Source organism: Lampetra planeri, chromosome 77 (genome assembly GCF_965212315.1).
Source record: "Lampetra planeri chromosome 77, kcLamPlan1.2.h2, whole genome shotgun sequence".
Lineage (NCBI taxonomy): Eukaryota > Metazoa > Chordata > Hyperoartia > Petromyzontiformes > Petromyzontidae > Lampetra > Lampetra planeri.
Window position 1 is genome coordinate 3,277,100 of NC_136182.1, and position 144,179 is coordinate 3,421,278.

Consider the following 144,179-nt stretch of genomic DNA (forward strand, 5'->3'; position numbering starts at 1 on the left):
AACACATGTAATGTTAACACAAAAAATGTCACCTTCTGATTGGAACCACGTTGATAACATGCTTCTGCTTCTGCTGACTCAATGTCAGCCAAATGCAAAGCTAACCTGATTTCTAAATTCAACCTCCTATCTAAGAAGAAACCAGAGCCACACATCGCAAAGCTGGATGTTAACAAGACCGTGATTAATCAGAGTAACATCCCAATTTCTGACACTCTAAAAACGGTACTGGCCAAAGGACTAAATTTCGCCGTCACCCCTAAATATATACCAGTAGAGGATATGATTTCTCAGATTGATGTAGCCCTCAGAGGCATAGGACACATCCATGTGGATGTAGCAAGAGCTGAAATAGCTACTATTCTTAAGAATGCTAAGAAACCCACTAGTAACATCAGCAAAAACGAACGCTCTGAACTCGCGGACCTAAAAAAGAGAGATGATATAGTCATCCTCTCGGCAGACAAGGGAAATGCAACGGTCATCATGGATAAAGATTCATACAACAACAAAATCCTGGACCTTCTTAATGATGGGAGTTACTCCAAAATTTAAAACGATCCCACTAAAAGCCTAACGACGAAAACCAACAGTATCATCACGAGTTCGACTTCCCTAATCGAACCAAACAAACGTCCCTCTCTAAAACCATCGGCGGCAAGACCTCCCAGACTCTATGGTTTTCCCAAAATCCATAAGGAAGGCACCCCGCTACGACCCATTGTGTCGACGATAAACTCTCCTACGTACAAACTAGCCCGTTTTCTATCAGATACTCTGCTCCCTTTCACAGGCAAGACCTCTTCGGCAGTACTCAACTCAACCCAATTAGTCTCTATGGTTAAGGACATGGTACTATCTCCTGATGACATCCTCGTCAGCTTTGATGTAGTATCTTTGTTTACCAAAGTCCAAGTACCGGACACCCTAACAATAATTGAGGACTTAGTCCAACATGGATTGAATTCTGATGCACCTGAGCTGGTTAGGCATTGCCTCACCAACACCTATTTTACCTGGAATGGCACCTTCTACAAACAGAATGAGGGTACCCCTATGGGCTCCCCTTTGTCACCAGTTATAGCCAACATGTTCATGGAAAAGTTTGAATCAGACCCCATCCAGACATCCACCCTGCGTCCTTCCCTGTGGAAGAGGTATGTGGATGACACTTTCGTCATCTGGCCACATGGCCTCCCAGCATTGAACCACTTCTTGGACCACATCAATTCTAGACACCCATCCATCAGATTCACCATGGAAGTGGAGAAAGACGGTAAACTACCATTCTTGGATATTCTGTTTGAGAGGAGGCCTGACGGATCCTTGGGACATTCTGTCTACAGGAAAGCCACCCACACAGATTCCTACTTGAAACCGGATTCCCACCACCACCCATCTCAAAAGAATTCTCTCATCAAAACGCTATACCACAGAGCCCATGGCATTTCTGACAAACACCACCTGACCGGTGAATTAAGACATGTACATCGGGCCCTCAGGATGAACGGATACTCTGACCGTACTATCCGCCAAGCTGTCTCTCCCACCACACAGAAACAGCCACATGAAACTCCGACCAAAACCATCACGTTACCATACATAGCAGGCGTGACCAAAAAGATCTCCAAAATTCTAAACAAACATAAGATCCAAGTCCGATTCAGTACAGTGCATAAAATCCGTGATCTGATTCCATCTGTGAAGGATGTCGTTCCTGACTTACAGTATCCTGGAGTCTACAAATTTAGTTGCATTTGTGGTGATTGCTACATTGGAGAAACGAAACGTCATGTTTCTGATCGTGTCCGCGAGCACAAGTCAGATCTGAAACACGGCAGAACTGATTCTTCTGCCGTTGCCGATCATTGCTACAACTCGGTGGGCTCTCATGAAATTGTCTTTTCCGAGACCAAGGTTCTCTGCAAACCTCCCGGCTACCATCAAAGGTTTGTACACGAAGCCATACAAATATACAAACACAGACATAATTTCAACCGTGATGATGGGTACAAACTTAGTAATCATTGGGAAGATGTTATCAACCACGCAAAAAAGACTTAATTACACTTTTTTGGACCATCTTATCTGACAGGCACTATTTTACTTTACTTTACCGAGTGTTAACATCCCCAGTTATTTTTAACAGTACTCTCTTCATTGTTCAGCCAGCATTGGTATAAACATGGGCATTTTCGTTCTTTTGTCTATCATGTGTATCAGGCCTCCCCTCCCCCTCTCTGTCCATTGTGTTGGCGTGTGCAGCAGCAACCGCGTCCAAGCCGTCGTCCTTTTTTTGGCTCCGCCCCCCCTCCCCCTCCCGATGCGTTGTACTTAGCACTCCGTGCTGTCTTTGAGCCCCGCCCCCCTCCCTCCCGATACGTTCCATTCATTGGCTACCACATTCTGATGAGCTCCCCCCCCCCTCTCCTCCCCCCTTCAACTTGCTTATAAGGGATTACATCTTGAATCATTGCCTCACTTGATGCAGCTAATTCGGCTGTGACGGTCCCACCTGATGACGGAGACTTGTGTTGCCTCCGAAACGTCGTGATTTTTGTTTTATTTTATTTTATTTTCATTAATTTTGATGTTTTACCTACGTGACTTTACCGAAAAAACTTAAGAATATGATTCAGACGTCTTGCTCAGGGGCAGAGGCAGATACTTATTTTGGGCAGCTTCACCCATGACTGAGCAGCCCTTTTTAGGATCCGCTCTTTTCACCCCAGTAAGGGAAGGAGCTGGAAAAGGTGCCCTTCAAAATAGCCTGCCTCATAACTTCCGACTGGTTTACTGTGTCCAGTGGGATCACCTATTTGGGGTCAGAAACAAAGACATTTAACATTTTTAGCCTGCATATTGCGAACCCTGATGGAAAGTGCAACCAATGATCAACCTCAGAGACGAACTGCGACCATTGCAAGATAACTGGGAAGATTTCGGATTGACCTCACTGTGCTCTCTGAAACTCAACTGGCAGTTGAAAGGCAACTCAAGGGGGAGAAAGGCACACCTTCTTCTATAAAGGTAAACCAGCTGATTAGCCTTGGCACCATTAAGTTGGTTTCGTTATTAAGAACAGACTCTTCAGCCACCTCTCTGAACTCACTGTGGACATCAATGAATGCATAATGACCATCCGTCTGAAGCTTGCAAACAACCAGATGGCCACAGTTGTGAGTGCCTATGCCCCGAACCCTGGACTCACAGGAGGAAGTAAAGGAGACCTTCTATGCCAACTTGGACATAATACTCTCAAGTATTTTTAAGGAAGACAAGATAAATCTTCTTGGGGATTTAAGGCCAGGGTCGGTTGGGACCACAACCTTTGGAGAGGCACGATTGGAAAGGAATGTGTGGGCAATGCCGACTCAAATGTAGTTCTTCTCCTATCCAAATGTATGGACCATGACCTCATCATCACCAACACACTCTTCCGTCAGAAAAACTAATTTCAATACATCCTGGATGCATCCCCGCTCCAAACTCTGGCATCTCATTGACTATGTCATTGTCTGAGCTAAGGATTGTCGTTATGTGAACATCACAAGAGTTATGACGAGTGCCGACGACTCTTAGACAGACCATTGCCTGATCTGCTTTACTATGTCCATTAGTGTAAAAAAAGGCTGAGCCAGCCAAGACTTAACATCGAGTGTCTGAGCAATACCAGCAAACTATAACACTTTCAGCCAGTTATTGGTGCAGAACTCCCCAAATAATGTCCTGATGATATAAAAACACACCAGAGCATGCTCAAGTCCACCACCCTCAACACCTGCAAGAATACCATTGGTTATAAGATCAACAAGTACCGACACTGACATTGAAGAGCTTATCGACACAAAACGAAGAACCGTTTGTGCATCGCAGAATGACACAAACTGCAAGACCAAAAGAGAGGCTCACACCAAAGCAAAGGTGGATGTCCAACGCCAGGTAGGGGAGCTCAAGAACAAATGGTGACTAGGGAAAGCCCTGGAAATCCAGCAGCTAGCAGGCTCAGGCAATACCAGAGGCTTCTTCAACGCCACCAAAGCAGTATACGAACCCAGTTACCGTGGGCTAAACCCCCTTCGCTCTAATGATAGACAAAAGCTACTGAAGGATGATTAAACAATAAAATCCTAGTGGAGAGAACATTTTCATAATTCCTCAACAAAACTACAACCATTGAGATGGAGGTCATCGACCGAATCCCTCAGCGATCCATACAAGCGGACATGGAAGAACCACTCAGCATGCAGGAGGTACGAGATGCCATCAAGAAGATAAGAAATAACAAGGCCGCTGGTGCTGATGGGATTTCAGAAGAAATTCTAAAGGTGGGTCAGAGTTCTTGCCCTGCTCCTGAAGATCTGGCACAATGAAGAAATCCCCACATAACTCAGAGATGCCCTGATTGTTACCATTTTTACAAAGGGGGTCAGCTAAATGCAGGACAGCGGTACAAGGACAACATCAGAAAAAAACATCAAGACGTGGCACATCAACACCACTTACCGGGAGGACGTTACACAGGACAGAACCACATGGAGGAGGACCGTCCACGAGGGGGTCGCACTCCGTGAAACATATTTTCGCCGTGCCACAGACGAAAAGCGGTAACAACGCAAGGGGAGGGTCACCACCAAGAAGGCCCAACTATCATCCACCACCATCACATACCCTTGCCCACACTGCAGCAGAATCTGCGGCTCTCGGATCGTCTTTTTCAACCATTTGAAATTCTACAAACAGGACCCACCAAGAGGACAATCATACTCGACCCCGAGTCATCACTGATGATGATGATGACTGCTACTTAGGTTGAAGATGATAATGATGAGGACATGAATGATGATCTTTATCAGAATGTTTGATGTTGCAAATAATGATCACTGTATTGAAGATCATGATGCTTATGACAATGCTGACGATAATGATTAATGGTGCTCCTGATGATCAATGTTGATGATGCTCAGTTTTCTGTGTTGAAGATAGCTGGACGAGCCACCAGGTTGGCACAATCTCCATTCAGCTTCATCTCTCTTGTCCCTTTCTGAAGCACCAAGAAATTCCTCGTCAGCCTGCGTTTCCGACCATACCTACTGCTCATCTTAATGTCATGCGCCCTGCAATGGCTAAGGAGATGCTGCCGTGGTGTTAATGGGTAGCACAAATGGTCTACAATTTTGACCTCCAGGTGCGGCAGTTGAAACAATGGGGCAATTTTTCATCCCCTGCACCCGACAGATAGTAGTGCAGGAAATAACAATTATTGCCCTGTACTTTTATGCTCCCACATTTGTTCTCCTTTTTTCCTATCTTTTTCCTACATATCATATCTACGTGATAACAAAACTCCATATGTCTGTCACAGCAGTCACAGGTAGTCAAAGGCTCAATGAGGCTTTAGCTCTCTCGTGTTTGTAGGGGTTTTACCAATGGCAGCATCCAGGGGAAAAGTCACTCCATCTGTAGGACGGGTTGGTACCAGGGTGTGCAGTGTGCATCTCCTCTCCAAAAAAACTCTTCAGCTCCCCCAGGTCCTCAAGCTTATTTAACAACTCAAGGTGGTGTCCCATTAATGAGCAAAGTGCATATCTTAGTATCTCCATGCCTATGTCTGAGTGTTTCAGAGGCCGTGTCAAAGCCCGGGATCTCCCCCCGGGACCCCGTGGTGCAGGAAGGAGGCTCCCTGTCTCTCTGCTGCGTCTTGGACCGGGGTTCCCCTCCCATCACCTACTCGTGGCTCAGGGGGAACGATGCAGCGGACGTGGGGGGGAGGCTCACAGAGACCGGAGTCCACACTAAGATGTGGACCCTGCACGACGCGCGACAGGGGGACATGGTCGCCCGTGAGGTCTCCAACACCATGGGCGAGGGAGAAACAAAGACGGAGAGGAGCGACATTGTGATCGTGACAGTGACAGCACCTGGTACGGAGAGGATAACGTGTCGTGAGAGACCCTCAGACACTGACAAGGCCACCACAAACCTCACGAGAAAACTCGAGACACACAGTCTAGAATCTCACACATCCTCACTGATCGAGTCCGATATTTCAATTACGAACCTCCTAAGAGATAGACACAGGCCCAGGACCCTAAAGGCATGACATTCAGGGTTTAGCCTATGGCCATGATAAATCATCTCAAGAGATAAATACAAATATCGAGTCCCAAACCTTGAATTTAGAATCTCAGTTTACTTTTTAACATGATCATTATGAACCTTAAGAAGGATGGATACACAGCTATTAGGGTTTGACCTGTGGATCTGAGGTGTGCTGACTCAGTGTATACGAATGGACCATTTTTGAAGTTTGTAAGAGTGGATGAGAGACACCTAGACCAAGGTGGTTCCGTGTCTCTATGCGGAATGATTGAGCCAAACAAATTGCCAAGGCAAATATCATGGCATTAATCGCATACACATATGCAGAACAGACTAAAACGAATAATCATTACACAATCCCTAAAAATCACACACATTAAATGATTTTAATAGAAAAACTCAGGAATGGCTAGCATTACAAGATTTGCAAAGATGAGATTAATATGGTAGGAAGCAAATGCTGAATTAACTGGTTAAATTGAAGAGAAAAGAACAGCGTGGGGAAATTCAACTCCAAATCGAACCCAGGGTAAACTGCAGACCCGGACCTTGTGGAGGCATGGTAGAAAGGTTACATCAGTCAATTGCTAGGTTTTCATAATTCCCTCAGAGATGTATATTCTACAACGAAGAGGGAGGAATGGATCCAGCGTAAGACTACTGGAGGGAAGTGTACTAAACACCAATACATCTAAACATGAAGAGGCAACTGGGGTTGAGGAAGTTTAATCAGAACCGCTCATTGTTGAGGATCGGTGTCATGAGAGCGTGGAAGGAAATTATTCCTCATGTTAATGGTGGTCCTGATTTTTAGAAGGCAATGAAACATGTAATGTCCAGAGTTAGCTCCAATTGACTGCTTTTTTACAAAAATTGGAAAGTAGATTGAGGGAATCAAAGGAAGGGACCAAGAATGAAGATCAGTAAAAGTTCAGTCAATCACTTATTTATTGTTCACCCTGCAACAAGTACGGTGTAGGGTAGGCAATGGGAATTCAAAGGAGACAGAAGCGTGTTATCTGCACACATCCGAATGCCGTTTGATAGTTTTCCAAGATACGTGGTGTGGAGATATCTAGATAAAATCCCCTGTACTTATCTGGCCAGATGTATCGTTGTCTGTCCAGTATACTGCACTTGCCACACAAATCTCGGATCTCATGCTTTAAAACGTCCTTTTCTTGCAAAAGAAATTATCTAAAACAATGACAGTTTATGCAAAAAGACAATACTAATATAAATCCAGTCATTGGTTAAGTAATCTAAAAAAAACTCACACTTTAATATTAAACAACCCTCCTTACTCCATGAACCAGTAGATCCAAATTCATTTAAACAAATATATAACATTCTGAATCTATTTAATGAATCACTGTTCTGTATCACACTAATTATTGTCATGCAGCATATTTATCCACAACACCTTTTCAACAAACAATATAAATAAATACAGGCGTGTCTCGCTTAACGAGCATTGTTTGAATGAGAAATCACTAACAATCAATTTGAATGTAGCCCAATTTGTTTGCAAAACAAGCAAATGTTTGCGTAACGAACAGAAACCGATCAATTAAATGAGTTCTGTGGAGGCAGGGCACGCCACGAGATTCGGCCTCGTAGTGGCACTGTAATGGGTGAGTGGGGGAAGGGTGAATTTGGAGAGCAGTGGAAAAACGGTTAGCGCATGGCGCTACGAATCATTCGATCCAAGTTCAATTAACGCTCATGGCCGACACCAATGACAATTATTTGAACCAGTCCTGGGTCTCCTCTAGGATGACTCTGACTCAAATTAGTACCTAGTATGGTGTGTCGAAAAGATCGCCACTGGGGAGACAAAGGTAGCCGGGCGTGGTGCTGGCCACCAACCCCTCATGTGCCATCCCGGCCGTCATAGGTGCTGGTTAACAGCACTTCACCCAAAAGTCTGTTAAGGTCCATAATAAAGTTTTTTTCAGGTATATAGCATACTTATAAATGTGTCGTTAAACCCGCCACCACCCAACACAGCGAATTAGTAAGATTTGTCACGTAAACAAAACATGCCAATTAGTTACTAATTCAGCACAACGGTGTGTTGGAGAGTAAACCCACAACATTTACAATTTGAGTACGACATTTTGCTAGTGATTACAACCAGCTTCATCAGGCAATAGCCATAGTTGTGTAGAATTCCTAATTTTTCAGTCTTAAATAGAGGGAATAAAGGTTATGTTATCACAATGGGCCTATCTGGTGCAAAGACCAGAGAGGCGTTACAATAGATCATATTAATCTGAGAATATGCCATACATATTACTAGTTGGGCCATTCCCAGTTAATCAACATACAAAATGTATGTACATTATGGTGATTTGAGAGTATGCATAGAATATGCAGTATATATTATTGGCTGCTCACAGTTAATCAACATGACGTCACTGCTATGGCGGGTCGGTACGAATGACGTCACTGCTGGGTCGGGCAGTGTGGAGGCTGTTGACGAGTGCCACGGGGGTCGTGTCAGGCCGTGGCACTCTGAGTGAACCCGACCAGACACGTGACCGGATCAAGGTGGGGGCCAGGGGCCCCAGGGGGACCTTGGCGGTCACGTGGTCGGGAAGCAGAGCCTTCTCGAAGGTTCGAGAAGGTGGGCGTGGCCTGGGTGTGGCCGGCCACGGCGAGGCGCATATAAGCGGGCTCCACACGCAGAGAGAGGCTGTTCGTGTCCGGGATGAAGACGCCTCATGAAGCCTGAAGACAGAAGCCTCAAGTCGTCGTGGCCAAGCAGAAGCCCTCCTGGCTTGGCCACGTTGTGTAGTGCCCGAGTGTTATCGAGATTAGAACGGTGGTCACCACCGTTATATAGTGTGTGTGTTACAGTTGTATTATAGTTGTGTTAAATAAAGTGTTGCCTCCATACGAGTGTGTGCGCCTCTGTCGAACCATTACACATGTACTTGAGGAGACGTACTCTAGCTTTGCCAGGAGAATGTGATACAGCAAAGCCTTTGGTAAATCTCCATCAGTTCCTTATGTGTGACATAAAGTGTTGCCTCCTCGCTCGCACGCATGGGTTTTCTCTGGGTGCTCCGGTTTCCATCCACGTTAATTTAGCTCGTTAATTAGCTGAAACATCTTAACATATAGAGGACCACAGAGCTCGGGCAATTGTTGATGGCACCAGCTTCTCACCATCGCGTAGCTGCAGCTGCCTTCCCGCTCATCTGTGACCGCACCAATGATTGGTGGCTGCCGCCTCAATGGCCGTGGTGGTGGTAGGGGTCTTGGCAGTGGTGTGGTGGCAAGTAGTTGCAGTGAAATGATGTTGTGGATGTGGTAATGGCAGAGATCGTGGAAATAGTAGTTGGGTTAGTGACTGTGGCAGTAAAAGTATTTTAAATTACGGGACCTTACCCCCAGGGGTCAGCAGGTCAAGCTTCAGCCTGGTCACGTGGCAGAGCTCCACACAGCAGCCAGAGGATCTGCTGTCACTACTCACTCGCTCACCCACTGACTCACCCATTCACTCACGCTCTATCCCTTGCCACACATTATTTCATTCATTCGGCAGTCCCTCGGGGATCGAGGATGACGTCCATCAGGTTTAAGTGGTGGTTCTTGAGGTGGTGGAGAAGTCCAATTCTAGAGCCGCAAGATCTTCGGGCATTGGGGGCACGCGGTCCCAGATGGAAGTGGAATCTGGAGTGCCGGATTGGCTTCATTTTCCTTGCTTTTTTGGCAGGAATCCGCTTCGGCATCGAGACGTTAGGCCTCGAAGTTGTCCACGGCCTGGTGGATACAGCGGCGCCACCCTCGACGGTCAGCAGCCTGTTGCTCCTCCCAGTCTTGAAGGCTGATTTTTCTACACTTCAAGCAGGACTTGAGGGTATCCTTGAACCGGATCCTTTGTCCTGCCGACCAGAGGTTATGGTCGGCATTCGCCCGGGGGGTGCAGTGTGCTTAGTATTGGTCGAGGCAGTCGGCATTTGCCCAGGGAAGGACGGACGATCGCCACTCGCCGTGACTCGGGGGACTCCTGGAGAGGACCAGTTGTTACTGCAGGACCAAGTCTGTGCATGCGTTGTGTTGGTCGGGGTGCCATTGGAGACGTCAGCCAAGTCCCGAGACTATAGCCACGTGGAATCTCTGAGCTCTGCCGGGAGAATAAAATTCGTGACCAAGACAGCAACTGCGTTGAGTTGCTCAAAGCGCTGTTGATAACAACCAAGTCCCGAGACTGCAACTGCTTTGAGTTGCTCAGGGCGCTGTTGAAGACGCAGCCAAATCCTGAGACTGCCGTTGTGTGCCCTGGACTTCTGTTGCATTGTTTCGTCACCCAGGAGTGGATCGTGCATCAGGGTAGGTGCGAACGGTCGTCGCGTTTTTCTGTATCTGTTTGGTTACCATGGTGTTCTGTGATTGTCAACACTCAGAGGTGCTGTGTGTTCAGTTAGAGTTTCGAAAGAGTTTTGAATAATTTGGTTTCACGGTGTTCTGTAATTGTTCACATGAGGGGGCGCTGTGCTGATGTGCGCTGTTAATGTTGCCGAGAGTTTTGAGAGTTGTTTGTACTCGGTGTTCTCTTTTAATCGACGCGTGGGGGCGCTGTGAAGATGTTAAGCATTTTGAAGAGTTGGTTGTACTTGGTTGAGAAATTTGCATCCGTTACAATGTATTCGTATCCTTGTGTATAGTGCATCAATAGTGCATAATGAACCAAAGCATTGTTAATACATTCCATATCTTGTTAAGATTTTCTGTATTCCGGATCGAGTTATTTGTCGATCTCTCTGCCGCTGTTAAAGCACGTTTAAAAGTCCGCATTGGTGTCCTATAATATTGAGGGAATTGCATGGGAGAGAAAATGGAGCCAAACTCCTCTCTCTCCCTGATGAATAGAAAAAGACGCAACCCTCAAAATGACTACAGAGGTAAGAGAAATACACATATTAAAGGGCCTCTCCATCGACAAAGATAGTCGGGGGGATGTTTGTCTGGTTGGATGGCGTTTGGTAGAGGACCTTGGTTTTGGTGATGTTCAGGGTTAAGCCAAGGATATTATATGCAGAGTTGAATACATCGAGCAGTCGTCTGCAAACTACAGGTCGTGGATGTCCTTTGTGGTCAGCTTCTTCTTTGCCCGAAAACGTCCATGGTTGAAGGGTTTCCCGTCCAGACGGTACTGGATGGCGATGCCAGATGGAAGGCGGCCGTGGACAAGGAGGGTGACCATGACCATAAAGATGGTGAATAAGGTGGTGGTAATCACGCAACCCTAATACCCGTTCGGATCTGGATGGCATCCATTTCAGATCCCCCACTAAAAATGGTGGTCATATCGTCGTGTGGGAGCCGCAGGATGGTGACAAACTTCACCAGACATCCAAGCCGTTGGAGGACGTTCCAAAGGGAATCCTGGTTGCGGGAGTCAAATGCCTTTAACAGTTGTTGATGCTGCTCCTGACACTTTCATTGCATGTCAGGCAATGAAGACAACATCTTCAGTACCCCGGGATGGTCAGAATCCACACTGTATCTCCGGCAAGAATTTCTCAGCAACAGGACGAATGAGCAGGATGCAGGCCAGGGTATTTCCTGCTATGGACAAGATGGAGACCCCCTTGTAGTTTATACAGCATAAATTGTTCCCCTTCTTGAAGATTCTTACTATGGTCGCATTCCTGTGGTCGCCGGGGAGGTCTTCTTCGTGCCTGATCCGGAGGATCGGCTTGTGGAGCCTTTAAGTGAGCAGGTGGCTGCCAGATTGGAAGACTTCAGCTGGGATGCCATCTGGACCACAGGCTCTGTTGGACTTCATCCGCTTGATGACACGCCTCAGCTCACCGATTGTTGGTGGCTCGCCGAGATGGTGCTCTGTGGGGGTGTTGTGGTTTGGCTTGGGGGGATTCATTTGTCACGGTGGATTCCCTGCTCAGCAGCTGTTTGAAATGCCTTTTCCAGCATTGTCGTCTTTCAGGAGCTGGGATCCATCGTGTGACATGATTGGGTTTGTCCTGTAGACCATGGTACAAAGGTTGTCCTTGTAGCCTGTAAGAAGTTCCGCATGTAGTGCTGGTCGGCATATCCCTCTACCTCGCTTACCTTTTCCACTCACCAGCTGTTCTTCACGGCACAGATCTGGCATTGCATTTCAGCCTTCAGTTGGTGGTACGCTGCGGTCTTGCGTCGTGTCCTCGGATGGTTTTGGCCGGCGAGGAAGGCAGCGTGCTGTCCTGGCCAATGGTTCCGCTCCATTGGCCAGGGTGTGGTTACGTCTAACCCGGGCATTGAAGTTGCCCAGGAAGATGACCTTCTTCTTGGTTCTTTCGGTAAAGTCACGTAGAAGGGAAGTAATAAAAGAATAAAAATAAAACACAATAAAATAATTCTCACGACGTTTCGGCCACAACGCAAGCAGCCGTCCTCAGGTGAAAACCAGGTCCGTCGAGGCGACAGAGTCTGAATGAAACAGCACACGAGCTTGGAGCATATATATAAGCTGGGCGCCTTGACAAAGGAATTTGCATATCAAGAGGAATTTAGCATATTTATGGAAAAATGCAGGAATGTGATTAGTACTACATATGCATGTGCATTATGCAGGATTAACAGCATCAAAGGGAGCTGCAGTTGCTGCTGCAGTTGCTGCTGCTGCTGCAGTTGCTGCTGCTGCTGCTGCAGTTGCTGCTGCAGTTGCTGCTGCTGCTGTAGTTGCTGCTGCTGCTGCAGTTGCTGCTGCTGCAGTTGCTGCTGCTGCTGCTGCAGTTGCTGCTGCTGTAGTTGCTGCCTTATCCATTTTAATATAACACTATGTATTATTCTACCCACCCTAATGTGTATCACACTGCTATATATTTACTATACAATTAAGACACCATACATTACTCTGCACACTGCACCAAGCATACAAATGTCACACTATCTGCCACTCTACACTGTACCATTGACCGTCGTGTCAATGGACTCTGTCGCCTCGACGGATCTGGTTTTCACCTGAGGACGGCTGCTTGCGTTGTGGCCGAAACGTCGTGAGAATTATTTTATTGTGTTTTATTTTTATTATTTTATTACTTCCCTTCTACGTGACTTTACAGAAAGAACCAAGAAGATGAATCCCTGCAGTCACGAAAGCTTAAAATCGAAGATGACTTTGTCGCTCATGGGGATGGAATTGAGGGCATCATCGAGATCAGAGGAGAATTGCTCCTTGATGCCATCGTCCGTGTCGAGGGTCGGGGCATAAGCGCTGGTGACTGTTGCGCGTTGTTTTAGCTGAGGTGGAGGCGGAGAGTTATCAGCCTTTTGTTGATACCTGTGGGGAGTTCCAGGAGCACATCAGTAATTTTATTTTTGACTGCAAAGCCGACTCCGTGGATCCGAGATTCACTGTCCAGAAGAATGTTTAATACCCTCCTCTCACTTCATCCCTCAGTTTCAACTCTTCGGGAAGTCGTGTTTCATCACTGAGCAGCAATATCAATGTTGTGCTTCGCTAACTCTCTGGACACGATGGCCGTTCTTCGTTCAGGGGAATCATTCGATGTTCTCCATGAGTGATCTTATATTCCAGGTGGCAAAATGTATCTTTCTTTGTGTTTGTTTGTTTAGCTTCTGTTTGACCGCAAGTATGGTGATCCCGCTTGGTGCGGTTTCCCAGTCAGGAAATATGGGATAGCCTATGTTGAGGGCTCCTTTTCTAGCCCCTTCCCCCATTTGAGGGTGAGCAGAGGGGATTCTAAAGACTGCTCAGCCGCAGATGCTGCTGCTGAAGGCCCCATCCATCCCAGTGCGGATGTCCAACGACTATCACACATGCACTACCTACATGCAGTGTCTTGACCGAGGGCTTCCAGGTTCACAGCCCTGCCCCCTTCACCAATCGTCCATCTCTGCAGGACTTTCCCTAACCTGACAAAAGCCTGCACTTAAGAGTTAATTTACATGGGGACCCCGGGGCGTGGGTGGGATCCACACCACCTTGACACGCCAGTGGCTGGTTCCAGTGGCATGGTGAGCCGCGACTGGAGCCACTTTTCCCGCTGCAGCCTTCGTCCGCCTTTACAGCTGTTGAGACCCAGTCTCTGCCTGTTCGGACGTTGATAGACTTCTTGGATCGATTTAAGGTTGGAACCTACCCTTTGACCTTGCCGCCATGGGTGACGATACCAGGAGCACAAGGCTCCCGACAGCTTCGCTCTCGGGATCATGAGAACACGCAAACCCCTCCACTGCAAGGGGTGGCAATCCTCACTCGCTCACTCACCCACTTACTCAATCACTCACTCGCCATCCCGTGCCATACAACCAGAGGAGCTGCTGCCACTACTCACTCGCTTCCTCAACCACTCACTTGTTCACTCTCTATCCCATGCCACACAAACGTCACTGCTCGCTCTGTGCGGGCCCCCTGCACTGCCCTGGATCTTACAATGAGTGACCTGCGAGCGCCACGATTTGCTCAGCACTAGGAGGTGGGGAGGCATTGCCTCTGGGGTAAAGACACGAAGAAAAGATTCCGCAGTGGTAAAACTGTTATATGAATAGTTAACATGCCATATGAATGGTTACTTATCATTCAGTCGTAGCTAACATTACACATACTACTAGGTACCGATTATCATTGAGCAGTGGGCTGACAAAGGGCTGAAACTACAATAGTTAACTGTAAACAAAGACAAGAAAGTTTGTGAATTCACGAGGGTTTTATTGTAGACATCAAACTTAAATAAAAACGAAGATGATCGAGTCAAACGTGATTTATTAGAACCGAGTTTTTGCTGTGAAATCGTATTTACAGGGCAGACGAACCAAAGGAAGCCACTTCAACACAAATAATGTTAACGACAAACGGAGATTTAAGGAAATCTACACCAGCCGTGGCATTCACCACGGGGGAGGGGGTGGGGTTGGGGGTGCGGCTCCATCGGCACTGCAAAAAAACCAACGGAGTCAGAATTCGCGTTGTTATTTTGTTGTTGTTGGGGTGTGAGAGAGAGAACCATGAACTTTGGGGAGGACTCATCCACACCTGTGAACTGTGGGGGTAAGGAGAGGAAATGCAGGGGGGAGGGGGTATTGCGGCATCTCATTGGGTCCCCCCCCCTCTGCGTAGGTCCCAATTGCTGAGTCAACAGCGACTATGGGACGTCACCCCCCCCAACCACCATCGCGATCTAACGATAGATCCCTGTGTTCAACTTTGCGAGCAAGCCATCGGCCGCCCCCGAGACATCAATGGCCTTCACTCAAGCGCTGGAGTCGTTGGCGGTCTCGGCCCGGTTACCGACTGCCTGGGACACAGCTGCTGCACATACAGGGGGCTGAACCTCTGCGATCGTTTATCTTACTGCCGACGAACATTCGCCGCTGAGCCGATCGATCCTAGCTGCGTAACAATTCCCAATCCTGCAAAGTCGAGGGCTCGTGTCGTGCTCTGCTCTAGCAAGCAGTCTCAACCGGCTGTTGTCTCGATTGTATGGCCCCCGTCCCTCATTTGCACCATCTCGTCAGCATCGTCCGATCCCGTTTGTTAACGTTCAGTTTGTGAATTCCCAAGCGTCGCAAATGAGCCACTCGCTGTGTGTGTGGCCAGCGAGACAATCGTACGTAAATGAGATCCCGACAACCTTCTCCACACGCACACCAACACGCACCGTTACGCGTGTCAACAAATAGGGTCGTCGTCGTCATTGTCACATGCGTCAAGTCAATCGGCGGCACCGGCTTTCTCGCTGCGGGTGGTGGGGGGGGACCAATCAGTGGCACACAGAGTTGCCGACAGAGTCGTTCCACAGAGTCGCCCGCCACAAAGGGTCACCCCCCCCACACACAGAGTTGATCCACAGAGTCACTGTGTGCCCCCACAGTCACCCCCCACACAGTCACCCCACACAGGGTCGCCCCCCCCCCCCACACAGAGTCGCCCACCAGTGTGTGCGGCCCCTATAAGTTCGTCGCGACGGGCGCCGTCTACCCCGGGGATTCTCTAGCACTTCTCCCAGAACTCCTCATTTCATCGTGACGGCCCCAACGCGCTCCCCCTCTTTGCCCACCCCCATCACCCACCCTCCCGTGGACAGCGGATCGCTGCGTGGGCCTCCCAAACCGCAGGGTCGCTTCAGCGTCCGGTGCTCACCGCCGCCGCCCTCGAAATCAAACGCAGCAAACGAGGACATTGCGACCCCACCGGGGAATCATCACCACCACGACAACGACGACAACGACGACAACGACGACCACGACGGTAACTACGACAAATAATGACGTCACCGCCACTCACGCCAATTTGGTCACTGGGGGTGGGCGCCGCTATCGCTTGATAAAAAAAAAACACGTCGTCGTGTCTTCTGACGCTGTCCGTGGTCGGGGTCGGTAGCTGCTCCTCGCTCCATTATCCCATCTTGCTCCTCCCCACCCCCATTCCACCCCCCCCCCCCGCATAAAATTCCAGAGCACGCCCCCCCACCCCCCCTACACCCACCCAGCGCTTTCCTGAGAAAGCACTTTGATATAAAAAAGACAGCCGCCCCTGGTCCAGGTGATGATGCTGTGACTTGCGATGACGTTGTTGCTGAGCAATGACGCTGCGGCTGAACGACGCTGCGGCTGAACGACGACGCTGCGGCTGAACGACGATGCTGCGGCCGGCTGAGCGACGACGCTGCGGATGAACGACGACGCTGCGGCCGGCTGAGCGACGACGTTGCGGCCGGCTGAGCGACGATGCTGCAGCCGGCTGAGTGACAATGCTGCAGCAGCGGGCGCATTCACGCATTGCGCTGCTGCTCCTTCTGCTGCTGGTGCAGGGCCAGGATGAGCTCTTTAATCTCCTGCCTCTTGTGGCGAGTGGCGGCCGGGGGGAACCACCCGTCCAGACGCATGGGGAGGTCGAAACTTGTCACGGGCGTCTCCACACACACACACAAAGACAAACATACTGTTAGCGAGCAGCGTCTATGAAGGCTGGCACTGTGGCACACAAGGGGGTGGGTGATCAGCACCGTGTCCGAACGCCTTTGTCTCCCCAGTGGCGATGTTTACTACACACCGCACCAGGTAATAATTTGAAACTGAGTCGACCTAGAGGAGGCCCAGGACCGGTTCAGATAATCGTGACCGGTGTTGGCCGTGAGCGAGAATCAAACTCGGGTCGCCGGATTCATAGCACATTATGCTAACCGCTGCACGTCCGCATGTAAACCTCAGACAACAACAACCGCCAATCGCCACTAGGTGGCGGTGACATCATCACAGCGCTTGTGCAAGGCTGGTGCACTTTAAGGCCACGAAGTTTTGAACGCCCACTGCCAGGTCACGGGAAAGACCCAGGTGGCATGGGTTAACTGAGATGACTGGCCGATGCCCCACTGTGGCAACTTGACGTATTTCAGTCGCCCGTTTCGCCCCCTCTATCTGGCCAAACAAAAACTGTTTAGCCATGTGGTGGCTGGGCATGCAGGCTATATGACCCAGCCAACGCAGCTTTGCCTGCCGGAAGAGCTCACTAAAGTGACCTCGTCCAGATCTTTCAAGGATTTGTGAGCTCCTTACGCAATTCAGCTGGGTTAAACCCAGGATGCATTGTAGGTAGGCCAGCCCAAATGTTTCTAACCGGCAAAAATGTTCCACGAGGGGGGGGGGGGGCGTCCACATTTCTCAAGCAAAGAGAAGGGAGGGCATGACCGTGGCCGAGAAGACCCGAAGCTTTGTGTGGGGCAACAGCCCATGCATGTACACACAAGCACGGACACACACAAGCACACACACGCGCGCGCATGCATGCATGCACACGGCCATGTTCAATCCACTACGGGATGGAGGGGGCCTCCCAATTCTCCACCAACCAACATTGGACAGGGTATGTGTACGTGTGTGTGTGTGCGTTCAACTTCTTTCGCACCGGACCTAGCCAACCGTGCTAAATCGCAGGTGCATCGGCTGCTGGACAGCAAGTGTGCTTCTCACTTTGAGGAAACTCTCGACGTATTGCAGCAGGAAGACACCGCAGTCGCTGAAGTTGTCCTGCTGAGGCAGCAGCACGGAGCACGCGGGCATCGTGTCCCTGCTGAAGCGCCTCCGCGTGCCCCGCCTTGCCTCCCACTCCTCCTCCAAGTACCTACATAACCAACAACCACCATCATCACCACCAACAACAACCACCATCCCCACCATCACTGCCATCATCACCACTACCATTAACACCATCACCACCATCATCACTTTCGTGACTGCAGGGATTCATCAAGCAGCCGTCCTCAGGTTAACCTGAGGACGGCTGCTTGCGTTGTGGCCAAAACGTCGTGAGAATTGTTACGTGACTTTACCGAAAAAACCAAGAAGATAAACACCATCATCACCATTACCATCACCAACAACTACCATCGTCACCACAAACGTCACCAACGACCACCACCATCTTCGTCAACAGCACCACCACAATCCCCGCTATTGCCAACACCATTATCACCATCACGACTATCCCCACCATTGGCAACATCATCATCATCACCACCACTATCATCAACACCATCGTCATCACTATCGCCATTCACCAACATCACCACCACCGTCTCCACCACTGCCAACACCACCCACCATCAACACCATCATCACCATTGCCAACATCAGCACCACCACTATCACCACCATTGCCAACACCACCACTGCCATCACCACCACTACCATCACCACCATCGCCAACATCAGCACCACCACTATCACCACCATTGCCAACACCACCACTGCCATAATCACCATCATCACCACCATTGCCAACAATGGCTCCTGAGGCAGATAGGAAATTAAAGTTTAAATAATGTCACACAGGGCAATCTGCGCAGACTTGGGAGACCATTGCTGCGTGCCGCTTAACCTGCTCTCAGACTGTTGATTGCTCCCCCCCCCCCCGTCCTTCCTCAACAGACGGCACCCTCAGCCAGCCACAACCACAGGGAGTGGACACTTCCTCCAATATTAAAGGCACAGTAGCCCCCAGTAGGGTCAAACTCCACCTTGCCCCATGATGTTATCCGAGCTGAGGAGTATCCCCCTCACCCAACACCTCACTGATATGCTCCAAAAAACCTGCAGACATGTTCCTGGGGGTCAAAGATCGGCTCACCATTCTTTCCTTTAAGGATGGTAGAATGTGTGGCTCTGCAAGTTACTTTTTTGAAGGAGTTAGTGATCACGAGCTACTGAGGGCAGTTTCCATCTCCTCAGCAAACCCGCGACCTCCACTCATCCTTGCAGCGCCGCACAGCTCTCCAACCAAACCTCTGTTGATTTTCTGAGGTAGCCAAAACACCTGGGGACGTCTGGACTGTTTACTAAATACAGCCATAGCTGCATGAGCCACAGCCCTGAACACCACCTCATTTCCCCTCAGCATGAACATCACCACCACGAACACAATCGCTTATGTCACCATCACCAACATCACATCACTCATGCATGGACACTCACCCAGTCACTCAGTCGCGCAAATCACACCATCAAAATCACTCATTGTAGTCACACCCAATCTCACACCTAGAAACTCACTGAATCCCCCACTCACACTAACTCATCAACTTACTCACTTAACTTGGTGAGGAAGTTCCCCACTAACTCAACCACTCATTTTCCACTATAATTTTTTGATAAACTTTTAATTCTAACACACGCAGGTGTGTGTGTCTGTCTGTGGGGAGCGGAAGTGTAGCTGTTAGCGCGCTGCACTATGAACCCAGCGAGCAGAGTTCGATTCCCGCTCACGGCGAACACCGGTGACGATTATTTTAACCGGTCCTGGGCCTCCCCTAGGTCGACTCGGCCTCAAATTGGTATCTGTGTGGTGTGTAAAACATTGCCACTGGGGAGACCAAGGCGGTTGGGAGTGGTGCTGGCCACCCCACCCCCTCGCGTACCGTTCCGGCCTTCATCGGTGCTCGCAAACAGCACTTGCCCCAAGAGTCTTCCTGTCTATATGTTTAGTGTGTGCTAGTACAGTGATAACTTGGCAGTACCCTCCTGAAAACGAGGCTTGAGACCAAGTGCGGCATTCATAGGCAACCAAGCGCTATAACAATGATGATGAGGTTTCTCTCCACGTGTTGGGAGCGGTGGCGCAGTGGGTAGCGCACTGATCTACGAACTTGGCGACCCGGATTCGATTCCCGCTCACGGGCAACACCAGTGATGATTATCTGAACTGGTCCTGGGCCTCCCCTAGGTCGACTCAGCCTCAAATGAACACCTGGTGTCATGAGTATTGAACAGCAGCAGTGGAGAGACTGGCACCCAGGTGGTGCTGGGCACACCGCCCATTTTCGTGTCCATGCCGGCCGAAATAGGTGCTCACTAACAGCACTTGTCCCAAAAGGCCATGTGGGCTACACGTAGGAGATGGTTGTGTTTTGCTCGTGTGTGTATGGGATCTATTTGCACAGGTGAATCAATGCGACCCACACGCCCACAGCCCGGCACTTACTCCCAGATGGTGTCGAACACGTGGTCTCGGTTTGGACCACGAAGCGAGTCCATAAGAAGGATGCACGGTCTGCAGAGACACACACACACACGTGTACATAAGTATACGCACACACGTGTACATATATACACGCACACACGTGTACATATATACACGCACACACGTGTACATATATACACGCACACACGTGTACATATATACACGCACACACGTGTACATATATACACGCACACACGTGTACATATATACACGCACACACGTGTACATATATACACGCACACACGTGTACATATATACACGCACACACGTGTACATATATACACGCACACACGTGTACATATATACACGCACACACGTGTACATATATACACGCACACACGTGTACATATAGACACGCACACACGTGTACATATATACACGCACACACGTGTACATATATACACGCACACACGTGTACATATATACACGCACACACGTGTACATATATACACGCACACACGTGTACATATAGACACGCACACACGTGTACATATAGACACACACACACGTGTACATATATACACACACGTGTATACATATATACACGCACACACAAGTACATATACAACCACTATTTGCCACTAAGTGGCGGTGACGTCACCATGGCGTTTGTGCCAGGCTATGTGCACGTTAAGGCCATGTGAAATGTTGAACGCCCGCTGGCAGGTCACGGGACAGACCCAGGTGCTATGGGTGGCAACCTGCTGTGTCCCAACCACCTGGCGTTCCGCTCGTTGTTTTGATCGTCGCTCCTCTGCCCTCTGTTGTTGCTGGAGGGTGACTGCCTGCAAATGCCTAGTAGCGTCCTTCACAGAGACCGAAATTGACACCACTGGTACCAGTCATCGGCACGTGCACTCAGCTCCACATCCTCCTCTACCACATCAGCCTAACTCTTTTATAGCCAGTGCAATGCTAGTTTAGCCCCCTCTATCCAGCCAAACAAAAGCGGTCTGGCCACGTGGTGGCTAGACATGCGGGCGACATGACCCAGCCAACGCAGCCTGGCCTGCTGGAGGAGCTCACCAATGGGACAGTGTCCAGATCTTCCAAGGAATTGTGAGCACCTCCCACAATTCAGCTTGGTTAAACCTAGGATGGGACATCGGCAGGCCAGCCTTATTATTTTAAACTGGCACAGATGTTCCATTAGAGGGATCCACATTTCACAAACATAAAGGGAGGGCAATAACTGTGGCCGAGAAGACGCATAGCTTCATGTGGAGTGACTGGCCAGGTAGTTTCTTGACAGATAACGCCCCTCGACTGCTTCGGAGTGAGACCTCTGCTGAAAAACCAGAATTGATCATAATCATACTATCCATATTCAGCAGCAGCGCCTCCAACTCATTCTCAGAGTGAGCAGCAACCAGCAGTTAATCAGCATACATAACATGGTTGTCCAATAGGGAGCCATCCCTTGACCGCACCCAGACATCAATTAACCTCCCATTGTATCTGTAACAGATGGAAATTCCTATGGTACAGCTATGTAAAGCTTATTGAACTACATGGTCAAATATGTGAATTAATTAAACTCTCAGACATGCAGCTTTACCCCCGACATGCCCACCATTGTGTAGGTCACGAATGAATATAATCATAGGGTCAGAGGGACCCCAAAATCAGGACCAATAACCCAGAGCCCTGGCTTATTGATGATATCATGGGCCTTGACCAGGTCAATAAAGTAAAGATGTAGATCCCACTGAAATTCCCTACACCTTTGCTATAGCAGACGGACAAAGAAAATGCTGCCTGTATTGGACCGCCCTGGCCTGAAACCACATTGGGGCTCTATAAACCTCTCCTCAGCACGCTGCCTGGCAAGGGGGCGATGTTGAATAATCACTACCTTTCCTGGACTCACACTGAGGAGGGAGATGCCCCTGTAGTTACAATTAGAACGGTCTCCCTTCAGAACGGTCTCCCTTCAGAATTGGAGGGGATCCCTCCAATTCTGATGAACCTGTCCTGTGGTCCACAGTTGTAATGTCACATAGGGCAGTCTGCACACACACTTGGGAGATCATCACTGCCCGCCCCACTTAACCTGCTGTCAAGACTCTGGATCGCTCCTCATCCTTCCTCAATAGACGGCATCCTCAGCCAGCCACTACCACAGGGAGTGGACACTTCGTCCAATATTAAAGGCACAATAGCCCCCAGTAGGGTCAAACTCCACCTTGCCCCATGATGTTATCTAGGCTGAGGAGTTTCCCCTCATCCAACACCTTACTGATATGTTCAGTAAAACCTGCAGACATGTTCCTGGGGGTTGGAGATCGGGTCACCATTCTTTCCCTTAAGGACAGTCTTATGTGTGGCTCTGCAAGTTACTTTTTTGAAGGACATAAAGTGGGATCACGAGCTACTGAGGGCAGTTTCCATCTCCTCAGCGGCCCACAACCACCACTCATCCTTGCAGAGCTACATGGCTGTCCGAACCTCTGAGTGAAGGCTGCGGTAAGCCTCCTCATTCTCTAACGTGGGATGTTATAAATGGCGGGAGTGGGCCCGTCACTTTGTCTCAGCCAGCCAGAACACCTCCTCCGTCAGCCAGGGTCTCCAGGGAGGTCTGGACTTCGTACCCAATGCAGTGATTGCAGCTGCATGAGCCACAATCCCGAACCTCAACCATTTTTTTCCGGCATCAGGAGGAGGTGGGAATAATTCCAACCACAGCCGAAAGCGATTAAAACAGTCTTCCCCACCACCACAATGGAAATATGACAGGCACATCTTGAAGATAACAGACCGATGGTCAGGGGGCAGGTGCCTCTACGGCAGGTTATATTGTCAAGGACATAGGTCCACATCCGCTGTTCCGTCACTATATGGTCCAGCAGATGTTCTTGCTTGGACCCGGCGTGCATCCATGATGTTGTGTGTGTGCCGATGCCGAAGAACATGTTGGTAATTACAAGCCTATGGGCTACACAGAAGTCTAGCAGCCTCCTACCGTTGTTACCGAGCTGATCTGGCCCATGCCTTCCAATCACTCCAGCCCAATTGCCTGCATCACAACCCAGCAGGATGACTAACCCAAGGGGGCCACTTCAGCTAGCACCTGGAACAGGTCATGGGAGGCATCAAATTCATCAGCCTTGCCTGCGTCCCACCACCAATGTTCATCTTCGGTGGAGACGGAAGTCTCCAACCCTCCACCATTGCTTGCCTTCCTTTAATGGGGAGACAAGCCCACAGTAGCCTGGGCCTTACAGCTTCCCACGCCTCGCCTCCACGCGCCCTCGCCCCCTTCAATCCTTTCATACAGAAGCAGAGCCACTGCCTGTTATTTGGCAGTGTGCCGCTCCCAAGTGGAAGACCGTACAACACCTCATGGTGACTAGAGTCAGAACCAGCACCACCAGATCTCTTGTATTCCAGAGGTCCAGGCGACAAAGGAAAGGCAGCCTTTCCTCCGCAACGAGCATTCGGATATTCCACATGGCCAACTGCAGTGGTTTTGTTTCTGGAGGAACCCCGAAAACGGGTTTCAGTCTGGCCCCGCTATTTGGGGTTTGGCCAGACGGCGTCATAAACAGACACGCACAAAAGACAAAAACAAACACACATGGACACAATCAGACACACAGACACACGTACACACTGGGGACCCTGGGTCCCAGTCTCCCTGGAACCTGGTCTCCCTGGGACCTGGTCTTTCTGGGACCTGGTCTCCCTGAGTCTCACTGTGGACCATGGCACACGGTCGCTCTGTGGTTCTCACTGTTTGCAGATCTGTGGGTTCTGTGCAAGCCCGTTGTGCATGAACTGTGAGGTGTAGTCATGGTCGTCTTCATGCCAGGCCTCCTCCTCTTCATCCTCCTCTTCATCCTCCTCCTCCTCATCCTCCTCCTCATCCTCATCCTCCTCATCTTCATCCTCCTCATCTTCATCCTCCTCCTCGTCCTCCTCCTCCTCGTCGTCCTCCTCCTCGTCTCTCTCTTCATTGTCTTGGTCCGAGTGGGTGTCAAAATTGTTGTGGCACTGTGGGGTGTCACGCGATCACAATCATCACCAACATCATCACCATCATCACCAACATCATCACCATCATCACCAACATCATCACCATCACCAACATCATCACCATCACCAACATCATCACCACCTCCAACATCATCATCATCATCAACACAATCATTATCATCATCACAACCATCACCAAAATCATCATCACAACCATCACCAAAATCATCATCACAATCATCACCACAACCACCTATCATCACAAAGCATCATCATTCATGCGACCAACATCACCACCACCACCATCAACAGCACAGTGCACTGTGGGTACACACCTGGTCCAGGGGCGGAGAGGAGGGGCTGCCCATCTGTGCTGCCTCCATCTCTGTGGCAATGTGGGGGGCTGGGCCGGGCCGGGGGGTAGAGGAGGAGGGGGGGGTCACACATAGGTCCCCCCGTTTAGTAGCCGCACTCTCATCATAGTCACCACCAACGCCATCCCCACCGCTCGTTCAGCCAAGAAAAGTCATCACCGGAGTCCCATGACTCTTTATTTTGAGGAGGGCTCCTGCCAGGCTGTACAGCAAGGACCCAATGCAGCTGGTGCTGTGATCCCCAACTGAACAATGTGCGGCTGAGTTTTGTCAAAATTTTGACTTGCGATGGCCATACACAATGGCCATTCCTTTACCGACTTTTTTGGGTTAGAGATCGCATGAATATAAATGTTGTGCCGTTAAACCTGCCAATACCTTACTAGTACAGCACATCGGTGTGTTGGAGAGTCAACCCATTACGACATTTACAATTACTCTCCAACACACAACCGGTGTGCTGTATTATTAATGAATTGGCACGTTTTGTTTTCGTAAAAAAAAACCTTACTAATTGGTTGTGTCTGGTGGTGGCGGATTTATCGACATATTTACATTTACGCAAACTAACCCAGTCTCTATTATGGATGTTGGTCATGAAAGTCTACGTCTTAAAGTGGCCCTCCTACTCTCGTAAACGATGTCACAGCAGCATTTATTTATTTACCAGGTGTAAGGCCCCCAAATGAGTTGTGCAGCTTTTTTCAGAAGCGATCTGGCCGTCACGAACGGTAGCAGCTCAATCAAGCGGCTTATCATCATCAGCATCACGTGGACGTTTATAGCAGCAGGCAAATGCTCTCGATGCGTGATGTCGATAATTATAAATGTGGAGGGAAATACCCGAGGACCCGGAGACAAAATCCACGTGACCATGGGGCGAGAAAGATGCAGACTACAAATATACAGCAGCAGGCATCGTCAGGGTCGGGATCGAACCCATGAACCTCCTGTATACCAGGCGAGGTAGTAAACATCTCCTAGCCACCGTGATGTTAGGGTCGGGATCGAACCCACGACCTCCTGTATACCAGGCGAGGCAGTTAACACCTCCAAACGACTGCAAAGCGGTCGGCGCGCAATACGATTGCACAGCTCATACATCAGCGCAGTATTAATCAGGGCAGCCTGCCGGATTCTAACCATGCCGGATTCTAACCTTGCCACCGTTTAAAAGGGAGGAACAGGAGACAGTGACAGGGCCAGCACGGGCAAGTGAAAGGTCTCCCACCTCGGGCCCGAGCATCGAGATCCATCAGACTGGCAGCGACGTCACCCCCATCGGCTGGCTCCTCTCCCCCCTTCTTCTGAGACACACATGGGGAGAGAGAGAGTTTTCAGTTGCATTCATTTGGTATAGCCCTGTGAGCCATTCGGCTCTTGAATCGGGTGCAACAGCAACAACCAAAAACATGAACAAGAAACATCTTAAAGTGACTACGCGCAAACAGAAAAATCCAGGAAAAAACAGCAAAGTCTTCCAGAAAAAGCACCATATATCAATGCTGTGTGCAAAAATCCCAGTGGGATGCAAGTCAAACAATAACAACCATAAGACAATTTAGATTAAAGTTATCAGTCTAACTCTGTTCTACAACAAACAAATATGGCTAGAGAGAGAGGAGAGAGAGAAAGGAGAAAGGACAGAGTGAGAGAAGAGAGAGACAGGGAGAGGTCAAAGAGACGGGCAGTAGTGGGCAGTGTACATTCTGGCAAAAATCGCCCGATGATGCTGGATGTAATTACCGGCGAAACATCACGGTACTCAAATCGTAATTGTTGTCGTAAGTTTACTCTCCAACCCACAACCGGTTAGTGCTGAACTAGTAACTAATTGGCACGTTTTGTTTACGTAAAAAACCCTTTCTGATTGGCTGCGTCGAGTGGAGGGTTCACGACACATTTATACTTACGCAATCTAACCGAAAAAAAACCTCTATTATGAATAATATTGGTCGCAAAAGCCTGCTACATGTTAAACACTGTGGACAGTGTGTTTGTGTCATTGGTATCACTGCGCTCATTCACCCAGGAAATAATCAGTGAGCCCCATGGCTATCTCAGGAGGGTGCTGCAGTAATGGTGGGCAGTGACAACTAACACGGTTAATTCGTGAGCTAAAATCGCTGTGCTGCCTGTGTGAATGGCCCAAAAGCACGACATCCCACCTCATCTCTGGTGGTGGCCACTCAGTAAGGCTGTGGTGGTGGCTGTAAGCAATGCCCATTGAAGGGAAGGCTAGAATCAATCGGCGGCTGATGGAGGAAGTGTTCCGTCTAGCTGAGAGAAAGCAACAGGCCCACTCCCGCCATTGGCAACATCCCACGTTGGAGAATGAGGCGGCTTACCGCACCCTTCGCTCGGAGGTTCAAAGAGCCGTGCGCCACTGCAAGGATGAGTGGTGGTCGCAGGTTGCCGAAGATATGGAATCACAAACCACTGCTTAATTTAATTATTTTTAAAAAGTAACTTGCACAGTACCACACCGATCACCCAGAAGGGGAAAAAAGGTGATCTGATCTCTGACCCCCCATGAACAGGTTTGCGGAGCATTTCAGTAAGGTCTTGGGGGCAGGGAAATCCTTCAGCTCAAATAACATCAGGGATCAGGTGGGTTTGACCCTGCTGGGGCCGCTGTGATTCAAATAATGGAGGAAATAGCCACCTACTGTGAAATACCATGGCTGAAGTGTCATCTGTTGAGGAAGGACGGGGGAGAAATCCAGAGTCTGAGATCAGGAAGAGCGTCGGTCAGAGATGACCTTCAAAGAGAACTGCTGAGGGAGTGTGGTGATTGCATACAGGCTACTCTATGTGACATCACAACCATTTGCATCACGGGATGGATTCTCCAGGGTTGGAAGGATGCCCTGGTGGTGCCCCTTATGCATGTGTAATGAGATAGCGCCACCTAGGGGGTGACAAGGGGTATCTGCATGGTCACCGCTAGGTAATCGGAACCCAATCCGAAGCGGGGATTCCATCTAGGCGAAAGGTAATGGGCGGAGCTAGAGAACATGTACGGGAACTTTTGCATCTTGGAGACAGCATTCCTTTGCAAAGGTCTCACGGAACACCTCTCTGTTTTATCCCATGCTATGATATGGGCAACATCGTTGTTCACAATGACAGGGATGTCAGAGTTTGCAGCTCTTCTAAAAGGGAGTTGACAAGCCTCTACCATTTCTTACTGGTTAAGATTCGATCAGTAAGCTCCTCATTGAATTTGATGTTGTAGTTCCTTCTAGCCTGCTTCTCAGCCTGGTTGTACAAGTGTCTTGCTTTGGCAAATTTCAACTTGATGATGGCAGTATTGTTTTTCTTGAGCTAGCGGAAGAGGTGTCGCTTCTACCTTGAAGCCCTCCTGCACTTCTCGTCAACCCATGCCTTATCTCAGAGCTTTTTAGTGACAATGTTGCTGTGGATGTATAGCTCCATAACATTACAGGAAATGCAACAATCTGTTGGAGACCCAAGCAACTTGCAAGCTGTAGAGCTTTGCAGCCAGCTGAGTCTGTTGTTCAGCTACCTAGCCAGTCTTCATGATGGACATTGAAGTCTCCCACCAGCATGATGGAATATGCATCAAACTCTGTAATTTTTTATGGGGTTTCAGTGTCCAGGTAGTTAAGGATGCCATTGTTAGCACACACAGCTCCTTTGAGTAGCTTCCAGGAACTTAAAGTGACTGTGAGTAACATAGGTTCCATGTCTGTTGGATCTCTTTGGGATGGATGGCAATTCCTTATAGGCAGTACACTGCAATACCCCTCCGGATAAGGCAGTTCAATCTCTTCGGCAGCAAATGGTGTAACCTGGGTACTGCAACGCAGTCCGCTCCGTCTCAAACAGCTGGGTGTCTAGGAATGTTTCTACCACAATGACACGTTGGCAAGTTCTCCGATGTTGGATCTCAGGCCACAGATGTCGACCTCAACGATTTGCAGTTCCTTGTCTTATAGTCAGTGGGCAGGCGCAATTCGTTTCCGTTTTGTTCCGTCCTTTTTAGGCTTGACTTTGTTTTTTGTAGAAATTAAGAGGAGGGTTCAACGTTTGCTGGCCCTTGATCCCAGGCATACTTAAGCAGTGCGGTGGAAGTATACGCTTTATATAAACTGATCTAAAAGCATCCGAAGTCTCATAACATATTGTACTCAGGGATCAGCCACTCGATCAAGGGTGGGGTGACCAGCGTTTTGTTATCCCCCAACTACGTACAGTTGGCTAGGTACGGTGCGAAATAAGTTCAAACGGGTATGGCATGGGCTAGAAAATAGATGGGCTGATGTGGTACAGAAAGATGAGGAGCTGAGTGGACTTGCCAATGACTGATAGCAGCAGTGTCAAAACTGGCCTCTGTGAAGGAGGCTCGTCACAGATACTGCTTGCCAGATGGAGGCAGTCACCCTCCAACAATGGAATGCAAAGAAGCCACACTCACAACAATGAGCAGAGCGCCTGGCAGATAAACCGCAGCAAGTTGGCACAGGTGGTGCACGTCTGCCAGTCATCAGTCAACTCACGGCACCTGGGTCTGTTCCGTGATCCCCCTTCCAGCAAAGAGCCTTCCACAAAGTATGCTCTTCTATTGCTAATACCATGATTAACTCTGTGCCCGTGAAACTCACTCTGATTTCTCCTCCTCCCCCCATGTTAAGGCCTCTGTCGACCACTTTCAACCTATCCGCACTGTTCGATCACAACACCGCACAATCACAACGCTTTCCTGTTTCATCTCTCGCACACTTCAAGATGAGTCGCATTGTCATCTCTTACACCCCCCCCCCACAACTTCGTATAACCTGGAAGCTCAATTTAAGAAACGCATCGACTCCGATAAAGTCGCCACGCTTTTTACGCGCATTTATATGACGTGATTCTGAAAGGACACGTTAAGATTAATTTAAATGTCATTTTTGTTATGCGCGCACTGTTATTGAAATAACGCAGTCCAGAGCATTGGGCCATGGTGCACGGAGTGCGCTGCAAGCTCATCGTTAGTCGTGCAGCATAGTTTCAATCGCGACAACCACCAGAAGAGCATCTCCTTCTCGCACGCCATTCTGAAGATCTTATCCACGTGAACTTTGTCTTGTGCACACATTTGAAAGCGCCATCATCTCCACCATCGTCATCCCCGCCACTCTCCACTCCCTCCACCACCAGCCCCAATACTGCCACACTCAAGCAACTCACTTTGTTTTACTTTATTATTTTTGTATTTTCTTTCTTTAAATAGGCTGTTACTATCTTTAACACATGTATGGTAGTATTGCACATATATGTATTGTAACCTGTGAAATATGTAGATGTAAGAATGAGGTTCGATAGCGTGCTCTCCCGAACACTAACCCATTTCCTTTATTTCGTATGGGAAATGTCCATTACATTTTATGAGATTTCAAGTTACGCACCATTTTCAAGAACACGACCCCTGCGCAAAAAGAGAGGTAGCCGCAGTGCTATTTTGCTGTGGGCGGGTTGACTTTCTCGGCCACTGGGCCTGTGGTCAAAACACCTCGAGCCCGGAAACAAAAGCAAGTTTGGAAGTAACGGCTGCCGTTTCTCTGCAGGGAGCAGCGGCACATCATCAATTAGCGGGCAAAGTGCCTCACAAACCCCTGTCACCTGAGTTCGATTCTCGTTCATGGCCAACACCAGCAATGAAATATTTAAACCGGCCCTGAATCCTGCCCTAGATCGACTCTGCCTTAAATGAGTAGCTGGTGTCGTGCAATCATCAGTGGAGACTGAGGTCGCCGGGCGTGTTGTTGATGACACTACCCCCCCACCCCTAACAGGCACTCCGCGCAAACAGCACTTAGTCAGTGTGGCCTGCGTGGGGGGATTCTTTGTTTTTTGCCTCACCTTGGCTACATCGCCACCACAAGCTTGAAGCAGCACGGCCATCAGACGACTCGAAACCGCCACCCGGCACTCTTCACCTCCTCCACCTCCTCCTCCGTGCTGCTCCGCGTCCTCGTCTGTGCCACCTCCTCTTCGTGCCACACCAGCTTCCTCTTCATCGTCTCCATTGCCTCCTGGCGGCTTCATCTCATCATCCTGGGTGCCTCCACCTCCTCCTCCACCTCGTCGCTGCTCAACCTCCGGGGTGTTGACCTCATCAGTACGGTTTCTATCTACTGCACCCCCTTGCTCATCAATTTCCCTCAACTCATCTCTCATGTCTTCTCTTTCATCACCACCACCTCGTTGAGCCACCTCCTCATTCTCCTTCACCCGGTCTCCATACCCAGTCTGCCGCACCCGCTCACCCTGGTCCCTACATCCCTCACTTCTTTGCTGTTCCTCCTCCAACTCGTCAGCCCGGCCTATGCCCACAACACTGGCTCGCAGCTCCACCTCCTCGTCCTGAATTCCCTTATCCTCACCTCCACCTTGCTGATCAAACTCGTTGGCCACAGAGCGAATCTCCGTAATGACAATAGCCGACTCCTCCACTTCATTCGCCTCATCTTCCTCGACCCCCTCCATCGCCCCCAAACTCTGCTCCTTCATGGTCTTCTCCATCACCTCCTCTGCACCCATCACCTCCTCCATCTTCCCCTCCTGTCTCTTCACCTCCTCCATCTCCACGTCCTTATCTGGTTCCTTCACCTCCTCCTCCGTCCCCTCCTCTTTCCCCCTCTCCACCTCCCCCTGATCCTCTGTTATCATCGCCTCCTCCGTGCAAAGAGACCGTGTCTCCACAATGATGATGCCCTGTCCACTAGCATCGCTCCCCTCTTCCTCCCCACTCTCTCCATCCCTCCGCCCACTGCTGCCTCTCTCCTGAACGTGGCCTCCTTCCCTCTCCCCAATGTCTTCCATCCAGTAGCCTGTGTCTCTCTCCCTGCCCCCGCTTCCTCCCTCCTTTTCCCTGCTCTCTCCCTTTTCCACACTCCCTCCCTCCTCCACGCAGCCTTCCTCCTTCTCCCCACTCTGTTCCTCCTTCTCCACAGTGCCTCCTTCAATCTCCCCACTGCCTCCCTCTGTGGCCCTGTCTCTCTCACTCTCCCTACTGCTGGCTCCCTCCTCCTCCCCCCCACCATCTCCCTCCCTCTCCCTTACATTGTCTCGTTGCCCCTCGCCAAGATTGCAGGTCACTGTGCCCGCCGCTGTGGCCGCTGCATCGTGCGGCGAGTCCGAGTTTGGCTGGCACAGCTGGTGGAGAGGCCGTGGCGAGTGGGCATCGCGAGGGTAGGTTTGCGAAGGGCAGGCGGAGGAATAGGCGCCAACATTACCACCACCACCTCCATCAACGCCGTCACTGGCCCTGTTCTTAACAGTAGTGCCATCAGCACCACCATCGATACTCCTGCTGTTACCACATCCATCCGCACCGTAAGCAACACCAGCAACAGCAGCCCCATCAGTGTCACCACCACTACAAGTATCTGCCCCCTTAGCGGTGCCACAGTCATTATGAGTGCCACCGCCATTCCCAATTCTGGTGCTGTGGGAGGTCACAGGGCTATGCTCTTGGCTCCTCGGGCTCTGCTCTCCGGGCTCCGGGCTCTGTTCTCCGCGCCTGGGGCTCGGCTCTCCGCGCTGCGGGCTCTGTTCTTCACGCTTGGGGCTCTGTTCTCCACGCTTGGGGCTCTGTTCTCCAAGCTTGGGGCTCTGTTCTCCACACTTGGGGCTCTGCTCTCCACACTTGGGGCTCTGTTCTCCACGCTTGGGGCTCTGCTCTCCACGCTTGGGGCTCTGCTCTCCACGCTTGGGGCTCTGTTCTCCACACTTGGGGCTCTGCTCTCCACACTTGGGGCTCTGTTCTCCACACTTGGGGCTCTGTTCTCCACACTTGGGGCTCTGTTCTCCACACTTGGGGCTCTGTTCTCCACGCTTGGGGCTCTGCTCTCCACACTTGGGGCTCTGTTCTCCACACTTGGGGCTCTGCTCTCCACACTTGGGGCTCTGTTCTCCACACTTGGGGCTCTGTTCTCCACACTTGGGGCTCTGTTCTCCAAGCTTGGGGCTCTGTTCTCCACACTTGGGGCTCTGTTCTCCACACTTGGGGCTCTGTTCTCCAGACTTGGGGCTCTGTTCTCCAGACTTGGGGCTCTGTTCTCCACACTTGGGGCTCTGTTCTCCACGCTTGGGGCTCTGTTCTCCACGCTTGGGGCTCTGTTCTCCACACTTGGGGCTCTGTTCTCCGGGCTTGGGGCTCTGTTCTCCACACTTGGGGCTCCGCTCTCCGGGCTTGGGGCTCTGTTCGCCATGCTTGGGGCTCTGTTCTCCGGGCTTGGGGCTCTGTTCGCCATGCTTGGGGCTCTGTTCTCCGGGCTTGGGGCTCTGTTCTCCACGCTTAAGGCTCTGTTCTCCACGCTTGGGGCTCTGTTCTCCATGCTTGGGGCTCTGCTCTCCACGCTTGGGGCTCTGCTCTCCACACTTGGGGCTCTGTTCTCCACGCTTGGGGCTCTGTTCTCCACGCTTTGGGCTCTGTTCTCCACGCTTGGGGCTCTGTTCTCCACGCTTGGGGCTCTGTTCTCCACGCTTGGGGCTCTGTTCTCCACGCTTGGGGCTCTGTTCTCCACGCTTGGGGCTCTGTTCTCCACGCTTGGGGCTCTGTTCTCCAAGCTTGGGGCTCTGTTCTCCACGCTTGGGGCTCTGTTCTCCACGCTTGGGGCTCTGTTCTCCACGCTTGGGGCTCTGTTCTCCACGCTTGGGGCTCTGTTCTCCACGCTTGGGGCTCTGTTCTCCACGCTTGGGGCTCTGTTCTCCACGCTTGGGGCTCTGTTCTCCACGCTTGGGGCTCTGTTCTCCAAGCTTGGGGCTCTGTTCTCCACGCTTGGGGCTCTGTTCTCCACGCTTGGGGCTCTGTTCTCCACGCTTGGGGCTCTGTTCTCCACGCTTGGGGCTCTGTTCTCCATGCTTGGGGCTCTGTTCTCCAAGCTTGGGGCTCTGTTCTCCACGCTTGGGGCTCTGTTCTCCACGCTTGGGGCTCTGCTCTCCACGCTTGGGGCTCTGCTCTCCACGCTTGGGGCTCTGCTCTCCACGCTTGGGGCTCTGCTCTCCACGCTTGGGGCTCTGCTCTCCACACTTGGGGCTCTGCTCCCCGTGGATCGGGCTCTGCTCTCCACACCCTGGGCTTTGCTCTCCATGGCTTGGGCTCGGCTCGTGATGGTTGGGGTTTGGTTCGAACGTCGGCGACTCCATGCCCGGGAAGCAGACAACAGCGAGAAACCAGTGATGCCTGAGGGAGACACAGCAGCATCATCACACATGGTGTCACGACAGACGGTGTCAAGAAATGAGGTTCAGTGGCTTGGTAGAAAGTAGTCGCTAGTTGATGTCACCATCTCCTGGATGATAGTCGAACTCAGCTGTAGCAAATGTCCCAGAGGTGGTATCGTGGAAGGAGGAGCCGGGCCTGTCTTGCGGCCATGAGCTCTCGAGTAGAGGTCGTGTGAGCGAGGGACGGCCAAGCGGCCTCGTAGCGTCGCTCGGAACGCAGCGCGAGCTCTGTAGGGGCGGCCGCCCGTCAGCCGACGCTCGGGAGCTACGCAGATTTGATTTATTCAAATTGGGAGGAGTCTCATCATTAGACATCCTTTGCAAGTACCAAAATATTCCTTGTACAAAAGTTTCAGTTTTGTTGCCAGAAAAAAGGGGAAAAACCCTATTATTATATTTTGGTACTGGCAAAGGAGGTCTAATGATGTAGATGCTTACCCCGAGCCCTCATTACTTTGATAGTGCATTGTCTTTGAGCTGTACGCCTTTTGGCATCCTCTGGTCTAGCACCAATGGAGACGAGGCTCAGAGGCTCAAAAGAAAGCCGTCTCTGGTATGGACCAATCAGTTTCAAGGACAATGCATATATTATCAGTGTGTTTTTTGCATTTTGACCACAAGCATTGTGGTTAATGCACACGTGATTCCTTGTAAAAGGTTTCAGTTTTGTTGCCAGAAAAAAGGGGGAAAAACCCATTTATTATTATTGGGAGGAGTCTCATTGCCTCCGGCACACGCTTGCGAGTTCGCTCTCGGCCGATTATGCTAGCACGACACGAGAAAAGGGGGTGACAGGAGGAACACGAGGGCGCTGTTGCACTGCGTACAGGTTCACTCCTTCCTACAGGAGGCCCTATCTAGACTCTTATCCATTTTATTTACTCTTCTTATCCTCCTGCATCTGCTTCGGCTGCAGTGAGGCTCCCATGTAACGGGCAAGGCAGATGGGAACTGCTATTGTCAGGGTCGACTGTAGGTCCAACGGACGGCGGTTTCTCACACACACGGCTCCATGACGCTGGCCTTTGTGCAATGACCGTGCGACGGTGCAACGCCAGTGATGGTAATATGCCGATGATGGTGTGACGCTGGTGGAGGAGTGACGATGGTGGTGGAGTGACGATGGTGGTGGAGTGATACTGGTCGAGTGACGCTGGTGGTGGTGGAGTGATACTGGTGTGATGCTTTTGGAGGAGTGATGCGGTGAAAGCCTCACTCCTCATTGATGGGGATGAAGATGAAGTTTTTCTTGAAAAGGTCGACTCTCCTCGTCCACGTCCTCACGCGTGCATGCCGCCGCTGGGCCAGGCTGCATGTTACACACACACACACACAGTTACACACACACACACACAGTTATACAACAACCGCCATTCGCCACTAAGTAGCGGTGACGTCACCACGACGCTTGTGCTAGGCTATGTGCACCTTGAGGCCACGTGAAGTGTCAAACGCCCGCTGGCAGGAGGTCACGGGGCAGACCCAGGTGCCACGGGTCGACTCACTGAGATGACTGAGATGACTGGCTGATGCACCACCCGTGCCCCCTACTGTGTCAACTTGCTGTGCTTTAGCCACCCGGCGCTCTGCTCATTGTTGTGAGCGTTGCTCCTCCGCCCTCCGTTGTTGTTGGAGGGCGACTGCCTCCAACTGCCCAGTAGCGTCGTTCACGAGCCTCCTCCACAGAGGCCGATCTTGACACCGCTGGAACCAGTCATCGGCAAGTCCATTCAGCTCCACATCCTCCCGTACCTCATCAGTCCATCTCATCTCCAGCCCATGTCATGCCCGTTTAGCCCCCTCTATGCAGCCAAACGGAAGCTGCTTGGGAATACAGTGGCGGGACATGTGGGTTACAAGACCCAGCCAACGCAGCCTTGCCTGCCGGAGGAGCTCACTGATGGGAATGTGTCCAGATCTTTCAAGGATTTGTGAGCTCCTCACGCAATCCAGCCTGGTTAAACCCAGGATGGATAGTAGGCAGGCCAGCCTGAATGTTTCACCCGGTGCAATGTTCCATTAGAGGGGTCCACGTTTCACAAGCAAAAAGAAGGGACTGTGGCTGTGAGAGGACCCGAAGCTTTGTGAGGAGTGACAGACCAGGTAGCTTCCACACAGCGTTATACAGCCGATGAAAAGATAATGCCACCCGACTGATTTGGAGTGAGACCTCTGCTGTCAAACCAGAGCTGGTCATAAGCACACTGCCCAGGTATGGGAAACTTTCCACTCTCTCCATAACTACTCCATCACTAATGGGGAGCTAAGGGGGTGGAGTGTTTTGGTGGCACAAACTACCCAGGCAGGTGCTTAGGTTTGGTGGGGCTGATGGTAAGACCCCACCTCTTAGTGGCACACTCCAGGTTCAACAACAGCGCATCCAACTCCACCTCTGAGTGAGAAGCAATCACCATATCATCAGCATACATAACATGGTTGACCAATAGGGAGACATCCCTCGACCGCACCCGGGCATCAATCAGCCTCCCACTGTATCTGTACCAAATGGAAATTCCTCCGGTACAGCCATCGAAGGCTTCTTGAACTACGTGGTCAAAGATGATCTTAAATAATGTGGGAGCCAGAGGACATCCCTGTCGCACCCCAAGGTGAACAGGGAATGGCTCCGACTCCCGGCCACGTAGTTTTACCCGGGGCTACTCACCATCATGAAGGTCCCTAATGATCGTCAGTAGTGGGTCAGCGACTCCGAAAGCACGAAGAACAACCCAGAGCCCAGGCCTACTGATGGTATTATAGGCCTTGACCAGGTCAATAAAGCAGAGATGTAGGTCTTGTTGGAATTGTCTACACCTCTGCTGTAGCAGACAGAGAGAGAATGTGGCATCCGTGCAGGACCACCCTGGTCTGAAACCACATTGGGGCTCCGCAAGCCTCTCCTCAGTGTGCCTGGCAACGCCATGTTGAATAATCCTTGCCAGGACCTTTCCCGGCACACTGGGAAGGGAGATGCCCATATAGTTGTTACAATCTTTAAGCACTTCCTCTACAGATGGCACCACAGCCATCCATTCAAAAGGGGTGGCTACTTCTGCCAATATTTGAGGCATGGCAGCCCTAAAAGGGTCATCCCCAACATGCCCCATGATGTTGTCTGGGCTGAGGGAATTTCCCTCCTCAAGACCTCACAAAAATGCTCTGCAAATCTGCAGACCTGTTCCTGGGAGTCAGAGATCGGATTACCATTCTTTTTCCCTTAAGGATGGTGATAGGTGAGGTGCTGCAAGTTCCTTTTTTTATGGAATTAAATAGTGATTTGTCAGAGGGGTACTGAAGCAGATTCTATCTCCTCAGCAACCCGCCCCCACCACTAATCCTTGCAGCGCCGCACAGCGCTTCGAATCTCCGAGCAAAGGTTGCGGTAAGCCTCCTCATTCTACAATATTGGATATTGTAGATGACGGGAGTGGGTCTGTCGTTTTCTCTCAACCAAACGGAACACCTCCTCCTTCAGCCAGGGTCTTTGGGAGGTCTGGACCGCATACCGAATGTTGTGGCAAGTTCTGTTAGCGAGCACCTATGAAGGCCGGCACGGTACACGAGGGGGTGGGTGGCCAGCACCATGCCCGGCCGCCTTTGTCTCCCCAGTGGCAGTTTTTACACACCGCACAAGGTAACCATTTGGAGCTGAGTCGACCTACGGGAGGCCCAGAACCGCTTCAAATAATCGTCACTGGTGTTTGTGGGACTCGAACTCGGGTAGCCGAGTTCGTAGGGCAGCACACGAACCGCTACGCTACCGGTCCTTCTAGCAGTGTAGTGTGTAGTGTATGGTGTGTAGTGTATAGCAGTGTAGTGTATAGTGTGTAGTAGTGTGGTGTGTAGTGTATGCTGTATTAACAGTGTCTAGTAGTGTGTGGTACAGTGTAGTGTAAAGAAAATGCTATAGTAGTGTGTGTAGTTTTTATTTTATGTTGTATGCTATGTAAGTCTGTGCAGCGTTCGGTGGAGTGGCGAGTGCAGGAAGAGTGTGCAGGGTGGGAGTGCAGGGTGCAGGGTGGGGGGTGCAGGCTGGGGGTGCAGGGTGGGGGGTGCAGGGTGGGGGGTGCAGGGTGCAGGGTGGGGGTGCAGGGTGCAGGGTGGGGGGTGCAGGGTGCAGGGTGGGGGTGCAGGGTGGGGGTGCAGGGTGGGGGTGCAGGGTGGGGGTGCAGGGTGGGGGTGCAGGGTGGGGGTGCAGGAGGGGAGTGCAGGAGAGGTATGCAGGGTGCAGGAGGGGAGTGCAGGAGAGGTATGCAGGGTGCAGGGTGGGAGTGCAGCAGGGTGTGCAGCGTACGTGAGGCTGGCCATGTGCTCTGTGAGCACGCGCTCCGTCTGCAGCAGGCGCTTGTAGAAGAAGGTGCTGAAAACATGGATTCCGTCCGAGTCCTCACGGCTCATGCGCTCACTACTCACGAGGAACCTGGGGGACACGCATGGGGGGGAGACAGACAGGGGGGAGAGAGACACGGGGGAGACAGACAGACCCGGAGAGACACGGGGAGGCAAACAGACAGACAGAGGGAGGCAGACACGGAGAGATACGGGGAAACACAGGGAGGCACGTACAGGGAGACACGCAGGGGGAGAGACACGCACGGGGAGAGATTATTATCTGCAGTCGTCCTCCCCGTCATGAGTGCGGATAATCGAGAGTCTGCTGCATTATAATAAATACAGGGACTCCTCTACTTATAAATGAGTTAGGTTTCAGAGGTTCGTAAGTTCAACTTTACTCCTGTCGATTGCGAACATGTTGGACGGCATGTATATGGGGAATGGCTTTAAAAGTTGTATAATCTTCTGTAGATGCCACTGGTTCTTCATGTTCTGCAGATGAAGATGCCACTGGTTCTTCACGTTCTGCAGATGAAGATGCCACTGGTTCTTCACGTTCTGCAGATGAAGATGCCACTACCGCCATCTATTGCGCGGCGCTTGAACTTACAACTCTCGGTCTGAACAGCTGCAACTGGATATACGGGACAGGTTTGTTCATTATCTCTTAAAATTCATAAGTCGGACGTTCGTGAGTAGAGAAGTTCCTGTACTTCAATTCCACTCCCGCCCGTCCGCTCTTTGGACCTGTCATAGGAATGTAGAGTTTCCAGGGCGCATCTCACTTGAGGTAGAAGTCGATGATGATGTCATTAAGGAACTCTCCGGGCTCCAGGCAGAGGAGGTCCTCCGTGGTAACACTAAGGCCACCCTTGGTGGGCGGCGGGGGATAGATGATGAGCCTGGCCACAACAACACAATAACAGAACACAAAAATAACACAAAAACACAGCGTCATAACACAACACATTAACACATCAAAACACGTCACTTCAACACAGCATGTCACCACAAGATCACAAGTTGGACGGTTCGTAAGTCGGACGGTTCGCAAGATGGACGATTCGTAAGTCGGACGATTCCTAAGTTGAACCGTTCATAAGTCGGAAAGGTTCAGACAATTAACTGAAGGGACATTCCAAGACTTACGAATGGGCTCCGTGACTAAGTGGCGATAACGTCACCCTGGCGCTTGTGCCAGGCTATGTGCACATGAATGCCACGTCAAGTGTCGAACACCCGCTGGCAGGTCATGGGACAGACCCAGGTGCCATGGGTGGACCGATTTGACTGGCCAATGCAACACCTGTGCCACCTACTGTGCCAACTTGCTGTGTTTTAGCCACCCGGCACTCAGCTCGTTGTTGTGAGCGTCGCTCCTCCGCCCTCTGTTGTTGTTGGAGGGCGACTGCCTCCAACTGCCCAGGAGCGTCCTTCACGAGCCTCCTCCACAGAGGCCAATCTTGACATCGCGGGTACCAGTCATCGGCAAGTCCACTCAGCTCCACATCCTCTTGTACCACATCACTCCATCTCTTCTCTAGCCCGTCACCGAGGTTCGTAGCACAGCGTAGCACAACTAACACCACCACAAAAACCTCCACCCTGCAACCTCCCGCCCCCCCCGTCACCTCTGCACAGGGATGTTGCTGCTGCTGCGCTGGCTGTCGGCAGGCACTGCAAAGGGCGGCGCTGGCGACGACGACGAGGCCGCCGGCATCAACTCGCTGGCGTAGTGCCCACCCTGGCGCAGCTGCAGAACGGAGAAGTCGGCCGGCCACGGAACTCCCTGGGCACCACCACCACCACAACGCTACGATATCACCATGACGACTACCACCACCACAATGCTAGGACACCACCACTACTACACTGCACCACCAGTACAATGCTACGACGACACCACCAACAACAACCTGGGTGGGTAAAATTCAAAGCAGGTAACTAAAGTAAAAAAGAAGCTAAACATGATAAGCAACGTGTGGTGATGTTAATGGTGGTGCGTGGAGCTGGGGGTAACAGACTGGTAATATGGATATGTTTAACAAGATAAATCTAAACTGGCTGTCTATTAGTAAATTGCACGGTAACTAAAGTTTAACTTGGTTAATTACATTTGTCCAATGATTGCTCAATCTGAACAAAATCCGTGATCTGATCCCATCCATAAAGGACGCCATTCCTGAATTACAGTACCCCGGTGTTCACAGATTAAGTTGTACCTGTGGTGACTGCTATATCGGGGAAACGAAACGACACATTGCTGACCGCATTCGCGAGCACAAGTCGGATTTGAAACATGGCAAGACGAATTCGTCAGCCATGGCTGACCACTGTTATAATACTGCTGGCTCGCATGACATTGTGTTCTCAGATACCAAGGTACTTTGCAAACCTCTTGGATACTACCAAAGATTTGTCCATGAGGCCATCCAGATATACAAACACAGACATAACTTCAACCGAGATGATGGATTCAGACTGAGCAATCATTGGAAAGATGTAATTAACCAAGTTCAACTTTAGTTACCGTGCAGTTTACTGATAGACAGCCAGTTTAGATTTATCTTCTTAAACATATCCATATAACCAGTCTGTTACCCCCAGCTCCACACACCACCATCAACATCACCACACGTTGCTTATCATGTTTAGCTTCTTTTTTACTTTAGTTACCTGCTTTGAATTTTAACCACCCAGCAGCAAAACAAAAGGCGGCTTAATCCTAGCTTGCTTATCTACTTCTGCCATCTACATTACAAAGGCTCAGTTCCAGCAGCAGTACTGACCATCTCACAACTCCTCCTCTCCCACGACCCATCCTGGCTCCTCCCCCTTAACCAGTATATAATAAGGTCGTGCCTCTTGGGACTTCTCTTCACTTGATACAGTAATTTTGCTGTGACGGTTTAACCTGAAGACGGAAGCTTGTGTTGCCTCCGAAACGTCGTGATTTAATTTATTTGTTTTCTTTTTTAACCTACGTGACTTTACCGAAAAAACTAAAGAGTACGAATCCTTGCAGTCACGAAAGCTTCAAATCTAGAACAAGTGCAACCACCACCACGACCTTCTATCAACAACAACAACCCTACTGAAGACAACCCTACTACACAACTCTGCTACATATTAACACACAGGCACAAAGACAAACATCCCCCGTTTCGGCTTTACAGAGACTTTTGGGGCAAGTGCCGTTAGCGAGGAGCACCTATGAAGGCAGGCACTGTGGCACGAGGGAGTAGGTGGCCAACACCATGCCAGGCCACCTTTGTCTCCCCAGCGGCAATGTTTACTACACACTGCACACCAGGCACCCATTTGTAGCGCAGCGTAGCGCGAACCGCTGCACCACTGCTCCCCTCCTCCCATAACTAAAGAAAAAGATCTCCCGTATAGGCTTATAAGACTATTGGGGAAAGTGCCGTTAATGAACAGCGCCTACGAAGGCCGGCGCTGTGGCATACGAGGGGGTGGGTGGCCAGCACCGCGCCCGGAGGCGCTTTTCTCCTCAATGGTGATATTTACATACCGCACCAGGTACTAATTTGAGGCTGAGTGGACCTAGGGGAGGCCCAGAACCGGTTCAGATTATCACTATCACTGGTGTTGGCCGTGAGCAGGAATTGAACTCGGGTCGCCGGGTTCATATCACGGCGTAACGCTAATCGCTGCACCACCGCTCCCCATTGTGTTACACATAACAGGGAGGGACACACACACGGAGACACTGGGAGAGAGGCATGGGGACACGGGGACACAGGGGAGACACTGAGACACAGGGGAGACACACGGGGGAGACTCTTACCACCCCGTGCTGGAATCCATGTGGTGGGCGCCCCCCACCAGGTCCGTAGGGAGGCTCCGCAAACCCGGCCGCGACGTACGCAGCCACGGCATTCTGATGATGCTGATGGTGCTGATGGTGCTGATGGTGCTGATGGTGCTGGTGATGATGGTGATGATGGTGCTGCTGGTGGTGTTGATGGGCGGGGGTGAGCGCCAAGGCACCGTGTGCCGAGGGGGGGTGCGGCGCCAGCGGTGAGTGGGGGGCCAGGCCCCCCGGCATGCGCGACGACGACGAGAAGTGGTGATGGGGGGGCGGGGGGCCACCGTTCCGGCGCGCCACCTCCAGCAGCAGCTCCTGCAGCAGGCGCAGCGACGCCGGGGGCAGCGGCGCCTCCACCACCAGTGTCACGACGCGCTCGGGGGGCTCTGACAGACGGGGAACCGGGGTGGGGTGGACAGGGAGTTGCGTCTCCCCCGCGTCTCCCCCGCGTCTCCCCATTGACCCCGTGTCTCCCCCGTGTCTCCCCCGTGTCTCCCCCGTGTCTCCCCCGTGTCTCCCCATTGACCCCGTGTCTCCCCCGTGTCTCCCCCGTGTCTCCCCCGTGTCTCCCCATTGACCTCGTGTCTCCCCCGTGTCCTACCCCGTGTCCTCCCCCATGTCTCTATGTGTCCCCGCGTGTCCCCGAGTGTCCCGGTGTGTCTCCGCATGCCGCACGGCATACCAGTCGCCTCCACGCTGTCCAGGCCAGCCCAGCTGAGGAGCTGTGAGTGGACGTTGAGCGCCAGGCTCGGCTCCAGGGCGAGCAGCAGGCTGGGGCCCTGCGGCTCTGCCGTGTTCACAGAGCATGAACAGAGGGAGCGCGCGGGCAGCGAGAGCACGCGGGGGGCACGCCCCTCACCCACTGCACACATTGACATATAGCCAGTTGTACACAGAGAGACAACACACACAGACAGATGAACACAATCACAGATAAACAAATATAAACACAGACAGATGTACAGAGAGATGTACAGAGACAAACACACACACAGACAAGCACACAGACACACACACAGACAGACACACCGACAAACACACAGGCAGACAAATATTCCTCGTGTAGCCTTAACAGACTGTTGGGGCAAGTGCTTCTAGCTCGTAGCACCACAACAACCATCACTGCCACCATCATCATCACCATGAGCACCACCAACACCACCACCACTACAGCCATAAAACACAAAGATCTCCCGTGTTGGGGCAAGCGCTGTTAGCCAGTAGCAGCACCTATAAAGGTCGGCACGGCACACAAGGGGGTGAGTGGCCAGCACCATGCCCCCAGCTGTCTTTGTCTCCCTAGTGGCGATGTTTGCTGCACACAGCACCAGGTACTCATTTAAGGCTGAGTCGACCTAGGGAATACCCAGAACCGGTTTAGATAATCGTCGCTGGTGTTGGCCGTGAGCGGGAATCTAACCTGTGCAGTATGATAACTACTGCACCACCACTGCCCACATCTGTGGTTAAGTAGGTAGGTGAGTGAGTGAGCAGGTGAGCGTGTGAGTGAGTGTGTGAGCGAGAGTGTGAGCGAGGGTGTGAGCGTGTGTGTGAGCGAGTGTGTGAGCGAGAGTGAACACATGAGTGTGTATTTGAGTTTGTAAGAGTGAGTGTTGAGGAGTGGTAGTGTAGAGGTGAGCATTCTGCGCTACGAGCCCGGTGACCCCGAGTTCGATACCCACTCACGGCCAACACAATTACGATCATTTGAACTGGTCCTGGGCCTCCCCTAGGTCGACTCAGCGGTGTATAAACATCGCCACTTGGAAGACAAAGGTGGCCAGCCGTGGTGCTAGCCAACCCACCCATCGTGTGCCACAGTGCCGGCTTTCATAGGCACCGCTCACTAACAGCACTTTGTGGGCAAGTGAGTGAGCAAGCCGGTGAGTAAACAGCTGAGAATTTGAGCGAGTGTATGAGTTAGCGAGTGTATGAGTGATTATATTAATTGGTGAGTGGGTGAGTGAGTAGTTCAGTGAGTGAGTGGATGAGTGAGTAGATCGGTGAGTAAGTGTATGAGTGAGTAAATCAGTGAGTAAGTGTATGAGTGAGTGTATGAGTGAGCAGGTGAGTGGGTGGGTGAGTCGATTGGTGAATGAGTGTATGAGTGAGTGGATAAGTGAGTAGATCTGCGAGTGAGTGTATGAGCAAGCGGGTGAGTAGATCGGTGAGTGAGTGCACGAGTGAGCGGGTGAGAAAGCAGGTGAATGAAGGGGGCAAACAGTAGATCGGTGAGTGTATGAGTGAGCAGGTCAGTGAGCGAGTAAATGGGTGAGTAGGTGATTAGGTAGACCTGCTAATGGAATGTCCACTGAAATCACCGACACCTGCAAAAAGAGAAAAACAAACAAGTCAGCAAACAACAACCACAATTCGCCACTAAGGGTGTACGGTTGCGCAGTGTATGGTAGGGAAGGGTATAATATAGTTGTGTAGTGTATAATGTACTGTAGTGTATAGTGCAGTGTATAACAGTGTAGTGTATAGTAGTAAAGTATATAGTCGTGTATAATTTATAGTAATGTATAGTAGTATACTAATATATAAACACCCAGCTCTGTCATTCTGTGATTAACGCAGCACGGATTGGTTGAAGTGCGATAAATGTTTTTTTACCCTTTTATCTGGCAACAAAACTGACACCTTTTTTACAAAAAGTCATGTTTGCATAGACCACAATACCTGCAGTCGTAATGCAAACAAAAAACATAACTCTGATAATGTATGCACTGTCCTTAAAGTTGATTGGTCCACACCCGAGACAGCTTTCCTTAGAGCCTAGTCTCACATGGTGTTGGACCAGATGACACCAAAAGGAGAGTTATGTTTTTTGTTTGCATTACGACTGCAGGTATTGTGGTCTATGCAAACATGACTCCTTGTAAAAAAGGTGTCAGTTTTGTTGCCAGATAAAAGGGTAAAAAAAACAATTATCATATTTTCTACTGGCAAATGAGGTTCCAATTATGTAAATGGTTGAAGTGTGTCACGTGACCGCGAGCAAGCAGCCAACCAGAGGTGCGCCCCTCCCAAACATGTACGCCCCCGGATTGGTTGAAGTGCGTCACGTGATCGCGAGCAAGCAGCCGGGTGAGTGTGAGTGAGGAGACGGGTGAGTGAGAGTGAGGCCATAGCCATGCTCCGTCCACTGCTGCCCTGAGGGACCCCAGTGCTCTCCACTGCTGGCTTTAGGGAGAGCCGTGCTGTCTCCACTGCTGCCCTGAGGGACAACCGCGCTCTCTCCACTGCTGCCCTGAGGCAGAGACGTGCTCTGTCCATTACATTAGTATTGGAGTTTTTGTGTGCTTAAATCCACTGCTCGATGAAGGCCCACCGCACGCTGTGCGAGTGGATCGTAAGGATTTACTTGACCAGTCTGTTGGGGGCCGCCGCACGCTGTGGTTGTTGGGGGGCGCCGCAGTGGTGTATAGTTGTGTAGTATAGTGTAGTGTATAGTAGGATAGTGTATAGTATATAGTAGTAGTGTCGTATATAATGTATAAGTGTAGTGTATCGTAGTATATCAGGCATAGTATTATATGAAGGAAATAACCGTGACAGGCTCCATTGGTCAGCGTAGCAGTGTTGTGTATAGTGTATTGTGTGTAGTGTATAGTGTATTGTGTGTAGTGTAGAGTATATGAGGGGGATCACCGTGACGGGCTCCATTGGTCAGTGTAGTAGTGTTGTGTATAGTGTATTGTGTGTAGTGTATAGTGTATTGTGTGTCGTGTAGAGTATATGAGGGGGATCACCGTGACGGGCCCCGCTGGACGGTGCTCTTCTCCTCCCACGTATACCGCAGAACAGTCCAGCAACACGCGTCGCCGTGGCGACAGGGCGCGCTGTCGCCATGGCGACACCGCAGGCAGCAGGTGCGGATGCACCAAGCCGCGCGCGCGCTTGGCCTGGCGGCACCGTAGCAGGGAGGCAGCCTGCGGCACGAAACAACACAGAGCGGAGACAGTGGAGAGGGGGGCCCTGCAGGGTCAGCGCGCTCACTGGGTGAGCAGGTGGGTGGGAAGGTGAGTGAGCAGGTGAGTGAGCAGGTGGGTGAGCGGGTGGGCGAGTGTGTGAGCGGGTGGGTGGGTGAGCGGGTGAGCGAGTGTGTGAGCGGGAGGGTGGGTGAGCGGGTGAGCGAGTATGTGAGCGGGAGGGTGGGTGGGTGAATAGGTGGGTGAGTGGGTGGGTAGATAAATGAATGGGAGGGTGGTGAGTTAGTGTGTGGATGGGTAGGTGAGTGGATAGGTGGGTGAGTGAGTGGATAAGTGGGTGGGTGAGTAGGTGGATGGCCGGGTGAATAGGTGAGTGAGTAAGTAGGTGAGGGAGTGCATAGGTGAGTGAGTGAGGTCAGTTAGTAGATAAGCGAGTGTATGCGTGAGTGACTAGGTGAGTAGGTGAGTATGTGAGTGAGTAGGTGAGGGGACACTGTCAGGCTTGTTGCCACTCCTGCCCCACCCGCATTGATCTTTGTCTTTTACCTTTGTATACCAATTAAAATATTTTTATCATTTAATTAAACATTTATTTCTGTTTGAAAGTCACCTTCTAGTTTTACACTATAGAGTCGTTATTTTTAGGTTAAGGAGCAGCTGAGGCATCACTGAGCTGCTGCTCCCTGGGTCTGCCCAAGCTGCTGGTCCCTGGGTCTGCCCGAGCTGCAGGTCCCTGGGTCTGCCTGAGATGCTGCTCCCTGGATCTGACCGAGCCCTTGACTCAAACCAAGTTGATTTCATCTCTTGATTTGTGCTTCAGTATAACCACTATCTGATTGGCCTACTACCACACCTGCCCATCTTGGCCTGTGGTCAGCTTGCTGTGCTCTACAACCAGCGTGTGTCTTGTCTCAGCTAAGTTGATCTCATCACCTGATATCGGCTTACTCAGTTCATGACCTTAGGAGCCTCCGTCCCTTTTCCCCCCCGAGGACTTTAGGGTGGACTGGTGGACGGAGGAGGCCTGTCGGGAGGTTGGAATCTGGGAGCCAGTGAAGACTGATGGTTCCAATTCATTGTCTACCCATAACATCTCGGTAGTATCACATCTGCATCGGACCCTCAGATCCAGACTCCCAGATTCCCTTCCCCATTGGCCTAGGGTTATAATAAACATACCTAACCAACTTTCCACTGAGCTGCAGTGGCAAGAAGGAGCCTGTACTGAAGTTCATGCTTATGAAGGCCAGGTCGGTCGTGCAATGTGCCCCTTCAGTACGTGACACGATCGCTATGAGCTGTCCCCACCTAGCTTTTATTAGCGAAACATAGTTTTGACTTGGAGTCGACAAACCTTTGGCTCATTTAGTCCCAGGTGGGCATTCAATATTGCATATTCCCCAGACAGGTAAAAAGAGGGGTGGGTGGGGTGGCGGTGATCTTTCAGACTCATTTCGTCTGTGCCATGTGCCCTGGTCCCAAAATTGAGTAATTGGAATTACATGATCGTGCGTTGTGCCCCGAATGAGAATCAGGGCCTGTATTTATTTATAGACCACCAGGAAGCAAAGGTGATTTTACGTCTCAGCTGTCTGAGGTGATGCCTCCCTTGTTCCTGAAATTCCCTCCACAATTGTGCTGGGAGATTTCAACATATGGATGGATGACACATCTGACAGTTTAGCTACAGACCGTTTGGATACCATCGGTTCCATGGGATTTACTCAGTTTATTCAGGGCTCAACCCATCATCATGGCCACGCGATCGACCGAGTATTCGCCCAGCGGGTCTCAGTTATGACCACTAAATTTTCGTTCGCAATATGGACTGATCACAGAGTGATTCATGTCGAGATCAAGGGTCTCCCCACCCCTCTGCGAAGGTCTGGGGGACTTCAGGGACGCTGAGTTTGGCACAAAAGGCTCATGACCCCTTCTGGATTTCATGACGCCTAATCGGCATATATTTCTTCTGACTGTGACAGTGGTACCATCAATGAAAGGGTTGATAAGTACAATTTAGTGCGCCAATCTGCTATAGATGACCTTGCTCCTCACCACCGTCTTCATGCTCCAGTTACCATAACCACTCCCTGGTATTCCAGAGAACTCAGGGCCCTGAAAGAACAACTTAGGAAAATGGTATGATGCTGTCGCAGATCTCAACTTGATGATAGAACAACTCTATGAGCCTGTCAATGGGCTTACACACGGGCTATCTTCATGGCGAAGAAAAATTAGGTCGCCATGAGGATTGATTCGGCAAGGAACCGACCCCTGCTGAGGTGTTCAGGATGGTCAACAGTTTGCTTCACCAAGACTGTACGTCAATAAAGATTGCTCCTTCTGAAGAGCGCTGCAAAGATTTACATCAGTTATTTGCTAATAAGATCAATCGCATTAGAGAGGGTATCTGCCCAGCAATTAGTCCTGATCCTAGCTTGGACCCAAGGGCTCCTCTTATTTGAGGCCTTTCCCTGGTCCTGCCTGCAGACCTCATCCATAAGAGTTTTTTTTGGGTTAGATTGTGTAAATATATAAATGTGTCGTTAAAACCCACCACCACCCGACACAGCCAACTAGTAAGGGTTGTTATGTAAACAGAACGTGCCAATTCGTCACTAGTACAGCACACCGGTGTGATGGAGCGCCAAGCCACATTTACCATCTGAGTATGACGTTTCGCCAGTAATTACAACTAACTTAAGACGGCAGCCAGATTTGTGGAGAGAAGTCCACCTGTTTCGTTCCTTCTATAGAGGTGTAGATGTGGTGGCCACACGTCTGTGCTCTTGCGCAAAGTGGTTAATGAACTAATGTACATTATGCATTCGCATTATGCGAGCCCTTTGATCCTGTCCTTCCTGTCCACTGTGTATAAAAAATAGCCGTACCAACAGTAATCCCTATTGAAGTATGGTGCCCTATATAGACATGCATTTAAACAATGTATTATTTGAGGATTTGCTTCCACGAAGCACTAAGTCGGTTGCTGTCCGGAACAGTTACAATTATTTTTACATCTTACATTTTCGATATATTCTCTAATTAGTCTTGGCCAGTAGTAACTAGTTTTGCACAGAACTTCAACATTATAAAAATTAATTGAGTGTCCTTGTTGGCACACGTGTTTTGCTACTGCTGACGGTACTCAGATTGTAAATGTGACTTGGCTCTCCAACATACCGGTGTGCTGTAATAGTGACGAATTGGCCACGTTCTCTTTACGTGACAACCCTTACTAGTTGGCTGTGTCGGGTGGTCGTGGGTTTTAACAACACATTAATATATTTACGCGATCTAACCCAAAAAAACTATTTTGGATATTCGTCGCAAAAGCCGACGTCTTAAACAGACCTCATCCAGACTACTGCAGGGATGAATTGGACCACTTGTGATTTATCTCCCTGTCCCTCTTGGCTTCTTAAGGATGCCTTTGAGCTAATGATCAACTCTTCCCGGGACCCCCTGAAAAGGGGTTTAGTGCAAGCTCTAAAGAAAATGGGACTTGATGTTGATATCCTGGCTATCGCCTCATCTCAAATCTTCCATTTTTAGGGAAGATTTTCGAAAGGGTGGCCTCCTCCCAGTTGGAATCGTATCTCGAGGCCAAGTGCTTCTTTGATGTCCTCCAATCAGGCTTCAGGGCCCATCATGGAACCGAGTCCACCTTGGTTTGCGTGGCAAACAATCTCCTTATGGCGATAGCCAGGGGCTGTATTTCAGCCCTTGTTATGTCGGACCTGTCAGCAGCCTTTCACACAATTGATCGTGCGGTATTATTGCGGCGCCTACGGGGCCTGGCAGGAATCAGAGGCACCGTCTTGCAGTGGATTGGATCTTTTCTGCAGGGCAGGACCCAAGCAGGTGGCCTCGGTTCTCCACGTGTCCCCTGCTGGACCCTCCCCCTTCCGGTATCCCCCAGGGGTCAGTCTTATCTCCCCGATTATTCAACATCTGTTCGGCCGCTGGGAGCTATCACTTGGAGGCACAAGTTAGTGCCATCAGTACGCCGATGACACCCTGATACGTCTCCTTCAAGTGACCCAGACACAGCTCTCGTCTGCTTAACAGACTCTCTGGCAGAGGTAGCTGCATGGATTCAGCAGAACTGGCAAAAGGTTGAATCCTGACAAGACAGAGCTGATGATCGCAGGATCAGAGAGTCGCCTGAGGATGGGAAAGGGGGAGCTTGAGCCTCCATTAATTGATGGAGTACGCCCTCTCCCTGTAACAGTGGTGCACGACCTCGGTGAACTGTTCGATCGTCGCCTGACCATGCACCCTCAAGTTGCAGCTGTGGCCAAAGCGGGGTTTTATTACCTAAGAATACTGCGAGGGCTGCGACCCCTCTTATCCGCTAGCGATCTTGAAACACTGGTTCACACCTTTGTGTCAGCGCGTCTGGATTACGGAAATGCTTTGTATGCTGAGCTGCCTCGTGGACTGGTTCGGAAACTGCAGCTGGTGCAGAATGCGGCTGCCTGCGTGCTTAGACGTGTTAGCCGTTTCGAGCACGTAAAACCAATCCTCCGTGATCTGCACTGGCTACCAGTCAGCTATCGCATACAATTTAAGTTAACTGTAATGATTTACAAAGCTCAAAACGGTCTTGGTCTGGGCCCCCAGATGTCTAGGTAGATTTGCCTTGCGCTCCTCAGGCCAGGCCCTGTGAGCTCAACCTAGAATTTTTCATTCTACGCTGGGCGGTAATAGGGGCCTTCTCGAGTAAGGCGCCTAAGATCTGGAACTCTCTTCCACCGGTCTACAGATTAGCTCCAAGCACCTAACTGTTTGGGGAAACTCTGCAAGACAGTTTTTTTCCTTTAAGCTTTTCCTTGAGTATGTCCTCTCATTTATATTTGTATATGTCTTGATTTTATAGGTAGGACTACCATTGTTTAATTTATACTTTAAAGCATTGCGATGCCCTCTTTAATGGGGGCGAGTTTTTATTTTTTTTTAAAGTTGAATGAATGAGTAGGTGTGTGAGCAAGTAAGTGAGCGAGTAGGTAAGCGTGTGTCTCCTCACCTTGCGTTTGCCACCCTCGGTGTCGCTCTCGCCACCACCACTCCCCTCGTCCAGTGCCAGAATCGCCCCCTCCTCCTCCTCCTCTAGATCTTCTTCCTCCTCTTCTTCCTCCTCTTCTTCCTCCTCCTCCTCCTCTTCATCTTCATCGTCAAACTCCTCCTCATCCTCCTCATCCATCTCCTCCTCTGCATGCCGAGCGCATTCTCCCTCTTCGCAGTCGTTACAGATCTCCTCATCCTCCTCCTCCTCATCTTCCAACTCCTCCTCCTCACCGGCTCCACACTCCTCACAACCCTCCTCACCGCACACAGCACACTCCTCCTCCTCTTCATCATCCAGCTCCTCCTCATCAAAGTCTTCCTCCTCCTCATCCTCCTCATCATCATCATCGTGCTGCTGCAGCAGCAGGAGCTGCTGCTGCAGCTGCTCGTCGTCGTCATCGCCGAGGGTCTCTTGACGTCCCTGCGTGGCGGGCGCTGCGCTGACCGTGCCCTCCTCCTCCTCCCCCTCTTCCTCCCCTTCGCCCCCCACCTCTCCCTCCTCCCCCTCATCGTGCCGAGGAGGAGCCGAAACGGCCGCCTCCTCCTCACTCACCTCGTCGTGCCTCGCTGCTGCTGCCTCCTCTTCCCCCTTCTCCTCACCAGACTCCTTCACCCTCACCACTGCAGTCTCCTCCTCCTCCTGTGTCTTATCTTCCGTCTGCTGCTGCTCCTCCTCTCTCTCAGCTCTCACCTCTTTCCTCACCTCATCTCCCTCCTCCTCCTCATCCTCCTCTCCCTTCCCCCGTTTCCCCTCCTCAACCTCCCCCTTCTCCTCCTCTTCCTTCTTCTCTTCCTTCTTCTCCTCCTCTTCCTTCTCCTCTTTTTCCTTCTCCTTTTCTTCCTCCTCTTTCTCCTTTTCTTCCTCCTCCTTTTCTTCCTCCTTTTCTTCCTCATTCTGCCCCTCCTCCTTCTGCCCCTCCTCCTTCTGCCCCTCCTCCTTCTGCCCCTCCTCCTTCTGCCCCTCCTCCTTCTGCCCCTCCTCCTTCTGCCCCTCCTCCTTCTGCCCCTCCTCCTTCTGCCGTTCCCCCTTCTGCCCCTCCTCCTTCTGCCCCTCCTCCTTCTGCCCCTCCTCTTTCTGCCCCTCCTCCTTCTGCTCCTCCTCTTTCTGCTCCTCTCCCTCCTTCCCCGCTGGTTTCTTGCCATGGTTCCCCTCTTTATTCTCAACCTCGTCGTCGTCCTCATCGCCACTGGACAGCACAACTAGATGCACGGAGTCACGGGGACACAGGGTCACGGGGTCACAGTGTCACGGGGTCACAGTGTGTTTGTGTGGCGCAGTGTATAGGAGTGGTAGGGCAGTGGTTAGCGCTGCACTGTGCATTGAACCCGACAGTGACCAGAGTTTAATTCCTGCTCACGGCCAACCAAAAGTGATGGCTATTATCTGAACTCGGTCCTGGGCCTCCCCAAGGGTGAGTCAGCCTTAAATAAGTACCTGGTGTGGTGTGCAAACCTCAGCACTGGAGAGACAAAGGTGGCCAGGCGTGGTGCTGGCCACCCAAACCATAGGTTTCTGTGAGTGAGCAAGTGAGCGTGCACGCATGTGTATGTATGTATATATCCGTATAGAGTTAACATATTGCCACAGTGGCGAGATGTTAACTGCCTCGCCTGATATGCAGGAGGTCGTGGGTTGACCCTATTGGTCAACGATGTTATGTATGCTCATGATCTGGTGATTGCTGCTCACTTTACTGCTGAACCTCGAAAGTGCCACTAAGAGACAGGGCCTGACCATCAGCCCCACCAAAACCGAGCATCTGCCTGGGTATTTTGTGCCATCAAACACTCCACCCCCACAACTCCTAATTGGTGATGGGGCAGTTGTGGAGAGAGTGGAGAGTTTTCCATACCTGAGCATTGTGATCATGGCCAGCTCCGGTTTAACAGAAGAGGTATCACTCCAAATCAGTCGAGCGGCATTTTTATCCGTGGTGTAACGCTGCGTTTGAAGCTACCTGGTGTGTAGCTCAGCCACAGTAATGACCTCCTTTCTCTATGCTTGCAAAAAAAAGACTCCTCCAATGGAATATCTGCGCCGGTTTGAACACTCAATACATTTCGGCTGGCCTGCGCCTATGATCCATCCTGGGTTTAACCAGGCTGGATCGTGCGAGGAGCCCACAGATCCTTGAAATATTTGGACAGCCCCACCAGTGAGCTCCTCCAGCAGGTGAGGCTGCGTTGGCTGGTTCACGAAGTCAGCATGCCCAAGCAGCTTCTGTTCGGCCGGATAGAGGAGGCATGTCTGTGTGCGTGCATGTGTGCTTGCGTGAGCATATGCGTGCAAGCGTGCGTTCATGCCTGTGCATGCGTGCGTGCATGCCTGTGCGTACGTGCACACGCGCGTGTGTGTGCGTGCGTGTGCTTGCGCATGCGTGCGTTCACATGTGCGCACGATCGTGTGCACGAGCGAGCGCGTGTGTACTCTTAGGTTTTTTCGGTAAAGCCACGTAGGTAAAAAATTTAAGTAATAATAAATGAAAATAACTCCATTAAATCACGACGTTTCGGAAGCAACACAAGCCTCCGTCATCAGGTGTAACTGCTCCAGTATTTTTTACTGGAGCAGCTCCAGTATTTTTTACTGGAGCAGTTACACCTGATGACGGAGGCTTATGTGATTTAATTTAGTTATTTTCATTTATTATTATTTTATTTTTTTACCTACGTGACTTTACCGGAAAAAACCTAAGAGTATGAATCCTTGCAGTCACGAAAGCTTCAAATCTAGAATGAGTGCATGTGTCTGTGCACGTGTGTGTGTCTGTGTGCGTGCTCGCTCACTGGGCTCGTCAGGCTTGCTGTGGATCGGGGTGAGGGGAACAGGGCGGCCGTGAAGAGGAGAGCCAAGACGCCCCCCGTTGCATTGCAGGCGCAGGGAGGAAAAGGCGTGGTGAGGGTGCGGGGAGCCCCCCACAAAACCTGGTGGTTTCATGGCTCCATTGGGGGGCCAGCAGCTGGAGAAAGAACCCTGAAAGAGAGAAAGAGGGAGACAGAACAGTCTCTGTCTCTCAGACTCAGAGACACACGCAAAAACTCGCACAGAGACACAAAGAAACTCGCACAACGTGAAGGCCACGTGAAGTACCGAATACCCGCTGGCAGAATTCACGGGATAAACCCAGGTGCCATGGGTTGCCTGACTGATATGACTGATGCACCACCTGTGCCCCCTACTGTACAAACTTGCTGTGTTTAAGCCACCCAGCGATACGCTCGTTGTTGCGAGCATTGCTCCTCTGCCCTCCGTTGTTGCTGGAGGGCGACTGCCTCCAACTGCCCAGTAGCGTCCTTCACGAGCCTCCTCCAGAGGCCAATCTTGACACCGCTGATACCAGTCATCAGCAAGTCCACTCAGCTGCACATCCTCTTGTAACAAATCACTACATCTCTTCTCTAGCCCGTGCCACCCCATTTAGCCCCCTCTATCTGGCTTAACAAAAGCTGTTTAGGTATGCGGTGGCTGGGCATGTGGGCTACATAACCCAGCCAACGCAGCCTTGATTGCCGGAGGATCTCACCAATGGACCGTCCAGATCTTTCAAGAAATTGTGAGCTCCTTACATTAATCCAGCCTGTTAACACCCAGAATGGATCGTAAGCAGACCAGCCTAAATGTTTATAACTGGCGAAGATGTTCCATTTGGAGGGTCCCCGTTTCCTAAGTCATAGATGTCTGCCCACAGGGACCTCCGGCTTAAGTTGAGTTAAGATTTTTTCCGTATGTTTTTGGTAATTAAATCGAAGGTCGAGGGGTTACCAGCCCCTTGCACCCGTCAAGAGCCTCCATTGGCTGCTGTGGTGGCTACTAAATCGATGAGGGGAATAGCCGATTGAAATTTGACTTCAATGGCATTGCGCACCACACCGTCTGGCACCACCGAGGAGGTAGGGGGTTGTTTGCCGGACTCGGACACAGACACTCACAGAGTCTCACACAGAAGCTCACACAGACCCACACAAAGACCAACACAGAGAACTCGCACAGAGACTCGCACAGAGACTCGCACACAGAGACCCAGAGACCTGCACACTCACCATCGCTCTCTCCATCACAACCTCCATATTCGCCAACTATCAGGCTCAGGCAGTGCATCTCACCTGCACGCCTCGCTGGTGGCCCCCGCCCAGCGGCAGCTGCCCCACCCCGCGGCCTCCCCGGCCCCCCGCGGCCGCCATTAGAGCCGCCCCACCCCCGGCGCCCCCCCTAGCCCTCCCGGCCCCCACCAGCGTGGCCCCTCGCCCGGCACGCAGGAGGGAGTGCTGCTGCTGCTGGTGCTGGTGGTGGTGCTGGTAGCTGCGTAGCTGCTGCTGCTGCTGCTGGTGCCGGTCATAGTGCGGCACAGCTCTGGACGAGGCAGCGGAGCAAGCAGCGGGACCCCCCACGCCCCCTCCCCTAGGACCGCCCCTCTGCTGCTGCATTAGGGAGTGGTGCAGCAGCAGCTGAGAGGCGGCTGCCCTCTGCTGGGGTTGCTGGGCCGGGGTGCGAAGCGCAGGGAGGCGGCCGCCCGTGGAGGAGCGGAAAGGCCCGCGGGGGCCAAACGACGGCGACGCGTGGCCGGAGGGGTGGGCATGGGCCTGGCGTTGGGAGGGGCGGCTCAGGGAGAGGTGGCGGCCACCGTGAAACCCAAACGCCGTGTGGTGGTGGTGCTGCTGCTGCTGCTGATGATGTTGTTGATGTTGTTGGTGGTGTTGTTGGGGTGCGGGTTTAAGCCGCTTTACGGTGTTGGCAGGCAGCTGGGCACCGCAGTGGCTGCAGTAGGTGTGGCCGTCGCTGTTCTTGAGGCAAAAGGGACACTCGGCCCAGTAGCGACTCATGTCCAGCTGCGCGGGTGAACGGGACGGCACGGGGAGACAGAGACAAAGATTCCACGAGTGTTAAGACGCACACGGTTTCCCTCTGTAGCTGCACAAAGACAAAGATCCCCCGTATAGCCTGAACAGACTGTAGGGGCAAGTGCTGTTAGCGAGCACCTATGAAGGCCGGCACAGCACACGAAGGGGTGGGTGCCCAGCACCATGCCCGGCCGCGTTTGTCTCCCCTGTGGCAATGTTTGCACACCGCACCAGGTACTCAGTTGAGGCTGAGTCGATCTAGAAGAGGCCCAGGACTGGTTCCCATAATTGTCACTGGTGTTAGCCGTGAGCGCGCTAACCAACACACTACCACACAACACACACACACAGAGACGACACACTGCGCAGAGATAGACCACAGCAACCATTCACCACTACGAGGCGGTGTACATCACCACGACATCTTGGGCCAGGCTAAATGCTCCTTGAGGCCACGTGAAGTGTTGAAGGCTCTCTCTGCTGGAAGGCGGTAAAGGGGCAGTCTCAGGTGCCATGGATAGGACTGATATGCAAGGCTAGGTGCAGGACATCATGGGACTGAGACGAGCGATAAATGCACCAACTGCGCTCCGTACTGTGCCAACTTTCTGTGCTTTATCCGCCCGGTGCTCCGCTCGTTGTTGAGAGCATCGCTCCTCCACAGTCCGCTGTTGCTGGAGGGCTAATGCCTCCAACTGCCCAGTAGTATCCTTCACGAGCCTCCTCCATAGAGGCCGATCTTGACACCGCTGGTACCAGTCATCGGCAAGTCCACACTCAGGTCCAGATCCTCCTGTGCCACATCAGTCCATCTCTTCTCTAGCCCATGCTACACCCGTTTAGTTCCCTCAATCCGACAAAACAGAAGCTGCGTGGGCATGCGGTGGCTGGGCATCTGGTCTACATGACCTAGCCAACGTAGCCTCGCTTGCTGGAGGACCTCACTGATGATGGGACCGTCTCCAGATCTTTCAAGGGTCTCTGAGCTCCTCACACAATCCACCTGGTTTAACTCAGGATGGATCGTAGGGACGACAGCCTGAATATTTCAAACCGGCGCAAATGTTCCTTCAGAGGGGTCCACGTTTTACAAGCATAGAGAAGGGAGGGCATGACTGGCCCAAGAAGCCCCGGAAGCTTTGTGTGGAGTGACGGACCAGGTAACTTCCAGAGCATTACGCAGCCGATAAAAAGACAATGCCGCTCAAGTTACAACTCAGCCGCCGAACTGGAGCGGGTCATAAGCACACTGCCCAGTCAGTATTTGGTGGGATAAAACACAGAGGCAGGTGCCTTGTTTTGTTGGGGCTGATGGTAAAGCTCCAACTCTTAGTGGCATGCGCTAGGTTCAACAGCCGAGCCTCCAACTCTCTGCAGCCATTGCAGCTGCATGAGCCACAGTCCTGAACATCACCCATTTCCCCTCACCATCAGGAGGAAGGAGAACGATGGCAACCCCAGCTGCATGCAATGATGAAATTCTCACTTGCAACTTTCATCAGTGCGCCAAGAGAAAATGACTGTCACTTTTGAAAAGGGTGCTAAGTGAACGCCCATCACCACCACCACCATCACCAGAGCGGAAGAATGGCAGGCGCGCATCTTATAGATGACGGGAGCCGATGGTAAGTGAGCAGATCAGCTCCACGGTAGGTTTTGGTGTCAAGGACATGGGCCCGCATCATCTGCTGTTTCCATCACTGTGTAGTCCAGGAAATGTTCTTGGTTGGACTCGACATACATGCACTGAGATTATTTAGATTATTTTGCTGCTATAGACATCCAAATGATAAGCCACTTTGTTGAGCTATCATTTACGGCCAAGTTGCTTTAAAAAAATGTAATACCTCGGTGGGCATTGCCTGGTTGGATGGGGATGGTTTAATTGTATTTGTAGGTTGTGTTGAGGTGATTTGTTTAACTTTCTTGTACTTTGGACTACTATCTAGTTAAGTATGATTTAGTTGTAACATTTTTACCCCGTGCCCCTACTGGACATATGTGAAAAAAGATGTATAGCTCATCGGATTCCTCCTGCAGTATAAATACAATATTCTGATTCTGGATCCATGATGTTGCGTGGATGCACCGATGCTGGGAGCGATTACAAAGCCCATGGGCAGCAAACAAGTCCAGCAACCTTCTACCAAGCATTATTTGGCCCATGCCTCCAGGCCAGGAGGCTGCCGTCATGACCCACTCAGGCATTAAAGTAACCCAACAGGATGAGTCGATTCCAAGGGGCCCACCCTTAGCTAACACCTGTGACAGGTGGTCATATCAGCCTTGCCTGCATCCCTCAACTGATGTTCATTTTCGGTGGTGGTGTTTAGTCACCACCACCATTCTTCGCCTCCCATTCATGGGGAGTGGGGAGGTGAGCGCACAGTAGCCTGGGGCTGACAGCTCCCCCACACCCAACCTCCCTGCTCCCAAAAACCCACTCATTATTCTGTTCAGAAGCAGAGCCACTCTCTGTTGTTTGGCAGTTCGTGCCCTGAGTGTAGAACTGTCCACTCATATGATGCCTGGAGCCAGAACGAGAGGTCCAGATGGAACAGGTCCAGCTCCTGACAGAGGAGTGTCAGACTCTCCTCCGCAGTGAGCGATCTGACATTCCACGTGGTCACCCCCCGCAGTGGTCTCCTGCCGTTTATAGAGGAACCCCGAGGGGTACGGGTTCCGTCCCCTGGATCCGCCAAATGGGATTTGGCTGGGAGACGTCACACAGACGCCTGCTCCCTTGCAGGACAACCCAGTGTGCGTGTGTGCCGAGGCCAACCTGCATGGCCACAGACACACGGAGAGAGATGGAGCCACACGGGGAGAGACACGCACACGGAGAGAGACGGAGGGCCACACACACCCAGATCCCCGTGAGAGAGAAGGCGGTGGGGGGGAGGAGGGAGAAGAAGCTGCACACTCACCTGTGAGTAGGTGACGCCAGGCCCCTCGTAGGTGATCTCCACCACCTCTTCCACGCCCAGCGCCTCTGCCTCCATCATCATAGCCATCGCCTCTGCCTCCTCATCGTCCTGCTGCTGCCGGTCTTCCTCCTCGCGCGACGTGGCCACGGCTGCCACCTCCACCGACATCACCACCTCCTGCTGATGCTGCTGCCCCTCGCCTCCCTCACAGCTCTGAGCGCCTTCACCTCCCTCGACGTCGCCCCGCAATGCCTCAGTGACCGCTTCCGCTTTCCCCCTCTCCTCCTCCTTTTCCTCCTCCTTTTCCTCCATCTTCTCCTCTATCTTCTCCTCCATCTTCTCCTCCATCTTATCCTCCATCTTATCCTCCTCCTTCTCCTCCTCCTTCTCCTCCTCCTTCTCCTCCTCCTCCTCCTCCTCCTTCTCCTCCTCCTTCTCCTCCTTCTCCATCATCTTCATCTCATTCTCTCTCTTGCCACTGCTGCTCCCCCCCACCGTGCCCCCAAGAGACGCCGAGCGGACACGGCCACCCCAAGAGCCACCCCTTGAGACTGCCCACGCACCTCCCCCTCGGTCCAGTTTCACCCGCTTGGGGGACACGCCCACAGAGACGTCCACCTCCTCCAGCAGGTGCTTCACACCGCCTGCGAGACACGACAAAAGCCAGAGAAATGGGGGGGGGGGGGAGAGACACGGTGGGGGGAGAGACACGGGGGGGGGGGGGTAGAGACACAGTGTGAGAGAAACAGGCAGAGAGACATAGGGAGAGAGACGTGGGGAGAGAGACATGGGGGAAGAAACAAGGACATAGGGAGAGGGAAACAAAGAGTATGTAATTTTAACACGACCTACATCTCTGCTTTAATTGACTTGGCAAAGGTCTATGATACCATCAGTAGACCAGGGCTCTGGGTTGTTCTTCGTACTTTCAGAGTCCCTGACTCTATGGTCACAATCAATAAGGGCCTTCGTCATGGTGGGCAGGCCCGAGTAAAGCTACGTGGCCATGAGTCAGAGCCATTCCCTGTTCACCTTGGGGTGTGACAGGGATGTCCCTCCGGTCCCAACATTACTGAACATCTTCTTTGACCAAGTAGTCCGAGAATCTTTCCACGGCTGAACCGGTGGAATTACCATCTGGTATGGATACAATGGGAGGCTGAGAGATGCCTGTCTGCGTGTGTGAATCTGCATGCGTGGGTTTCTGCATGCGTCTTTGTGAAGCTGTGCGTGTCTCTACTTCACTCCGCACATCCCGAGATTTGTCTCTCCGCATCTTTCTTCGTTTGTCTCTATTCCAGCGTGTCTATGTCCCTCTCCCAGTGTGTACGTGTCTCTCCCCACGTACCCGTGTCTCTCCCCGCGTTTGCCGTGTCTCTCCCCGCGTTTGCCGTATCTCTCTACGTGTACGTGCCTCTCTCTGCGTGCCCGTACCTCTCACCCCGTGCATCTCCCTGTCTCTCACCGTGTGCCCGTGTCTCTCTCCCTACGTGTTTGTGTTCCTCCCCCCGCGTATTCGTGTCTCTCCCCGCGTGTCCCATGTCTCACCCCGCACGTCTCCGAGCTGCCCGTCGTCCGGGAGCCTCTCACAGAGGACGCGACAGGCCAGGCCCGCAGGCTCCAGAGAGCGCAGCGAGCGCGGAGAGATCAACGACGTCGGGGGAAGAGGAGATGGTGCTGAGCCATGCACTGCGGGCGGAGTTGGGCATGATAGTGATGATGGTGGTGGTGGAGGTAGAGATGGTTGTGATGGTGACGCTGATGGTGGGTTTGATAATTGGTGTGATGATGAGGACGCCTTGGGTACGGAGGTATCCAAGGAGACATCTAAAGGCAACAAAGGGGGTGGGTTGGTGAGAGTGAGGGCAATTGTGAGTGTACATGATTTTGATCAGCGAACGAGCATGAGTGTATGTTAGTGAGGGAGTAAGCGAGCGTGAGTGTACGTGGGTGAGCGAGTGTACGAGTGTGAGTCAACGTGAGTGAGTGTACAAGTGTGAGTGTGAGTGAGCTAGTGTACGAGTGTGTATGTGTGATGTGTGCGAATGATGGGGAGCAGTAGTGTAGCAGTTAGCGCCACGCTGCGCTATGAACCCGGCGACCCGAGATTGATTCGTGCTCATGGCCAAAACCAGTGACGATTGTCTAAACCGGTCAAGGGCCTCCCCTAGGTCGACACAGACTTAACGAGTACCTGGTGTGGTGTGTAAACATCACTGCTCGGGAGACAAGGCGGCCGGGCATGGTGTTGGCCACCCATGCCCTCATGTACCGTGTCAGCCTTCATAGGTGCTACTCGCTAAGGGCACTTGCACCAACAATTTGTTGAGGCTATACGGGGGATATTTATGAATGTCTTTGTGTGTAAGGGTGAGTGAGTGTGCGAGTCTAAGTCGGTGTGTGAGTCTGTGTGAGTGAATGAGTGAATCAGCATGTGTGAGAGTAAGTCATTGAGTGTGCGAGCGAGTCTGTGGATGTGTGAGTCTCTGTGAGTGAATGAGAAAGTCAGCACATGTGAGAGTAAGTCAGTGAGTGTGCGTGTGAGTGTGCGTATGTGAGCGAGTGGATGAGTGTGTAAGTGAGCAAGTGAGTGTTTGAGTGTGCGAGTGAGTGTGCGAGTGAGTGCGCGAGTGAGTGCGCGAGTGAGTGCGCGAGTGAGTGCGCGAGTGAGTGCGCGAGTGAGTGCGCGAGTGAGTGCGCGAGTGAGTGCGCGAGTGAGTGCGCGAGTGAGTGCGCGAGTGAGTGCGCGAGTGAGTGCGCGAGTGAGTGCGCGAGTGAGTGCGCGAGTGAGTGCGCGAGTGAGTGCGCGAGTGAGTGCGCGAGTGAGTGCGCGAGTGAGTGCGCGAGTGAGTGCGCGAGTGAGTGCGCGAGTGAGTGCGCGAGTGAGTGCGCGAGTGAGTGCGCGAGTGAGTGCGCGAGTGAGTGCGCGAGTGAGTGCGCGAGTGAGTGCGCGAGTGAGTGCGCGAGTGAGTGCGCGAGTGAGTGCGCGAGCGAGTGCGCGAGCGAGTGCGCGAGCGAGTGCGCGAGTGAGTGCGCGAGCGAGTGCGCGAGTGAGTGCGCGAGCGAGTGCGCGAGCGAGTGTGCATGCGTGAGCGTGCGAGTGAGTGTGAGTGTGCGAGTGAGTGTGAGTGTGTAAGTGAGCAAGTGAGTGTGTGCGAATGAGTGAGTGTGCATGTGCGAGCGAGCGTGTGAGCGAGCGAGCATGTGTACGTGAAACCTCACCTGTGTTAAATGCATGTCCATCTCTCAGTTCAGACTCCTCCACAGCCAAGACAGACTCCGCCTCCCTGAATAGGCACACACACTCAGCTGTGAGTGAGCCAGTGAGTGTGTATATATATACAATCCATGGGGAGTGGTAGTGCAGTGGTTAGCATGCTGCGCTATGAACCCAGTGACTCGAATTGGATTCCTTCTCACGGCCACCAATGACAATAATCTGAATTGGTCCTGAGCCTCCTTCCCTAGGTCGACTCAGCCTCAAATCAATAACTGGTGTGTTGTGTAAACATCGACACAAGGGGAGACAAAGGCGGCCAGGCGTGGTGTTGGCCATCCACCCCCTCGTGTGCCGTGCCGGCCTACATAGGTGCTCGTTAACAGCACTTGCCGAACAATCTGTTAGGCTATATGGGATATCTTTGTCTTCGTCTAGTAGTGTGTGTATATAGTTGTATGTGTGTGTGTGTAGACCGGCAAAACAACATCCTACCTCCTCGTTGGTGCCGGACGGTCGCGCTGTGGTGAGCAGTGCCATGGGGGGAGGACCAATATTAATTGGCCATTCCTCTCATGGTATTTGTAGCCACCACAACAGCCAAAGGGAGCTCTGGACAGGTGCGAGGGGCTGGTAACACCTCCTACTTAAATTAATAACCACAAAATCACGGAAAAAATATCTAGCTCAGCTTGTGCCCGAGGACCCAGGGGGACAGGCGTCTGTGACTTCTCCTGGCCAAACCCAATTTGACGGAGCCAGGAGACCGAAAACTTACCCTCAGGGATTAGCCAGAAACAACAAAAAGCCACTGCAGGTGGCCACGTGAAATGTTCGAATGCTCACTGCGGATCCGAGGCTGCCACTCCTCGATCGGGAGCTGGACCGGTACCGTCTGCATCTCTGTGGTATTCAAGGAGGTCCGGTGGACCGGCTCTGGCTTCAGTTACCATGAGGGGTGGACAGTCCTCCACTCGGGGCAGGAAATTGATAAACAACAAGGAGAGGATCTTCTAAACAAAAGAATGAAGGGGGGAGCGTGGCGATGAGGTGTGGGAAGCTGTAAGCTCCAGCCTATTTTGGGCTCGTCTTCCCATCAACCAGAGGCGAGGAGTGGTGGTGGTGGTGGTTACTTATGCCCCCACCGAAAAACAACATCAGTGGAGGAATGCAGGCAAGGCCAATGACCTCTTGTCACAGGTGCTAGCTAAAGTGGCCCCTCAGTATAGAGACCACCGGACAGGAATTATCTCCCAAGCAAAATGCTGAGGGAGGGTGACTTTTGAGCGCAGACTGCCCTATTTGACATCATAATAACAGTCTGGACCACTGGACGAGTTCCGCAGGATTAAAAGGATGCCCTGGTGGTCCCCCTCTTTAAGGGGGACCGCACAGACTAACAACTACAGGGGCATCTCCCTCCTCAGTGTGCCGGGAAAGGTCCTGGGAAGGATTATTCAACATCGCCTTGCCAGACATGCTGAGGAGAGGCTTGCGGAACCACAATGTGGTTTCAGAAAAGGGTGGTCATGCACAAATGCCACATTTTCTGTCCATCTGCTACAGCAGAGGTGTAGAGAATTCCAACAGGACCTACATCTCTGCTTTATTGACCAGGTCAAATCCTATGATACCATCAGTAGGCCTGGGCTATGGGTTGTTCTTCGTGCTTTCGGAGTCCCTGACTCTCTGCTCACAATCATTAAGGACCTTCATAATGGTGGGCAGGCCCAAGTAAAATTACATGGGCGGGAGTCAAAGCCATTCCCTGTTCACCTTAGAGTGTGACAGGGATGTCCTCTGGCTCCCACATGATTTAATATCTATTTCGACCACGTAATTCATGTAACCTTCGATGGCTCTACGGGAGGAATTTCCATCTGGTGCAGATACAATGGGAGGCTTGATCAGTGCCCAGGTACGGTCAAGGGATGGCTTCCTAATGGTCAATCATGTTACGTATGCTGATGATCTGGTGATTGCTGCTCACTCAAAGGGGGAGTTGGAGGCGCTGCTGCTGAACCTGGAGCTTGCCACTAAGAGGTGGGGCCTTACCATCAGCCCCACCAAAACTAAGCACCTGCCTGGGTATTTTATACCATCAAACACTCCACCCCCACAACTCCCAATTGATGATGGAGAGAGTGGAGAGTTTTCCATTCCTGGGCAGTGTGCTCATGACCAGCTCCGGTTTGACAGCAGAGGTATCACTCCAAATCAGTTGAGCGGCATGATCTTTCCATCAGCTGCGTTACCCTCTAAGGAAGCTACCTGGTCTGTCGCTCCACACGAAGCTTCAGGTCTTCTCGGCCATGGTCATGCCCTCCCTTCACCATGCTTGCCGGTTAGAAACATTTAGGCTGGCCTGCCTAGAAACATTTAGGCTGGCCTGCCTAAGATCCATCATGGGTTTAATCAGGCCGGATTATGCGAGCAGGTAAAAAATCCTTCAAAGATCTCCACAAAGTCCCATCAGTGAGCTCCTCTGGCAGGCAAGGCTGCGTTGGTTGGGTCATGTAGCCCGCATGCCCAGCCACCACATGTCTAAACAGCTTTTGTTCAGTCAAATAGAGGGGGCTAAATGGGTGCAGCACAGGCTAGAGAAGAGATGGAGTGATGTGGTAGTAGATGATGTGGAGCTGAGTGGACTTGCCGATGACTGGCACCAGCGGTGTCAAGATCGGCCTGTGGAGGAGGCTCGTGAAGGACGCTACTGGGCAGTTGGAGGCAGTCGCCCTCCAGCAACAACGGAGGGCAGAAGAGAAATGCTCACAACAACAAGCGGAGAGCCGGGTGGCTAGAACACAGCAAGTTGGCACAGTAAAGGGCACAGTAAGGGGCACAGGTGGAGCATCGGCCAGTCATCTCAGTCGACCCATGGCATCTGGGTGTGTCCCGTGACCTCCTGCCAGCGGGCGTTCAACACTTCAAGAGGCCTACACGTGCACATAGCCTGGCACAAGCACCGTGGTCATGTCACCGCCACTTAGTGGCGAATAGCGGGTATTGGTATTGGTGTGTATAGAGCTGTGTGCGTGTATGTGTCTATATGGTGTGTGTGTTTAAGTCACCGGCTGCTGCTGCTGTTGCCGTTGTTGACGGGATCGTCGTGTCCATCGTTCTGCCTGCGTGGCAACGCCACCGCCGACCCCTCCTCCCCGGGCCCCCTCCCCCGGGAGCCCTCGGGGCCCCCAACCAGCTTCTGCATCTCCCCCGGAGAGATGGGGACCCTGAGCAGATGCAGAACCACCCGCGCCTCCCTACACACAGACACCACACAGACCACACACACACCACACACACATGTACCACACAAACACCCAGATGCACACACACCACACAGACATCACATACGCACCACACACACAGACACATGCACCACACACACAAGACACCGACACCACACAGACACACGGACCATACAATCACACAGATGCACACACACCACACAGACACCGACACCACACACAGACACATACCACACACAACACACATACCACACACACCGACATACGTACCCACACACACGCACCACATGCCACACACACACAGACACCACACGCCACACACACAGACACCACACACAAAAATCCCCCGCATAGCCTTTAACAGACTTTTCGGGCAAGTGCTGTTAGTGAGTAGTAGCAGAGCCTATGATGGCCGGCACTGTGGCACACGAGGGGGTGGGTGGCCAGCACCACGCCCGGCCGCCTTTGCCGTCCCAGTGGCGATGTTTACCACACACCACAAACAGGTACCCATTTAAGGCTGAGTCGACCTAGGGGAGCCACAGGACTGGTGCAGATAATCGCTATCACTGGTGATGGCCATGAGCGGGAATTGAACTCGGGTCATAGCTGGATTATACATAGATATTGACGTAGACATATGTAAATATAAACCCATATACAGGTCCGAACGCAGTGAGTGAGTTCTGTGAGTGAGCACTGCGAGTCAGCAATGAGTGAGCACTGTGAGTGAGCACTGAGTGAGTGCTGTGAGTGAGCACTGAGTGAGTGAGTGAGCACTGAGTGAGCACTGAGTGAGTGAGTGAGCACTGAGTGAGTGAGCACTGAGTGAGTGAGCAATGCGTGAGTGAGTGAGCACTGAGTGAGTGAGCACTGAGTGAGTGAGCACTGAGTGAGTGAGCACTGAGTGAGTGAGCACTGAGTGAGTGAGCACTGAGTGAGTGAGTGAGCACTGAGTGAGTGAGCACTGAGTGAGTGAGCACTGAGTGAGTGAGCACTGAGTGAGTGAGCACTGAGTGAGTGAGTGAGCACTGAGTGAGTGAGTGAGCACTGAGTGAGTGAGCACTGAGTGAGTGAGCACTGAGTGAGTGAGCACTGAGTGAGTGAGTGAGCACTGAGTGAGCACTGAGTGAGCACTGAGTGAGCACTGAGTGAGTGAGCACTGAGTGAGCACTGAGTGAGTGAGCACTGAGTGAGCACTGAGTGAGTGAGCAGAGTAAGTGAGCACTGAGTGAGCACTGAGTGAGTGAGTGAGCACTGAGTGAGCACTGAGTGAGCACTGAGTGAGCACTGAGTGAGCACTGAGTGAGCACTGAGTGAGTGAGTGAGCACTGAGTGAGCACTGAGTGAGTGAGTGAGCACTGAGTGAGTGAGCACTGAGTGAGTGAGTGAGCACTGAGTGAGTGAGCACTGAGTGAGTGAGTGAGCACTGAGTGAGTGAGCACTGAGTGAGCACTGAGTGAGCACTGAGTGAGTGAGCACTGAGTGAGCACTGAGTGAGTGAGCACTGAGTGAGCACTGAGTGAGTGAGCACTGAGTGAGCACTGAGTGAGTGAGCAGAGTAAGTGAGCACTGAGTGAGCACTGAGTGAGCACTGAGTGAGTGAGTGAGCACTGAGTGAGCACTGAGTGAGCACTGAGTGAGCACTGAGTGAGTGAGTGAGCACTGAGTGAGCACTGAGTGAGCACTGAGTGAGCACTGAGTGAGTGAGCACTGAGTGAGCACTGAGTGAGTGAGCACTGAGTGAGCACTGAGTGAGTGAGCACTGAGTGAGCACTGAGTGAGTGAGCAGAGTAAGTGAGCACTGAGTGAGCACTGAGTGAGTGAGTGAGCACTGAGTGAGCACTGAGTGAGCACTGAGTGAGTGAGTGAGCACTGAGTGAGCACTGAGTGAGCAGTGAGTGAGCACTGAGTGAGCACTGAGTGAGCACTGAGTGAGCACTGAGTGAGCACTGAGTGAGTGAGTGAGCACTGAGTGAGCACTGAGTGAGTGAGTGAGCACTGAGTGAGTGAGTACTGAGTGAGTGAGCACTGAGTGAGTGAGCACTGAGTGAGTGAGCACTGAGTGAGTGAGTGAGCACTGTGCGCGCTGTCAGTGAATATCACGAGTGAGTGAATGAGTGGGTGAATGAGTAGGTGAGTGGGGGGGGAGGTGGGTGGGGGAGGTGGGTGAGTGGTTGGGGGGGGGTCAGTGGTGGGTGGGTGGGGGTGAGTGAGTGGGTGGGTGAATGAGTAGGTGAGTGGGGGGGTCGATGGGGTGGGTGGGGGAGGTGGGTGAGTGCTTGGGGGGGGGTCAGTGGTGGTGAGTGGGTGAATTGGTGAGCGGGTGGGTGGGTTGGTGTGCGAGTGGGTGAGTGGGTTGGTGTGCGAGTGGGTTGGTGTGCGAGTGGGTGGGTGTGCGAGTGGGTGGGTGTGCGAGTGGGTGGCTGTGCGAGTGGGTGGCTGTGCGAGTGGGTGGCTGTGCGAGTGGGTGGCTGTGCGAGTGGGTGGCTGTGCGAGTGGGTGGCTGTGCGAGTGGGTGGGTGTGCGAGTGGGTGGCTGTGCGAGTGGGTGGCTGTGCGAGTGGGTGGCTGTGCGAGTGGGTGGGTGTGCGAGTGGGTGGGTGTGCGAGTAGGTTGGTGTGCAAGTGGGTGGATGTGTGTGGGTGGGTGAGTAGGTGAGTGATACACACGTGAAGAAGGAGAGGTAGAGGAGAAGCAGCAGGGAGTGGGTCAATGCTGAGGCTTAGCACAGCTAGAGACCACAGACCGCACACGCACGCACACACACACGCACACACGCACGCACGCACACACGCACGCACACACACACTCACAAGCGCACACAGGGAGGAGGCGGCACACACAGACACAGACATTAGAGAAAGTCAGACTCCAGCATCACCACACCTCGTGTACTGTCTTCCTGTGTGTACTGTGTCTGTCCTGTGTGTACTGTGTCTCTCCTGTGTCTGTGTGTACTGTGTCTGTCCTGTGTGTACTGTGTCTGTCCTGTGTGTACTGTGTCTGTGTGTACTGTGTCTGCACCGTGTGTACTGTGACTCTCCTGTGTGTACTGTGTCTGTCCTGTGTGTACTGTGTCTGTCCCGTGTGTACTGTCTCTCCTGTGTGTACCGTGTCTCTCCCGTGTGTCCCATGTCTCTTGTGTGTACTGTGTCTGTCCCATGTGTAATGTGTCTCTCCTGTGTGTACTGTGTCTCTCCTGTGTGTACTGTGTCTCTCCTGCGTGTACTGTTTCTCTCCCATGTGTACTGTGTCTCTCCCGTGTGTACTGTGTCTCTCCCGTGTGTACTGTGTCTCTCCCGTGTGTACTGTGTCTGTCCCGTGTGTACGGTGTCTCTCCTGTGTGTACTGTGTCTCTCCTGTGTGTACTGTGTCTCTCCTGTGTGTACTGTGTCTGTCCCATGCGTACTCTGTCGGTCTCGTGTGTACCGTGTCTGTGTCTGTCCCGTCTCTCCCGTGTCTGTCCCGTGTTTCTCCCGTGTCTCTCCAGTGCGTGTACCGTGTCTGTCCCGTGTGTATTATCTGAGGCAGTGCCAGTGTTAAGCATGATGCCAGTGTGGGTCTGCATGAGTCTGAGTCTTCGTTCGTGTGGGCTGTCCAGTGTGTGTGCAGTGTAGTATGTGGTGGTGTGTGTGTGCAGTGTGTTGTAGGTTGTAGTGGTGTGTGTGTGCAGTGTGTTGTAGTTTGTAGTCGTGTGTGTCTGTGTGTGGTGTAGGCGAGTGCAGGGCTGAATGCCATGAGGTGTGAAGAGGGGTTGTGTGTGATGGGGTTGAGGTGTGTGTGTCTATGTTGAACTTCTTTCACGTCGTAAGTAGCCAACAGTCAATCGAGAAGATTTGAAAGTGCATAACTACAACGGCTTCCTAACATCGGAAGGAAGAGCATTCCAGACGGCCGCAGAAGCAGCGCATCCGAAAGCGCCACGCGATGATGCGTTGACGACCGTCTTTGTTCGACGGGCTGAGCCAAGAGCCGCTCCTGCTGCTGTGATGAGGAGCGGAGAGTCGCGTGATGATGAGCGGAGTGTTGCGTGATGATGAGCGGAGAGCGTCGCATGATGATGAGCGGAGTGTCGCGTAACGAGATCAGCAGCAAGGTGTGTGGTTCATTTGCACTCTGTGTGTGTGATGACCTGATAGTAATAACGCTGCGTTCGTTCGGCAGCCGGAAGCCAATGCTAGCTCAGCGAGTGGGATCTTGGACCACTCGGACATGACACGCGTCAGAGTTTTGTACTCGCTGCTGCTGCAGCTTGCTCATGTTTTGTTTGTCAGACGTCTCGTTTTAGAGTAGCGAGTTGCAATATTCGAGCCTTGTCGATACTCCTACTACTATGCTACTACAACTACGCTGCTACTACAACGCTGCACACGCAACCGCCATGTTGGCTACGTCACGACTCAACAGTGACCGAATGTGTCGTCGAGCCCTGATATGAAAATTGCATGACCACTCTAATTTACACGCGGTGGTGAAACAACATTCTGATTGATTATGGTGCTGAGGCTCTTTAGCTACAAGTAGAAAACTGAATCCTGGAGTCTGCGACCGCCACACCCAATACACTCAATAAAAATGTCACCTGGGCCCAAGTGCCAACCGGCAGCACCTCCGATATCTCTGGATGAAGAAGCATCTTTGTTTCGTACAAACCACACACGTGCACTGCTCATGAGCAATCTTCATTCATGAGTGTGAGAGAGTGAGTGAGTGAGTGGGTAAGAGAGTGTGAGCATGTGTGAATTAGTGAGTGTGAGAGCAAGGAGTGTTCGTGGGTAAGCAAGTGGGTTAGTGGGTGTGTGAATTAGTGAGTATGTGAGCAGGTAAGTGGGCGAGTGAATTAGCGAGCAGTTGAGTGAGTGGATGTGTATGTTGGTCCGGCAAAACAACCCCCCTACCTCCTCGTGGTGCCGGACGGGCAACGCTGTTGTGGGCAGTGCTGTGGAGGGAGGGCCAATTCCGATTGGCCTTTCCCCTCATGGCGTTTGTGACCACCACAGCGGCCAAATGGGGGCTCTGGATGGGTGCGAGGGGCTGGTAACCCCTCCACCTTCAATGAATTACCGCTAAACCACGACGGACAAATTTAATTAATAAGCTTGTGCCGGAGGCCCAGGGGGGACAGGCGTCTATGACGTCTCCTGGCCAAACCCCATTTAGCGAAGCCAGGAGACTGAATCCTTACCCTAGGGCAGGGGTCTGCAACCTTTAAGACATAAAGAGCCACTTGGACCCGTTTCCGAAGGAAAAAATAAACTGGGAGCCGCAAAACCATTGCAACTATTAAAACAAATATAACACTGCATATATTGTTTCTTACCTTATTGCTATATACAGGATCGTGCAGTCAGCTGTCAATCCGAATAAAAAAATGACTTTTTCACTTAACAATGTAAAATATATTTTTGCAAATTAATAGCTAAATTACCTGGTTAATGGGATTTTTGCTCCTGAACCTCAGTGCACAGTGTCTGCACATCAGGGCTGTAAGACGTCACCTTCATTTTCACACAGGCTTGCAAGCTGTCATCTGTGAGGCGTGATCGATGTTTGTTTTTAATATAGTTCATGTTGGAGAAGACCTGCTCACATACATATGTGGAGCCGAAGATCGACAGGACTCCAAATGCATACTTTTTCATGTTTATATAAGTGTTGGGGATGGCATTCCATGTTTCGAATACAAGTTTGTCCTGTTTGGGAAGGTTTTCAATATCACTCCATTTATGATTCTGAGCCAGAATGGCCTTCTGACGGGCAACATCCTCAAGAGTAGCGGTCAAGCATTTGAACTTGGACACCCATATATCTTTGTCGGCTATATCGGCCAGTTCCATCTCAAGATCAGGTTGACTTACACCTGCAAATGCAGTCATATTCAATAGGGATGGATCGATCGCCAGGGGAGTGACAGGGAAGGATAATGTCGTTTTTTCCTCTCTGAACTCACAGAATCGTTTCCCAAACGAACTTTGCATTGTGGTGATTGCAGACTTGAAATATTCCAAATTTATCGTATCATGACTTTGTTTGAACTCTCTCAAAGAGGGAAAGTGAGACAGTGTACCTCTCTGTAAATCTTTGACAAACACTGTCAACTTGCGCTCAAATGCCAAAACCTCCTCCAGCATGTGCAGGGCTGTGCCTCCTTTCCCCTGAAGGGTTGTATTTAGCGTGTTTAGATGTGCTGTCATGTCTACCATAAAATGTAATTTTTCCAGCCACTCTGGCTGTTCCAGCTCAGCAAAGGTGAGCTCTTTGCTGCCCAGGAAGGTTTTTACTTCTTCCAAACATGTGACAAAGCAACGGCAACGTTATTGCCTGTCACCGGGCGGGCAGTGTGGAGCGGAGCGGCGACCTGTCAGCAGCGGCAACGCCAGAGCAGGTGTCACAGTGCGCCTCCTCCCCTCGCTAGCATCCGCCCCGGAGCCGCGGTCAAGGTTCAAAAGAGCCGCATGCGGCTCCGGAGCCGCAGGTTGCCGACCCCTGCCCTAGGGGCTCCTTCAGAAACAACAAAACACCACTACATGTGGCCACGTGGAATCTTCGAACGCTCACTGCGGAGGAGAGGCTGCCACTCCTTTGTCGGGAGCTGGACCGGTACCGCCTGTGGTTTTCAGGAGGTCCGGTGGACAGGCACTGGCTCCTGCCACCATGAAGGGTGGACAGTCCTCTTCTCGGGGCAGAAGAATGCCAAACAACAGGGAGTGGCTCTTCTTCTGAACAAAAGAATGAAGGGGGCGTGGGAGCGTGGCGGTGAGGTGTGGGAGGCTGTAAGCCTTAGGCTACTTTGGGCTCATCTTCCTATCAACCAGAGGCGAGGAGTGGTGGTCGTGGTTACTTATGCCCCCACTGAAGACGAACATCCGTGCAGGGATGCAGGCAAGGCCGATGAGTCAGATGCCTTCTATGATTCTATGACCTCCTGTCACAGGTGGTAGCTAAAGTGGCCCCTCGGGATAGAGTTATCTTGTTAGGTGACTTCAATGCTCGAGTTGGTCATGATGCTGACACCTGGTCTGGAGTGATTGGAAGGCATGGGTCTTCTTCTTTAGTGCTGCCTAACGGCGTGTGCGACTTCACGATGATATTGGTCCCGGTCTAGCACGGCGTGTAGAGTTTGTGCTGTTGTTAATTGTAGCCATGTTTTGATGTTACTGAGCCATGTCGTTTTTGGCCGTCCTGGTCGTTTTTTCCCTTCGATTTTTCCTTCCAGGATTTGCTTTAATAGCTGGTATTTGTGGTCGTTTCGGGCAATGTGGCCTAGGTAGTAACACTTCCTGCTAATGATGGTCTTCAGCAGTTGCCTGTCAGTGCCCATATCTTGCAGAACTTGTGTATTGGTGGTTTTGGCTGTCCATGGGATTTTCAGCATTCTTCGATACAGCCACATCTCGAAAGCTTCGAGCCTTTTTGTTGCTGTTGTTGTCAGTGTCCACGTCTCTACTCCGTACAGCAAAATTGACCAGATGTAGCATTTCAGTGTGCGCAGTTTCAGTGATGTACTCAAGTTGCGGTCTGCAAGGAGTGTTTTCCATTTAATAAATGCTTGCCTTGCTTGTTCAATTCTGCTCTTGATTTCGACTTCATGGTTCAACTGATCGTCAATGATTACACCAAGGTATTTAAATCGGTGTACTTGTTCCAATTTTTCGCTGCCAAGCTTGATTGTTATTTCACTTGTAGTTCGGCTGACCTTCATAACCTTTGTTTTCTTTTTATTAATTCGTAAGCCCCATATTTGACTCTCTGTGGCAACCTCGTCCAAGATTTGTTGTAGGTCTTGTTCCGAATCGGCCAGCAGTGCAGTGTCGTCGGCATACCTGATGTTGTTGATGTATTGTCCATTGACTTTAATACCAATGTTATTATCTGCTAGTGTTCGATCAAAAATCTGCTCCGAGTAGATGTTGAAAAGACTGGGTGAAAGTGGGCAGCCTTGTCGTACACCTTTTTGTATTGGTGTTGGGTCTGTCAATTCGTTGTCATATCGGAGTTGGGCTGTTTGCTTCCAATAAAGAGCAATGATGAAGTTGATGTCGTTTTTATCTAGTCCCAGTTGTTTTAATAGAGCTGCTAGTCGGTCGTGGTCGACTGAGTCAAAGACTTTCTCGTAATCTATGAAGCAGATGTACACTTCTTTCTGATGTTCGTAGCATCGCTGTAGTAGTATCTGTAGACAGAAGATTGCTTCTCTTGTGCCTAGTCCTTTGCAGAAGCCAAACTGTGTTCTTCAATGCATTTTCGCATGTGGAGCGTATGCGCTGTTGGATCACCTTCAGGAAGACTTTCAGCACGTGGCTCGTCAAGCTTATCAGTCTGTAGTCCTCGCATTTCCGGCTTGTTGCTTTCTTTGGTATGGCCACAAAGATGGATTGTAGCCAGTCGGATGGAATTTTATTGCCATTGTATATTTGATTGTACCAATTAGTCAGTTGTCGTATGTTGTTACTGTCTAATAGTTTGAGCAATTCTACATGGATTGTGTCGGGCCCGCACGCTTTGCCTGACTTAGCTGTTTTGATTGCATGTTCTACTTCTGATGTTAAAATGTGTAGAGCGTCTTTCGACATCTGTTGGTCTTTTTCTGCAGGTGTTCTCATGGCGCCATAGAGCTTGTGTATATAGTTTGTCCAGGTGTCCATTTTTTCTTGTTTATTTAGGATTGGTTGGTTGTTGTCCGCATACAAGGTAGCTGTTGGGGCTGGTCTGTTGGGTCAGATCAGCTCAATAACAAGAGTAGGAGGCTGCTAGATTTTTGTGCAGTCCATGGGCTTGTAATTACCAACACGTTGTTCCGGCATCAACGCATCCACATAACATCATGGATGCATGCCGGGTCCAAGCAAGAACATCTGCTGGACTACGTAGTGAAGGAACAGCAGATGCGGGCCCATGTCCTTGACACCAGGACCTACCGTGGAGCTGATCTGCCCACTGACCATCGACTTGTCATCTGTAAGATGCGCTTGCCATTTTTCCACTCCAGTGGTAGGTGTACACCCAGGCCCCCATTTAAACCCTTAGTGGCATGGTCTCAGCTAGCTGATGAAAGTTGCAAGCGAGAATTTAATCATCGCTTGCGGCTGGGGTTGACATTGTCCCCCACTCCTCCTGATGTCGAGGGGAATTGGGCGAGGTTGAGGACTGTGGCTCATGCAATGGCTGCTTTGGGTACACGGTCCAGACCTCCCCAGAGACCCTGGCTGACAGAGCAGGTGTTCAAGCTGGCTGAGAAAAAGCAACAGGCCCACTCTAATTGTCTACAGCATGCCACGTCGGAGAATAAGGAAGATTACCGCAGCCTTCGCTCGGAGGTTCGGAGAGCTGTGAGGCGCTGCAAATATGAGTGGTGGTCGCGGGTTGCTGAGGAAATGAACTCTGCCTCAATGGCCCGCAATCACAAATCGCTCTTTAATTCCATCAAAAAAGTAACCTGCAGCACCACACCTATTACCATCATTAGGGGAAAGAATGGTGATCCAATCTCTGACCCCCAGGAACAGGTTTGCAGATTTGCTGAGCATTTCTGTGAGGTCCTGGGACAGGTGACATCCTTCAGCCTGGATAACAACATGGGACAAAGTGGGGATGACCCTGCCGAGGCTGCGGTGCCTCAAATATTGGAAGAAGTCACCCCCTGTGAGTGGCTGGCTGAGGTGCCATCTGTGGAGTACTAAAGGCGATCCAGAGTCTGAGACCAGGAAAAGCACCGGTTAGAGATGATCTCCCAAGCGAAATGCTGAGGGAGGGTGGCGTTTGTGCACAGACTGCCCTATATGACATCATAACAACAGTCTGGACCAATGGACGGGTTCCTCAGGACTGGAAGGATGCTCTGGTGGTCCCCCTCTTTAAGAAGGGGAACCGCACAGACTGTAACAACTAAAGGGGCATCTCACTCCTCAGTGTGCTGGGAAAGGTCCTGGCAATGATTATTCAACATCGCCTTGCTAGGCACGCTGAAGAGAGGCTTGCGGAGCCCCAATGCAGTTTCAGGAAAGGGCGGTCCTGCACAGATGCCATATTTTCTGTCTGTCTGCTACAGCAGAGGTGTAGGGAATTCCAACAAGACCTACATCTCTGCTTTATTGACCTGGTCAAGGCCTATGATACCATCAGTAGGCCTGGGCTCTGGGTTGTTCTTCGAGCAGAGGGTCCCTGACCCTCTGCTCACGATCATGATGGTGAGCGGGCCCGAGTAAAACTACGTGGCCGGGAGTCGGAGCCATTCCCTGTACACATTATTTCACATCTATTTCGACCACATAGTTCGTGAAGCCTTCAATAGCTGTAGCGGAGGAATTTCCATCTGGTACAGATACAATGGGAGGCTGATCGATGCCCGCGTGCGGTCAAGGGATGGCTCCCTATTGCTCAACTATGTTACGTATGCAGATGATCTGGTAATTGCTGCTCACTCAGAGGAGGAGTTGGAGGCGCTGCTGCTGAACCTGGAGCTTGCCACTAAGAGGTGGGGCCTTACCATCAGCCCCACCAAAACGAAGCACCTGCCTGGGTATTTTGTACCATCGGACACTCCACCCCCACAACTCCCAATTGGTGATAGGGCAGTTGTGGAGAGAGGAGGACGTGGAGCTGAGTGGACTTGCCGATGACTGGTACCAGCGGTGTCAAGATCGGCCCCTGTGGAGGAGGCTCGTAAAGGACGCTACTGGGCAGTTGGAGGCAGTCGCCCTCCAACAACAACAGAGGGCGGAGGAGCGACGTTCACAACGAGCGGAGCGCCAGGTGGCTAAAGCACAGCAAGTTGGCACAGTAGGGGGCACAAGTGGTGCATCAGCCAGTCGTCTCAGTCAGTCGACCCGTGGCACCTGCTGGGTCTGTCCCGCGACCCCCTACCAACGGGCGTTCGACACTTCACGTGGCCTCAAGGTGCATATAGCCTGGCACAAGCGTTGTGGTGAAGTCACCGCCACTTAGTGGCGAATGGCGGTTGTTATTGTTGGTGAGTGAATTAATGAGGTGAGTGGGTGAGTGAATTAGCGAGTACGTGAGTCAGTGAATGAGTGGGTGGGTGGGTGAGTCAGTGAGTGGCAGGCGAGTAGTTGTTTGAGTGAGTGTGTGGGTGAGTAGGTGAGTAGTCGTGTGAGTGTGTGGGTGGGAGAGTGGCAGGTGAGTAGTGTGGGTGAAGCTCATGAAGGACGCTCCTGGGCAGTTGGGAGGCAGTGGCCCCTCCAGCAATAGCGGAGGGTAGGAGCGACACTTACAACAATGAGCGGAGCGCCAGGCGGCTAAAATTCAGCAAGTTGGCACAGAAGGAACCTGCGTCTGTCCCGAGACCTCCTGTCAGCGAGCCTTCAGCACTTCACGTGGCCTTAAAGTGCACCTGGCCTGGCACAGGCGCCATGGTGATGTCACCGTCACTTTGTGGCGAATGGCGGGTATTGGTATTAGTATTGAGCGAGTGTGTGGGTGGGTGAGTATGTGAGCGAGTGGGTGGATGAGCGAGTCAGTGAGCAAGCGGGCAGGTGAGTGAGTGAACGGGTGAGCGAGTGCGAGTGAGTGAGCAAACGGGCGGGTGAGCGAGCAGGTGAGCAAGTGAGTGGGTGAGTGAGTGTGGATCGGTGGCCGTGAGCGAGGGTCTCACCGCAGCTCCGCTTGAGGGGTTCGTGGTTGAGTACCCTTGCTTTCTGTCTCCATGGCAGGTCTGCACGGAGGGGTAACGGAACCCCGCAGCCCCCCCCCGCTCTTGGCTGGGGGGGGGGGGACACGGCTGGTTCTGTGCTTCCTCAGACCTGCGGTGATACCACACGACCGTCACATTCACCACCACCTGCACCCACCAACTTGCTTACTCACCCACGCACATCCACCACTATCACCTACCCACCTGCTCACTCACCTACCCACTCACCCACACACATCCAAACACCATCACCCAACCACTCATGCACTCACCCACCCACACATCCACCACCATCCCCCAACCCACCCACCTGCTCACTCACCCACCCACTCAGTTACTCACCCACACCAAGACAAAGATCCCCGTCGTGCCTGTAAGAGACTGTTGGGGCAAGAACTGTTAGCGAGCAGCGACTATGAAGGATGGCACAGCACACAAGGGGGTGGGTGGCTAACACCACGCCCGGCCGCCTGTCTCCCTAGTGGTGATGTTTACACACCTCACACTCGATAGTCATTTGAGGCCGAGTCGACCTACGGGAGGAGGCCGAGGACCGGTTCAGATAATCGTAACTTGTGTTGGCCGTGAGCGGGAATCGAACTCGGGTCCCCTGCCAGGTCCCCAGCACAGCATAGAGCTAACCGCTGCATCACCGCTCGCTACAGCTGTGATCCAATAACCAATACCCGCCATTCGCACAGGCACCTGTGCCAGGCTCATCACACAAAGCAGCAGCAGAAACATCGCCCCTTGCTGCACAAACTCATGCGCAAGGAACGTAGCCCTTAGTGCAATCCGGCGTTGTGTGTAAAGTGAAGTCTCCCTCGTGTAACTCTGCTGACCCAGTGCCCCACACTGGACATCTGTGATGAAGAGCTTCATAGTTCATCGCATTCCTCCTGCTGTCCAAACAGAGACTCCGATTATGATCTCTGCAGGATTCATGGAGCCTCAATTATGAGATTACAATGAATATTGTGTGTGCAGTAAATTATACAAGCAACAACCGCCATTCGCCACTAGGTGGCGGTGACATCACCATGGCGCTTGTGCCAGGCTATGTGCATGTTAAGGCCACGTGAAGCGTCAAACGCCTGCTGGCAGGAGATCACGGGACAGATACAGCAAGTGCCATGGGTTGACTGAGATGGCTGGATAATGTGCCACCTGTGCCCCCTACTGTGCTAACTTGCTGAGTTTTAGCCGCCCGGCACTCTGCTTGTTGTTGCGAGCGTCGCTCCTCTGCCCTCCGTTGTTGTTGGAGGGCGACTGCCTTCAACTGCCCAGCAGCATCCTTCACGAGCCTCCTACGCAGAGGCCGATCTTGACACCGCTGGTAACAGTCATTGGCAAGTCCACTCAGCTCCATATCCTCTCATATCACATCAGTCCATCTATTCTCTAGCCCATTCCCTGCCCGTTTTTAGCCCTATCTATCCGGTCGAACAAGTTGTTTGGACAAGCGGTGGCTGGGCATGTGGGCTACATGACCCAGAGTACAGACTCTCACTCACTCACACACACTTGGATACTATAGCCGCACAGCATTAGACACGACTGTGTACACTCTCATTAGGGTCACACACTCTCAATTACGTTCTCTATCTCATTCACACGATCGGTCAAGCAGAGCCCTGACTCATTGTGTTGAAGCAATGCTGCTGCTGCGATGCACTCTCCGAAGGCCGTGTGGCTGATGGGATGTGTACAAAAATATGCTTGTATCGTTTATACGGAGAGGTGGTTGTAAAGGAGGAGGCGGTATCTGTCCGGTTATTCTGCTGTACAGTATTCCCCCGTTATTTGCAAGGGATACCTTCCGGAGATGCTCGTGAATAGCAAATTTCGCAGATAATTATATTGGCATACAAAAACCCTACCTTTGTTCATGAATTGCCTTAAATAAATATGTAAATAGTACATCTCATTAAATTCTCTCTCGAGAGAGAGAGAGAGAAAGATGATGATGCAGGAGCCGTGTATAGTCCCAAATGCAATTCTCAGACAGCAAGTTCGTGAATAAGAAGATAACCTTAGTCTCCCACCGTGCATCACACCTCTGATCCACTCACCTCCCCCGCGGAGCACATTATAACAGCTACCATTAATAACTATCAATGTCATTGATCTCTTTTAGATGCGCTGCTTCTGCAGCCGTCTGGAACGCTCTTCTCTTTCTGATATTCGGAAGCCACTGGAGCTATGCACTTCTAAAAAAATCGAGATTGAAAACTCACTTCTTTAGAACTGCTTGTTGTTGTTGTGTTTTGTTTGTTGTCCTTCCCCCGCACCTCCGATTAGCACTGTCGGCTACATACGGTGCGAAAGAAGTTCATCGTACGTACACACATTACCGTGGGTTTTAATGCATCACCTGGCGAGGTTGATGCTGGCGCGTTGGTGGCAGTGGTGCGCAAACAACGGAGAAAACTCCCAACGGGCTCCATGCCTATGGCGACACCGGCACCTTGACAGGAACAGAGGCGACGTTTTGGGCAACGACCCTTCTTCAGAGCTCACGTGCTATGAAAACGTTATTTATTTTAACTTTCAAGGCTACAACTACGGCATTTCATCATGGGACCTCTTTTGCCAATACCAAAATATACTAATAGGGTTTTTCCCCTTTTTTTTCTGGCAACAAAACTGACACCTTTTGCAAGGAATCATGTTTACATTAACCACAATAGTTGCAGTCAAATGCAAACAAAAAACAATACTCTGGTAATTTATGCATTGTCTTTGAAACTGATTGGTCCACACCAGAGACAGCTTTCTTTGGAGCCTCGTCTCATATGGTGTTCGACCAGATGACGCCAAAAGGCGCACAGTTCAAGACAACGCACTACCAGAGTAATGAGGGCTCGGCGTGAGCAGCTACATCATGGGACCTCTTTTGCCAGTACCAAAATATACTAATAGGGTTTTTTCCCATTTTTTTCCGGCAACAAAACTGACACCTTTTGCAAGGAATCATGTTTACATTAACCACAATACTTGCAGTCAAATGCAAACAAAAAACAATACTCTGGTAATTTAAGGTGTGGACCAATCAGGTTTAAAGACAATGCATAAATTACCAGAGTATTGTTTTTTGTTTGCATTTGACTGCAAGTATTGTGGTTAATGTAAACATGATTCCTTGCAGGTGTCAAGTTTTGTTGCCAGAAAAAAATGGGGAAAACCCTATTAGTAAACTGCGGCATTATTTACTTGGCACTGCATCCATTCATCGGTGGAGGCTGCTCTACGTTCGCCACGTGTAGTGAATCGATTAATCACATGGTCTCATGTGTCTGTATGTAGTGAAGTGTATAGTAATGTAGTGTGCATTGTAGTGTATATTGTAGTGTATGTGTGTTGAACTTCTTTCGCACCGTACGTAGCCAACCGTGCTAACCGGAGGTGCGGAGGGGGAACAACAAATTAAACACAACAACAAGCAGCAGTTCTAAAGAAATGAGTTTGCCAATATAGACTGATGGTTTTAAAGTTGCATAGCTCCAGTGGCTTCCTAATATTGAAAGGAAGAGTGTTCCAGACGGCCGCAGAAGCAGTGCAGCTGAAAGCGCTGCGCGATAATGCGGTGACCAGTCTTTGTTAGACGCCAAAATCCATTGGCTCTCGCCTGATGATGCTGGTTGTAATTACCGGTGAAACGTCACAGTATGAGAATCGGGTTTACTCTCCAACACACAACCAGTTAGTGCTGAACTAGTCATGAATTGGTTTGCTTTGTTCACGTGACAAGCAGCCGTCCTCACCTGAGGACGGCTGCTTGCGTTGTGGCCGAAACGTCGTGAGAATTGTTTTATTATGTTTTATTTTTATTATTTTATTACTTCCCTTCTACGTGACTTTACCGAAAGAACCAAGAAGATGAATCCCTGCAGTCACGAAAGCTTTAAATCGAAATTTAAACCCCTTGCTGATTGGCTGTCGGGTGGTGATGGATTTAACGACACATTTATACGTACGCGATCTAACCCCAAAAAACGTCTATTATGGATAATATTGGTCGCAAACGCCTCCTCCTCATCCGCGTGAAATCAAAAGCTGCCGTTGTGGCTGCAACAATGGCACGAGTGTCGCGTAATGATGGTTTATAGCTGCTTGACGAGATGAGCAGTGAGCTATCGTGTGGTTCATCTGTGGCAAGCAGTGTGTAATGAGTGTGATGACTTTAAAAAATGCTGCGTTCGCTCGGCAACCAATGCAGCTCGGCGAGCACTGGACGGACAAGGAGTGGGATCTTGCAGTACCAGAGTTTTGTACTCGCTGCTGCAGCATGCTCATGTTTGTTTTCGCCAGACGTCCCGCAGAGTGGCGAGTTGCAATAATCGAGCCTTGTGGATACTCCTACTACGCTGCTACTACTACTCTACTACAGGCCACCGCTGTGTAATAATGTGTTCATTCGGCTGCTGCTGAGTTCCTACCCCTCCCTATCAACTAAAACTAGAAACTATTTTTTTTATTTTACCAGGTGTAGGGCCCACCACTGAGCTATATAGATATTTTGTGAGAAGCGACCTGGCTATCACAAATTAAAGCACAACAAAGTAGAAGCTAATTATCATCATCACGTGGAGATTTGAAGCAGCAGCCAAATACTCTAAGCGCGTGATGTTAATTATAAATGTGGAGGAAAAAACTGGAGCCGGAGAATAACCCACATGACCATGGGGAGAACATGAACACTCCAAATATACAGCAGGCATCGTCATGGTCGGGATCGAACCCACAACCTCCTGTATACTAGACGATGTAGTTAACATATCCGAGCTACCTTGGCGTCAGGGTCAAAATCGAACCCACAACCTCCTGTATACTAGGCGATGCAGTTAACATCTCGCCATGGTCACTGCAGAAGGATCTGCATCACAGCCAGATCAGTCTATGAAAAATAAGAATAGGTTTTACCCTTTCTGACAATAAAACAGGTGTTAAGATGTTCAAACCCCAAAGAGAAACCTTTTTTCAACCGTTTTACTTAACTTGATTTCTCTGTTTGTCGTGGTCAAATCTTGTAATCAAAATTGCGTCCACTTTCCATCGTCCAATCAATTCAACATTTTGCACAAGTACGCAGATCCGGTGACAATGTATCAAAATCGGCATCAATTAATTCGCGACTTTAAAGCAATTAACATTTTTGGATGGACGCCTTATTATTTATATATTTGTGTAGGTCAAAAACGCCGCGGTCCCTAAACTGTGGAATCGGCTCGCACAAAACGCAGGGGCCGCGTGTCTCAGGCGCCATTGATAGCACTTCTCGACCGCGAGTTAAACGAAGCGTTGTTAATAAACCCGTTGTTTTAAAAAACTTTTTTAAAGGAGTTTATTGCAAGGATCAGTCCGTTTAGCCATGAACGCCACTGCATCAAAATAACCAGATGTTTAAAAAATATATTAATAATAATGAAAAAAAGAAGAGTATAAACTCACTCCTAGCTTCCAAGACACCCCTCTCGTTGTTTCGATGGGCAGCTCGGAGTCATTCGTTTTGCCCTCTCCTAGGCACCGCCGCTACCAACCAGCAGCAGCTCACACCACTCACCAGCACAGTTGGACCGCGTCGTGTTACCATCACCAACCACATCAATTGGACCGCATTGTAAACCCAGCGGGTAACGCCGCAGTGGGGCTAAGAGATGTTAACTACCTCGCCCGGTATACAGGAGGTCGTGGGTTCGATCCTGACCCTGACGTGGCCACGGTGGCTAGATGTTGACTACCTCGCCCGGTATACAGGAGGTCGTGGGTTCGATCCTGACCCTGACGTGGCCACGGTGGCTAGGAGATGTTGACTACCTCGCCCAGTATACAGGAGGTCGTGGGTTCGATCCTGACCCTGACGTGGCCACGGTGGCTAGATGTTGACTACCTCGCCCGGTATACAGGAGGTCGTGGGTTCGATCCCGACGTGGCCATGGTGGCTAGGAGATGTTAACTACCTCGCTCGGTATACAGGAGGTCGTGGGTTCGATCCTGACCCTGAAGTGGCCACGGTGGCTAGGAGATGTTGACTACCTCGCCCGGTATACAGGAGGTCGTGGGTTCGATCCTGACCCTGACGTGGCCACGGTGGCTAGGAGATGTTGACTACCTCGCCCAGTATACAGGAGGTCGTGGGTTCGATCCTGACCCTGACGTGGCCACGGTGGCTAGATGTTAACTACCTCTCCCGGTATACAGGAGGTCGTGGGTTCGATCCTGACCCTGACGTGGCCATGGTGGCTAGGAGATGTTGACTACCTCTCCCGGCAATACAGGAGGTCGTGGGTTCGATCCCGACGTGGCCATGGTGGCTAGGAGATGTTAACTACCTTGCCCGGTATACAGAAGGTCGTGGGTTCGATCCCGACGTGGCCATGGTGGCTAGGAGATGGTGACTACCTCGCCTGATATGCAAGAGGTCGTGGATTCGATCCCGACCCTGACGATTCCTGCTGTATATTTGGAGTATGCGTCTCTCTCTCTCTCTCCATCATCACAGTGGCTAGATGTTAACTACTTTGCCCGGTATGCACGAGGTCGTGGGTTCGATCCCGACCCTGACGATGCCTGCTGCTGTATATTTGGAGTCTGCGTCTCGCTCCCTCCGTGGATTTTTCTCCGGTTCTTCCGCTTTCCCCCTCCACAGTGATACTCAATGTCTCTGCACGTTCAGAGGATTTGGCCGCTGCTATAAATGTACACACGACGCTTGGCTGAGCTGCAATCATTCGTGATGGCCAGTTCGTTTTTCACAAAGAAGCAAATAAACTCAGTGGGGCATCATCTGGTACAATAAAAAAAATCGTCGAGTTTAATTTGCCTCATGTTTATACCGTTGCACTCCTATCGTGTTGTTTCCATTGCGTTCGCCGTTTGTAACATTCTAACCCCCCTGCTCCCGGCTGGACACCCGTGATTAAGAGCTTCATAGCTCATCGGATTCATCGTGCCGCTAAAGTCTAAAGATGTATATATTCCTAAGCAACCTCTCACAATCACAACAACAATAATCTTGAGCGCAGCTACAATGCGCGCGATGCAAATCAATTTCAGCAACAGCAAAAACTCAAACCCCGTTCGGCAGCGGGAGATTCAATTAACGTCCAATCAAAGCCACAATAACCACAACAATAGCCACAACAACAATAGCCACGACGACAATAACGATGCAGAGTGAGGCTCATCGAATTTTTCACGGCGATTATTCACCTCGCTTGCTTGGCGTGAGGGGAGCGACACGGAGGGTGGTGGGGGGGGGGGAAGAGACCTCCCCAAGGCCTCACAGCCTCGGTCTAGCCTAGCGCCTCGCCCCCGTGGGGTGGAGGTAGTGGGGGAGGCCCGGGGTAGGCCGCACGGAGCTGCTCCCCACCTCTCCGCCGTCTAAGAGGTCGCAGCAGCCGCAGCAGCAGCCGCAGCAACAGCAGCCGCCACCGCGGTCGGGAAGCAATCTCAAGGAAGGCGAGGGAGAGGTGGGACCCCGGAGGGAGTCGCGATCGGCCTCCTCGGCCGCCTCCTCCTTCTCGCTCCGCGCGGGACGGCTCCGGGCCCTGGGCAGGCGGCCGCCAGACAATGCCGCGGAGTGGTCAATGGTGGCGGGATAGGCGATCGGAGGGGGTCAGGGGTCACGAGATGGGGGGAGCCCCGCCCCCTCACGCGTCAAGCCCCCGACTCCTCCTCTACAGCCCCGCCCCCTTCCCCACAGCCCCCCCCTCCACAGGCACACAACAAGTCCCGCCCCGCGCTGATCAAGCCCCGCCCCCAGTCATCCACAGTTCCCCCTCCCCCATAGCCCTGTACCCCCCCAGCCCCCCTCAGCCCCGCCCCTCCACTACAGGCCCGCCCCCACCTGCGGCGATTGGGTGGAGGGGTTCACGGTGAGACGGGGAGTGGGGGGGAGTGGGGGGCTCACGGGGAGTGGGGGGGAGTGGGGGGAGTGGGGGGCTCGCGGGGAGTGGGGTTAATGGGGGGCTCGCGGGGAGTGGGGTTAATGGGGGGCTCACGGGGAGTGGGGGAGAGTGGGGGGGAGTGGGGCGCTCACGGGGAGTGGAGGGGCTCACGGGGAGTGGGGGGGAGTGGGGGGCACGCGGGGAGTGGGGGGCTCGCGGGGAGTGGGGTTAGTGGGGGGCTCACGGGGAGTGGGGGGAGTGGGGGGCTCGCGGGGAGTGGGGGGAGTGGGGGGCTCACGGAGAGTGGGGGGCTTTCGGTGAGACGTGGAGTAAATATTCGATCCTTACCGCCTGTGTGTCGATAGTTCTACAAACTAAACTTGTTTCATTCTACCGGCTGAGCATTGCAAAGCAAAGGAAAGGCAAATAAATCGCTTAATAACAAATACAACTTCAACACAACGATGTATTTCGTTGTACCAGATGAGGCCCCACTGAGCTATTGGCTTCTTTGCTAGAAACGACCTGGCCATCACGAATGATAGCAGCTCAGCCAAGCGGCTTATCATCATCGTCTTCGTGTGGACATTTATCGCAGCGGCCAAATCCTCTGAACGTGCAGAGACGTTGAGTCTAAATGTGGAGGAGAAAAAGTGGAGGAAACGGAGAGAAACCCACGGGGGACGGAGAGAGAGAGACGCAGACTCAAAATATACAGCAGGCGTCAGGGTCGGGATCGAACCCACGAACCTCCTGCATACCGGGCGAGGTATTCAACATCTCCTAGCCACCGTGGCCACGTCAGGGTCGGGATCGAACCCACGCCCTCCTGTATACCAGGCGAGGTAGTTAACATCTCATAGCCACCGTGATGTCAGGGTCGGGATCGAACCCACGAACCTCCTGCATACCAGGCGAGGTAGTCAACATCTCCTAGCCACCGTGGCGTCAGGGTCGGGATCGAACCCACGACCTCCTTCATACCAGGCGAGGTAGTCAACATCTCCTAGCCACCGTAGCGTCCTGTGTCGTCGTATTGATAGTTCAATGTTAATGTGGCATTGCATTGAGGCACTGGTGCTGTGCCGTGTTCTCGTGGTGTTGTTTTGGGGCTGATTTGTTGTAGTTGTTGCTGTCTTGATCAATAAATGTATTTATGAACTATGTATATGTGTCGTGGGCCAATAACTAGAGGAGAGTCGCTCTGAGGCAACACGTATTTTTTTAAACAAATAATCCCTAACACAAAGGGGTAACAGCCCCTTCTACCCGATACGCCCCTCACTGGCTATTCTAACCATTACTGAGTGAAGCTTGTTGGTCTTCACTGGTATAGAAGCTGGAGCCGACCCTTGCCAGGGGTTCTGCTCTGCCCATCGGGCTCTACTCCTCAGGAGGCTCTTGATCGTCGGGTGGACGACGACTGCCTGGACCGTTCAGAGGTCTGGCTTTTATAGAAGTCCGTGGCTTACTCCGCCCCAGCCACGCCTTTCTTCCAGGACCTTCCACCGGGTCCTGGGAGGTTGACGTCACCCCCCAACCCCCTTCTCGGGGTCTGGGGTCTGCGTCCCAGGATCCGTTTTCCCATCGGGGTTACCGTTGGCCCTTTGGGCCACAGTCCCTTGACACTGGGCTCAGTCACACTACCGCCCCCTATAAACACGTGTGGGATACTACCGACTGACAGCATGGCGAGTGCATAATAATACCTCTATATATGTAGCGACGTGTTGCACTCCTATCTCGTGAGGAGTGTTTTGAGTGTTCGCTGGTGTAACTTTGTTGAACCCTGTTCCCCGTACTGGACGTCTGTGATGAAGCGCTTCGTAGCTTTTCGAATTACTGCAGTCTGAAGGAACATTCTGACTGAATCATGGAGGGGGAGAGACAGCGACCGCGTTGTGAGAGTTCCATATGAAGTTAGACTCAATAATTATTGTAAACATTCCATTTATTTCGCGCTTTTCATCAAGGATCTCAAAGCGCTGTACAGGACATAGCAGTCGCAGCAGACACTCAACATGAAAGCAATCATATTTTATCATGGGACCTCCTTTGCCAGTACCAAAATATGAGAATAGGTTTTCCCCTTTTTTCTGGCAACAAAACAGGTGTTAAGATGTTAAAACACCAACCTGAAACCTTTTACAAGGAATAATGTCTGCATTAACCACAATACTTGTGGGCAGAATGCAAGCAAAAAACGTACTCTGATCATTTGTGCATTGTCTTTAAAACTGATTGGTCCACACCTGAGAAAGCTTTCTTTGAGTCTCGTCTCTAAACGGTGTTAGACCAGAGGATGCCAGTGTTAGACCAGACCTGTTTTGTTGCCAGAAAATAGGGGAAAACCTATTCTAAGCAATAATATTATAAATACATTTTAAGAATCAATTTACTGAGTGAACTAAAAGATTACCAAGCGGTATACACCTCGTGGGAGATCGTTCCATAGTTCCTGGGGGAGTGCGACATGGGGACAACTCTCAGTCGCCCGTAAAGCTAAGCCTCGACCCGGGAATGCAGGGAAAAAGATCTTCACCCCCCACAACTTAGGGACCTTGAGGGGATACACGGGGTGCAGCAAGTCAGTGGTGTAGGCTGGGGCAAGGTGAGTTTAAGATGTTGTAGTTGGAGGGCTGTCGCGACCAATATTACGCTATGTAACACAATTTTCGTTCCTGGGTATGTTATTTCGTAATTGCGTATGCCTAAAAAGTCTAGAAAATGGCTGTTATTCACCACAAACTTTTCTTTTGTAACCAGGACAGTGATATTTTGAAATTTACCTATTTTCAATGAGAAAAAGGGCGAATGTGTCTTTTCGTTCACAAAGTCAGAAAAAAACTACATATGAATACAAATTAACATGTATTTATACTAAAGTAATGCAAAAATGACTACAAAAGATTTAGACACCAAGGCACACAGTGTTAGCCATAAGAGAGGTATTTGCTGGGTTCGAACGCGTAAGTATAAATGTGTCGTTAAACCCGCCACCACACGACACAGCCAATTAGTAAGGTTGTTGTCACGTTCCTAGTTCAGCAGACCGGTTGTGTGTTGGAAGTAAACCCACTTCTACATTTACAATTGTAGTGGCATCGGTGGAGGCCACTGCATGAGGTATAAGCCGGCCTGTGTGAGGCACGATGCGCGTCGCTAGCACCAGCCACATGCAGTGCCAGACTCTGGTGGTTAGGGTAACGAGAGTGTCAGGGATGGTGCAGGGATTCACTGGGGGCCATGGCGCTCCAGGTGAACCCGGAAGCCTGGCGACCGAAGGTACCGGCCAAGGGGCCCCAAGGAGGGGGCTGGGGGGACCACGGGACCAGGACCAGGTCCCTCTCGAAGGCTCGAGAAGGGAGGCGTGGCTAGGGGCGGAGGAAGCCCCGGGACTGGTAATATAAGCCGAACCCCTGAACGGATCGAGGGGCTGTTGCAAGACTGAAGACAGAAGCCGTCACCCGGAGAAGACCTGCCTGACTACAGGACCCGGACCTGAGCCAGGGTCCGGTCCGGGATAGCCACCCCGTGTGAGCGAGGGTTAGCTAGGGTGAGCTAGGGTTAGCTAGGGTGAGCTAGGGTTAGCTAGGGTGAGCGAGGGTTAGCTAGGGTGAGCGAGGGTTAGCTAGGGTGAGCTAGGGTTAGCTAGGGTGAGCTAGGGTTAGCTAGGGTTAGCAAGGTGAGCTAGGGTGAGCTAGGGTTAGCTAGGGTGAGCGAGGGTTAGCTAGGGTGAGCTAGGGTTAGCTAGGGTGAGCTAGGGTTAGCTAGGGTGAGCGAGGGTTAGCTAGGGTGAGCTAGGGTTAGCTAGGGTGAGCTAGGGTTAGCTAGGGTGAGCGAGGGTTAGCTAGGGTGAGCTAGGGTTAGCTAGGGTGAGCTAGGGTTAGCTAGGGTGAGCGAGGGTTAGCTAGGGTGAGCTAGGGTTAGCTAGGGTGAGCTAGGGTTAGCTAGGGTTAGCTAGGGTGAGCTAGGGTGAGCTAGGGTTAGCTAGGGTGATCTAGGGTGAGCTAGGGTGAGCCAGGGTTAGCTAGGGTGAGCTAGGGTGAGCTAGGATTAGCTAAGGTTAGCTAGCCCGTGGGAGATACCTCCTTAGGACAGCTGGTGAAGGGGGCAGTTCTTCCCCTTCGTGTTTTAGGGCTTATTGTGAAATAACGTGATGCCTCCAAAGATGTCTCTGCCTCCCTTGTGTGAACCACTTTACAATTACTCTCCAACACACAACCGGTTTAGTGCTGTTCTAGTGACGAATTGGCATGTTTTTTTGCGTCACAAACCCCTTACTGATTGGCTGTGTCGGGTGGTGGCGGGTTTAACGACACAACATTTTTCTTCTTGGTTCTTTCGGTAAAGTCACGTAGAATGGAAATAATAAAAAAATTAAAATAAAACATAAAATAATTCTCACGACATTCAGACTCTGTCTTCTCGACAGACCTGTTCTCCACCTGAGGACGGCTGCTTGCGTTGTGGCCGAAACGTCGTGACAATTATTTTATTATGTTTTATTTTATTAGTTTATTATTTCCATTCTACGTGACTTTACCGAAAGAACCAAGAAGATGAATCCCTGCAGTCACGAAAGCTTTAAATCGAGACACAACATTTTTTTCACGCGATCTAACCCAAAAAAACCTCTATTATAGGGCAAGGTGGTTCACTGCTTTGTACAGTAATGATAGGAATTATCAGAGTGGAAGTCAACACGTTATAACAATCGTTGCCATTATGGAGCGTCTTTATTTTATTCACTCCACAATCTCTGCATATTTAAACGAAGCTATTTTTTATTTTTCCAGGTAAGGCCCACTGAGCTATGTCGTTATTTTCCAGAAGCGACCTGGCCATCACAAATGATTGCAGCTCAACCAAGTGGCTGATCATGCCGACATTTATAGCAGAAGCCAAATACTCTAAACGCATGTTTCTAAATGTGGAGGGGAAAACCGGAAGACACGGAGAAAAATGCACGCGACCACAGGTAAAGAGATACGCAAACTCCAAATATACAGCAGCAGACATCGTCAGGGTCAGGATCAAACCCACGACCTCCTGCATACGAGGAGAGGGAGTTAACATCTTCTAGCCACCGTGGCGTCAGGGTAGGGATTTAACCCACGACCTCCTGCATACCAGGCGAGGTAATTAACATCTCCTAGCCACCGTGGCGTCAGGGTTGGGATCGAACCCATGACCTCCTGCATACCAGGTGAGGTAGTTAACATCTCCTTGCCACTGTGGTGAGAGGAGGAGGATGAAGGGTGCCGGGGATTGGGTTGAACAATTTTCTATCGGATAGCAGCAGCGGCAGCGGCAGCAGCTATGACACCGTCAGGAAACAAACGGAGAAGAGAATAGTGTGGCAGAAAGGTATGGCCACTACTTGAGCGTATTGGGCACATAACAAAAGACGAAATGTGCAGAGGACAGTTGATGACGATATTTTTTTTGTAATTCAATTGTGTTACCCATTTGGGTTCAAATGTTATGCGATCGTCAGTCTTCTCTCGCTGTCGAGTCAACCTACGGCGACGTTACATTCGGGGCACCTCGCACGTTGTGAGACGACACATTGGACCACGTTCGAGTCGTAACAGCCAACACAACTCAACGAGTAACCGCGAGTAACTGTATAGACTTGGGTAGTTAGACGACTCTATTCTGAGACAACATAGCTTCTAGTCTAAAGACATCTCGAAGACGATGGAAAGGTGATGACGACGATGGCGATTCCCCACACCAACAGCCCCCAGGTCCGGGTCGCGCCGCCTCTTATGCCTCGCCCGATCCGGCCACGCCCATATTCTCGAATTCTCCTCACCGCACGTGGCTCTGTCAATCTCCGCCCTTATTACACTTCCCCGCCATTGGATCCCGTGCTCCCCCTCACGTGACCCTGTCAACGCTTGTCCCATCAATCATCATTAGCAAGTACATTAGTAACCATGGTCCCGAGGAACCATACTATCCCTCTATCGCTCCGTACTGTCTTTACAATAGTGTCGTAGTAGCGTAGTAGTAGTAGCGTTGCAGTAACAGTGTCGTAGTAGCGTAGTAGTAGAAGCGTTGCAGTAATAGTGTCGTAGTAAATTTTGATTTAAAGCTTTCATGACTGCAGGGATTCATCTTCTTGGTTCTTTCGGTAAAGTCACGTAGAAGGGAAGTAATAAAATAATAAAAATAAAACATAATAAAATTATTCTCACGACGTTTCGGCCACAACGCAAGCAGCTGTCCTCAGGTGAAAACCAGGTCCGTCGAGGCGACAGCGTAGTAGTAGTAGCGTTGCAGTACCAGTGTTGTGGTGTTGTAGTAGCGTAGTAGTAGTAGCGTAATAGTAGCATAGTAGTAGTAGTACTAGTAGCATAGTAGTAGTAGCATAGTAGTAGTAGCGTAGTAGTAGTAGCATTATAGTAGTCGCGTAGTAATAATAGCGTAGTACTAATAGCGTAGTAGTAGTAGCGTAGTAGTAGTAGCATAGTAGTAGTAACGTAGTAGTAGGAGTATCGACAAGCCCCGATTATTGCAACTCGCTACTCTACGGGACGTCTGGCAAACAAAACATGAGCAAGCTGCAAGCAGCGAGCACAACATTCCTTGGTGCGTGCCATGACGGGGTGCTGAAAGATCCCACTACGTGTCCGTCCGATGCTCGCCGAGCTGCATTGGCTGCCGAGCGAATGCAGCGTTATTGTTATCCATAATAGAGGTGTTTTTATTAGATCTCGTAAATATATAAATGTGTCGTGAAAACCCGCCACCACCCGACACAGCCAACTAGTAAGGGTTGTCACGTAAACAGAACATGCCAGTTCGTCACTAGTACAGCACGCCGGTGTGTTGGAGAGCCAAAATGTGCTGTACTAGTGACGAATTGGCATGTTCTGTTTACGTGACAACCCTTACTAAATTTCGATTTAAAGCTTTCGTGACTGCAGGGATTCATCTTCTTGGTTCTTTCGGTAAAGTCACGTAGAAGGGAAGTAATAAAATAATAAAAATAAAACATAATAAAACAATTCTCACGACGTTTCGGCCACAACGCAAGCAGCCGTCCTCAGGCGAAGAATGAGAACATTATCAAGCTAGGAGCTTATATAGGTGTTGCGAGGAGGAGCGCCTTAACAAAAGAATGTGCATATGAAGAGGAATTTAGCATACCAATGGACAATGCGTAGGAGGTGGGCGGAGGGGTTTCAAAGTCCCATTATGCCCATGCATTATGCAGGATCAACAGCACCACGGGGGGGCGCCCCCCCGTGGTGCTAAATTCCTCTTCATATGCACATTCTTTTGTTAAGGCGCTCCTCCTCGCAACACCTATATAAGCTCCTAGCTTGATAATGTTCTCATTCTTCGCCTGAGGACGGCTGCTTGCGTTGTGGCCGAAACGTCGTGAGAATTGTTTTATTATGTTTTATTTTTATTATTTTATTACTTCCCTTCTACGTGACTTTACCGAAAGAACCAAGAAGATGAACCCTTACTAGTTGGCTGTGTCGGGTGGTGGCGGGTTTTCACGATACATTTATATATTTACACGATCTAACCCAAAAACCTCTTATGGATGACATTGGTCGCGACAGCCTACGTGTTATTGTTACCATAAGATCATCGCACTCATTGCACACACAAATTGCTTGCCACAAATGAGCCACAATAGTTCGCTCGCTGATCTCGTCAAGGAGCTATAAACCATCATCACTTGCCACTCCGCTCATCCTCACAGCAGCAGCAGCATCGATTTTTGGCTGCATCATCGCGCTGGCGCTTGCAGATGCGCTGCTTCTGCGTTCATCTGGAACGCTCTTCCTTCCGATGTTTGGAAGCCACTGGGAGCTATGCAACGTTTAAATCATTATTGAGATTTACAAACTCACTTTTTTAGGTGCGATGGGTTGACTGACTGAGATGACTGGCCGATGCACCACCTGCACCTCCTACTGTGCCAAATTCCTGTGTTTTAGCTGCCCGGCGCTCCGCTCGTTGTTGTGAGCCTCGCTCCTCTGCCTTCCGTTGTTGATGGAGGGCGACTGCCTCCAACTGCCCAGTAGTGTCCTTCACGAGCCTCCTCCACAGAGGCCGATCTTGACACCACTGGTACCAGTCATCGGCAAGTCCACTAAGCTCCACGTCCTCTTCTCTAGCCCGTGCCATGCTCGTTTAGCCCCCTCTATCTGGCCGAACAAAAGCCGTTTAGGCATGCGGTGGCTGGATTTGTGAGCTCCTCACACAATCCAGCCTGGTTAAACTCAGGATTTATGGTAGGCAGGCCAGCCTTAATGTTTCTGTAATGTAGTAACTCGGCGGGAGACGACTTCACGGGGAGCACACTCTTTTATTTTACCAAACTCGTTCACAGGTGACTAACACCCACTTAGTATCTCGGGTGACAACCACCCACTTAGCTACCCTGGCGACTAACGCCCTCTTAGCTACCCTGGCGACTAACGCCCTCTTAGCTACCCTGGCGACTAACGCCCACTGAGCTATTCGGGTGACAAACACCCTCTTAGCTACCCTGGCGACTAACGCCCTCTTAGCTACCCTGGCGACTAACGCCCACTGAGCTATTCTGGCGACTAACGCCCACTGAGCTAATCGGGTGACAAACACCCACTTAGCTACCCTGGCGACTAACGCCCTCTTAGCTACCCTGGCGACTAACGCCCACTGAGCTATTCTGGCGACTAACGCCCACTGAGCTATTCGGGTGACAAACACCCTCTTAGCTACCCTGGCGACTAACGCCCTCTTAGCTACCCTGGCGACTAACGCCCACCGAGCTATTCTGGCGACTAACGCCCACTGAGCTATTCGGGTGACAAACACCCACTTAGCTACCCTGGCGACTAACGCCCTCTTAGCTACCCTGGCGACTAACGCCCACTGAGCTATTCGGGACACTCCCTGCCCGGGGTGTCCGTCTTGACTGTGGGTCCCCAGCCCGACCCACGTGGGCGTCGGACCCCGGGTCCCACAGTCTCGCCTCCGAGCCACACAGGGCCCCGGTCCCCACAAGGACGGCGGGACTAGGGGTCTCGGGGCACTAGGTCTTCAGCTCCGTCTTCTGGTCTTCAACTGGGTAACTCTCCCCGAGTGCTCTCGCGCGTCCCCCTTTATACCCCACCTGCGGACGTCGCTGCGAGCACCCATCCTATTCGACCAATCACTGGGCGCTGGCTACGATCCTGTTTTCCCACATCTCAGCGTGCCTTAGCACCCACGCCGCGCCGCCCCGTCATCTGTCACTCCCGGCGCGCGCGTCCACACCACGCCCACAACGCGTGCCCAACCCCGCACCCCGCGCCGCCCCGTGATCCATCACTGTCACAGTCGGCGCACGTCAACACCACCACTACATCACCCCCTACCACATAGCTCGCAGCCGACCCGGCTGCTATAAAAATATACAAACCCCCCTGTGTGCCCCGTAACACAACACAACAACAAGAACAACAACTAACGTAACAACACAACACAACGCGAACACTACCATCCGCAACCATCAACCAATGCCACCGCGACAACAGAACAATATATACAATCCGGCGAGTGACAATAGCAATGTGTATGCAGAAAGAAAAATAAATGGAAAAATTGTTTTTTTTTTCTCTCTCGACTCGTGCAGCGTCCCATTCTTTCCGAGCGTCCCTACAACGGGACATTACCCCGGCAGAGGGGAACACCGGGCGAGCTCGGTGTCGAAAAAAAATGTCTTCATGAAAATTGTTGTGCCCTAGCCCGAGTCCGCCTTGCTGGTCCGTCGTACGGCACCAGACGCGGTTGAACGTCCGGTGGTGCCGGCAGTTCAGGAAGACATTGGCCAGGCATCGAGGACCCGTGCGTGCCGCGGGGTTCAGGTTCCCGACGGTCAGCAGCCGTCAAGCCCGAGGCACCTGGGGGTGGGTCAGGTGGAGACACGTGAGGAGCAGCCTGCGACACCTCCCTCCCCAAGTCGACGGTCACATCACACGCCCGGTCGTTACGGCACAGAACGGGGTCACACGGTGCCGCATAGGGCTTCAGTCGGGAGGGGTGCACGTACCAACGGCGTTTTTCCCATTTAATCTGTATACTCTGGGGTCGTGCAACCCGCACAATTTCCACCGGTCCCCTCCAAGGTCTCAACAATTTGGGGGACGTAGCCAACGGTGCATGTGGACAATGCAGCCAGGCCTTATCGCCTGGTTTCCAATCATGCGTATGCACCCTCCGCCCATGCAATCTCTCGTTCGCGATTTGCCGAGACCGCGAATTCAACCTCGCCGCCTCCCGCGCTTCAGTCAATTTGGCGATATTAAATTTGATGTGGTCTGCCAATTTTGATTTTGCACGTGGCTGGGAAATCCCCAGTTGGACGTCCATGGCCGGATCGGCCTCCCGCCCATACATAAGAAAAAATGGGGAAAACCCCGTCGAAGCATGAGGGGCCATTCGATAGGCCGCGAGTACCCCCGGCACCTGTAAGTCCCAATCAACCTGATCGTCGCAGACCTGTTGGCACAGCATAGACGTAATCGTCCTGTTCAGACGCCCAACCATCCCGTCAGTCTGCGGGTGGTAGGGGGAAGTACGCACTTTCATTGTACCCAACAGGTCGCACACCTCGCGCAACAAAACGCTCGAAAAATTCTTTCCTTGATCCGTCAGCAAGCGTTCGGGGGCGCCCTTGTCCAAAACATAACCCTGGACGAAGGCGTCCGCCACCGCTGCAGCCGACTGGTTGGCGAGTGGCCATGCCATGGGCCATCGGGTGAAGTATTCTACGCCAACCAGCAGGAACCTATTTCCCCTCGGTGTAGCAGGAAAGGGCCCCAAGATGTCCAACGCAACCAATTCGTTTGTGCGCGAAACTTGAATGGATTGCAGCGGTGGATTAGCTGCCAATGGTGGCGGTTTTCTTTTGGCGCACCCTACGCATCCCTTAAGAATGTTCGCCACGTCGTTACCCATCCCCGGCCAATAATAGTCTCGCTGGATTAGGGCGAGCGTTTTGTGAAAACCCAGATGCATGAGCCGTTCATGAGCTGCCAGAACGACCCTACCCCGCATAGCAACAGGCACAACGAGCACGTGACGCCGGGACATGTTGTCCCACTTCATCAAAAGGCCCTGTCTGCACACCCAGGAACCGACCCGCGCATCCCCTACCTCGGGAGCGCCAACTTTTCGACGTAGCGTAACTAGGGAGCTGTCGGACATTTGGAGACGGCCCCACTCAATGAGGGGCAACGACAACAGCGAATCCCTCCCCGTGGGAGCGTCGACTCCCAATTGCACTTTGGACAAGTTAGCAGAACCGGCACACAACGAGTCCAACCACTCTGTCCCCTCATCACTTGGAGGATGCGACTCGACAGTGAAATCCGCTTGAGCCACGAGCCGTTCCTCAACGGGTAGCGGCGCGGCGTGAGCCAGCACCGTTCCCTGCGCAATTACGGCCGGCCGCGACCCCGTATTCAGGACCCTTACGAACGGCTCACTGTCCCCTCTCACCATGGTTTGAGCAACCGCTAAGTCGAGGCCCCTTCTGGCCCTGTTAGACGGCCCCAACAGCACCCCCTGTGCCACCGCGCCCACCTCGTGTGGCTTCCTCAACCGAAGGGGTACCAACATTTGCGATCCCGGGGGCACCCGTACAGTCTGAGTTGCCAGCGCCTGCACCGTCGCACAAACCGTGCGTATTTTGGTAGGGCTCGTCAAGAACGCAACCCGCCGACCTGACGGAAGCTCAATGCAGGCCTGATCTATGAGAATTTTGATGGGCATTTTGGACAAAAAGTCCGTACCTAGCAAACAGGGAACGGCCAGCGATGATGATACAAAAATAGGGCCCGCCAATTTGACGTCACCAATGCAAATAGTCGCCCGAATCTGGCCGATGATCCCCAGGGATCCCCCATTCGCCGCATAAAATGGCACGTCCACTGGCAGAAGGGGTCTACTTTTGACGGGAAGAATGTTATAAATAAGGTCCGAAATGATAGTGGCCGACGCACCCGTGTCCACAAGCACCCGGACCTCAATCCCGTCAATAAACCCCGTTACCACGGACGACCCGGCCGACGCAGCCACTATCCTGTGGGCCAATTCGGACCATTCGACTGCTTGCGGGCCGTGTACGGACCCCCCTCGCCGAAATGAACCCCCGGCACCCAGCCGCGAACCCCCCACCGCCAAGCGGCGACCCGAATGTGCCGTGTTTGTGGACCGAGCGTGTGAGGTGCCGCGACTTGCCGGGTTTTGTTGGGATGCCTTGTGGGCCTGGTCGTCGTCCCGACGTGGTCCTGTGGCGCGCTGACGCGGGGCCCGGCACCCGGCTGCGACGTGACCCCGAAGGCCGCAGTTGTAGCAGACGACGAGGGACGTCGTAGGTTTCGGTTGCTCCAGCTTGCGGGATGAACGTGTGGGCGAACGACCTCCCGTTCTCCACTCCCCCGGACGCGATGCAGCGAAGGCCTGCTCCTGATCCGCAGCTGGCTGAGGTTCGGCGATCGTGGCGGCCAGTACCGCGTTCCGAGCCAATTTGCAGACGACCCCCGGCTTGCGTTTGAGGACCTCGTACGCGTGAATGCTCGTGGCGATCGCCAGGGAGCAGATATCCATTTCGTCCGCCACATTGATGGGGACCCCCAACTCGTGGGCCAACGCCAGCAGCTGCTCCGTCACCATGGCGTCCTTCCCCTCCTTATCCATGCGGGGAAAAGCTGCGTCCGCCAAGGCGAGCAGTGCCGTGCGATAGGCGAGCGTCGTTTCTCCAGCCACCTTCCGCCGATCGTAGAACTGGTGGCGACACGTGGAGGGCGGTCCGAACACCTTCGCCATCAGGTGTAGTGCGGCCTGGAGCGTAGAGCGGGACGACCTTGCAGCAGATGTGAAGGCTGCAAGCGCGTCGTCGTCGAGCATCGCTGGCAACGCACGCAGGGCAGTGGTGTCGGACCACCCCGACATCTCCTGATGAGCGAGGAACCTTCGTTGGAAGGCTCCCCAGTCGCCCCCATCCGCCTTGAACGCCGACAGCGCGGGCAATCTTTGCTGGAGGACCCGATCGTCGTCGACGTCGGAGAGATTTTCCCGCGCTCCGCTGTAGTTGTGTAAAATGTCGGCTCGGTTGTCAGGTGCAAAATGGAGAGCTCCGGCGCGCGCTGATGACGTGGGCTGCGCTGAGCGGAGGTCTCCGGCCACGTGGTGTCCGTGTTTCCCGCCAATCGATGGCGGCCCCTCAAAAACGGCGGCAACTTCCAGACTTTTGGCGCGAAGCGCCTTTTGGCGGGATCCCTCCAACGTCGCTTTCTCCACCAACCCCGCAGCCGTTTTTTCCGCTCGCCGGAACGGAGATGTCCGCCAAGACAGCGGCGGCGGCGAGTAGCAACTCCGCCAACCGGGAGTGCGCGTCTTGGAGGCTGGTGTCGGAGGCAAGCGGAGCGTCGGCCATCACCGCGAAGTGCTGCATCGGCGGCAACTCCTCGTCCTCTCCTCCCGAGGTTGGTGTCCCCGGTACGCCGTCGTCTTCCCGACCTCGCTCGTGGGTACGGGTAGTCTTCCTCGTGTCCATTCTTCTTGAAGACAGGTTCACTTCTGACGCCAGTTGTAATGTAGTAACTCAGCGGGAGACGACTTCACGGGGAGCACACTCTTTTATTTTACCAAACTCGTTCACAGGTGACTAACACCCACTTAGTATCTCGGGTGACAACCACCCACTTAGCTACCCTGGCGACTAACGCCCTCTTAGCTACCCTGGCGACTAACGCCCACTGAGCTATTCGGGTGACTAACACCCTCTTAGCTACCCTGGCGACTAACGCCCTCTTAGCTACCCTGGCGACTAACGCCCACTGAGCTATTCTGGCGACTAACGCCCACTGAGCTATTCGGGTGACAAACACCCTCTTAGCTACCCTGGCGACTAACGCCCTCTTAGCTACCCTGGCGACTAACGCCCACTGAGCTATTCTGGCGACTAACGCCCACTGAGCTAATCGGGTGACAAACACCCACTTAGCTACCCTGGCGACTAACGCCCTCTTAGCTACCCTGGCGACTAACGCCCACTGAGCTATTCTGGCGACTAACGCCCACTGAGCTATTCGGGTGACAAACACCCTCTTAGCTACCCTGGCGACTAACGCCCTCTTAGCTACCCTGGCGACTAACGCCCACCGAGCTATTCTGGCGACTAACGCCCACTGAGCTATTCGGGTGACAAACACCCACTTAGCTACCCTGGCGACTAACGCCCTCTTAGCTACCCTGGCGACTAACGCCCACTGAGCTATTCGGGACACTCCCTGCCCGGGGTGTCCGTCTTGACTGTGGGTCCCCAGCCCGACCCACGTGGGCGTCGGACCCCGGGTCCCACAGTCTCGCCTCCGAGCCACACAGGGCCCCGGTCCCCACAAGGACGGCGGGACTAGGGGTCTCGGGGCACTAGGTCTTCAGCTCCGTCTTCTGGTCTTCAACTGGGTAACTCTCCCCGAGTGCTCTCGCGCGTCCCCCTTTATACCCCACCTGCGGACGTCGCTGCGAGCACCCATCCTATTCGACCAATCACTGGGCGCTGGCTACGATCCTGTTTTCCCACATCTCAGCGTGCCTCAGCACCCACGCCGCGCCGCCCCGTCATCTGTCACTCCCGGCGCGCGCGTCCACACCACGCCCACAACGCGTGCCCAACCCCGCACCCCGCGCCGCCCCGTGATCCATCACTGTCACAGTCGGCGCACGTCAACACCACCACTACATTTCTAACCAGTGAAGATGTTCCATTAGGGAGATCCACGTTTCGCAAGCATAGAGAAGAGAGGGAATGACCGTGGCCGAGAAGACCTGAAACTTCTTGTGGACAGAACACACACAGCGTTACGCAACTGATGGAAAGATAATGCCGCTCGACTGATTTGGAGTGAGACCTCTGCTGTCAAACCAGAGCTGGTCATGAGCACACTGTCCAGGTATGGAAAACTCTCCATTCCCTCCACAACTGCCCCATCACCAACGGGGAGTTGAGGGGGTGGAGTGTTTGATGGCAAAAAATACCCAGGCAGAATATAAAAACCTATGTCGAGGTATTATTGTGCACTCCCCATGCTGTCAGCTGGTAGTATCCCTCACATGTCAATAGGGGGCGGAAGAGTGACTAAGCCCAATGTTAAAGGACTATGGCCCAAGGGAGCAACGGCAAACCCTGGGATAATGGATCCAGAGACAAAGACCCCAGACCCCAGGAGGGGGGCTGGGGGATGATGTCACCCTTCCGGGACCTGGTGGAAGGTTCTGGAAGGAAGGCGCGGCCAGGGCGGAGCAAGCCACGGACTTCTATAAAAGCCGGACGTCTGAACGGTCCCGGCAGTCGTCGTCCACCTGAAGATCAAGAGCCTCCTGAGGAGAAGAGCCCGATGGGCAGAGCCGTACCCTTGGCAAGGGTCGGCTCCAGCTTACATACCAGTGAAGACCAACAAGCTTCACTCAGGAAGGGTTAGAATAGCCAGTGAGAGGCGTATTAGTGTATGGGGTGTCCGTTACCCCTTTGTGTTAAGCAGTATTGTTGAATAGTAAGTAATATTTAAAATACTTTTTTAAAAATGAAATGTACCGTACTCGTAATGGCAAAACTCCACGACTCCAGGAAGTGGCCCCCAAGCTTGGCATAACGTAAAGGACCGTGGCCAATTACAGCCAACGTCAGTTGACTGTGGACAATTAGACCCAAGCCAAAACATAACAGAAAAGAAAGGTGGCTTAAAAAAATATTTTTATTTTTAAGTATAGAATGATAGCATGACATAAGTATACCAAGTTTGCAGTCGATACCATATTAGGAAGTGTGTTAAAATTGAGTTACAATATTTGATGATACGACAACAACAACAACAGACAGTAAATCTAGATTTGAAGTTTTCGTGACTGCAGGGATCCATACAGTGAGTTAATAGAAAGCCTGTAGAAGTGGGTCCTTACCTGGTGACCTAAGACGTAAAGAGATTGGTTTGTGGCAGGGTCATTGTTTCAGCATTGGGATGTTTGGTTTGGCCAATATCAGTCCCACTGCGTGTGTCTGTGTGTATGTATATGCACCACCTGTGTCGCCTAATCTGCCAACAGAGACTCACACTCACACAGACTCACACAGACACGCACACTCACAGAGCGAGCAGGTGGTCTAGCTGCAGACTCACACACAGACTCACAGAGGGAATCACTCACACAGACTCGCACAGAGACACACCGACTCACACACAGACTCAGAGAGGGAATCACACAGACTCGCATAGAGACACACAGACTCACACACAGCCTCACAGAGACTCACACAGACTCGCACACAGACTCACAGAGACTCACACTCACACAGACTCGCACAGAGACACAGACTCGCGTCGAGTCTCAGATGGGTGTGTTTGTGTTGTGTATGTTGTGTATGGGGAGCGGTAGTTTAGCGACTAGCGCTACGAACCCAGCGACCCGAGTTCGACTCCCGCTCACGGCCAACACCGGTGACGATTATATGAACCGGTCCTGGGCCTCCCCTAGGTAGACTCAACCTCAAATGAGTACCTGGTGCGATGTGTAAACATCGCCACGAGGGGAGACAAAGGTGGCCGGGCGTGGTGCTGGCCACCTCGTGTGCCACCGTGCCGGCCTACATAGGTGCTGCTACTCGCTAACAGCACTTGCCCCTACAGTCTGTTACAGACTACACGGGGGATATTTGTCTTTGCTTAGCTATGGGAGGAGGGGAGCGGTGGTGCAGCGGTTCGCTGCGCTACGGGAACCCCTGCAGAGAAGACCCCGAGTTCGATTCCCGCTCACGGCCAACAACACCAGCCATAGCGGAGGTCCCATGATGAACCAGCGATAGCGATTCTATCTGGACCGGTCCTGGGCCTCCTCGTCCTCATCTTCGGTCGACTCAGCCTCAAATGGGTGCCTGGTGTAGCGGTTGTGTTGTCAACATCGCCACTAGGGAGACAAAGGCGACCAGGCGTGGTGCTGGCCACCCCCCCCCCCCCTCGTGTCCCACAGTCAGGGCCGGATTAAATTGTTGTGGGTCCCTGGGCTACAGGTACTGTGAGGCCCCCAGTAATATTTTCAAAAGGAAAACAAAGTTAAGGAAAAATAAATGTTATTTTTACAAGGCTAACAACAAATAAAATTCAGCATTCACAAATTAAATAACTTTTCACTTAATCTCTGGAGGCCCTCCAAATGTGATTTGGGGCCGTCCACAAATGACGTCACGCACCTAGGGGGGGTCAGACATTTGTGACAATGTGTGACTAGAGGGGGGGGGAGAAATATGACGTCACATCAAAATTCGCAACTGTAAATAAATATAGACAACACGTTCTACTTAATTAAATATACTTTTTAATACATGTTTTCTCCTACAACATCAAAGTGCAGAGCCACATTAAATACGCACTAAAATGACAATAGTTTAAAGCGATTTGAAACATGTTTTATTTTTTTTGGGGGGGGGGCAGAGCTTTGTGACGTCATATTTTAGGGGGGGTCTGACTTTTTGTGACGCCGTGTGATGAAGGGAGGGGGGGGGTCAAAAATCGTCTAAAATCGCGTGACGTCATTTATGGACGGCCCCTTGTTACAAATGTGATGATGTGGGATGAAGCTGATTTTCACCTCAGCGACTTCGCCAACAAACACAATTGCAGGTTCTGGGGTTCGTGCATAATTCTATCGAACTAAATCTTGACTTGAATCTTTCGTCACTGCAGGAATTCATATTCTTTGGGTCTTTCGGTAAAGTCACGTAGATAGGTAAAAAAAACTACGACGTTTCGATCGCAACACAAGCGAACTAGTTCATAAAGCCCGTCTTCGCCAGGCAAACGTTTTAATTAAATATAAGAATGAACCTGATATATTTGTTTTCCAATGTTTATCTACGATCAGACAACTTAAAAACTACTCAAAATATTCGGATTTTTTCCGAAAAAAAAATTGTTTACGATTTGATTTGTTATATTTAAAGAGGTACACCCATCATCGTGAACCGCTTGATTTAAAGATTGTTCTTTTTTGTATTAGACAGAACAAAAATTAATCAACTTAATAGTCTACGAGTGGAAGCTCTCCTATATTTTACCCTTTTTCTAATTATTCACATGTCAACGTCACAAAATGCGAATTTATTTTCGTTCAAAAACCCGCCTGAATCCCAAATATCTCAAACACAATCAAAGATATAAGCCAAGCAGTGGTTATCGCTGTCTTTTTATTTGCCGTCTAAGGCTCTCTTATCGTACGAAACAAAAAAAATCTCGCAATGTTTTATTTTGAACGGTTTCTGAATGACACCGGGCGCAGAACACGTTTATGGGAGCACTCAAAATCGAGATTTGAGGGCCTTAAAATGAAAATGTCGAATTTTCTGATTTCTTTCCCCGCTGTTTGTGTCCTAAAAGCTACCGAATGTCAGCTTCCTACCCTGTCGGGAGTAACCCCAGAGGTTTTTTGAGACGTACAGATTAAGGTCTTTATTTATATAGAAGAGATAGATATAAGATGCAGCTGCTGCTAGAGTTTCAGAATTGTAAGGAGTGCAGTTCTCCTCACAATGAAGTGTTGAGGGGAGTGATGGAGAACGCCGTTATAAGAGCACGGATTTGGCAGTGGCAGGCAAGGTATCATTTGTCGCACGTAATTATATCGGATCCCAACGAATTAAAGAATGTTCCATCATTTAGAGCTCGTCAAAATGTATTTGCAAAACAAATCGGATGGTTACTTATGGCCCACGCTGTATAATAAATGGATGTAGTGTATTATTTATGAATCACAATTTTTTTCGATATCTGAAAATGTATTTATATTGAAGGAATCCGATGAGCTATCAAGCTCTTTGTTGCACTCCTATCTCGTGAGTAGTGTTTTGTGTGTTCGCTGTTGTGACTTTGCTGAGCCCGTGCACCCGTACTGGACATCTGTGATGAAGCGCTTCGTAGCTTTTAGGATTCATTCTGTTTCTCTCGCCACTTCCAGCATGTGACGTCACTCGCGTGTGGGTGTGGATATGACGTCACGCGTTTGCAAGTGGTTGTTGACAAAGCTCTTTTGTCAATATCTGGGGACGTCACGGACATGTCACTAGTGGTGACGTCACACCAGTGTGAGCGTCCCCGTGAGGTCACGCCAGTAACGTCAAGCCAGCGTGAGTAGTAGTGTCACGCCAGACCAAGCAGTGATGACGTCATGTTAGTACGAGTAGTGGTGACGTTACGCCAGTGGGAATACTAGGAGCGTCACGCCCGTGCGAGCAGTCGTAGCATCACGCCAGTGTGAACAGTAGTGACGTCACGACAGTACGGGTAGTGGTGACGTCATGCCCGTGCGAATAGGGATGATGCCACGATGGTACGAGTAGAGGTGACGTCATGCAAGTGCGAACAATAATGACTTCACGTCGGTGCGAGTAGTAAGGTCACGCCAATGCGAGCAGTGGATGACGTCACGCCAGTTGGAGTAGTAGTGACGTCATGTAGTGCGAGCGGTCGTGACATTTTGCCAGTGCGAGTAGAAGGGGACGGACGTCACGCAATAGTACAAGTAGTAGTGACGTCACGTCAGAGCGAACACTAGAAACGTCACACCAGTACGAGCGGTAGTGACGTCACGTCAAAATGCGAGTAGCGGTAACGTCACGCGAGCGCGCGAGTGCCAGTGACGTCATGTCAGTGCAAGGAGTAGCAATGGCGGAGCGAGACGCGGCGCTGCACGAGCACCGCAAGAAGCTGCTCGAGCACAAGGAGGTGGACGGCAGGCTGCGGGAGCGTGAGCGACACCCTCACCACTCGCCACTCGCCCCTCACCCCTCGCCAGCGCTCACCCGCACGCGCCGCGTACAGGGAGCGGCCTCGCCCGCATTGTGCAGAGTCACCGCCTCATCCCGCAAGGCCTCAAGCCCTCGCACTCCGGCACCTACTCACCATCACTAACTATCACCATCACTAACTGACACTATCACCATCACTCACACCGCCACTCACCCTCACGAACTTTCACTTGCACTCACTATCACTTACACTCTATAAACTATCAATCCGCTCACTCACTAACCATCACTATCACTCACTAACACTCCTTAACATTCACTTATCAATTTAAAGCTTTCGTGACTGCAAGGATTCATCTTCTTGGTTCTTTCGGTAAAGTCACGTAGAATGGAAATAATAAAAATAAAACATAATAAAATGATTCAGACGCTGTCTTTCTGACAGACCTGTTATTCACCTGAGGACGGCTGCTTGCGTTGTGGCCGAAACGTCGTGAGAATGATTTTATTATGTTTTATTTTTATTTTAGTATTTCCATTCTACGTGACTTTACCGAAAGAACCAAGACGATTCACTTATCACTCCGCCACTCACCGTCACGAACTTTCACTATCACTCACTCTTGTTATCATTGATGGCGGTGGTGATGATGTTGATGATGACGGTGGTGGTGATGGTGGTGTTGATGATGATGGTGGTGGTGTTGATGATAATAATGGTGGTGATGGTGTTGATGATAATGATGGTGGTGATGGTGTTGATGATAACGATGGTAGTGATGATGTTGATGATAATGATGGTGGTGATGTTGATGATGACGGTAGTAGTGATGGTCGTGTTGATGATAATGATGGTGATGATGGTGATGGTGTTAATGATAATGATGGTGGTGATGGTGTTGATGATGGTGGTGTTGGTGATGGTTGTGTTAATGATAATGATGGTGTTGATGGTGGTGTGGATGGTGGTGTTGATGATGATGATGGTGGTGATGGTGTCTCTCAGTCCGTGAACAGCTCAAGGATTTGACTAAGCAGTATGACAAGTCCGAGAACGACCTCAAGGCTCTGCAGAGCGTGGGCCAGGTACAGACACAAGGCACTACCACCACTCGCTAAAGGACAGTCATTACTGCCTCGGGAGTCATTGAGTGAATGACCGTGTGGTTATTGAGTGAGTGTGTCAAAGCGTGTCACTGAATGAGTGTTTGAGTGAGTGTCTGAGTGTGGCTATTGAGTGTGTCACAGAGTGTCACTGAATTAGTGTTTGAGTGAGTAACCGAGTGAGTATCTGAGTGTGACTATTGAGTGTGTCACAGAGTGTCACTGAATGGGTGTTTTAATGAGCGAGTGAGCGAGCGAGTGGCTGAGTGGTTATTGAGTGTGTCTATTGAGTGTATGGCAGTGTCACTGAATGAGCGTTTTAGCGAGTGAGTGAATAACCGAGTGTCTGAGTGTGTCTAATGAGTGTGTCACAGTGCACCACTTAATACGTATTTTAGTGAGTGAGCGAGTGAGTAGCTCAGTGTCTTTTGATAGTGTCTATTGAGTGTGTCATTGTCACTGAATGAGTGAGTGCGTGCCTGATTTTGACTATTGAGTGTGTTACAGAGTCACTGAATTAGTGTTTGAGTGAGTAACAGAGTGAGTATCTGAGTGTGACTATTGAGTGTGTCACAGTGTCACTAAATGAGTCTTTTAGTGAGTGAGTGAATAACCGAGTGTCTGAGTGTGTCTACTGAGTGTGTCACAGAGTGCCACTTAATAAGTATTTTAGTGAGTGAGCGAGCGAGTAGCTGAGTGTGTCTATTGAGTGTCTATTGAGTTTGTCCCAGTGTCACTGAATGAGTTTTTTAGCGAGTGAGTGAATAACCGAGTGGCTGAGTGTGACTATTGAGTGTTTCACGTTGCGAGTGTTTCACCAACTGTTTTTGTGTTGCAGATTGTGGGAGAGGTTCTCAAACAGCTCACTGAGGACAAATGTAAGAACTGGCTCTGGAAATTACACATTCCTATGGCAGGGCCAGTCTGTGGAGACCAACTCCAACAGATGGTGATGGCAATTGTGGTGGTCATGATGGTGGTGATTGTGGTTGTGGGGAGCGGAAGTGTCGCGGTTAGAGCGCTGCACTACGAACCCGGCGACCCGAGCTCGATTCCTGCTCACAGCTAACACCAGTGACGATTATCTGATCAGGTCCTGAGCCTCCCCGAGGTCGACTCAGCCTCAAATGAGTACCTTGTGCGATGTGTAAACATCGCCACAAGGGGAGGCAATGGCGGCCGGGTGTGATGCTGGCCACCCACCCTCTCGTGTGCCGTGTCGGCCTACATAGGTGCTCGCTAACAGCACCTGCCCCAATAGTCTATTAATGCTATACGGGGGATCTTTATCTTTGGTGGTCACGATGTTACTGTGTGTCATGTCTCTCGCTGCCTCTCCATGTCTGTGTAATTTGGGTAGCACTGCTCGGTAATTTAAACCCCCCCGCCACCTCCTCGATGGTTGATTGTTGGTAACGCTGTGGTGGCTGTGAGCAATGCCAATCCGTTGATGCCCTCATGGCGATCACAGCCGCCACAGTGGCCAACGTGGGCTCTGGACTGGCGCGAGGGGCTTGTGACCCCTCCACCTTAAATTTAATTACCACTAAAACCACAAATAAAATATATCAACCGTTTCCCGTTATGAGACGTCTGTAAGTTGCCGGGTGGTGGGTGTCCCCTTCACTGCTGAATCTCGGAAGGCGCGAGCGGTTCAGCGTCAATTTTATTTAGAGAGGTGTAGTAGCGACGTTTTTATGAAGACATTGTTACCGCAGAGAACCGTAGCAACACCACCGCCGTACTCTACGATAGCTGGCGCCATACTGTGCCACACAACCCTCCAGAATGGCCTTGTGGGGAGCCTTGGTACCGATAAAGTTATTTTATTTTAGTTTTAATTGGAATAAAAACCAATGACATACACAAACGCCGTCGGGAGATGGAGCGGTATTGCCTGGACCTCTGGATTACAAGAGGGTCCGGTGGATTGGTTCTTGCTCCTTGATGTGTGGACAGTCCTGCACACAGGGCAGGAAACTTCCAAACAACAGGGAGTGGCTCTGCTTCTGAACAAAAGAATGAAGGGGGTTTGGAAGTGTGGAGGTGAGGTGTGGGATGCTGTGAGTCCAAAGTGACTGTGGGCTTGCCTCCCCATCACCAGGAGTTTAAGAATGGTGGTGGTGGTTGGTTTACACCCCTACTTAAGATGAACATCATTGGAGGGATGTAGGCAAAGCTGATGAGTCGCATGCCTTCGATGACCTGTCACAGGTGCTAGCCAAAGTGGCTCTCGGGATAGTGACTATCAGGTGACTTAAATGCCTGTTTAGGATGCAGGTGATTGGAATGCATGGGCCAAATCAGCTCAATAACAACGGTAGGAGGCTGTTAGACTTCTGTGCAGCTTATAGGTTTGTAATCACCAACACGTTCCAGCATTGGCACATCCACACAACTACATTGATGCATGCCGGGTCTAAGCAAGAACATCTGCTGGACTAGATAGTGATACGAGAATTCGGGCCCATGTCTTTAACACCAGGATCTATCATGGTGCTGCTCTGCCCATTGACCATCAGCTTGCCATCTGGAAAATGCACCTGCCATTCTTCCACTCCGGTGGTAGGTGTCCATTTAGGACCCCATTCAAACCCAAAGTGACGTGCTCTCAGCTAGCTGATGAAAGTTGCAAGCGAGAATTTCATCATCGCTTGCAGCTGGGGTTGACATGCTTCCCCCTTCCTGATGCCGAGGGGAAATGGGTGAGGTTCAGGACTGTGGCTCATGCAGATTCTATTGGATTCATGAAGTACGTGGTCCAGACCTCCCCAGAGACCCTGGCTGACAAGAAATGTTCTGGCTAGCTGAGAAAAAGCAGTGTACCCGCTCCCACCATCTACATGATCCCACATTAGAGAATGAGGAGGCTCAATGTGGCCTTTGCTTGGAGGTTCGGAGAGCCGTGTAGTCCTGTAAGGATAGAGTGGTGGTCGCGGATTGTTATGGAGATGGAAAGTGCTTCAGTAGCTCGCGGTCACAAATCACTCTTTAATTCCATTAGCACCACACCTATTATGATCCTTAAGGATTTGCTGAGCAATTCTATGAGTAACTTGGGGGAAGGGAAATCCCTCAGCCCAGATAATATCGAGGCAAGGTTGGGATAACCCTGCGCTGGGACTGCTGTTTCCGCAAATATTGGAGATATTTGGCTACCATTATTTGGGGAAGTACAAAGAGCAATCTAGAGCCTGAGACCAGGTAAAGTGTCGGCCAGAGATGATCTCCCAAGTGAACCGCTGAGGGAGGGTGGCGTTTGTGTGCAGACTCTCCTATGTAATATCAATACAGCTGTCTGGACCACAGGACGGGTTCTGCAGATTGGAAGGATGCCCTGGTGGTCCCCCTCTTTAAGAAGGGGCACCACACAGACTGTAAAAACTCCAGGGGCATTTCCCTCCTCGGTGTGCCGGGAATGGTCCTGGCAAGGATTATTTAACATCGCCTTGCCAGGCACGCTGAGGAGAGGCTTGCGGAGCCCCAATGTGGTTTCAGGCCAGGGCGGACTTGCACGCACGCCATTTTATGTGTCCGTCTGCTACAGCAGAGGTGAACGGAATATCAACAGGACCAGCATTTCCGCTTTATTAACCTGATCAAGGCCTATGATACCATCATAAGGCCAGGGCTCTAGATTCTTGTGCTGTTGGAGTCCCTAACTCTCTGCTCACAATCTTTAAGGGCCTTCATGATGGTTGGCAGGCCTGGATAAAGCTGTGTAGCCTGGAGTCGGAGCCATTCCCTATTCACCTTGGGGTGTGACAGGGATGTCCTCTGTCCCATGTTCTATTGAACATCATCTTTGACTATGTACCAGAGGAATTTCCATCTGGTACATATACAATGGGAGGCTGATCGATGCCCGGGTAAAGAGATGGCTCCCTATTAATTAACCATGTTACGTATGCTGATGATCTGTTGAGTCATCTTCCTGTTTCTTTCGGTAAAGTCACGTAGAAGGAAAATAATAATAAAATAATACGTGACTTTACCGAAAGAACCAAGAATATGAATCCCTGCAGTCACGAAAGCTTTAAATCGAAAAAGATCTGTTGATTATTGCTCACTCTGAGAAGGAGTTAGAGGCGCTGCTGTTGAACCTGGGGCCTTACCATCAGCCCCACCAAAACATAGCACTTGGCTGGGTTTTTATACATTATCAAATACTCCCATCCCCATAACTCCCCATGAGTGGATGGGGCAGTTGTGGAGAGAGTGGAGTAGTTCCCGTACCTGGGCAGTGTGCTTATGACCAAATCTGGTTTGGCAACGGAGGTCTCACTCGGAATTCGTCTGGTGACATCTCTTCATTGGCTGCGTAACGCTGTGTAAAAGCTACCTGGCCTGTCGCTCCACGTGAAGCTTCGGGTCTTTTCGGCCATTGTTATGCCCTCCCTTCTCTATGCTCGCGAAACATTGAGACTTCTCTGTCAGAATCAGAATCTTTATTTAGACTGGAGGAATGGAACCTTTGCGCCGGTTTGAAACATTCAGGCTGGCCTGCCTACGATCCACCCTGGGTTTAACCCAGATGGAGGACGAAGGAGCAATACTCAGAAGAACGAGCAGAACTCCAGACGGCGGGAACACAAGAAATTGGCTTAGTGGGAAGCATCTGTCGGTCATCTCAGTCGGTCAACCCATGGCACCTGGGTCCTGTCCTGTGACCACCTGTCGGCGAGCCTTCGACACTGCACGTGGCCGGAAAGGGTACCTGGCCTGGCACAAGCACCGTGGTGATGTCACCACCACCTAGTGGTGTTGTTGTGGTGTACACGTGTATGTCTGTGAGTGAGAATGCCGGCCTGTCTGTGTCCCAGGTATTGTGATGTTCATGATATTGACAATGATTTCTCTCCCTCTGTGTCTCAGTTATCGTGAAGGCTACCAATGGGCCTCGCTATGTGGTCGGATGTCGCAGACAGGTGACTATATAACTATACATTATATTAATTTTACTAGGTAAGGCCCACTGAGCTATATAGCTGTTTTTCAGAAGTGACTTGGCTATCACAAATGATAGTTCAACGAAGTGGCTTATCACGTAGGCTTTCGCGACCAATATTGTTCATAATCAACGATTTTTGGGTTTAGATCGCGTTATTTATAAATGTGTCGTAACCCTCCACCACCCGACACGGCCAATCAGTAAAAAAAGTGTCACGTTGACAAAAGACAAATAGTTCACTGCTTTAGCCCACCGGTGTGTTGAAGCGTGAAACCACAACATTTACAATTTGGCGAATTGCCCGATGATGCTGGATGCAATTACCAGCGAAACGTCGTACTCAAATTGTAAATGTTGTGGTTTCACGCTTCAACACACCGGTGGGCTAAAGCAGTGAACTATTTGTCTTTTGTCAACGTGACACTTTTTTTACTGATTGGCCGTGTCGGGTGGTGGAGGGTTACGACACATTTATAAATAACGCGATCTAAACCCAAAAATCGTTGATTATGAAGTGGCTTATCACGTGGACATTTATAGCAGCCAAATACCCTTAAACGCGTGACATTGATTCTAAATGTGGACGGAAAAACTGGAGGACCCGGATAAAAATCCATGTGACCACGGGGTGAGAGAGACGCAGACTCCAAATATACAGCAGCAAGCATCATCGGGGTTGTGATCGAACCCATGTCCTCCTGCATACCAGGCGAGGTAGTCAACATCTCGCCACCGCGGGACAGAGCATTCCACATGTGCTGTGTGTCCCCTGTGTGCCTTGTGTGTTCTTTGTATCTCTGTGTGCTGTATGTCTCCTTGTGTGCTGTGTGTCCCCGTGCATGCTGTGTGTGTTTTGTGTCCCCATGTGTGCTGTGTGTCCCATGTGTGCTGTGTGTCCCATGTGTGCTGTGTGTCCCATGTGTGCTGTGTCCCGTGTAGGCTGTGTCCCATGTGTGCTGTGTCCCGTGTAGGCTGTGTCCCATGTGTGCTGTGTGTCCCGTGTAGGCTGTGTCCCATGTGTGCTGTGTGTCCCGTGTAGGCTGTGTCCCATGTGTGCTGTGTGTCCCCGTGCGTGCTGTGTGTGCTGTGTGTCCCATGTGTGCTGTGTGTCCCATGTGTGCTGTGTGTTCCGTGTAGGCTGTGTCCCATGTGTGCTGTGTGTTCCGTGTAGGCTGTGTCCCATGTGTGCTGTGTCCCGTGTAGGCTGTGTCCCATGTGTGCTGTGTGTCCCGTGTAGGCTGTGTCCCGTGTGTGCTGTGTCCCGTGTGTGCTGTGTGTCCCGTGTAGGCTGTGTGTGCTGTGTGTCCCGTGTAGGCTGTGTCCCATGTAGGCTGTGTGTCCCATGTAGGCTGTGTGTGCTGTGTGTGTCTTTAGGGGAGCTGTGGCGCAGCGGTTAGCGCTGTGCTGCGCTGCGAACCCCAGCAGAGACCCAAAGTTCGATTCCCGCTCACAACCGCCACCAACACCATCAGTGATAGCGATTAATCAAACCGGTCCTGGGCCTCTCCTAGGTCCACTCAGCCCTCAAGTGATTATCCGAAGGAGTGGTGTGTCGTCAACGTTACCACTGGGAGACGAAGGCGACCGGGCGTGGTGCAGGCCACTCACCCCCTCGCGTGCCACAGAGCCGGCCTTCATAGGCACTGCTCCTCACTAACAGCACTTGCCCCAACAGTCTGTTCTAGGCTGTGCGGGGCACCTTTGTCTTTGTGTTGGGTAGTGGTGGTGCAGTGGATAGTGACTGCAAATATCAGTACCAGTCATGGGCCTCCTCTAGGTAGACTTGGCCTCAAAATAAGCGCCTCCAGTGTGTTAAACGTCAGCACTGGGAGGCAAAGGTGGCCAGGTACGGTGCTGGTGACACCACTCCCTCATGTGCTTCTATATCTGTACCTCTCACTGTATCTGCGTATCTATCTTACTGTCTGTCTCTCTGTATCTGTGTGGATCTTTTTCTCAGTATATCATATATCTCAGTTTTTGTCTATCTCTGCGTATATATATGTCTGCATATTTCCGTCGCTCTCGATATCTATGTATGTCTCAGTGTGACTAGATATCTCTCTCAGTATCTGTCTCTTTGTATATCTGTCTGTCTCTCTCTGTAGCTGGACAAGTCAAAGTTGAAGGCAGGAACCCGAGTGGCCCTGGACATGACCACGCTAACCATCATGAGGTGGGGTCACCCAGTGCTTCCCACTGGATCTCCTGCCCTTGCCATGTGAATGTGGAATTTCCCAGACAGGGTTAAAGCTGCTCCTCTTCCACTGCATCATCATCATTGCAATCATCACCATCATCACAACCACCATCATCACCATCACTACCATGATCACTACCGCCACCATTAGCACACCACCATTAGAACCATCATAATATTTGAGTGGCTGAGTGAGTGGGTGGCTGAGTGGTTGAGTGAGTGGGTGAGTGGGTGAGTGGGTGGGCGAGTTAGTGAGTGGGGGGGGGGGGGTTGGTGTTGAGTGATTGGCTGAGTGAGTGAGTGGGTGAATGAGTGGGTGAGTTGGTAAGTGGTTGGGTGAGCGAGGCCCCGCCGTGGTTCTCCCCAGGTACCTGCCCAGAGAGGTGGACCCGCTGGTGTACAACATGTCCCACGAAGACCCGGGCCAGGTCTCCTACTCGGAGATCGGGGGGCTCACCGAGCAGATCCGGGAACTCCGAGAGGTAAGCAACCCCCCCCTCCACCTCACTCACACAGAGACTCACAGAGACACACGCACACTGCCACAGACTCTCACTCAGACTCACTCAGTCACACAGAGACTCCCAATGACACACGTAGACTCTCACAGACTGACTCGGGCTCACTGGCTTACTCAGACTCACACACGCAGACTCAGCTCATACAGACTCGCACACAGGCTCACAGAGACACATTCATCCTCACAGACTCTCACAGACTCACTCAGACTCCCAAAGACACGCACGCAAACTCAGACTCACTCACATAGAGACGCATAGACACACACACAGACGCATGTAGATTCTCAGTCTCACGTAGTCTCACTCAGACTCACCCACTCACATAGAGAGACACGCAGACTGTCAGTCTCACAGACTCGGGCAGACTCATAGACTCGCACGCTCAGTGTCATGGGCGTACGAGCGAGCAGGTGATCGAGCTGTAGACTCGCCACACACAGACTCGCCACACACAGGCTCCCACATTCACAGTTTCACTCGCATGTGAGCGAACAACTGATTGAGCTGCAGAATCAAACGCAGACTCACCACATGTAGACTCAATACACGCAGACAACTCGCACACTCACCCTTACACAGAGACTCACATGCTCAGAGAGTCTCACATGCTCACAGTCTCACGTGCGTGTGAGGGAGCAGGTGATTGAACTACAAACTCACCACACGCAGGCTCATGCAGAGACTCACAGACTCACACGCAGAGACTCGCACACTCACAGATTCGCACGCAGAGACTCGCACACTCACAGACTCACACGCGGTGACTTGCACACTCACAAACTCACACGCAGTGACTCTCACACTCACAGACACGCACGCAGTAACTCGCACACTCACAGACTCTCACGTGCGTGTGAGTGAGCAGGTGATTGAGCTGCCGCTGCTCAACCCGGAGCTGTTCCAGCGCGTGGGGATCACCCCCCCCAAGGGGTGTCTCCTCTACGGGCCCCCCGGTAACCAACACGCCGGGCCCCCCCCGCTCCCCACCTGTAAACAATGCACGAACGCGTGTGTGTGCGTATGTATGCGCGTGTGTTTACATGTGGACAAAGTCCCATCGGTGAGCACCTCTGGCAAGCAAGGCTGCGTTGGCTGGGTCATGTAGCCCGCATGCCCAATCACCGCATGCCCAAACAGCTTTTGTTCGGCCGGATCCAGGGGGCTAAACGGAGGCAGCACGGGCTAGAGAAGAGATGGAGTGATGTGGTACAGGAGGATGTGGAGCTGAGTGGACTTGCCGATGACTGGTACCAGCGGTGTCAAGATCGGCCTGTGGAGGAGGCTCGTGAAGGACGCTACTGGGCAGTGGGAGGCAGTCGCCCTCCAACAACTCGAAGGGCGGAGGAGCGACGCTCACAACAACGAGCGGAGCGCCGGGTGACTAAAGCACAGCAAGTTGGCACAGTAGGGGGCACAGGTGGTACATCAGCCAGTCATCTCAGTCATCTCAGTCGACCCGTGGTACCTGGGTCTGCCCCGTGACCTCCTGTCAGCGGGCGTTCGACACTTTACGTGGCCTCAAGGTGCACATGGCCTGGCACAAGCATCATGATGATGTCACCTCCACTTAGTGACGATTGGCGGTTGTTGTTCTTGTATATACGTGTGTGTATTTGTGCACATGTACGTGTGTGTATACGTGTGCGTTCTTGTTTTACAGGCACTGGTAAAACTCTGTTAGCCCGGGCCGTGGCGAGCCAACTTGACTGCAACTTCCTCAAGGTGAACCCCACAGTTGCGCTCATTCACACTCACCCACCCACCTACCCACTCACTCACCCACCCATGCACTCACCCACCTACCCACTCACTCACCCACATGCCTACCCACTCACCCACCCACCCATGCACTCACCCACCTACCCACTCACTCACCCACCCGCCTACCCACTCACTCACCCACCCATCCATGCACTCACTCACCCACCTACCCACTCACTCACCCACCCACCCATGCACTCACCCACCTACCCATTCACTCACTGACCCACCCACCCACTTACCCACTCACTCACCGTCATCACTCACACTCACCCACCCATTCACCCACCCACTCACCCTCTCCACTCACTCACTCACCCTCACCATGCACCCACCCACCCACTCACACTCACCACTCACACAGACTCAATCTGACTCACCCACTTACACAGAGACCCACGCAGACTCTCACAGTCTCACAAAAACTCATTCACACACACATCGAGACTCAGAGACACATGCAGACTCACTCACCCACTCCGTGTCCCCGTGTCCAGGTGGTGTCCAGCGCCATAGTAGACAAGTACATTGGGGAGAGCGCACGACTTATCCGCGAGATGTTCAATTTCGCCCGCGATCACCAACCCTGCATCATATTCATGGACGAGATCGACGCCATCGGTGAGTGAGAGAAAGAGAGATGCACGTGCTCCGAGGTACACAGGCACACACAGATAACACTGAGATAACACTGAGATACACACACAGATGCACACAGATACATTGAGATATAAACAGATACACAAAGGTACATACACAGATTCACGCGCACAGATACAAAGACACACATAGATACGCACAGATACACATGCACAGAGATACAGAGGGAAAGATCCACATACACAGAGATACACGCTAAGAGATACACAGATACACACGGAGATACACAGAAATATTGACACACACAAGTACACACTGAGACATACGCATACAGACACACTGTGCTATGAACCTGGAACCCAAGTTCGATTCCCACTCAAGACCAACAACACCAGTAGTGAATATTTGAACTGGTCCTGGGGTTCACCTAGGTCAACTCAGCCTTAAATTAATCCATGGTACGTTGTGTAAACATCAGCATGGGGGGAAGACAGAGGTGGCCGGGCCTGGTGCTGACCACACCACCTCCTCAAAGGTGCTGCTACTCGCTATCAGCATTTCGCGAGTCACAATACGGTGCAGTGGCTCGGAGATGTTAACTACCCTGCCTGGTATGCAGGAGTTCGTCGGTCCGATACAAACCCTGACACAATGGGGGCTAGGAGATGTTGACTACTTCGCCTGGTATACAGGAGTTTGTGGGTTTGATCCCGACCCTGATGCCTGTATATTTGTAGTTTGCATGTTCTCCCTGTGGTGATGTAGATTATTCTCCAGGTCCTCTGGTTTTTCCCCTCCACGTTTAGAGTATTTGGCTGCAATACATTTCCACGTGATGATTAGCCGCTCCGTTGAGCTCTCATTTGTGGTGGCCAGGTCACTTCTTAAAAAGAGCTACGCAGTTCAGTGGGCCTTACCTGGAAAAATTAAACATTTAGTTTTCAGCACTTGCCACAACAGACTGGCTACATGGGGTGTCTTTGTGTGTAGGTGGGCGTCGCTTCTCAGAGGGGACATCAGCTGACAGAGAGATCCAGAGAACTCTGATGGAGGTAAGAGGGTGAGAGTGAGTGAGAGAGAGTGTGAGAGAGTTGCAGGTGAGAATTTCATCATCGCCTGCAGCTTGGATTGGCATCATCCCCCCCCTCCTGATGCCAAGGGGTGAGGTTCATGGTTGTGGCTCATTGCAGCTGCTTTGGGTATGCAGTGCAGACCTTCCCAGAGACCCTGGCTGTCTACAACATCCCACGTCAGAGAATGAGGAGGCTTACCACAGCCTTCGCTTGGAGGTTCGGAGAGCCATATGGCGCTGCAAGGATCAGTGGTGGGTGCGGGTTTCTGAGGAATCTGCCTCAGTCAGTAGCCCACGTTCACAAATCATTATTTGACTCCATAAAAAAAAGTAACTTGCAGTGCCACACAGATTACCATCCTTAAGGGAAGGGTAGGTGATCCAATCTCCGACCCCCAGAAACTGGTTTGCAGCTTTTCTGAGCATTTCTGTGAGGTCTTGGGGGAAGGGAAATCCCTCAGCCCATAAAACATCACGAGACAGGGTGGGGATGACTGCTGGGGCAGCTGTAACTGAAATATTGGAGGAATTAAGCGCACCCTGTGAGTAGCTGGCTGACGTCTCATCTGTTGAGGAAGCACGAAGAGTGATCCAGTCTGAGACCAGGAAAAGCAACAGGCATAGATGATCTCCCAAACGAACTGCTGAGGGAGGGTGACATGTGTGTGCAGACTGCCGTTTGTGATATCATTACAACTGTCTGGACCACAGGATGGGTTCCACAGGATTGGATTGATGCCCTGGTGGTTCCCCCTCTTTAATAAGGGACACCACACTGATTATAACAACTACCGGGGCATCTCCTTCCTAAGTGTGCCGTGAAAGGTCCCCCTTGCCAGGCATGCTGAGGAGAGGCTTGCGGAGCCCCAATTTGGTTTCAGGCCGGTCTAACATGGACACCATTTTATCTGTACGTCTGCTACAGCAGAGGTGTAGGGAATTTCAGTGGGACCTACATCTCTGCTTTATTGACCTGGTCAAGGCCTATGATACCATCAATAAACCTGGACTCTGCGTTTTTCTTCGTGCTTTCGGAATCCCTGAATCTCTGCTCACAATCATTAAGGACCTTCATGATGGTGGGCAGGCCCGGGTAAATTTGCGTGGCCAGGAGTCATAGCTATTCCCTATTCACTTTGGGGTGCGACAGCGATGTTCTCTTGACCCTGTGTATTATTGAACATCATCTTTGACCACAGAGTTGGAGAAGCTTTCTATGGATGTACCGGTACAATTTACATCTGGTACAGATAAAATAGGAAACTGATTGATGCCTGGGTGTGGTCAAGGGATGGCTTTCTATTGGTAAACCAATTAAGATCAGTCGAGCGGCATTGTCTTTTTGTCATCTGTGTAGTGACATAAGAAGGAAGGGGTTGCTGGGGGCTCTGGGACCCTGGGTGGGCCAGGCGCTTAAGCCTCTTGGCACCAGGCGTTGGGTTCCCAGGCGGGTCCAGACGCTTAAGCCTCTTGGCACCAGGCGTTGGGTTCTCAGGTGCTTAAGCCTCTTGGCGCCGCCAACGGGGGGCGGGCTGTGTGTGCTCTGTGGGATGTCTGGTGGCGCACACGGCCCCACCCCTCGTTGGACCAGGCATAAAAGGAGAGCTCCCTGGACGATCAGGGCCCAGTCGTAGCTCAAGACCCAAGACCCAAGACCAGCCATCGGAGGACCCTGGGATGCTGTGAGAGCCAGTGGTGGGACTCTGGAACTCCCGACTCTACGACCTTGTGAGGGCGAGTTCCAGAGCGTAGCCAGAGTAGAGTATCTAGGCTGTGTACCTAGGCTGTGTACCTAGGCTGTAACAGAGTATCAGGAGTGTGGAGAGTTGGAGTGTTGGAGTGCTGTTGGAGTGCTGTTGGAGTGGAATAAAGAAGTTACCTCTACAAATGTCTCCGGAACCCATTACATCTGCGTAATGCTGTCTGGAAGCTACCTGACCTGTTGCTCTGCACGTAGCTTTGGCTCTTCTAGGCCAGAATTCAGGCTGGCCTGCCTATGATCCATCCTGGGTTTAACCAGGCTGGATTTTGTGAGAAGCTCACAGATCTTTCAAATATCTGGACACATTCCCATAATCAGTGAGCTACGGCAAGTTAGGCTGCGTTGGCTGGGTTCATGTAGCCTGCATACCCAGCCACCGCATGCTCAAGCAGCTTCTGTTTGGCTGGATTGAGGGGGCTAAATGGGCATGGCACTAGTTAGAGAAAGATGGAGCTGATGTGGTGCAGGAGGATCTGTAACTGAGTGGACTTGCCGAAGACCGGTACCAGCGGTATTAAGATTGGCCTCTGGAGGAGGCTCGTGAAGGACGCTACTGGGCAGTTGGAGGCATTCGCCCTCCAACAGCGGAGGAGCGACGCTCACAACAACGAGCAGAGCACTGGGCGGTGAAATACAGCACGGTGGCACAGAAAGGGGGCACAGGTGGTGTGCATCTGCCAGTCATCTCTGGCAGTCCCACGGCCACCTACACCTAGTCTATCATAGAAGATAACCCACAGCGTTGACCTCCTGGCAGCGAAAAGCCTCAAGGTGTACCTAGCCTGGCGCAAGCGCCGTGGTGACGTCACTGCCACTCATTGGCGAATTGCGGCTGTTGTGTGCATGAGTATAGACGCGTATGTCAATGTATGTTTATATATAAACTATACATATGTATACATACGTGTGTGTATCTCTATACCGTGGCTGCATGTGCACGCCTACAGCTGCTGAACCAGATGGATGGGTTTGACACCCTGGGCAAGGTGAAGATGATCATGGCCACGAACCGTCCGGACACCCTGGACCCTGCGCTGCTGCGTCCTGGCCGCCTGGACCGCAAGATCCGTGAGTGACACACTTACTCGCGCACTTACTCGCGCACAGACTCGCGCACAGACTCGCGCACAGACTCGCGCACAGACTCGCGCACAGACTCGCGCACAGACTCGCGCACAGACTCGCGCACAGACTCGCGCACAGACTCGCGCACAGACTCGCGCACAGACTCGCGCACAGACTCGCGCACAGACTCGCGCACAGACTCGCGCACAGACTCGCGCACAGACTCGCGCACAGACTCGCGCACAGACTCGCGCACAGACTCGCGCACAGACTCGCGCACAGACTCGCGCACAGACTCGCACAGATTCAGACCCCCACAGATTCAGACTCACAACAACAATACAACAACAACTACCATTCGCCACTAAGTAGCGGTGACATCACCACGGCGCTTGTGCCAGGCTATGTGCATGTTAATACCACGAAGTGTCGAACGCCCGCTGGCAGGAGGTCACGGGACAGACCCAGGTGTCATGGGTCGACTATGATGACTGGCCGATGCACCACCTGTGCCCCCTACTGTGCCAACAGAGACTCACACACAGACTCACACATACACAAAGACTCGCACACTCACAGACTCTCACGTGCGTGTGTGCGCGCAGGTGATCTAGCTGCAGACTCACACGCAGGCTCGCATAGACTCGCACACAGACTCACAGACTCGGATGTGTTGTGTATCATGTTGTGTGTGTTGCTTGCATCGTGTGGCCATGTTGTGTGTGTTATGTATGGGGAGCGGTAGTGCAGCGGTTAGCGATATGCTGTGCTACGAACCCGGCGACCCGAGTTTGATTCCCACTCATGGCCAACACCAGTGACGATTATCTGAACCGGTCCTGGGCCTCCCCTAGGTCGACTCAGCCTCAAATTACTACCTTGTGTGTGGTGTGTCGTAAACATCGCCACAGAGGAGACAAGGCGGCCACGAGTGGTGCTGGCCACCCCCACCCCCTTGTGTGCCGTGCCGGCCTTCATAGGTGCCACTACTCGCTAACAGCACTTGCCCCAACAGGCTTTTGCAGGCTATACAGTGGGACTTTATCTTTGTTGCGTATATTGCCTGTGTTGTGTGTACAGCATGTGTTGTGTGTCGTGTGTTGCGTGTGTGTCATACGTGTTATGTGTATACCATGTCGTATTGTGTACAGTGTGTGTAGTTTGTGTTGTGTTTATTTTGTGTGACTAGCCTTTTGCCCATCCAAGGACGGGTGTATTTCAGTAAATCTGAAACTTGCAAGCGAAAAGCAGACCGTGACGTGATATTCATTGCATCAATTAATGTGCAATTGGTAAGGCCGCGGTGACATACTTATTTCATTAAAAGGTGATAATCCCTTGTTCGTCATGACGCCCTTTTTACTTTGATGTCCCAACAGCGTGACGGAGATCGCGTGACGTGAGGGTTCTGCCTTTGTAGTGAGGGTTGTAAGTTGACGCTGACGAGGGGGGAGGAGGCACCTCGCCCCCCCATGTGGAGTAACAACACCCGCTAATTATTATTAATGGGAGGGGGGGGGGTGCTACATGTGGAGTTACGTCACCTGCTCATGATTATTAATGAGGAGGGGGTCCATTTGGAAGACGTCACCGCTTCATGATTATTAATGAGGGGGGCTGGCCAACGTGGCTCGTTATGGTAGTAAATAGTGTGTATAGCATGTGTGTTGTATGTATTTCGTGTGGTTGTGTGTCTATTCTGCTGTATCGTGTGTATTGTGTGTGGTGTGTTAATCGTGTCGCGCTGTGTTGTGTATCAGACATTGAACTCCCCAATGAGCAAGGGCGACTGGACATCATGAAGATCCACGCTGCTCCCATCACCAAGCACGGCGACATCGGTGAACATCACCACCAACATCACCAATATCATCACCATCACCACCATGACCACCGCCATCATCACCACCACCACCATTGCCACCAGAATAACCATCACTACCAACATCACCATCAACATCACCACCATCACCCACCCCCATGTCACCATAACCACCATCACCAATGACATTATCACCATCATCAACATCAACACACTCGCTATCACGACCACCACAGCCATCACCCCGCCGTCACTATCACCACCATCACCCCCATCACCCTGTGTGTGTGCGTGTCCATGTGTGCGTGTCTGTCTGTGTGCGTGTCCACGTGTGTGTGCGTGTCCTTGTATGCGTGTCTGTGTGTCCGTGTGCGTGTCCTTGCGTTGTGTCTGTGTGTGCGTGTCTGTGTGCGCGTTTCCGTGTGGTGTGTGTGTCCGTCTGTGTGTGTGTGTCTGTGTGTGCGCAGACTATGAGGCGATCGTGAAGCTGTCCGATGGTTTCAACGGAGCCGACCTGCGGAACGTGTGCACAGAGGCTGGTGAGTATCACACTGTCATTCACCACTCACCCGCTCACTCAGTCACCCACTCACTGTCACCTACTCACTCACCCACCCACTCACTCACCCGCTGACCCGCTGACCCGCTCGCTCACCCACCCACCTGCTCACTCAGTCACCCACTCACTGTCACCTACTCACCCACCCACCCGCTCTCTCACTCACCCACCCACTCGCCCGCTCACTCACTGTCACCCACTTACCCATCCACCCGTGCACCCACTCAACCATCCAGCTACCCACTCACCCACCCACTCACTCACTCACCTACCTACCCACTCACCCGCTCACTCACTGTCAACCACTCACCCACCCACTCACACGCTCGCTGTAAAGGTGGGGCTGGCTGTGGATGTGGGGCCGGGTGTAGAGGTGGGGCCGGCTGTGGAGGTGGGGCCGGGTGTAGAGGTGGGGCCGACTGTGGAGGTGGGGCCGCCTGTGGAGGTGGGGCCGGGTGTAGAGGTGGGGCCGACTGTGGAGGTGGGGCCGACTGTGGAGGTGGGGCCGACTGTGGAGGTGGGGCCGACTGTGGAGGTGGGGCCGACTGTGGAGGTGGGGCCGGGTGTAGAGGTGGGGCCGACTGTGGAGGTGGGGCCGACTGTGGAGGTGGGACCGGCTGTGGAGGTGGGGCCGGGTGTGGAGGTGGGGCCAGCTGTGGAGGTGGGGCCGGGTGAGGAAATTAACACCTCCTCGTCACCGTGGCATTCGGGTCGGGTGCGTACCCACGACCTCCTGCATACCGGGCGAGGCAGTCCACATTTCCTAGCCACCGTGGCCCCACTTCAGCGCCGGGGGAGACAAAGGCGTCGGTGTGAGAGTGCTCTCTGGACGACCCTTGCCCCTGCTCTGCGTGGAGGCTACCCGGGGCCACTCTGTCTGTGTCTGCGGTGTTGCAGGGATGTTTGCGATCCGGGCGGAGCGTGAGTTCGTGATGCAGGAGGACTTCATGAAGGCCGTGCGCAAGGTGGCTGAGTCAAAGAAACTGGAGTCCAAGCTGGACTACAAGCCCATTTGACAGATTCACGCACACACAGAGGGACACACACCGACACACAAAGGGACACACGAAGAGATAGACAGAGGGAGACACACACATACACATTGAGAGGCGCATACATAGGCACACAGATAGACACACAGGTTGACACACACAGACACAAATACACTGATCTAACATATAGCCTGTAGCAGACTGTTGGGGCAGGTGCTGTAAGCGAGCACCTATGAAGGCCGGCACGGCACACGAGGAGGTGGGTGGCCAGCACCACGCCCGGCCGTCTTTGACTTCCCCAGTGACGATGTTTACAGACCGCTGCAAAGGCTCATTCGACCTAGGAAGGACCAGGACCGGTTTAGATAATCGTCACTAGTGGTGGCCGTGAGCCGGAATTTAACTCGCGGCACCGGGTTTGTAGCGCAGCGTAGCACGAACTGCTGCACCACTGCTCCCCAAACAGACACGCATAGGCCTGGGAAACGCACAGACACAGATACCCAGACAGACACGCATCAACACACTCACACGCAGAGGCACAGAGATAAACACAGAGAGACACACAGACTCACACGGACTCGCACAGAGACCCACGTAGAGGCCTCGTGGCCGTGTTGCATTGTTGTCGTTTGTTGGTGACGTTGAGGCGATGTTCCAGTTGAGTTCCGAGTGCGATCAGAGTTCCGCCCTGACTCGCAGGGATGGGCGCCATGCGTTTTGAGTTGCACCGGCGTGGTGAAGTTTGGTCTTGTGTCCCCCCCACACGTTTTCAAATAAACACTCGCACGAGTTTTACTTGTCCGCTGTGTGTGTGAGGAGGAGTGGGAAGGTTTAGGAAGTTCCTAGGACGGGCTGCTCTCGTCTCCTTTGTTAGTTCGGGGACTCGTGTGTGGTGGTCAGGGTCGATACCAGCGGTAGCAGCAGCAGGAGGCCTGTGTTGTAGTCACTCTTGACAGCTGTTTATGAAGGCAGCCTATGTTGAATTTACTTTGATCTGTTACACGTATGATGGTGATCCCATGTAGCCAGTTCCCTCGATAATATACGTAGAGACTCGTAAAAGATGAATAGATATATATACATAAGAGATTCATAGAGATACATAGGGACCGGTAGAAAACGTAGAGACCCCAATTATGTAGATATTAGAGGTACATAAGAGTCGGAGATATGTGGAGACTCGTAGAGATACATACTCGTAAATATACAACACATTCCTGCGGAGGGAGCTGGTAGGAACGTTGGGTTGTTCGGTCAATGGCCAGAGTCAACGGCGGCGTGTTGTATTCCGCAAATATGCCCGACTGAGGGCGGGCACAAGCCAGCGTGAGTAGGTTAAACGTTGAGTTTTCTAACGGCACCACGGGGTGACCAGCCCCTCTCCACCCAGCCCTACCCACCACCCAGCCCCACCCTCCCCACCCAGCCCCTCTCCACCCAGCCCCACCCCTCCCATTTTTGGATGCACGACGGACGGACGGACACAATAATCCCCTGTGGGCTGGTGTAACCAGGAGGTTCCTATCAGTATAAAGACTTAGTGATACAACAACCGCCATTCACGAAGTGGCGATGACGTCACCATCGCGCTTGTGCCATGCTAGGTGCGCTTGAGAACACGTGAAGTGTTGAAGGCCTGCTGCTGACGGGTCACGGAATGTCACGCAACGCGAAGTCAACGCAAGAGCAGGGTCGGGGGTGATTGCTGGGCCGGCGCCAACCGAGGCCTTGCTGGCACGGAGTGACCCTCACGCCTCTGCCCAGGCCCTCGTGTGCCATCTCCACAGTGGCAAGGAAATGTTAATTATCTCGCCTGGTATATTGGAGATCATGAGTTTTATCCCGACCCTGACACCTGCTGTATGTTTGGAGCTTGCGTGTCTCTCTCCCCCTAGTTTAATTGATTTTTCTCCCTGCCCACTGGTTTTTCTCTCCACATTGAGAATCCGCATTTCTACTCGTTTACAGTGTTTGGTTGCTATAAATTACCTCGTGCCGATAAGCCACTTCATTGGGTGATCATTTGTGATTGGCAAGTCGCATCTGAAAAAAAGTTACACATCTCAGTGGGCCTAAACTGGTAAAATATATAAATAGTAATAGTTCTAAATTGCTAGTCTCCGCTAGCAACTCATTCGGGGCGTGTCGCGCGGCCCTCTTGTCATGCCGCCAGGCCTGGCTGCGGACTCGACGGGGCCGGCCCCCGGCAGGTCTTCATTTCCTCCTCGGTGTCCTCGTCCCTTCCCCCCCCCCCCCCCCTTAAACCTCTCCACACCTCCGAGTACACCTGTGTGTGCCACAGGTTCATCATCACACACCCCGGCTGGGCAATCACTCCACACCTCGTCGTACGGCCGCTGATGTAGATGCAGAGCCAACAACTACAATTTCCCAAATCTTGACTTAAAGCTTTCATGACTGCAGGAATTAATATTCTTTTGGTCTTTCGGTAAAGTCACGTAGATATTTTTTTCACCTGATGACGGTCGCCTACGCACACCTCTTTTAGCCCCCCCCCCCCCCTTAACTTGTATTTAAGAACTTACATCTTGGAATCCCTGCCTCATTTGATACAGCAAATCTGGCTGTGACGGTCCCACCTGATGACGGAGACTTGTGTTGCCTCCGAAACGTCGTGAATTTTATTATTTTATTTTATTAATTTTAATTTCATTTTTTACCTACGTGACTTTACCGAAAAAACTAAGAGTATCACCAAAAAGAGACCCATCGACTCACACAGAGTCCCATACTACTCAGTACTTGTACCAACAGCCTGCTAGAGGATGCCTGGGTGGGAAATACACGGAGTAGTTGTGTAGTGGTGGTGTTGACGTGCGCCGACTGTGACAGTGATGGATCACGGGGCGGCGCGGGGTGCGGGGTTGGGCACGCGTTGTGGGCGTGGTGTGGACGCGCGCGCCGGGAGTGACAGATGACGGGGCGGCGCGGCGTGGGTGGTGAGGCACGCTGAGATGTGGGAAAACAGGATCGTAGCCAGCGCCCAGTGATTGGTCGAATAGGATGGGTGCTCGCAGCGACGTCCGCAGGTGGGGTATAAAGGGGGACGCGCGAGAGCACTCGGGGAGAGTTACCCAGTTGAAGACCAGAAGACGGAGTTGAAGACCTAGTGCCCCGAGACCCCTAGTCCCGCCGTCCTTGTAGGGACCGGGGCCCTGTGTGGCTCGGAGGCGAGACTGTGGGACCCGGGGTCCGACGCCCACGTGGGTCGGGCTGGGGACCCACAGTCAAGACGGACACCCCGGGCAGGGAGTGTCCAGAGTAGCTCAGTGGGCGTTAGTCGCCAGGGTAGCTAAGTGGGTGTTGGTCACCCGAGTAGCTCAGTGGGCGTTAGTCGCCAGGGTAGCTAAGTGGGTGTTGGTCACCCGAATAGCTCAGTGGGCGTTAGTCGCCGAGTAGCTAAGTGGGTGTTGGTCACCCGAGTAGCTCAGTGGGCGTTAGTCGCCGAGTAGCTAAGTGGGTGTTGGTCACCCGAGTAGCTCAGTGGGCGTTAGTCGCCAGGGTAGCTAAGTGGGTGTTGGTCGCCCGAGTAGCTCAGTGGGCGTTAGTCGCCAGGGTAGCTAAGTGGGTGTTTGTCACCCGAGATACTAAGTGGGTGTTAGTCACCTGTGAACGAGTTTGGTAAAATAAAGAGTGTGCTACCCGTGAAGTCGTCTCCCGCCGAGTTACTACATTACAGTTGCCTCGCGGATTTATTTGGTTGATCTGCTCAGTCCTCCATGCACGGGAGCCAGAGCTGAGCTCTGTTAATCAGTCACTGATGTGCATTAATCAGAGAGGCATGCAGAATGTTTATTGACCTCGGGGTCATCTTATCTCCTGGGCTGTGTCCACACCAAACAGACAGAGAGGGGTGGGGGAGAGAAAGACGGTCGGGGTTATGAAGATTGAACGTCGCATTGTCCATTCACATAACCATGGGGCTTTGTGCCAGGCTATTAACTTTTATGCCACGTGAAATGTCGAGCCCCTGTTGGCAGGAGGTTAAGGGACAGACCCAGGTGCCATGGGTTGACTGACTGATATGACTGGCTGATGCACCACATGTGCCCCCTACTGTGCCACCGTGCTGTGTTTAGCCGCCCGGCGCTCTACTCATTGTTGTGAGCGTCGCTCCTCTGCCCTCCGTTGCTGGAGGACAACTGCCTGCAACTGCCTATAGCGTCCTTCACGAGCCTCCACAGATCTTGACACCGCTGGTTACCAGTCTTTGACAAGTCCACTTAGCTCTAATCCAGCCGAGTTAAACCCAGGATGAATCAGAGGCAGGCCGGTCTAAATGTTTCTAATGCATAGATATTCTATTTGGGGGGGGGTCCACGTTTCATTATCATAGAGAAGAAATGACATGACCACTGCCGAGAAGACCCGAAGCTTCGTGTGGAGCAACAAAGCAGGTAGCTTCTACATAGTGCTACTCAGCCAATCAAAAGACAATACCGCTCGACTGATTCGGAGTGAGACTTCTGCTGTCAAACCGGAGCTGGTCATTAGCATATTGCCCAGGTACAGAAACGTCTCCACTCTCTCCACAACTGCTCCACCATTAGGGAGTTGAGGGGTGGAGTGTTTGATGGTACAACATACCCAGGCAGGGACTTGGTTTTGGATGTGCTGATGGTAAGGCTCCACCATGCTCCAGGTCAAGCGGCAGCGCCTCAAATGCCTTCTCTGAGTGAGCAGCAATCAACAGATCATCGTCATTATACATAACATGGTTCACCAATAGGGAGCCATCCCTTAACCACACCCGGGCATCGCTCATCCTCCCATTGTATATTTAACAGATGGATATTCCTGCGGTATAGCCATGGAAAAAGATGTTAAACAATGTCGGAGTGGATGAGTGGATGGATGAGTGGGTGGGTAAGTGGGTGGATAAGTGGGTGGGTAAGTAGGTGAGTGGTTCAGAGAGTGAGTGCGTGAGGGGGTGAGTGATTGGGTGAGCGAGGGGTAAGTGATTGGGTGAGTGAGGAGTGAGTGCGTGGGTGAGTATGTGAGTGGTGAGTATTGAGTGGTGAGGGTGAGTAAGTGGGTGGGTGACTGAGTGGGTGGTTGGGTGAGTGGATGGTTGAGTGGGTGGGTAAATGGGTGGGCAAGTGGGTGGGTGGTTAATATAGTGAGTGCGTAGGTTGGAATGGGGTCCTGGGTATACACCCACCACCGGAGTGGAAGAATGGCAGGCGCATCTTACAGATAACTGGTCGATGGTCAGAGGGCAGATAAGCTCCACGGTAGGTCCTGGTGTCAAGGACATGGGCTCGCATCAGCTGGTCCGTCACTATGTAGTCCAGCATATGTTTACACACACGTACATCCACACAAATACACACACGTACACACACACGTATGCACACACGTACACACATACGTATACACACACATATACACACATGCATATGTAATGTAGTAACTCGGCGGGAGACGACTTCACGGGTAACACACTCTTTATTTTATCAAACTTGTTCACAGGTGACTAACACCTACTTTGTATCTCGGGTGACAAACACCCACTTAGTATCTCGGGTGACAAACACCCACTTCGTATCTCGGGTGACAAACACCCACTTAGCTACTTGGCGACTAACGCCCACTGAGCTACTCGGATGACCAACATCCACTTAGTATCTCGGGTGACAAACACCCACTTAGCTACTCGGCGACTAACGCCACTGAGCTACTCGGATGACCAACATCCACTTAGCTACTCGGCGACTAACGCCACTGAGCTACTCGGGACACTCCCTGCCCGGGGTATCCGTCTCGACTGTGGGTCCCCAGCCCGACCCACGGGGGCGTCGGACCCCGGGTCCCACAGCCTCGCCTCCGAGCCACACAGGGCCCCGGTCCCTACAAGGACGGCGGGACTAGGGGTCTCGGGGCACTAGGTCTTCAACTCCGTCTTCGATCTTCAACTGGATAACTCTCCCCGAGTGCTCTCGCGCGTCCCCCTTTATACCCCACCTGCGGACGTCGCTGCGAGCACCCATCCTATTCGACCAATCACTGGGCGCTGGCTACGATCCTGTTTTCCCACATCTCATCGTGCCTCACCACCCACGCCGCGCCGCCCCGTCATCTGTCACTCCCGGCGCGCGCGTCCATACCACGCCCACAACGCGTGCCCAACCCCGCACCCCGTGCCGCCCCGTGATCCATCACTGTCACAGTCGGCGCACGTCAACACCACCACTACATCACCCCCTACCACATAGCTCGCAGCCGACCCGGCTGCTATAAAAATATACAAACCCCCCTGTGTGCCCCGTAACACAACACAACAACAAGAACAACAACTAACGTAACAACACAACACAACGCGAACACTACCATCCGCAACCATCAACCAATGCCACCGCGACAACAGAACAATATATACAATCCGGCGAGTGACAATACCAATGTGTATGCAGAAAGAAAAATAAAGGGAAATTTTTTTTTTTTTTTTCCTCGACTCGTGCAGCGTCCCATTCTTTCCGAGCGTCCCTACAACGGGACATTACCCCGGCAGAGGGGAACACCGGGCGAGCTCGGTGTCGAAAAAAAATGTCTTCATGAAAATTGTTGTGCCCTAGCCCGAGTCCGCCTTGCCGGTCCGTCGTACGGCACCAGACGCGGTTGACCGTCCGGTGGTGCCGGCAGTTCAGGAAGACATTGGCCAGGCATCGAGGACCCGTGCGTGCCGCGGGGTTCCGGTTCCCGACGGTCAGCAGCCGTCAAGCCCGAGGCACCTGGGGGTGGGTCAGGTGGAGACACGTGAGGATCAGCCTGCGACACCTCCCTCCCCAAGTCGACGGTCACATCACACGCCCGGTCGTTACGGCACAGAACGGGGTCACACGGTGCCGCATAGGGCTTCAGTCGGGAGGGGTGCACGTACCAACGGCGTTTTTCCCATTTAATCTGTATACTCTGGGGTCGTGCAACCCGCACAATTTCCACCGGTCCCCTCCAAGGTCTCAACAATTTGGGGGACGTAGCCAACGGTGCATGTGGACAATGCAGCCAGGCCTTATCGCCTGGTTTCCAATCATGCGTATGCACCCTCCGCCCATGCAATCTCTCGTTCGCGATTTGCCGAGACCGCGAATTCAACCTCGCCGCCTCCCGCGCTTCAGTCAATTTGGCGATATTAAATTTGATGTGGTCTGCCAATTTTGATTTTGCACGTGGCTGGGAAATCCCCAGTTGGACGTCCATGGCCGGATCGGCCTCCCGCCCATACATAAGAAAAAATGGGGAAAACCCCGTCGCCGCATGAGGGGCCATTCGATAGGCCGCGAGTACCCCCGGCACCTGTAAGTCCCAATCAACCTGATCGTCGCAGACCTGTTGGCACAGCATAGACGTAATCGTCCTGTTCAGACGCTCAACCATCCCGTCAGTCTGCGGGTGGTAGGGGGAAGTACGCACTTTCTTTGTACCCAACAGGTCGCACACCTCGCGCAACAAAACGCTCGAAAAATTATTTCCTTGATCCGTCAGCAAGCGTTCGGGGGCGCCCTTGTCCAAAACATAACCCTGGACGAAGGCGTCCGCCACCGCTGCAGCCGACTGGTTGGCGAGTGGCCATGCCATGGGCCATCGGGTGAAGTATTCTACGCCAACCAGCAGGAACCTATTTCCCCTCGGTGTAGCAGGAAAGGGCCCCAAGATGTCCAACGCAACCAATTCGTTTGTGCGCGAAACTTGAATGGATTGCAGCGGTGGATTAGCTGCCAATGGTGGAGGTTTTCCTTTGGCACACCCTACGCATCCCTTAAGAATGTTCGCCACGTCGTTACCCATCCCCGGCCAATAATAGTCTCGCTGGATTAGGGCGAGCGTTTTGTGAAAACCCAGATGCATGAGCCGTTCATGAGCTGCCAGAACGACCCTACCCCGCATAGCAACAGGCACAACGAGCACGTGACGCCGGGACATGTTGTCCCACTTCATCAAAAGGCCCTGTCTGCACACCCAGGAACCGACCCGCGCATCCCCTACCTCGGGAGCGCCAACTTTTCGACGTAGCGTAAGTAGGGAGCTGTCGGACATTTGGAGACGGCCCCACTCAATGAGGGGCAACGACAACAGCGAATCCCTCCCCGTGGGAGCGTCGACTCCCGGGGTGTCAGTGGCGGCGAGCGCAACTCCCGGGGTGTCGGCGACCGGGGGTTTGCACCGCGCCGATCATAGGCAAACATGTGCAGTCCGTGCACGGTGGCAACCGCGACAAGGCGTCCGCATTTGAGTGTCGCAATCCCTTGCGGTAAATCGTCGTGAATTGGTAGTCCTGAAGGACCTCCAACCATCGGGACAATTGGCCCGATGGCTGTGCCACGCGCATAGCGTATTGTAGAGCCGCATGGTCCGTACGGACCGTAAAATGACGGCCGTAAAGATACGGCCTGAATTGCTGTGTAAAAAACACAATCGCAAACAATTCACGGCGAGTCACGCAATAGCGTTGTTCGGCGGGGGAAAGAACTCTACTACCGTAGGCGACCACCCGTTCAACCCCCCCGACCACCTGTGAGAGCACCCCCCCGATACCCGTGTTGCTGGCATCTGTGTCAAGCAAAAACGGCTGTGTGAAATCGGGGTAACACAAGGGGGGCGCCTGCACCAAGGCGTCACGAAGAGAGCAGAACGCAGCCTCCTCTTCCGCCCCCCAGTGAAACCGCACACCCTTAGCCATCAAAGCGTGCAGGGGCCTGGCTATGGTGGCAAACTGCTTGACAAAACGACGGTAATAGGAGGCGAAACCAATAAAACTGCGAACCTCCGTGACCGAGGTTGGCGTTGGCCATGAGCTGATGCAGTGCGTCTTAGCAGGGTCCGTCGAGATCCCTGAACGACTCACGATATGGCCCAAATACCTGACCGATTCCCGCAGCAGAAAACATTTAGCCGGTTTAAATTTAAGCTTAGCGGAACGCATCCTGAGGAACACCGCTCTCAATCGCTGGAGGTGCTCCTCAAAAGTCCGACTGAAGACGATGATATCGTCGAGATAAATCAAACAGGTGTCCCATTGGAGGCCCGACAAAACCAATTCCATGAGTCTCTGGAACGTGGCGGGAGCGGAATGTAAGCCCATGGGCAAACGGTTGAATTCAAATAGGCCACCAGGTGTCCGGAAAGCGGTTTTAGGTTTAGACTCGTTATCGAGTGGCAATTGCCAAAATCCGGAAAGCAGATCGAGTGTGGAAAAAAACTGTGCTCCCACCAAGACATCCAGCGACTCATCCATCCTGGGGAGCGGATACGCATCCGCCATCGAGATTTTGTTTAAGCGGCGGAAATCGACACAAAACCGCAAGGACCCGTCCTGTTTTTTAACTAGGACAATAGGAGCACCCCACGGACTAGAAGAGGGCGAAATGATATCGGCCGCCAACATATCATTAACCGCCGATTGCACATGCTCCTTCTCGGCTGGGCTGAGCCGGAAGGGATTCTGTCGAATAGGGGCCGCGTCCCCTGTAGCTATGTGGTGGCGCAACAGGTCCGTGCAGCCGATATCGTACTTATGTTTGCTGAACACGTCAGCAAACTCGAGTAGCAAACCCCTCAATGCTCCCAATTGCACTTTGGACAAGTTAGCAGAACCGGCACACAACGAGTCCAACCACTCTGTCCCCTCATCACTTGGAGGATGCGACTCGACAGTGAAATCTGCTTGAGCCACGAGCCGTTCCTCAACGGGTAGCGGCGCGGTGTGAGCCAGCACCGTTCCCTGCGCATTTACGGCCGGCCGCGACCCCGTATTCAGGACCATTACGAACGGCTCACTGTCCCCTCTCACCATGGTTTGAGCAACCGCTAAGTCGAGGCCCCTTCTGGCCCTGTTAGACGGCCCCAACAGCACTCCCTGTGCCTCCGCACCCACCTCGAGTGGTTTCCTCAACCGAAGGGGTACCAACATTTGCGATCCCGGGGGCACCCGTACAGTCTGAGTTGCCAGCGCCTGCACCGTCGCACAAACCGTGCGTATTTTGGTAGGGCTCGTCAAGAACGCAACCCGCCGACCCGACGGAAGCTCAATGCAGGCCTGATCTATGAGAATTTTGATGGGCATTTTGGACAAAAAGTCCGTACCTAGCAAACAGGGAACGGCCAGCGATAATGATACAAAAATAGGGCCCGCCAATTTGATGTCACCAATGCAAATAGTCGCCCGAATCTGGCCGATGATCCCCAGGGATCCCCCATTCGCCGCATAAAATGGCACGTCCACTGGCAGAAGGGGTCTACTTTGGACGGGAAGAATGTTATAAATAAGGTCCGAAATGATAGTAGCCGACGCACCCGTGTCCACAAGCACCCGGACCTCAACCCCGTCAATAAACCCCGTTACCACGGACGACCCGGCCGACGCAGCCACTATCCTGTGGGCCAATTCGGACCATTCGACTGCTTGCGGGCTGTGTACGGACCCCCCTCGTCGAAGTGAACCCCCGGCACCCAGCCGCGAACCCCCCACCGCCAAGCGGCGACCCGAACGTGCCGTGTATGTGGACCGAGCGTGTGAGGTGCCGCGACTTGCCGGGTTTTGTTGGGATGACTTGTGGGCCTGGTCGTCGTCCCGACGTGGTCCTGTGGCGCGCTGACGCGGGGCCCGGCACCCGGCTGCGACGTGACCCCGAAGGCCGCAGTTGTAGCAGACGACGAGGGACGTCGTAGGTTTCGGTTGCTCCAGCTTGCGGGATGAACGTGTGGGCGAACGACCTCCCGTTCTCCACTCACCCGGACGCGATGCAGCGAAGGCCTGCTCCTGATCCGCAGCTGGCTGAGGTTCGGCGATCGTGGCGGCCAGTGCCGCGTTCCCCGCCAATTTGCAGACGACCCCCGGCTTGCGTTTGAGGACCTCGTACGCGTAAATGCTCGTGACGATCGCCAGGGAGCAGATATCCATTTCGTCCGCCACATTAATGGGGACCCCCAACTCGTGGGCCAACGCCAGCAGCTGCTCCGTCACCATGGCGTCCTTCCCCTCCTTGTCCATGCGGGGAAAAGCTGCGTCCGCCAAGGCGAGCAGCGCCGTGCGATAGGCGAGCGTCGTTTCTCCAGCCACCTTTCGCCGATCGTAGAACTGGTGGCGACAGGTGGAGGGCGGTCCGAACACCTTCGCCATCAGGTGTAGTGCGGCCTGGAGCGTAGAGCGGGACGACCTTGCAGCAGATGTGAAGGCTGCAAGCGCGTCGTCGTCGAGCATCGCTGGCAACGCACGCAGGGCAGTGGTGTCAGACCACCCCGACATTTCCTGATGAGCGAGGAACCTTCGTTGGAAGGCTCCCCAGTCGCCCCCATCCGCCTTGAACGCCGACAGCGCGGGCAATCTTTGCTGGAGGACCCGATCGTCGTCGACGTCGGAGAGATTTTCCCGCGCTCCGCTGTAGTTGTGTAAAATGTCGGCTCGGTCGTCAGGCGCAAAATGGAGAGCTCCGGCGCGCGCTGATGACGTGGGCTGCGCTGAGCGGAGGTCTCCGGCCACGTGGTGTCCATGCTTCCCGCCAATCGATGGCGGCCCCTCAAAAACGGCGGCAACTTCCAGACTTTTGGCGCGAAGCGCCTTTTGGCGGGATCCCTCCAACCTCGCTTTCTCCACCAACCCCGCAGCCGTTGTTTCGCTCGCCGGAACGGAGATGTCCGCCAAGACAGCGGCGGCGGCGAGTAGCAACTCCGCCAACCGGGAGTGTGCGTCTTGGAGGCTGGTGTCGGAGGCGAGCGGAGCGTCGGCCATCACCGCGAAGTGCTGCATCGGCGGCAACTCCTCGTCCTCTCCTCCCGAGGTTGGTGTCCCCGGTACGCCGTCGTCTTCCCGAGCTCGTTCGTGGGTACGGGTAGTCTTCCTCGTGTCCATTCTTCTTGAAGACAGGTTTACTTCTGACGCCAGTTGTAATGTAGTAACTCGGCGGGAGACGACTTCACGGGTAGCACACTCTTTATTTCACCGAACTCGTTCACAGGTGACTAACACCCACTTAGTATCTCGGGTGACAAACACCCACTTAGCTACTCGGCGACTAACGCCCACTGAGCTACTCGGGTGACCAACACCCACTTAGCTACCCTGGCGACTAACGCCCACTGAGCTACTCGGGTGACCAACACCCACTTAGCTACCCTGGCGACTAACGCCCACTGAGCTACTCGGGTGACCAACACCCACTTAGCTACCCTGGCGACTAACGCCCACTGAGCTACTCGGGTGACCAACACCCACTTAGCTACTCGGCGACTAACGCCCACTGAGCTACTCTGGACACTCCCTGCCCGGGGTGTCCGTCTTGACTGTGGGTCCCCAGCCCGACCCACGTGGGCGTCGGACCCCGGCTCCCACAGTCTTGCCTCCGAGCCACACAGGGCCCCGGTCCCTACAAGGACGGCGGGACTAGGGGTCTCGGGGCACTAGGTCTTCAACTCCGTCTTCGATCTTCAACTGGATAACTCTCCCCGAGTGCTCTCGCGCGTCCCCCTTTATACCCCACCTGTGGACGTCGCTGCGAGCACCCATCCTATTCGACCAATCACTGGGCGCTGGCTACGATCCTGTTTTCCCACATCTCAGCGTGCCTCACCACCCACGCCGCGCCGCCCCGTCATCTGTCACTCCCGGCGCGCGCGTCCATACCACGCCCACAACGCGTGCCCAACCCCGCACCCCGTGCCGCCCCGTGATCCATCACTGTCACAGTCGGCGCACGTCATCACCACCACTACACTAGCATTGCGCCGCAGGGTGGGGGGTCCCGAAGAGAACCAGGAGCGAACTGGCTCCTACGTACTTAAGCAAGGCCTGTTAATGAGATGGGACGGTTTGTCCCGGCGGCACGCACTTGTGGTGCCTTCCGCTGTGAGGGGGAAAGTTGTCTTGGCCGCACACGAACGCCTCTTGCATTTGGGAGTGAACAAAACGCTTGCCCTGCTTCAGCGTGACTATTATTGGCCGGGGATGGGGAGTGACGTGGTGAATATTCTGAAGGGATGTGTTGAGTGCGCCAGACGGAAACCACCGCCCGTGGCAGCTAATCCACCGCTGCAATCTATTCAGGTCTCGCGCACTAACGAGCTCGTTGCGCTCGATATTCTGGGGCCTTTTCCAGTCACGCCTAGGGTAATAAGTACCTGTTGGTGGGGGTCGAATATTTTAACCAGTGGCCTATGGCGTGGCCCTTCGCCAACCAGTCGGCGGCGGCTGTGACGGACGCCTTTGTCCAGGGCTACGTCCTGGACAAGGGGGCTCCCGAACGCTTGCTGACCGACCAAGGGAAACATTTTTCAAGTAAATTGCTGCAAGAGGTGTGCGACCTATTGGGTACTAAGAAGGTGCGTACCTCCCCGTACCACCCGCAGACGGACGGGATGGTGGAGAGACTCCACAGGACTTTGACTTCTATGCTGTGCCAGCAGGTGTGTGAGGCACATGTTGATTGGGACCTGCAGGTCCCGGGGGTCCTCGCCGCGTATAGAATGGCCCCCTATGCAGCAACGGGATTTTCCCCATTCTATCTGATGTACGGTCGGGAAGCCGACCCGCCCATGGAAACGCAGCTGGGCCTGTCCGCACCACGAACTAATTCAAAATTGGCAGAGCATATTAAATTTAATATTCATAAGCTGACAGAGGCAAGGGAGGCCGCACGGCTTAATTCGCGGGCTCGCCAAATTGCAAACGAGCGGTTGCGTGCACGGAAGGTGTCCGTGCACAACTGGGAACCAGGTGACAGGGCCTGGCTGCATTGCCCTCAGGCACCTTTGGCTACGTCGCCTAAATTGTTGAAGCCATGGCGGGGACCCGTGGAGGTCGTGCGGGTTGCACGCCCCCAGTGTGTTCAGATAAAATGGGGAAAGCGCCGTTGGTACGTTCACCCCTCCCGACTGAAACCGTTCTCGCCTCCATATGGCCTCCCTTTGTGTCGTGAGGGCCGAGCATGTGACGTGACTGACGACCCAAAGGGGGAAATGTCTCTGCCTGATCCTCACATGTCTCCGCCTGATCCGCTCCCAGGTGTCTCGGAACTGACAGCTGCCGACCACCGGCGGCCGGATCTTCGCGGCGGGGCTGGTCCTTCCAGGCCCGATCCGCGCCGTCTAGAGCAGTCGGAGCCACCGGACGGTCGTCAGCGTCCCGTCCCATACGACGGACCGGCCAGACGGACTCGCACTAGGTCGCGCTACTTTTTATGACCTACCACGTGAGAAATCGAAGCAGCCGGAGCGCCTCGTCACTGCGTTAGTCACAGAGACACTGGGCGCGTTCATTTTCTGGAACTCGCTTTTAATGTGTTGTTCGTCGGGCTGTACATAGCTTCTTATCTAGGTGTTGTGTGTGTTGTTGTTGACTTTTATTGTGTTAGTTGTCGATTTGTACATAGGTTGTTGTTGTGTTGTTGTTGTTGCGTTACGGGGCACACTGGGGGGTGGGGTTTTTGTTGTGTTGACGTTGTGTTGTGTTGTTGGTTAGCAGCCGGGCCGGCTGCGAGCTATGTGGGAGGGGGTGATGTAGTGGTGATACGCGCTGGGGTAGGGATTGTGTGCCAGCGCGTAGTGATTGGCTGTGTGTGTGGTGACGCACGCTGACGGTGAAGGATCAGGGGTCAGCGCGGGGTCGTGGGTTATGTGGTGCTGATTGGCTGTGTGCCGGGGACGCGCTTGAGAGGGAGTGATCGGGTGGCAGCGCGGCGTGATTGGTTGTGTAGTGGTAACACGCGCTGGGGGAAAACGGATCGTAGGAACAGCGCGTCGTGATTGGTTAACTAAGGAGCGAGGCTCACGTCGAGGTCCGCATCCGCTCCATCTCCCGTGAGCGGGGACTATATAAGGTGATGCACACAGGCGCACGGGGAGCGAGTAACCAGCGAAGACTGAAGACGGAGAGGAAGAGATAGGCCCTGGGGTACCTAGTTCCGCTGTCCTGTAGGAACCGGGACTTTGTGGTAGCCAGAGGCGGAATGCAGTGTGAGCATGCAGTGTGAGCATGCAGTGTGTGTAGCCGGAGGCATAGGGTCTACACGAGTCGAGTGAAGTGTGTGTAGCCGGAGGCATAGGGTCTACACGAGTCGAGTGAAGTGTGTGTAGCCGGAGGCATAGGGTCTACACGAGTCGAGTGAAGTGTGTGTAGCCGGAGGCATAGAGTCTACACGAGTTAAGTGAAGTGTGTAGTCAGAGGAATAGAGACCACACGTTGTATCGTGACAGTAGTCAGAGGAATAGAGACCACACGTTGTATCGTGACAAGTCAAGATTTAATAAAAAGTGTGTTACCCGTCAAGGAGTTTCCTGCCGTCATTTCCAATACTTCACAACAACAACCGCCATTCGCCACTAAGTGGCGGTGACGTCCCCACGACGCTTGTGCCACGCAATGTGCACCTTGAGGCAACGTGAAGTGTCGAACGCCCGCTGGCAGGAGGTCACGGGGCAGACCCAGGTGCCTGACTGAGATGACCGAGATGACTGGCTGATGCACCACCTGTGCCCCCTACTGTGCCAACTTGCTGTGCTTTAGCCACCCGGCGCTCCGCTCGTTGTTGTGAGCGTCGCTCCTCCGCCCTCTGTTGTTGTTGGAGGGCGACTGCCTCCAACTGCCCAGTAGCGTCCTTCCCGTGCCTCCTCCACAGAGGCCGATCTTGACATGGCTGGTACCAGTCATCGGCAAGTCCACTCAGTTCCACGTCCTCCTGTACCACATCAATCCATCTCTTCTCTAGCCCGTGTCGCGCCCGTTTAGCCCCCTCGATCCGGCCAAACAAAAGCTGTTTAGGCATGTGGTGGCTGGGCATGCCGGCTACATGACCCAGCCAATGCAGCCTTGCCTGCCAGAGGAGCTCACCGATGGGACTTTGCCCAGATCGTTCAATGATTCGTGAGCTCTTCACACAATCCAGCCTGGTTAAACCCAGGATGGATCGTAGGCAGGCCAGCCTAAATGTTTCTAACTGGCGAAGATGCTCCATTAGGGGGGTCCACGTTCCGCAAGCGAGAGAAGGGAGGGAATGACTGTGGCTGAGAAGACCTGAAGCTTTGTGCGGAGCAACAGACCAGGTAACTTCCACACAGCGTTACGCAACCGATGAAAATATATTGCTGCTCGACTGATTCAAAGTGAGACCTCTGCTGTTAAACTGGAGCCGGTCATAAGCACACTGCCCAGGTATGGGAAACTCTCCACTCTCTCCACAACTGCCCCATCACCGATTGGGAGTTGTGGGGGTGGAGTGTCCGATGGTACAAAATACCCAGGCAGGTGCTTAGTTTTGGTGAGGCTGATGGTAAGGCCCCACCTCTTAGTGACATGCTCCAGTCTCAGCAGCAGCGCCTCCAACTCCTCCTCTGAATGAGCAGCTATTATCAAATCATCGGCATACAAAACGTGGTTGACCAATAGGGAGCCATCCCTTGATCGCACCCGGGCATTGATCAGCCTCCCATTATATCTGTACCAAATGGAAATTCCCCCAGTACAGCTATTGAATGCTTCACGAACTACGTGGTCAAAATAGATGTTAAATAATGTGGGAGCCAGAGGACATCCCTGTCGCACCCCAAGGTGTACAGGGAATGGCTCTGACTCCCGGCCACATAGTTTTACTCGGGCCCGCTCACCATCATGAAGGTCCTTAATGATCATGAGCAGAGGGTCAGGGACTCCGAAAGCACGAAGAACAACCCAGAGCCCAGGCTTACTGATGGTATCATAGGCCTTGACCAGGTCAATAAAGCAGAGATGTAGGTCTTGTTGGAATTCCCTACACCTCTGCTGTAGCAGACGGACAGAAAATATGGCATCTGTGCAGGACCGCCCTATCCTGAAACCGCATTGGGGCTCCGCAAGCCTCTCCTCAGCGTGCCTAACAAAGCGATGTTGAATAATCCTTGCCAGGACCTTTCCCGGCACACTGAATAGTGAGATGCCCCTGTAGTTATTACAGTCTGTGCGGTCCCCCTTCCTAAAGAGGGGGGCCACCAGGGCATCCTTCCAATCCTGCGGAACCCGTCCAGTGGTCCAGACTGTTGTTATGATGTCATATAGGGCAGTCTGTGCACAAACGCCACCCTCCCTCAGCATTTCGCTTGGGAGATCATCTCTGCCCGGTGCCTTTCCTGGTCTCAGACTCCGGATCGCCTTCAGTACTTCCTCAACAGATGGCACCTCAGCCAGCCACTCACAGGGGGTGACTTCTTTAAATATTTGAGGCACCGCAGCCTCAGCAGGGTCATCCCCACTTTGTGCCATGATGTTTTCCTGGCTGAGGGATTTCCCCTCCCCCAGGGCCTCACAGAAATGCTCAGCAAATCTGCAAACCTGTTCACTATATACACACGCGCACACACATACTCACACACACACACGTGTGCTTGTGTGCGTTGTTTGTAGGTGGCGGTGGGTGGTGGTGGTGGGGGGGCCCTAGCGTGTTGGTTACCGGGGGTGCCTACAGGAGGCACCCCTTGGTGGGGGGGGGGGGGGGTGATCCCCAAATATACACACGTACACACACACTCACATGTGTGTGTGTTGTACGTGGGGGTCGGAGTGGGGGGGGCAGGGTGTTGGTTACCGGGGGGCCCATAGAGGAGACACCCCTTGGGGGGGGGGGGGAGGTGATCCCCACTCGCTGGAACAGCTCCGGGTTGAGCAGCGGCAGCTCAATCACCTGCTCACTCACACGCACGTGAGAGTCTGTGCGTGTGCGAGTCGTCTGTGCGTGTGCGAGTCGTCTGTGCGTGTGCGAGTCGTCTGTGCGTGTGCGAGTCGTCTGTGCGTGTGCGAGTCGTCTGTGCGTGTGCGAGTCGTCTGTGCGTGTGCGAGTCTCTGCGTGTGCGAGTCTCTGCATGAGTTTATGAGTGTGAGAGTCTCTGCGTGTGAGTCTGTGAGTGTGCGAGTCTCTGAGTGCTAGTCTCTGCGTGCGAGTCTGTGAGTGCGAGTCTCTGCGTGAGTTTGTGAGTGTGCGAATCTCTTACCCTAACCCCAAAACCCTAACCCCTAAACCGTAACCATTTCCCCTATCACCTAAACCTAAACCCTATTCCAAACCCTAAACAATATACTAACCGTTACCCTAACCCGTAGCCCTAACTCTTAACGCTAAACCCTTACCCCTAACGCTAACGCTGACCCCTAACCAAAAATCTAAACCTACCCCCAACCATAACCTAACCCTAATCCCTAAACCTTATCCCTAAACTCTAAACCTGAAATGTGAACCGTGAACACTGACCCCTAACCCCAAACACTAACCCTAAACTCTAATCCAAACCCATAAACCCTAACCCTTAAAAAGCATAACCATAACCCTAAACCCTAAACCTTAAACCCTAATCCTCACCCTAAACCCTACCACTAACCCCCAACCCCTAGACCCTAACCTCTAGCCCCTAACCCTAACCATAACCCTAAACCCAAATCCAAACCCCTAACCCATGAACCCTAATCCTAACCCCTAACTCTAACTACTAACCCTAACTCCGAACCCTAACCCATAACCCTATCCTCTAACTCCTAACCCATAGACCCTAACGTAAACCTAAACCCTAGCCCCTAACCCTATCCCCTAACCTCTAACACACAACCAACCACCCTAACCCTAACCCCTTACCTTAAATCCTAACACTAATCCCTAACTATAACCCTAACCGCAAACCATAACCATCCTCTCAGCAGACAAGGGCAATGCACTGTCATCATGGATAAAACCACTTACAACAACAAAGTTCAGGACCTTCTTAATGATGGCAGCTTTACCAAAATCAACAGAGATCCCACCAACTGCCTAGCTACTAAAACCAACAATATCATCACTTAATAGACTTTTATAATCGATCAGACCAACCAGAGCTCCCTAAAATCTTTGGCTGCTAGACCACCCAGATTTTTTGGCCTTCCAAAAATCCACAAAGTAGGTACCCCGCTCCGTCCTATCGTCTCCACCATTAACTCACCCACCTACAAACTGGACCGATTTCTGTATGAGACCCTGCTTCCTTTCACGGGCAAGTCCACCTCTCAGCTGTACTTAACTCAGCTCACTTGGTTTCTCTAATCAAGGACATCTCACTGTCTTCAGATGATTTGCTTGTCAGTTTCTATGTAGTCGCTCTGTTCACCAGTGTACCGGTACCGGACACCATTGCAATCATTAAAGACTTGGTCCAACTAAGACTGAATCCAGATGTACCAACTTTGGTAAGGCACTGCCTTACCAACACATACTTCACCTGGAATGGTACATTCTACAAACAAAATGAGGGTACCCCAATGGGTTCTCCCTTATCGCCAGTGGTAGCGAATGTTTTCATGGAGAAAATTGAGACAGATGCCATCCAGACATCCACCCTACGTCCTTCCTTGTGGAAGAGATAAGTAGATGACACGTTCGTCATCTGGCCACATGGCCTGCCAGCACTGAACCAATTTCTCAACCAAATCAATTCCATACACCCGTCTATCAAATTCACCATGGAAGTGGAAAAGGATGGAAAGCTACCATTCCTGGATGTTTTGATCGAAAAGAGACCTGATTTGCTCGTCTACAGGAATGCCACCCACATGGATGCCTATCTAAAGCCTGACTCCCACCACCATCCAGCCCAGAATAATTTTCTTATCAAAACACTACACCATAGGGCCCGTTGTATCTCCGACCAGCATCACCTAGCCAGTGAGCTGGAGCACTACACCAAGCCCTCAGGATGAACGGATACTTGGACCTTACAATCCGCAAAGCTGTCTCCCAGCCATGCGGAGACAACCTTCTGAGGATCCAACCAAAACCACCACTTTACCGTACATAGCAGGGGTTACAAAAAGGATTTCCAAAATCTTCAACAAACACAAGATCCAGATTCGTTTCAACACAGTACACAAAATCCGTGACATAATCCCATCTGTAAAGGATGTGATTCCTGACGTGCAATACCCTGGTGTCTACAAACTGAGTTGTGGTTGCGGCAGCAGTTACATTGGGGAAATGAAGCGACATGTCGCGGACCGCGTTCGTGAACACAAGGCAGATCTGAAACACAGTAGGACCAATACCTCTGCCGTTGCTGATCATTGTTTTAACGCTGTGGGCTCACACGAAATTTACTTTTCCAAGGCGGAGGTGCTCTGCAAACCTACCGGCTACCTTCAGAGATTTGTTCATGAAGCCATCCAGATATATAAACACAGACACAACTTCAACCAAGAGGATGGGTACAAACTGAGCAATCATTGGAAGGACGTTATTAACCAGGTAAAGTCTTAACTGTCTGTGATGTTTCCATCCTACCTGCGTATGTAAGCTGTTATTTCCAACTCTCTCTCTCTCTCTATGCCTCTGTCTTAGATCTATCATGCTCACATGTCCTTTGCATTGTACTCTCATGCTCACAGGCCCTTTGGAGTGCATTCTCATGCTCACATGCCCTACAGTCCATCTCTCACAATCGCAGGACGTTATTAACCATGTATAGTCATAACTCGCTGTGATGCTTCCATCCTTCCTGCCGTTTGGTTGTAATCTTCGACTCTCTCAGTTGCATTGCCCTGCTGGATGCCTTTGCATTAACGCGCTGGGGTCTCACTAACATGGCCACTTATGCTCCCTTAACCTAGATGTATCGTTGGTTCTTACTGTGTAATGGGCTGTGTGTCTCACTGGCATGGCCACTGTTGCGGTGGTTCTCTTGCATTTATGCTCTTGCCTCGTGGAGGCCACTCTTCGATCACCTCACACAGAAACCCATAGACTCATGACAAAGAGACCCATATACTCACATAAACACCCATACTACTCAGTACTTGTGCTGACAGCCTGCTAAAGGCTACCTGGGTGGGAATACACTGCGTGTTTGGC

General features: G+C 52.2%; 2 protein-coding genes across 2 annotated transcripts; one reads left to right on the forward strand and one right to left on the reverse strand.

The window, feature by feature from the left end:
• Positions 1-16,612: 16,612 nt before the first annotated feature.
• Positions 16,613-84,828, reverse strand: LOC144738099 (uncharacterized). The gene is made up of 24 exons (XM_078621009.1): positions 84,447-84,828; positions 77,196-77,343; positions 65,406-65,594; positions 62,340-62,404; positions 60,666-60,944; positions 59,118-59,761; positions 55,456-56,178; positions 54,139-54,325; positions 51,311-52,551; positions 46,099-46,278; positions 44,637-44,670; positions 43,026-43,205; positions 42,323-42,729; positions 40,146-40,303; positions 39,300-39,416; positions 38,474-38,599; positions 35,396-35,488; positions 30,811-34,138; positions 26,174-26,249; positions 24,904-24,971; positions 24,327-24,586; positions 20,555-20,623; positions 18,049-18,199; positions 16,613-16,991 (listed from the first exon to the last, which is right to left on the reverse strand). The coding sequence occupies exons 2-24, from the start codon at positions 77,246-77,248 to the stop codon at positions 16,851-16,853; spliced, it is 8,769 nt and encodes a 2,922-aa protein (XP_078477135.1). The 5' UTR covers positions 77,249-77,343; positions 84,447-84,828; the 3' UTR covers positions 16,613-16,850.
• Positions 84,829-104,768: 19,940 nt separating this feature from the next.
• Positions 104,769-124,123, forward strand: PSMC6 (proteasome 26S subunit, ATPase 6). The gene is made up of 14 exons (XM_078620997.1): positions 104,769-104,920; positions 105,928-106,007; positions 106,864-106,903; positions 110,901-110,953; positions 113,085-113,152; positions 113,544-113,658; positions 114,563-114,650; positions 115,358-115,419; positions 115,956-116,079; positions 117,049-117,110; positions 119,840-119,960; positions 121,718-121,798; positions 122,247-122,318; positions 123,236-124,123. Exons 1-14 carry the CDS (start codon positions 104,770-104,772, stop codon positions 123,352-123,354), a joined length of 1,236 nt encoding a protein of 411 aa, XP_078477123.1. The 5' UTR covers position 104,769; the 3' UTR covers positions 123,355-124,123.
• The last annotated feature ends 20,056 nt before the right edge of the window (positions 124,124-144,179 follow it).

Bases quoted from the DNA above. Each gene is read 5' to 3' on its own strand.
- LOC144738099 (XM_078621009.1), bottom strand. From the start codon at position 77,248: ATGGAGACAGAAAGCAAGGGTACTCAACCACGAACCCCTCAAGCGGAG. The intron at 60,945-62,339 runs GTGAGGTTTCAC...TGTTGCCTTTAG, and splicing joins TGGACATGCATTTAACACAG to ATGTCTCCTTGGATACCTCC. The intron at 39,417-40,145 runs GTGACGGGGGGG...TGTTGTGGCCAG, and splicing joins AGCAACATCCCTGTGCAGAG to GCTCATCATCTATCCCCCGC.
- PSMC6 (XM_078620997.1), top strand. From the start codon at position 104,770: ATGCGAGTAGCGGTAACGTCACGCGAGCGCGCGAGTGCCAGTGACGTC. The intron at 106,008-106,863 runs GTACAGACACAA...TTTGTGTTGCAG, and splicing joins CTCTGCAGAGCGTGGGCCAG to ATTGTGGGAGAGGTTCTCAA. The intron at 119,961-121,717 runs GTGAGTGACACA...GTTGTGTATCAG, and splicing joins CCGCCTGGACCGCAAGATCC to ACATTGAACTCCCCAATGAG.